Consider the following 142,813-nt stretch of genomic DNA (forward strand, 5'->3'; position numbering starts at 1 on the left):
ACTATATCTCACAAAACTGTTCTTTAACAATGAAGGGCAGACAAAGTCTTTGCCAGAGAAGCAAAAAATTGAGGGATTTCGTCACCGTGAGATCTGCTTTACAAAACATGCTTAAAGAGGTTACTCAAACTGAAATGAAAACACTCTAAACAGCACAACACGAAAGCACAGCAAAGCGTAACCCTCACTGGCAAAGGTAAGTATGCAGACAAGTACAGAACACTGGAACGCTGTAATGGTGGTGTGTGAATTATTTTCAACCCGAATACAAAAGTTAGGAGACAAAATATTAAGAATAGCCGTAGCCACAGCAGTCTGATTTGCTCCTGGCTCACTGTGATGGCAGGCCTGGGTGCCGCCGGCTGCGTCAGAGCCCGCCCCACCTTCTCAGCCGCCTCTTCCAGCAACACCTGCATAGCTGAAGCAGATTCCCTCCTTCCCCGGATCTCGTTTAGTCCCTGGGTGTTTTCCAGAAGCAGATCTTAATTTGCTGCCTCTTCGGGTGTTTGGGGGAGGATTGGTCACAATCAGCCAGCCCATCATCACTGGAAGCAGAACCCTTGTCCCGTCTCTGTGTTTTTAGTGTATGTTCCTGGACATTTCCTCAAACACAGCCCGCAGGTTAGACACTTGAGTCCATTCTGTGATGCAGTTGGTCCCTGAGTTTTATAATTTATTTCTTTAAAAAATTGTATTTTAAATTCCTTTCAAATCTCACGTGTCCTGGTGTTCCTACTGGCAGTCTATTCTTGCTTGATGGACGCAACGTTGTCCTGCATGTTTCTGAAGGATCTATTAGGTTCACTTTTTTTTTTTTCAGGTTTTGCCAATTTCTGAATTAGCAGCTTTCCACCTGGGGCTGATTATTCTAGTCCTGCCATCGGCACTTGCGCCTTACGCGTGAGGTGCCTCGGAGGCCAGAGGGACAGTACAGTGAGATCTCTCTCTCTGTGGCTGACGTGGGATTTCTCTGCAGCCCAGTGGCTGCTGACTCTGCTGTCTTCCTTCTCCTCCCTGCGGTCTACAGGGTAGTCTGAGCTTCAGCTCTGAGGGTCACTGTCTCTTGTCCTGCAGAGCAATTTCGGGCAGAGACCAAACTCTGCACAGATGAAAAAAGCCCACCGATATAACGAGCGTTCAGTGTGTTAATGAGGAGAGTGTTTCTGTATCACGACTGCGTCCGTGTTTATGTTTTAATTCTGTACTACTTCTCTCTCCGGGCTAAATCTTTCTCCCTTCAGGTGGGATTCTAGGAACACAGTCCTGGTGAGCAGGTGCAATAAATCAGTGACGTTCCACACAGGCTGCTGCAGGTGCGCAGCCCCCTGGATGCATGTGTGTCCTGGACGGAGGGGCGTGTGCTAACTGAACACATGGCAGAGGAAAGACAGAAGGGCATCCCAGCACAGCTAACTCCAGAGCTCCATGTGCTGCCGTCTGCCTACAGCCCCCAGAGCCCTGCAAGCAAACACCCATCTTCTCCTTGGGCATTTCCCACCGACAGCAGAATATGAGCGCATCTGCTCAGTGTGTCGTGAAAGCTGCGGTTACTATTATGCCATAGTTAAGTGAGGAACGGAGACCTGGAGTAGTTGTCACAAAATCCAAGGTCACAACATTTCGGCACTCGGTGAGTCACTGTCCTCTGCGAATAAACCGCCCAAGGCAGAAGACTGTGGTGTTGAACGCAGGCTTCTAGAAACAGGAAGGACCTAGGTTATTGTCTGAGGCTTTCTACTCCTGACCGCAGTGTTTCCTGACACACTGCTCAGGGGTTCCATTCCCGGTGGACTCACCAAATACAACTGAGGGCCAATCGTAGGTCTTTCAAAGCATCTTTGCATGCGTAAGGCACAGGGAATAGCTCACAAATGGTAATGAGGCGTTTTGGCTGTTGAATACAGTATCGGTAGTGGCGGTAGTGGCGTATGTGGAGTGCCTGAGGTGGATGTTAGAATCCCCATTTTGCAGATGGGCACCCTGCGGTTGGGAAAGTGCAAGCGACTCCGTCGCATTCACAGTCGCGGGGAGTAGCCAGGGCAGGGCAGTGTGGCCCAAGCCAGGCTGTCAGCCATCACGCCAGCCTGCAAGGCTGCACGTAGGATTCTGCCGCTGTTCTGGCCTGAAGCCGGGTCCTGCAGGCGGGTGCTCAGGGAGGAGGGGGCCGTGGAGAGACGTTCCCTGGCCTCCCTCAGGCAGAGCTGGGTGCGGTAGAGTGCTGACCCTGACCCTCCTTTTGTGCACATCTTCCTGTCATGTGACACATTGCCCAAGACCCCCTCCACACTGCCACGCATGTCCCCACCCCAAAGGACTCTCTCTCCCTCTCAACAACTGCCTCCCTCCCCCAACACCTACTGTCTCGACGGGAGCGGACTGAAGCTCCTCAGAAGGGTGGCCACATGCTCACAGGGCATCTGCCGGCAGGTGCACCCCGCTGAACCACAGCAGGTGTGAACAGCAGGATGTGGGGAAGCAGAGGTCCTGGATGTGTTCTGCGTGTGCTCCACTCTGGAACTACAGCTTCTCTCACAGTCCACATCTGCCCACCACGGCGGCCTGGTCGGAGGCAGCGTAGGCCCCTTCCTCTGAGTCCGCTTGTGAGCCAGGCCAACCAGGCCACCTTGGAAGAGACATGGGCTCCTTGCATAATCCGCTGAGATGTTTTGGAATAGAGACCCTCGTCTGCAGATCAGGTTGTACTACGTTATTCTGGAGAGCATTCTAGTTAGAAGTAAATGTCCCCACTTCCTACTGAGGCTGCCTCTGCCCTTCTTTGCAGCATGGCCTGGTTCCCTCCCTGTGTGGCAGGGGCTCCTCCTGAGAATCTGTGCTTGTCTCTTCCAAGGCTGTCTGTCTTTCAGTCGCTAAATCGTGCCGTATGGGAGCCGCTTGTGCATGTGACTGTGAAACCCTGTACTTGTGAGTCATAAATAAACTCCCATCACAAACCTTCAGGTCTATCTAAGGTCACACGGCTATTTCTTCTCTAGTCACACCAGTGAACCCATCCGATCAGTGCCGGAAATCCAGGAATGCTTGCTCACGCGTGGGGCGCTGTCTGTGCCGCCTAGACGTTCAAGTCTGGTGAGGGGAAACAAGGTGTTTTGGGGTAAGTACTACGGGAAGGGCCAGAGCGGGGCCGCGTTCATGATGTTCACGGCAGCTCAGAGGAATGGCTCTGCTCTATGCAAACCCCTGTTGGCTCCATTTCTGCACCTGCCGGGGCCAGAGTCGCGGGCCCTGGGGTGCTGAGGATGAGGAGGAGACCAGGGCCTGGGAGGAGGGGTCGGCCCCAGAGTCCAGTGTGCAGTGTTCAGAGCTGACTGAGGCGGAAACTCACCCCCCAGAAGAGCCCAGCGAGAATATGGGTCATGGCAGCAAAACCAAACAGCGGTGGTGCTCAGAGGGGCAGGGAGGCACCTGCGTGGTTCCAGTCCCGGGAATGGAGGAAGGGATGGGGGAAATGGGGATGGCGAGCGAGACTGGCAAAGGGAGTCACGGCTGTAGCCAAATAGGCCAGGTTTCTGGGCAAAACCGATTCCAGCAGGAAGTGAAGACAGAGGCTGGGGCCGAGGCTGCGGCCAAGCCCACTGGCCACGGTGCCAGGTCTGGGCCCGACCCCAGGACTGCTTGTACAAATGCTTTCATCTGTGCTGCTTGGATTGAGAAGGAGTCATGTACATAACGCAAAGTAAACAGCCTGTAACCGACACAGGGGAACACGGGCAGGGCTGCGGGGGGCCCCTGACACCATACCTTCGGTGTGGCAGTACATTTGAAGGTGTTCGCACAAAGTGGTGGGAGGGAATCCACCAAGCCCCTCCATCCCCAGCCCCAGCTCACCTTCCACCCTCCCTCCCTGCTGCTGGGGCCAGTCATGGCTCAGCAGGGCCCATCCTTGCTCCCTGACATCGCTCTGCCCTTTTTAGGAGTCAGTTCTGAGACTGAACATGAAGTCGTAGGCCGCTGACAGGGGCTGAAGAAGGCTGGCTGGGCATGGCCTGGGGGTCAAGGAAGGCCCCAAGCATGCAGCGGGGCCTGAGCCGAGCTCCCAGGGTGAGGCTGGTGCAACTGAGGAGGACTTTCTAGGCAGAGGTAAGAGCTGGGTTAGGAATGGATGGGGCCCGGCCAGGGGACAACTGGCCCGACACTGACCTGTGTCCCCCCTGCTTCCATGCACCGGGCCGGGCCGTGCAGAAACTCGTGAAGGTCCAGATCCCAGAAGCCCAGAGCTTACCCTCTATGCAGAGTCACAACCCACGCAACCACGAAGAGCTGCATGTGGAAACCCTAATGCTGGTGCTCAGCGACCCTTCGAAGGGTGGGTGAGATTCGGGAACTCTGAGTGTGTGTGTGTGGTGCAGGGCAAGGGGGGGTAAGCTGGCACTTCCCGGCTTTTCCTCCCATTTTGTTAAGTGTCGCTAGAACTACCGACTACTTGCTCCTCTTCTGAACCACGCCATGATTTTCAGGTGCCCGGGCGAGGGCGGGCTGTGTGTGGAGGATGGAACATTCTCTTCCTGCCCGCCTCCAGAGACCCTCTCTGCTTAGTAGACAAGGTGAGACGCCACGGTTTTGGGTGGAGTCAACCTTCCTCTTGGGGGATGCTTCCTGGGGTCTAGACGGGGCCAGCCCTCTTGTCTCATAAAAGCCATATGTGAACAACTGTTAAGACCACAGTACAAACCCGTGTCCCTGAGGGTGTTTCTGTTCCTGGGCTCAAACATCCCCCAGCACGCCTGTCCCAGCAGGTAGAAACAACAAGCCCTCTGTGGACTAACACACTTCCTTTCCCAGGAGAGCTTAGTGTTTAACTCCAGTCTAACACAAACTCACACCACCCACCACGAAACAAAATGCCTTTGCTCCTTCCTACCTTATTAAGTGAGCATGGATGCATCAGTCAACCTTGGAGCCTGTGTCTTGAACTGAAATACAATTAAAAGGTGAGGATAATCCCACCCTTTTGATTTCACAACATTGATATGATGACCCAATGAAGTGTGCGTGCGGGAACACTACCTCACCTTAGGAAATTCAGAGAATAATGAAAGCTTCAGCAAGTTCATCTGTCCCAACTTCAGATGACCCGTTTGGGGAGTGTCTGTCACTGCCCCCGCATCAGGCCATACATGGAAAGCAAGCACTGTGCCCCAAATATTAACATCTCTGGCCCAGACATTTTCACTGCTGCATTTTACCGAACATTTAATGAATTAACTCCAATTCTGCATAATCTCTGCCAGGACACAGGAAAGGAGGGAACACCTCTCAATTCATGTCATGAAAGTAGTATTTCGTGGGCTGGTGTCATCCTGATACCAAAATCAGACAAAGGCAGTACAAAGAAAACAAAAAACGAAAACCCCCAAAGCCCTGTAGACCTCATAAATGCAAATGCAAAAATTCATAACAAAATAGCACGTAGAATTCGGCTTCTATAAAAAGAATTCTGTAGCATGACCAGATTTTTTTCCTGACTCCTGGCATTTATACCACTTATTTTTGACACATTTTCTCTTCTGATTATTTATCATTTTGTTACATATTGTCTTGTTCATAAGTGTCTCATCTCCCCCCAAATACTGCAGTATCTTCGAGAACACAGCCCATATCATATGTAGTATTTCCTTTGTATACCTACAAAAAAAAATAAGCATTTGGTTTTATACCCCTTAACAAATAACATCATGCTCAAGATCAAAATAGGGACTTAACTGGTGTTCAGTGAACGGTCTTGTTTCTTGGGGGGAAGAAGGGGGAGAATATCGAGAAGAGCCACATTCACCTGCATGTAAGCAAACACGCTATAGGATACGGGGATCTCGGGACTGAAAGAATCCTAATTTCAAGCAGATCTAAAATAACCTATCTTCTTTCAGTAAAGGTTATATATAACCAGAGTTGGACCCTCAGGACACGCTAACGTCTTCCGGGAGAAGTGATGTTATTCTCCGAGCAAAGATGTCTCAGTCCGACTGAATTCTATCAGAAAGCAATATATTAAGTCTGGTTAATTCTTTATGTGGAAAGCTACTCGTCTTCCACTTTGCCATGTGAAACAAGGTACAGCAGACACATTCCCAGTGAGTGAAATGTGACGTTCCCATAATGGGATTTCCCCTGTGCTGACAGCACACGGAACACAGCATGGGGTCGTGGAAAATGCACAGACGCTGGACTTCTAGCCCGGGGTCTCCTCACTAGCACCAGCACCTTGGGCAGATTACTTTGCATCTCTGGGGTGCACGTTCCTTATCAGTAAAATAGAAGGGTGGTAGTTCACATTCCAATGTTACTGTAGGGAGGGGAGATTCTGTGTGTGAAAAGCACCTTGTAATTCGAAGTGGTAAACGCTATTTATAATTTATAAACGTCTATTTATAAATCTATAATTTAATAATTGTTATAATAATATAAATGAATAATTATTATAATAAAAATATTATGACCTGAAAGCACTTTGGCGGCTGGAGGGTCCTGTGTAATCTGACGGATGACAGCCTGAGAACAGGGCTGCCCGGCTTGCACACGGCTGCAGCAGCCCCACACTCCCAGGCTGCACGCTCAGGCTTTCCCATCAGAGAAAACTCTCCTCTCTCCCTACCCTCACTCCGTGATCATGCCATTTCTTTTCCTGCGGTGGCCTTCACAGTCAAACTTCTTGAAACGACTGTTTGTAGTGGAGACCTCCAGCTCTGGCCGTGGACACAGCAGTTGGGTGCTTGTCTCTACAGAGTAGAGCCCATCCACCCAGTTCACACACTTACAGTAACTGTCTGCATGAAAGATAAAACCAGTGACCGAAAGAATCACATACTTAGAAATCTCAAATAGAGGAAGGAAAGGTGTGCACATTAAGATATAATTTACAGGCATACAATTAAGCCATATTTTCTTTTCTTTTTTTAATTATTATTATTATTTTAAATATTTTATTTATTTATTTGACAGAGAGAGACACAGCGAGAGAAGGAACACAAGCAGGGGGAGTGGGAGAGGGAGAAGCAGACTCCCCGCGGAGCAGGGACCCCCCCCCGCCCCGATGCGGGGCTAGATCCCAGGACCCTGGGATCATGACCTGATCTGAAGCCAACGCTTAACTCCTGAGCCACCCAGGCGCCCCTAAGCCATATTTTCTAAATATGTTCCAAACTGAGCCTTTAAATAGTAAATTCTATGTGCATATATAGGGAATTATTAGCTTGTTTTACTCTTTTTTATCACATTGCTTAGAATGCTTTGCAAAAGCAAAGGACCCCACGAGCTGTGTGAAAATCAAAGAATAAGCTGCTGTTGCCTCACCCTCACTCAGCTCAGGGGTTCACCAGTGAAAGGAGGTTACGACCATGGTGAGTCATAAGTTGATTTAAATGTTGCACCTAGAATGAGCAAAAATAAACCAGGATAGAGGATGTCAGAGGAAACTGCACAGAGTAGGGGAAATATTATTTCACAAAACTTAAAAAAATTGTGGCAGGATATACATAACATAAAATCTACCGTTTTAACCATTTTGAAGTGGCATTAAGCACATTGACAATCTTGTACTACCATCACCAATAGTTCATGAAACTCTCTCTGTGCACACACGGTGCACGTGTGGTGGGCTCTGATATAAAATGTATTTCTTACTTCGGGTCATGGTTTTTTCAAAAAGCATGAAAACCCTGCAATTAGCTCACTCTTCACATATGCAAAAGGATAGAAATTTCACTAACTCTGAGACTCCAGTGGAGCCTGAGGAATAGAGAAACCCTCTAAAGATGAGGAGTTGATTCTAAAGAAGAGGATAAATTCAGATATTTGACATAATGAAAAATTTGAAATGCATATTTGTCTTTGTGGGTGTTTCACATTTGTTCATACAACGGATGCATGGGGACCGTACTTAGAGAGTGAGACCCCCCCCCCAGAGTTGGGGGGAGGTTGGGAAGTGTTGTCCTGTGTCACTGAGGGTGGGAACGATGGGCAGAAAGTGGCTGAGTTGCCTTCTGCGGTGGCGGCCGCAACTGTGGTGCCCGTCTTTGTGTCACGAGGAGACTCCAGGGTTTCACAGGGTGGATTAAGGAAACAGTGTTTCCTATGTCTAATCAGAGTGACTAAAATATATCCAGAGGAAAACACCCTTGTGATAATGCCGATGTATGGAAAATTATAATTCCCTCAAGTCTGGTATGTGGTATCTAAGGTTATAAAGTTGTCAAAACAAACAAAGAAACAGAAATAGCCATCCCCATGGAATGCGGGGGGAGAAAGTACAAATGGTAAGAACTCCAAGTCAACGGGATCCACTGTAGTGAACAGTGTTAAAAATAAAGGCAGCTCATAAGAATTGACAGAAGCCTATAGGAGGCTGGCGGGTGAGTTAGCAAAGTTGGGATGACTTCGGTTCAGCACACATTCACTAACACCAGTCACTGTGGAAAATGATGAGGGTACACACTGTAAGATCTAGTTCCTGCCTTTGCAGAGTTTATCATGAGCGGGAGGGAAAGCACACCACATAACCGGGCTTTCTGTGCCTTGCAGTAGGAGCTGGTGTTACAGGTGCACCCTGCATGGGGCTGGAGCTTGAAGGGCGACTCGATCCAGCCAGCAGCGATGGGTTGGAGTTGGGTATTCGGGGAAGGCTTCCCGGAGGAGGTCTAAGCCTCCACATTCTGTGTAGGAAAGAACCGATGACTACTTGCTAGAAGGAAGAGGGGAGAGACAGAAGGGGAAACACGCAGAGGTTCGGGCAGCTTGGTGTGCTCGGGGAGACTCTGGCTGGTTTGTAATCAGGAAGGGGAGATTTTAAGCCCCATCAAGTGGTTGTGGTTAACATTTAAAGATGGAGCCTGGGTTATTCGGGCTCTCCCTTCTTTGCAACCTCTTCACTGCCGGTGAGCGGCAGGACGTACACATCCTTGATGACTGCGTGGGGGTGTCCATTTCACAAAATAATGAGGCAGAGAGTCTTCATTAGGGAAGTTGTGGGGGGAAGAGCCCGCATCTCAGGAGACTTGTGAGAGCGCAGCCCAGGGCACACGGCACCGCTCCTGCTCAGTCTTGCTGGGGGCCGGGGGGGGGGGGGGCTGGGGCAGGGGATTGTGGAAGCAGGAGGGACTGCCTGGGAGAAACAGGAGGGACGCTGGTGGTTGCCATGCACACTCCAGGCTCAGGACACAGGCAGCGCTGTCTAGACAGTGGCTTTCTCTCCCCTTGCAGGGATGCCTCTCATTTCTTACGAGGTTGAGCGTCTGCAGATGTTGAGTTAAAAAGGAATGTCCAGTGTGCAAGGTCTCTCAAGTTAATTAAAAAGGGTGCTTATTAAGTCCAGTTCTCTGCCTGAAACACCCAAGTTGGGAAGTGTCTCCAAAATGTCTGTCTCATCAATTCACCGTTCTTTCTATGAGAGCTGCAGTCCGGCAGGCAATCATGGTGGGGATGCAATCTCTTCCCAGGCCTAGCGGCAGCTAGGCACCACAGAGCTCAACCATCCCGGAAGAGAGCTGCTAGAAATCGTGCGAATTCAGCTGCAGTTCAGGCAGTGTCCTCCGCCGTGACGGAGTTCCTTTTCAAAGGGAACACAGATCCAAGCACAGAAGCCTTGAAGGACCAACCTGGGTCTTCACTGTGGGTTTTCACAAAGGAGCTAGCCTGAGGGCATAACAAAGCACACTGCACAGAAGTTTCTCAGAAACTTTCTCGAGATATGCAACAGGGGTCCTGGGGGAGACCCTTGCGGGCCCTCAGGCATGTGACTCTCCCCCCTCCTGCTCCCTGCCCTGAGGCCTCGGACCCTGGGCCGGCGGCTGCCAACACCCCACCCACTTGCCCAGCCTTTGCGGCCTGGAGACTGGGGGTCTCGCCCAGGAGCCCTGTTCCTCTGGCCAGAAGGCTGTGGCACAGCCTGGGAAGCAGTCCTCTCTCACTGCTTTTGAGCAGAACATGCTCGTGGGATACAGAGGAGGACTTTGAAACCCTCCATCTCATCACCACATTTTTATTACCTTGGGGGAATTTAAAACACATCCAGAAGCGGGGAGGAGTTTTAGGAGCCCCCACGCAAGGTGTCCGTCCCTGCAGCTGTCCGCTCACTAGCCTGTCCCATTATTGTTTACATATTCCTACTGGCCACCTCCCTTTTCGATGCTTTGGAAGGAAATCCTAGACATACTATCATGTCCCTCATCAATACTTCAGTATGTATCTCTAAAAATAGATCTCCATTTTCAAGAGCTCCAAATTCACAGATAAGTTGCAACCACTTACATATTCTACACCCAGACTTACCAAGTAAGATTTTGTCATATTCTCATTCTGTGTGCGTGTGCACCTTTCACTAAACCATCTGAGAGAAACTTCAACATATCTTCACCTGTCACCCCTAAATACTTCAGTTTATAGCTCCTGTGACCAAAGACATTCTCTCTCTCTCTCTCTTTTCTTTTTTTAGAAAGAGAGTGCACGCAAGTATGTGAGGGGGGGCGGGGGGTGGTGCGGAGGGAGGGAATCCCAAGCAGGCTGCATCGCTCAGTGCGGAGCCCCAACACAGGGCTTGATCTCACGACCCTGAGATCACGACCTGAACCAAGATCAAGAGTGGGATGTTTAACTGACCGAGCCCCCCAGGCGCCCCCAAAGAGATTCTCTTACACATCCATAAAACAAGTTTATGAACAAATCCAATTCAGGAAACAACCTTGATTACAAGACCGGGCCAACACTAGAGTTCTGACCGCGTCCTTCATAGCAAATGTCCCTCTGATCGAGCACCTGGCATAGGGTCACACACTGCATTCACTGGTCATATCTCCTCTGTTGTCTTTAACTTGGAAAAAAGTTCCTCAACCTTTCACTGTCGTTTATGACCTTGATATTTTGGAGGATTATGGGCCCACGTTTTGTCTATGTCTTCACTTTACATTTGTGATTGTTCCCTCTTGTTAGTTTGTGCACTTTGGGCAGGAACACCACATAGCTGAGGTCATGTCACCTGATGTCAGTAGGCCACCATTATCGGGGATGCCAGTGTTCAACCCTTGATTCAGATGGGGTCCTCATGAGCATCCACCGTAAAAACACCCTGTCCCCCCTTGAAATCACTTAAGCATAAGCAATTAATGAGCTGTGAAATGGCAACACAACCTGTTCCTCAACAGCCTTCCCCTGATGCCGTTAGCCTTCATGGATGACTCCTGCCCGGATCCCATGATCGCTGCCACGTGGTGATGTGTTAAATAATTCCTTTTCAATCGGTTAGTCAGCATTCTGTAAAGAAAAGCTTTCCCCTTCCTTCCTCATCTCTAGTATTTTTTTACTTACCCATTTATTTGCATTTCTTAGTATGAACTCATGCATTTTTTTTTTTTTACCCCCCAACGTATTCTGACGTATTACTGTCATTATTCCTTTCGATAGTTCCACCTAATTTGACTAAGCTTGTTCCTTATTGTATTTCTATTTGGGTGGCTTTTTTGGGGACAGAGATCCACCAGAGCTTAACACCTTTTTTTTTTTTAAGATGTTATTTATTTATTTGACAGGGAGAGACACAGCGAGAGCAGGAACACAAGCAGGGGGAGTGGGAAGAGGGAGAAGCAGGCTTCCCGCTGAGCAGGGAGCCCGATGTGGGGCTCGATCCCAGGACTCCAGGATCATGACCTGAGCCGAAGGCAGACTCTTCACGACTGAGCCACCCAGGCGCCCGAGCTTAACACCTTTTTGAGTCCCCTCTTGCCTCATAATAAAATCTCCACTCACTGTCACATCCAAATACCCTAGGTGGCTCACAAGACCCCTGGGGTTCTTCCTTGCTTGCCCCTCTAGGCTCCTGTGCCCTCCACCCACCTCGCCGACTTGCCTCTTTCTTTGTCACACCCCAATACTTCTGTTTTGACCCGGACTGGCTTCCCCCTCCCTGCCAGGATCTTATCAGCAGCCTTTCCACTCTTGTCTCCTCGGCCTTGGCTTACGAATCACTTTCTCAGATTCTCCCAGCAAGCTGGCTCTGGCCCCTCCGGGATTTGCTCCCTGCCTCTGGCAGTCTGTGCACACGCCCTAGGAAACTTGTCCCTCACCATCCCCTGCTGTCTGTCCACTTGCCTCTGGAGCTGTGTTCCCCTGTGCTGTCTCCCCAGCACTTAGCACAGCCCCAGAGGGGGGAGCAGGTACCCGGTGAGGACTTGTTTAATTAATAAGTGAATAGTTCTAAACCGTTAGGAATAAAGCTTGAGCAGTGTGGTTAAACCACAAATGAGCTTGCTAACATAGAGGTAATTTTCAGTGATGATCTACACGATGGAGAAAAAGTGTTCATTTTTTACAGAAAATGCTGTAGAGAATTAAAGAAAATGTCCCCAGATACTAGCTGAAATTTAGGCCTTACTAAGAGGAAAATGTGTTGGTTTTTTTCATTGGGTAATCCAACTGACATTAAGGAGGTACTATGCACACCCCCCACACACCACAGACTGTTTCTGCACCGTGCAGCTGACCACTGTCAGCGCTGACCGGCACGACCGCGGCAAATTCGAGCGGCGTCCGTTGAGCTATGAATAGAGCACTATGACGACCCAGAAAAGAAACCAACCGTCGGATAGGAAAAGATTTAAATGGTTGACTTTGAGGGGTACCTTGAAAATGAAGCCTGATTTTACCAGAAGCGGAAGAGAGAAAGGACAGTCCAGGCAGAGAGCAGAGAACAGGTGGAGGGCACGAAAGAACCCAAGCGCTCGGAAGTGAAAAGCGGCTCCAGGCTCAACTTTGTAAGCAGCTGACTCTTCTGGGAGCCCACGCTCCTCCTTCTGCTCTGTTCTTTAAAAGGACTGTCAGGGGTGCCTGGGTGGCTCTGTCGGCTCAGGCCATGATCCCGGATCAGGTCATGATCGCGGGGTCCTGGGATTGAGTCCACAAGGAGCCGCCCCCACCCATCGAGCTCCTTGCTCAGCGGGGAGCCTGCTTCTCCCTGTCTGCCGCTCCCCCTGCTTGTGCTTGCTGACAAATAAATAAGTAAAATCTTTTTAAAGGGACTGTCAGTCACTGGTACCACCCTACAGTGAAAAGCCCATACTTTATTCATGACTACACCCAGAGATTCCCCCAGGTGTGTTAAGAAATGTTTGTCAAGTGGATGTGATGAAGGTCGGGTGTCTAAACCTAGGGCAGGAAAAGAGATGTAAGGAAGGACCTGCGTCGAGGACCAATTTGTGAAGGGCCTTCTGGTCCATAAAACACAACCTGGACTTCACCCTCCAGGGCCAACAATCAGAGGGGCATGGTGAGGACGCCTTTTAAGGAAATGTGTGTTGGCACAATGAGTGGTGGGGTGAACAGATGTGAAACAGACCAGCCACCATGCTATTAAAACTAATCAGGAGAGGGGCGCCTGGGTGGCTCAGTCGTTAAGCGTCTGCCTTCGGCTTGGGTCATGGTCCCAGGGTCCTGGGATCGAGCCTGGCATCGGGCTCCCTGCTCCGTGGGAGGCCTGCTTCTCCCTCTCCCACTGCCCCTGCTTGTGTTCCCTCTCTCTGGCTGTCTTTCTCTCTGGCAAATAAATAAAATCTTAAAAAAAAAAAAAAAAAGACTAATCAGGAGAGAGGAAACAGCAAGCAAAACCATCCTAAGGGGGAGGAACAAATGATTTTTTAGGTAGAATAGGTAGAATTTGTAACTGCATGACATGGGAAGTGAGGGGGACCATGGATTGGAGAATTTTATACTAAAGTTTTTTTTTTTTTTTTTTTAGGGGAGCCCGGGTGGCTCAGTTGGCTAAGCGTCTGCCTTCGGCTCAGGTCATGATCTCGGGGTCCTGGCATTGAGTCCCACATCAGACTCCCTGCTCAGTGGGGAGTCTGCTCCTCCCTCTGCCTGCCACTCCCCCTGCTTGTGCTCTCTCTCTCTCAAATAAATAAAATATTTTTTAAAAATTGATCTTATCTTTCTAAGCAGATACCATAAAAATGTGTTTTATGTAGTAACCTCATATTCCAAGGTGAAAATGGATTATTTCTTTTGAAACACATGTAAACACACACACACACACACACACACACACACAAAGGGGAACAAAAAAACAGTTTTTCTTTTATTTTGTAAATTTTATTTGTATTTTAATTCCAGCAGAGGTAACACACAGTGTAATATTAGTCTCAGGTGTACAATATGGTGATTCAACACCTCCATCCATCACCCGGTGCTCATCGCAAGTGTCTCCTTCATCCCCATCACCCATTTCCCCGTCCCCCACCACCTCCCCGCTGGTGACCAGCAGTGTGTTCTCTAGAGTGAGAAGTCTGTTTCTTGCTTTGTCTTTTTTTCTTTTGTTTTGTTTCTTGAATTCCATATATAAGTGAATTCATATGGTATTTGTCTTTCTCTGACTTATCTCACTTGGCATAATGTCCTTTAGCTCCATCCCTATTGTTGCAAATGGCAAGATTTCAATCTTTTGATGGCTGAGTAATATTCCATTGTGTATACACCACATCTTTATCCATCCGTCAGTAGACACTTGGGCTCACTTCATAGTTTGGCTATTACGGGCATTGCTGCTATAAACATTGGGGTGCAGGTGTCCCTTCAGATCGCTAAGTTTGTATCCTTTGGGATAAATACCTAGTAGTGCAGTTGCTGGGTCGTGGGGTAACTCTATTTTTAACTTTTTGAGGAACCTCCGTACTGTTTTCCAGAGTGGCTGCACCAACTTGCATCCCCACCAACCGTGCCCGAGGGTTCCCCTTTCTCCACATCCTCCCCAACACCTGTTGTTTCTTGTGTCGCTGGTTTTAGCCATTCTGACAGGTGTGAGTGATACCTACAAAGAGCCAGTTTTGATTGAAGAAGGATCACACAATATGAGTACAAAACAGGAGATGTCATTTCAGTATAAAGATGTCATTTCAATATAAAGTATTCCCATATCGCTTAGGTTACAGGCCTTCTCTGTAATTTAGGAACTTATCTGTGTATCAGAATGTCTGCCTGAGCGTAGATACAGGCAAAAACGATGAAAAGTCTAACCACCAACTTTGGTGGTCTTTCCAAGGCGTTCCATCTCACTGGGCTAGGAGTGATTTCAGCAGTGGAGAGGAGGGGACTGGGTCCAGAAGATTACAAGTGCAGGGACGCTCCCGGGTGCACCTGACAAGGGCTCCCCACATGGCCCACCAGTCCCCTCTGGAAGTGAGCTTTAAATGCTAGAAGTCCGTGCTTTCCATACTACAGAAATTTCAGTCTTAGGTGCCTATTAAAGTCATTGCTATGAATATCATTATTTAACCTGTAAGCTTCTTAGAGCTAGGATGTGACATCGTATCACAAAGCAAGAGGCACCCAACACGGACGGCAATCAATACACGGAAGTGGAAAACGCAGACTTGCCAGCGTTTGACCCCGTCAGTAGGACCCAGGAGAGCCACAGGTGCAGGGATGGGTCCGGGCACAGTGACCCATCAAAGACTTTCTAAAGGGTGTTAACGCCTACCACTGGGACCAATTCAAATGGATGTCTATATAATCAATACTCAGTAGGAGCAGACGTACAGGAAACCAGGCAGCAAGCTTCAAGCAGGTGGACAGAGCTTCGGCGCCCCCTGAGACCACGGCGACCGCGGAGAAGGGAGCTGACCCCAAAGCCGCCTCCCCTGGGCGCGCCCGGGGGCCTCTCCTGGGCCCGACCTCTGCCGTGGCCCAGAGCCGGCCGGGGACGAGGGTGTCTCTGCCCCTGGTGGAAGGGGGTCCCGGGGACGGAGAGCAAGGGTCTGGAGTGTGTGTCGCTGTCCAGGGGTGAGGAAGGCGTGCGCGGGACGGGGCGGGGCTGCGTGCGCGCCCGCGCCAACCACGGGGTGGGGGGAGGGCTGGGGTCGCGGTCCCGGGGAGGGGGGAGGGCAGGGGTCTGGGGAGTGTGTCGCGGTCCCAGGGTGAGGGGGGGCTGGGGTCGCGGTCCCGGGGGTGGGGGGCAGGGGCCTGGGGAGTGTGTCGCGGTCCCAGGGTGAGGGGAGCTGGGGTCGCGGTCCCGGGGGTGGGGGGCAGGGGCCTGGGGAGTGTGTCGCGGTCCCAGGGTGAGGGGGGCTGGGGTCGCGGTCCCGGGGGTGGAGGGCAGGGGTCTGGTGAGTGTGTCGCGGTCCCAGGGTGAGGGGGGGCTGGGGTCGCGGTCCCGGGAGTGGAGGGCAGGGGCCTGGGGAGTGTGTCGCGGTCCCAGGGTGAGGCGGGCTGGGGTCGCGGTCCCGGGGAAGGCAGGGGTCTGGGGAGTGTGTCGCGGTCCCAGGGGTGGGGGGCAGGGGCCTGGGGAGAGTGTCGCGGTCCCAGGGTTGGGGGGGCTGGGGTCGCGGTCCCGGGGGTGGAGGGCAGGGGTCTGGTGAGTGTGTCGCGGTCCCAGGGTTGGGGGGGCTGGGGTCGCGGTCCCGGGGGTGGAGGGCAGGGGTCTGGGGAGTGTGTCGCGGTCCCAGGGTGAGGGGGCTGGTGTCGCGGTCCCGGGGGTGGGGGAGGGCAGGGGTCTGGGGAGTGTGTCTCGGTCCCAGGGTGAGGGGGGCTGGGGTCGCGGTCCCGGGGGTGGGGGGCAGGGGTCTGGGGTGTGTGTCGCGGTCCCACGGTGAGGGGGGCTGGGGTCGCGGTCCCGTGAGTGGAGGGCAGGGGTCTGGGGAGAGTGTCGCGGTCCCAGAGTGAGGGGGGCTGGGGTCGCGGTCCCGGGGGTGGGGGGCAGGGGTCTGGGGAGAGTGTCGCGGTCCCAGAGTGAGGGGGGGCTGGGGTCGCGGTCCCAGGGGTGGGGGAGGGCAGGGGTCTGAGGAGTGTGTCGCGGTCCCAGGGTGAGGGCGGCTGGGGTCGCGGTCCCGGGGGTGGGGGCAGGGGTGTGTGTGTCGCTATCCCGAGGTGAAGGGGGCGGGGGGCCGGTCCCAGGGTGAAGGAGACGGAGGATACGGTCCCTGGGGCCGGGAAGGTGGGGGTGCGGCGGCGGCTAGCAGACGGCAGTCCGGAGGCCGGGAGGGGGTTGCCCTACGCCCGGGCCGGGCCGCCTGCTCAGGTCGCAGCGGGGGCGGTGGGGACGGCGGGGCGGGGCCGGGAAGCGTGCGCGGGACGGGGCGGGGTTGCGTGCGCGTCCGCGCCAATCACAAGCGCCGCCGGGAGGGGCGCGCGCACGGAAAGGCCGGGAAGCAGAGGGGCGGGCCGGGTTTCGCGCACAGCCAATCGGGGCGCCACGCCGCCATGACGTGAGGCTCTGCCGGGCTCCGAGAGCCAGTCGGCAGGCCGGGCCGGTGAGTACGCGGGCGCGCGGGCGCGCGGGCGCGCCAGGCGGGACTTCCGCCGAGCCCCGGAAGCGGGAGCTGTGTGTTCTCATGCGAACGGGAAGGAGCGTTGGGGCGCCCGAGTCGCGAGGTTGAGACATTTTCGGGCCCGAAACGGGAAGGAGCCGCCGCCGCCCGCCGCCAGCCCGCGCCGCGCCGCCCCCGCCGCTCGTCCGGGCCGGCCGCGCCCTCCCCGCCCCTCCCTCTCGGCCCGTCCGCGTGTGGCGCGGTCGCCGGGCACCGGGGCTGCGGCGGCCGGCGGCCGGGCGGCGGCGGCGCTGCTGACAGGTGAGCGCCGCGGGCGGCGGGCGGGCCCCTCGGTCCCCTCCGCTCCCTGCTCCGTGCTGGGCCGCCGCCTCGGACCCGCGCCGCGCCCGCCTGTCACGGGCCGCCATCTTCCCGGAGGACGCGGCGGGCGGAGTGCGGGCCGGACCGGGCCGGGCGGCGGGAAGGGCCGCGGTCGCGGGGCCGCGCCGGGCTGTAGGGCCCGAGTGAGTGGCAGGGCCCGAGTGCGGGGCGGGCCGGGCGGCGCGGGGGGGGCCGGGCGGAGGGCAGGGCCGGGGTCTGGGGCCGGGCCGCGCCGCCGTCCGGCCCGCACTGCGGAGGCCTCGCCCTGCCCTCCGCCCCGGGCCCGGGCCCGCCGGCCGGCGGAGCGGGGAAGGCACGGGGTCATTGGGACCAGGAAGTGGGGATCCTGTTGCTCCGGGTGTGTCTGGGGAGCTCCCGTTCTCCTCTCGGCAGGCTGGAGCAGAGGCGGGTTCTGAAGGAATTAGAAAAAATTCAAATCTAGGGGTGCCTTGTGTTCGAAGTAGGACCGGGATCCACGCTGGGGAAAGGGACAGGTCAGCAGTCTCCTACCACCTGCGTCTCAGTCGTGTCCAATCAGAACGTAAACTTAGATTGCAGCGCAGTTTTGTCCTGCGGCTTGATTTCTCCTTGTTTTTTATGTGAGATGGCCTTTAATTTTGGATGAGATGCAACAAGAAAGTGATCTGTAGGTAGTTCTTAAGCGTTCGAGACCCTCTTCCTGGCTGCAGTGTAGTTTGTCCTCAGCCTGAGTGGAAGTCTGAAGTTTTGGATGAGTGAGGAAACAAGGGTTTTCCTGCAGGGAAGTTAGTTGGTAAGTGTGAAGGTTTTTTTAAAAGGTAATGCCAGCCTGAGGACGAATATTGTAAGTATACAAGTTATTTTTCCTTTTGAAAGTTTTTTTTCCTCTTGTAATATTTAGCTGGTCTCTTTGAGTGTGTTAAGAATTTGAAATGCACTTGAAGTAGGTGCTAAGTTGTTTTTGCTGCAGGGGGGAGGGGAGGAGTGATGTTGCCTTCTCCGCGGTGCACTGCCTGTGCAATGTGCAATTTCCATACTTCCCCCACCTGCGTGGCTCCCTCTAATTTACAGTCGGGGTGATTTACAGAAGTTGAAATGGTTGCGGCTTTTCAGCTTTCCTCTGTATTTAGGATATGGAGAGTCAGTTTTATCCTCGAGCTGTGAGTGATCTCTTCACTCAGGTTTGCTTGTGTTGCTAAAGGCATCAGATTATAGCAAGTTTATTATTCAACCATAAAGTTGATTTGTGTACTTCCCTTTGAAACTTGCCTTTGGTTAGAAGTAAATTTCATTCTGTATTTTGACCCGTTAATGTGAGTTGATTTATTTACATGAAAGAATGGTGTGGCTTCTTACTGATGAGAAAGGACTTGCCCTCCTGGTGCTTCCCTTTCTTCATCTCTAAGAGGGGTTAGTAATGTCAACCTCATAGGGCTGTCCTAACCAAGTCGATGCTGGCTGTTTTTACTGTCTATTTTTATTACTGAATTTCTTACTAAAACTTGAAAATGGTGTTTACCTCATTACTGTTTTCAGTATTCTTTCTGTGATTGTCAGTTTTAATTTGATAGTTTTTATTTGGGGGGGGGTTTTGTTTTTGTTTGATTGCATGTATTTGGGCAGAGGAAGCAGGTTCTGAGGATGAAATGTGTATTTTGAGAAAGGAATTATACTATATTTGAGTGGGAGCCAGAGAGAAAATGGATGATAATGTGAGTGTTAGCATTCATTTAATGAGTTTTGTAGAAGAGTAGCTGAAATTAAATGGCAGCACATTGAGGGAGGTATTTGATTTTATTTAGGGTTCCTAGAGATTGTGTTTTTTAAAAAAAAGTTGGGAGTTGGAGAATTTATCGAACTTAATATGATTTCCACAAGGAGACACAAATTTTGACAAATACGTATTTAAACTGTGAAAACATTCTAGTCACTTGTTTTTATGAAGCAGTCTTCACGTGTCATAAAACATAATTCTAAAATGTGAAGTGCAAGTTGGCAGCACCAGGTTGTTACCAGTGATACGATAAGCAGTGCCTTCAAGGAGCCCCACAACTGTAAAGTAGATTTGCAACAGTATTTACACATTTTTGTAGTGGGAGACCTGAGGTCCGTGTTACCAAGTGGGAAGTGGCTGACTGACTCCTTCCACTGTTATTTCCATGTCATGCTGGAGTTCATACTTTCCATAGTGATAAGTAGGATTATTATTTAGGTCTTCTAATTTTAGTAACATGTGCTATCTTTATGATGGTCCCTGGAGATTGTTAAAAGCTGTATAGATATATGTTCCTTTAAATTCCATTTATTGGGGCGCCTGGGTGGCTCAGTCATTAAGCGTCTGCTTTCGGCTCAGGTCATGGTCCCAGGGTCCTGGGATCAAGCCCCGCATCGGGCTCCCTGCTCGGTGGGAAGCCTGCTTCTCCCTCTCCCACTTCCCCTGCTTGTGTTCCCTCTCTCGCTGTGTCTCTCTCTGTCAGATAAATAAATAAAATCTTAAAAAAAAATTCCATTTGTTAGTGTCCTCATGTTAAAGGCACAAGTTTTAAATATGCTTTCATAACCCATGGTTGTACTCTCACAGAGTTCTCTCATACTTAAGGATTTTTTCAGATAGGTTAAGGCAAGAAAATCAGTATATTCTTGTAATTCCTCCTATAAAGTCATTGACTCAGCCTTTTTCTGATGGACATAAGAAAACAAACACTGAAGTTTTTATGGAAAATTCATTGTTAAAAACAGACACTGTTTCTGGGCATTGTTGCTTATGCTGTGTTGTAAAACTTTATTCCTGTAAAGAGTTCTCTTTTCTGTAAGAGCTAATTTTAGAGTCCGCAGTAAATGAGGCACTGCCTTCTGAGAGTGCTCAACTCACCAGATCTGATTTTAGTTTAGTTTAGTTCAGCTCAGACTTTTGCTGCTAATTGTTGCACTTGTTGATCTCCCTGGAGCAACTCTACTCCTGGAGTTCTCTGGATTCGAAAGTTAATTTCTTTATAGGAATATGGAATTGTAGGGGCACCTGGGTGGCTCAGTCATTAAGCATCTGCCTTCGGCTCAGGTCATGATCCTGGGGTCCTGGGATGGAGCCCCACGTCTGGCTTCCTGCTCAGCGGGGAGTCTGCTTCTCCCTCTCCCTGCCCTTCCCCCTGCTTGTGCTCTCACTCTCTCTCAAATAAAATCTTAAAAAAAAAAAAAAGGAACATGGAATTGTAAAGTGGAAAGCCAAAGGTTCTCTTATTAGAAGGAAGATAACTCCAATGTGGAAATGTTTTTTTCCCTAACATTCCAGCACTTTATTTTCCCTGCATGTAAATGTCTAATCTCAGACAGTGAAGACTGAGTATCAAGTCGGCTCATGTTTCCTTCCCTTCTTATCTTCCCCCACCGTAAAACTCCTTTTGTCCCTTTAATACTTTCATAAACTGTCTTTTCACCATTTTTCTGCTAAGCTCTCATGGCTCAGTTAATAAGGGCTGCAGGTGAGTGATGCCACCACTCTTGCGTCTTCTGTCACGGTTCGTTTTTTTCTCCAGTGTCCTCCCTACTTTGCTGATAGTGAGACCTAGGTCACGGAGTGCATTGTGTAACACTAAGGACATTTCATATTTAACTAAAATTTGAAGTCATCCTACTTGATTTTAAGATAGAGTGTAATAATCATTGAGATGAGACTTCACTGAAAGTGTTCTATGAAATCTGATATGCAAACGTATGGGCTTGAAAACTTACATATTAGGATAGTATTTATTTGTATGATAAAAATAAAATGTCTCTTATTTACAACACACCATTTTAGTCACGCTGCACGAGGTTGCTTTACCAGGCATGTCCTGATTGTTAGGCCCTTTTAAAAATGCTCCTCCGTCACTGTCCCCTGTCTAAATGAGAAACGCCCAGGGGCCTGGCTCCAGGGGCCTTGGCATTTCTGCTGCCTCCTTGCTGGCCGGGCCGCCTTCCCTTGGCCTTAACTGACCACTGCCTCTCTCCCTCAGAACCATGGAGTTGCAAATGGTGTTGCCTTTGCTCCCCGTAGTTCTTGGCCTGAAATTGAATGTCTTTGCTCTTTAATCCATCTTTATAAAGGTATTTCAGGAGTCCTTCAGGAATCCTTGCCTTAATTTCTAAGGTCGAACTCAGTGCTTCTCTGTTTCTGTAGCTCCTCAGGCACAACACCTAATGAATTACCATAAGCTCCTTGTGGGTGAGATCTTTTTTGTTTGTAACCTCTTTGCCCAGCCCAGTTCCAGGTGCCCTATACAGATCTTCCTCAACTTGTGATGGGGTTATGCCCTGGTATACCTGCTGTAGGTTGAAAATATTGTTAAGTTGAAAGTGGGTTTCGTACACCTAACCTTGAACATCACAGCTTAGCCGTGTTTACGTTAAACATGCTCAGAACACTTACATTAGCCTGCAGTTAGGGCAAAATCATCTAACACAAAGCCTATTTGTTTATGAAGTGTTGAGTATCCCCTGCAATTCACTGAATGCTGTACTGAAAGTGACAGAATGGCTGAATGGGTGCAGGACAGTTGTCAGTGTATCAGTTGTTACTCCCATGATCGCGGGGCTGACTGGGAGGGAGCTTGCTAGCTGGGGCAAGATCGAAATTCAAAATTTGAGGTACGGTTTCCACTGAATGTGTATCGCTTTTGCACCATTGTGAAGTTGAAAAATTGTAAGTCGAACCGTCCTAAGTTGGGGACCATCTGTAGGTGTTTAGTAAACTTTGTTCAACTGGATGGAAAAAGGCATGTCTAAAGACACCTCTCATTTTGGTTGTAGGGAAATGATTTGCAGATTGTACAGTTGCATGCCTTCATAAACGAACATAAAAATCCTCACTTGAAATGAGTGCAATAGAAAATGCACGGCTATACTTACAAAATGTTAGTGATTTGATAGCAATATCTAGTGTGTGCCGCGTTTTGGACGGCGTCATTTGATCATGTGACCTAGATTGTACTCAGTCGCAGTCTTTAAAAACTTGCTCCTTTTTAATAACAAATGTTTCTTTGGCTTTAAAATTAAAACATTATATTAACCTAAAACAAATCAATTACAATAGTGAAAATGTATTTTTAAACTTCAGTGGATTTTTCCATTTTTCATTCCCCATGAGAGTCCTTGCTACAGGGTCTGGTAGGGATGAAAGCCCCTGAAAGGAAAGACAAGGGCTCATGCCTTCCTTGAGCAGGTGTTTTTGATCAGTAAGACACTAGCAATACAAGGACAAATGAGACCAGAACTTTTCTCTAAGGCTTGTGGTCTAGAAGGGATTAGGAAAAGTGCATTGTTTTATTTAAAGTAAAGCAGACAGGCATTTGGATTCTTGAAGCTTCCATGCACAAAACTTGTTGACGGCTCTCAGCACCACACTCCCTCGAGTGGTCTCGCTCTTAGGGTTGTATTACTACAGCACCTCCTGTGGCAGGCCCTCTCATCTCCCTTCCCTGCCTTATTTTTCTTTGTAGCTCTTATTACATTATAACATACCATGTAATTTCCATATTTTATGTACAGTCTGTCTGCTGGGGCTTGAATTAACTCTGTGAGGTTGAGGGTTTCTATTTTGTTCATTGACAGGAGCCCAGACCTTTCAGTGGTACAGAGTATTCACTAAATAATTCATGAATAAATCCTGGGGTTATAATGGTGAACAGAAGGGATGGATTGCCCTCCTTTTTGGAGCTCATGGTCCACAGAGGCAGGTGGATGACCAGATAACCACATATGAGAGCCATACGTTGTGCTGGCCTTGTAGGCCTTAAGGGGCCAGGAGGCTCCCTAAGGAAGAGTGTGGTGGGGCAGAGTCAGCCTGGTAGGCAAACAGGATGAGTGTCAACGATTCTGAGCAGAGGGATTTGGAGGAATAATCTGAATGAGGCTCAGTAAAGAAGGGCCAGTCAAGGTAGCCCCTGGATCATACAGGGTGTAAAGCGTCTCAGTATAGATGAGAATTTTGCTGTGTATCCTAGGAACAGTTGAAAGCACTTGGAGGGTTTTCAGCAGGAGGATTAGATGAGCAGAATTGTCTTTTTCAGTGATTCTTCTGCTTTATTGGAGAGTGGCGTGGAGAGGAAGGAAAGGGCACACACGGACAGGTGTTACTTGACCCGAGATGGGGGGCCCTGGCGTTTGTGCTTGTGTTCATCACGGGGGAAAAGGCCAAGCCCCGGCCTAAGGGAATAGTTTGCTGAGAAACTCTTTCATTTGTATTATATAGAATGTTTAAAACAATAGTTTAAAAATATGCCTTAAATTTGCTAGTATTTATCAGTTGTAATATTTGTTATTCCAGTTTTTATTAAGGTAGACTAATTGACAGATTCCTTTTTTAGAAACATCGCTGAAAAATGAGAACATTCTGTTTTCGGATTCCAGAAAGCTTTGTTTTATGGTCAAAGCTTAAAATATAAAGATAAAAACATAGTGATTAATGTGATACAGATTTACAAGTTGCCTTGTAGCTCTCTGAACATATTAAACATCCCCTTTTCAGATATTTTTTTTCTGAAAATATGTCCTTTAAAACCTGTTCTTTAAAGACTACTTTCTGAACACTTCTCTCTTTGTTGATTACGTTACCTCTATTTCGTTCTTAAATCTTACCATCTGTGTAATTTCTGCCTTACCATATATATCTGTGTGTGTGTGTGTGTGTGTGTGTGTGTGTGTGTATATAATATATATAAATATCCCCGTAGAATGTAGAATTGCTGCCTGGCTTTTCCCAACTCTGCAGTCATAGAATAGCAGGAACCTTTGAAAGCAGACTTGAAGTCCCTGTGGAAAGTTACCTTTTAGAAATCTAGGCATTTAGAATGCAAAACCATTTTCTCTTGTGTTTTTAGGAGGTAAAAACATTCAAATAATTGATAGTATGTTGGTTGTCATTTAGTGCAGAAGTTTAGTGTGAAAGCCTTTTTTGGATGAAACTTTCCTTGGGACTACTGGAAGTCCCATGTTCCTTTTTGATTAATATCTGTATATCCAGTCTAATGCTGTTTCCGATTTCCCTTCAAGGGGTCACTTGAGTACAGACCATTGTACAAATGAGTAACTGATGAATCAGCAGTATTTTCTTCTTCACACCTTAAATACGGGGGTGGGGACCATCAGTGAAGACCAAAGGTGAAATGACTATAGTAGTTCACAGTAGTTGCTGTTTGTGCATGCAGCTGTTCACACTTCTTTGTATATTTTGATGTGTTTCCATTTCTTCTGCTGAAATGATTACCTTTCAGGCCTCTGTGCAGGAGAGTTAACCCTAAGGGTGAATGGACTGAGGGAAGAAAATAACATTTGCGGGCACCTGGTTGGCTCAGTTGGTTAAGCGTCTGCCTTCCGCTCAGGTCATGAGCCTGGGGTCCTGGGATTGAGCCCCGTGTTGGGCTCCCTGCTCAGCGGGGAGTCTGCTTCTCCTTCTCCCTCTGCCTGCCGCTGTGCCTATTTGTGCTCTCTCTGTCAAGAAACTTAAAAAGGGGGGAAAGAAAATACATTCACCACACAAAACTGCAGAAGCAGCCAGGCGTGCAGAATTTAAGTCTTTGTGACCTGGTGAAACTCCAGAGTGAAGTGTCTTCCTGCACAAGAATGCCTTGAGGTCCTAAATGACCATAAGTTTTAGTAGTTTCAGTCAGGCGCAGGGACATTCTTGGCACTTTGCCTCTGAAGTTCAGAATATTGAGGGGCACCTGGGTGGCTCCGTCGTTAAGTGCCTGCCTTTGGCTCAGGTCATGATCCCAGGTCTTGGGATCGAGCCTCGCATCTGCTTCTCCCTCTCCCCGTTTGTGTTTCTGCTCTTGCTAACTCTCTCTGTCAAATAAATAAATAAAATCTTCAAAAAAACAAAGTTAAGAATATTGCACCTGGGTGGCTCAGTTGGTTGGGCGTCTGCCTTCGGCTCAGGTCATGATCCTGGAGTCCCGGGATCGAGTCCCGCATCGGGCTCCCTGCTCAGCGGGGAGTCTGCTTCTCCCTCTGACCCTGCCCCCTCTCATGTGCTCTCTCTCTCTCTCTCATTCTCTCTCTCTCAAATAAATAAATAAAATCTTTAAAAAAAAATATTGAGAGTGTGCTTGTCACTGTGGAGGTTTTTGATCTGTTAACTCTTTTAAGTTTTTCATGAAAACGCAAGATTACAGCTCAAGGTAAAAAGTCATGGGTCAGATGTTTTCTGGGGGTTGTTTATGGCCACAAATTGTATTACTAGGTGAGTTTATGAGCAGAGCAAATAAAAGTGGATCATTAACTTCCAGTTTACGTTTTGGTGTGTTGGTGCGGTTAGGTAAGTTTATCGAAAACTTGTAAACAATGTGTTTACCAAGTGTTTAATAATTATAGTACATTTAATCAGCCTTAATCCAGTTGTAGGGAGAATTTTGTTTTCCTCAGTACCATTGTTCACCGTGGAGTTACAAGACTGAGAGGGAAAGCGTTGCCTTCTTTTACACTGTTCCTACAGTGTTCTGTGAGTGTAGTAACACTTTGGAGTAGGACAGTCATTGTCTGAGACCGAGTTTTGGTCTACTTTATTTTATTAACTGAGATTTGATAACTTGTTTCTGAAATAACTGTCAGGAAATAGGATTTTGGAGCTTTAAGGACTCATACTGAAGCCCACGGAAGTGTAAAGTGAATGCAAACTGCAGCTAGTTAGGTGGCAGAGGCCTTGTGCCTTTGGTGTCCTCTCTGAGCTCAGTCCTGCATTGCACTCTTAATTACAGAACTCAGTGTAAGATGCTTAACACTGGGATTTCAAAAGGAAAACTGAAATTGGTGAAAGCGTTAACTTTATGTATGCTACAGAATTTTAGGTTGGCATTTTACGTTTTTAAAGCAGAATCTTAAAGCTGCTATTAAACTGTTTTAAAAAACATTGAAATAACATTTATTTTAAGAAAAGTAAGGATATTTGTCATTTTAGATAATTTAACTTACTGGCTTTAATCAACTTTGGAAGGCACTAATAGGTCTTCCAATTTGCATCATATATTAAAGACTGCAGTTTACATACTGTCTTTGAGAAATAGTTTGAGGAAGTTCCTATAAATTCGGTGGTTTCCTTCCTAAACCGCAGAGACGGTTTTAAACCTTGGTATCTACGCTACTCTGCAGGGCTTCATGTTCAGGCTCTGGAAGTGTCAGCCCCTGTGTTCATACCTTTTTGTGAAGAGGAGCTCAGACCTGAGAGAGGGTTACTTAGGTGAGCACTGTACCACCTCTCCTGGCTTTTAGTTTACTATCCTCAACAACTGTTTTTGCTTGCTTCCTGCTGTGTGCAATGACTTCAGATTTTAACAGCCTTTCGCTTGCCTACAAAATGTGAGAAATGAATGCAGATTGCCACAGTTCTCACCCTCAGCAGTGTATTTGGCTTGGAATTCAGAGGACCCAAAATCCTTGCTTGTTTTTGTTTTTCAGCACACCTGTTTTGCTGTTTGGAAAACTGAGGCCCGGAGACAGTTTGCTTTACATGACATGATGAAGAGCAGAAAATGGGGTCTATATAGTTTCTTCTAAGTCCATTGCAAACAGGAGCCAACTCTTGGGACAGTTTAGGTGTCCTACCTATGCATTAGGTCCAAGTAACCTGATATATCTGTGGCTAATGCCACTCAGCCCAGCTAAGCTTCAGAAATGCTGGTTTTAACCAGAAAGTTTTAATAGTACTTTTTATAGTGAGTGTCATTGGGGTCAGGGGCTCCCCACATCCCAAGACTGAGAGAAGTTCATTTACGTTCCTGAACAGTCATGCAGAATTACTGGAGCTGATGCTGACTCTGATAGTTTGCTTGGAACTTTTATGGTGTTATTATGTTCCTCTGTTGAACTGTACTCGTAACTGAGGAGTTGTGATCCACTTATTTCTAAAATGGAGATGGTATTATGTCTAGGAAACATATCCTTTGTATATCAGACTGAAAGATGATCTAAAGTAGTATATATTTTTGAACCCATAACTATGGGACTTAAGTTCTTTTTTAAGAGTAGTGTCACTTTTATAAGGAACACTTCATGTTAGGTGGTATTCATTGTATTTCAGTATTATCTGATTAGCATGGTCATGTTGGGAAATGTGAAAGCATGTTCAGTTGTCATACCTGGCATTTGAGCCCTGGTCTTGGGCTCTGGCTGCTACTTTGTGAGTCACTGGGGTGCTTGGTGGCTCCCTGGGTCGGGCCTCTGGCTGCCTAGTAATTAGTAATGACTGCATTGGTTTAATCCTGCTCTGTGCTGTACCTGCCCTAAACATGCTCACAGCAGGTAAGGTGGGTGTGCCCAGCATCCCTGCCTGGTTAGTGGTGGAGTCCGGGTGCTGGGTGCACCTCGAGCCCCTGCCTTTTGACCTCCTCCTCAAATGCCCAGCTTGTTGGTCATAAGGTGGATTGGGGGATCCTTGAACTTCTGAGACTGTGTGTAGCATTTCTGGTACACGTCTCTTTTTCCAGTGGAAGGACTCAGCTTTTAGCAGATTTTCAAAAAGATCTTTAATAACCTCTACCTTCAATTACAAGTAATAGTTTTAGTGTGTTTGCCACATGGGAACTTCGAGGATTTGTTGTTATTTTGGTAATTAAATGTAATTTCTTGTTGTCAACATCACTTTGTATTTAACTCTTCTATATGGTTAGATTCCAAGTACACATATATGCACACATACATACAGCGCCTAAGAGAGTATCTGGAATGAAATGAAAATGAACCCACAGTAACTTTGCCCCAACCTAAAAATACTACCTTTTCCCATGTTAACATATTATTTGTAGTATGCAGCAACAGAGGCTTTTACTTGGAATCATCATTTTAAATACCAAGTATTTATTCCCATGTGTTCATTGCATGAAAGACGGTGGCTAAAAAACACGTATTTGCTGAGATTTTACTTCATTAGGTGCTGTGTCAGGAATACAGTGGCCGAGAAGGTAGACATTCCTGCCCACCCCAGCATTGGAGACACTGGGTGTCAAGGGTTTGCACCCCAGGCAGTGGGGAAGATGGGGATGTCAGCTGCAGGGTGGAAGACAGGGTCCTGTTTAAGAAAGGTCATCTGCGAAGAGTTGGTGGGGTTGGAGATACGTAAGGAGTTGGGGTAGTAATTTGGTTCAGAGAGGATGGTTATCTGAGCAATTTATCAGGAATAGAGACTGAGGTAGATACAGGCTTATTTGCGAGGAAGAGGTTAAAAATGTATTTGTAGGTTTCTGGTTTAGGGCAGCTGGATGGGTGATGTGCCCTCGAGATGGAGGGATTGTCAGGTTTTGTTTATTTGTCTTAGAAGGCTGGTGGGAATGGATTTTTTTAAACAATTGATTTTGAGGAGTCTGTAGGTCAAAAAAGAGCGGATATTTGCTTAGTTGCACTGATACTCAGCTTGTGGTGTTCGCTGAAGCCATGAACACGGAGTGCAGGGGAGCGTGCCTCAGGTGAGGTGGGAGCGCCGGGCGCGGCGCTGTCCGCTCCGCCACACTCTTTGTCTCCCTGCCAGTTAGGTTGTCGGCTTACAAAAGCCAGTTCAGTGCGTTCCCGAACTCGTTCAGGGCATTTGTACTCCTTCCTGCAGTTACATGATTTAACTAATATAAATTGATAAAAATAGTGCAAAAACATTCATAGGAAAACTAATTTGAAAACTTTGGAGTGTCTCAGTAAAAACAAATCACTAAGAAAACTATTAACTGAGGTCTATGGGTAAGACAATTATAAAAAATTGGAGAATACTTATTTTAAAGGACTGTACCACTCACGTTTTTAATATAAGTTGTACTTTAAAGAGATTAAGTGAAAGTTTTAGGTGATGCATTATGGTTTATGTGAGAAGAAAAGAAGGCTTTGATAGACTGGCTCAGCCTTAGAAAAAAACCCACGTGAAGGAGCATATACAAGTTAAAGCGGTTAAGAATTCATGTATGGGTTTTTAGAATTACCTACTTTAATTTACAGTTACTTCCAATCATATAGGGCAAGAGAGCTTTTACTGCACTTAGTGCTGAGGAAGGGCCTCCTTGGCGGATGAGAAGCGAGGGGAGGGTTGGGGGGGGGAAGCAGGCATGTGTGAGTTTAAGTGTTGCCCAAGGCTGAGGAAGAGAGTGTGCAGAGGCCCCGGGGTACGTCTTTAGTAGCAAGCAGGCAGTTGGCCATCCTGGCAGAGCGGCGTCCTCGGAGAGGCTGCATCCTGCCTGGGAGGTCCCCAGCCCCTCGCTTTTTTCCTTCCCTGTCCCTGCTTCTCGGAGGTGTCCACTCATCTCCCTTGTGTATTCTGTCTTTAGAGACAGCCTAGGCGAGGCATGTTTGAACAGTGATGGGAGGAAGAAGTGAAGATACAGGAAAAGAGGAGGAAATGGGATCCAGACCACAGAAAGACAACCGGTGCTCCTTCAGTTAATATGTTGTTTTTTCTCCAAACTTTTTTTTTTTTTTTAAGATTTATTTATTTGAGAGAGACAGAGCAAGAGTGTGAGTGAGAGCATGTGTGGGAGAGAGAGCATGAGCCAGGGGAGGGGCAGAGGCAGAGGGAGAGGGAGAAGCCGACACCTGACGTGGTGCTCCATCCCAGGACCCTGAGATTATGACCTGAGCCAAAGGCAGACGATTAACTGACTAAGCCACTCAGGCGCCCCACTCCAAACCTTTGATGTAGAAACTACTGAGAAAAACTTGGTCATTTTCATGAAGTTTTTTCAAGTTGTCTTATGTTCAGGCTGTATTTGGGTCCCTAGCATTGACTTAGGAGGTCTGATTTTCAAGAGCTATGTGGGATTATAATTGTTACAGAGTATTTCCCTCTCTTTCACCAAAGTGCTAAGAAATACACATTTGTTAGGAATACTAATTACAAGAAAGGAGGGATGCACATTAATGTAGGTCTTGAAATAAGGCATATTTTATCACCACTTAGAAAGCTGTTAAATGGCTTTTAATTTTTTTTTTTAAGACTTATTTGAGAGAGAAAAAGACAGCAAGACAGCATGAGCAGTGGAGGGGCAGAGGGAGAGGGAGAGAGAATCTTCAAACAGACTCCCCGCTGAGGTCAGAGTCTGATGCCTGAGATCATGACCTGAGCCAAAATACAGAGTCGGGCGCTTACCCAACTGAGCCATCCAGGCACCCCATGGCTTTTAATTTTTAAGGAAGATGATTTGCCTGTTCACATAACAGGATTTTAGGGAATGTCTGTAGGTCTGTAGTGAGGACTTGGGGAAGGTAAGTTGTCATCCTTTTTTTTTTTTTTTAAGATTTTTATTTGACAGAGTGAGAGAGAGCAACAAGCACGGGGAGCAGCAGAGGGAGAGGGGGAAGCAGACTCCCTGCTGAGCAGGGAGCCCGATCAGCATGGAGCCTGATGTGGGGCTCGATCCCAGGACCCTGAGATCATGACCTGAGCCAAAGGCAGACAGTTGACCGACTGAGCCACCCAGGTGTTCCTGTTGTCACCTTTATCACTACCATCTGTTGGCTCAAACAGCTCTTGACTTAGAGCCCTGCACACCCTTGGGAATGTTTTCACGACTCGCTGAATTTCATTGTCCTTCATTTGGAGAAACACTACACATTTAGGATGTTCTTCCTTTGTTTTGACTAATTGGTTATTGATTAACATAGGTCAGAAGTACCTTTTCCCAAAGCTTTTTTTTTTAAATTTAACATCCTTGGGCACCTGGGTGGCTCAGATGGTTAAGTGTCTGCCTTTATTGAGATATAATTGACATATAAAATTATATTAATTTTTTAAAGATTTTATTTATTTATTTGACAGAGACACAGGGAGAGAGGGAACACAAGCAGGGGGAGTGGGGGAGGGAGAAGCAGGCTTCCTGCGGAGCAGGGAGCCCGATGCGGGGCTCGATCCCAGGACTCTGAGACCATGACCTGAGCGGAAAGCAGATGCTTAACGACTGAGCCCCCCAGGCGCCCCGCTGTGTTGGTTTTTCTTAAATTTAATTTTTTTTTTTTTAAAGTAAACCACTTTCTTTATAGTTCTGGACTTGAGACAATTTTATCACGTCTAGTTCTGACTCTTTGGAGCCCTCCTGGGCGTAATCAGCATGCGTAGTCAGATCAGCACAGGGTTAAGTGCGCTCTGAGCCGCTGTCCCGCTCGGACCTTGGCCAGCATGCTCACTTCTAAGGTTGCTCACCACCACCCTGTCATCCACTTCCAGTTGAAAGGTTGTAGTTATGTGACAGTAGATTGGAAAGGGTGATAAAATGTGATCGGCAGTCCTCAGAGAAATGAAAGATGGGCGAGAACGCTGAGGTGAATGGAGACTCTTCTTTTGAAAAGAGTTGAAGCCACATCCTGTCCAGAGTTGTTTTTTTTCTGAAGAGGACTTCCAGGTCTCTTCAAAGACTTTTTTGTGGTGTTGATTCTGACCTTTCCTTGGTGCAGGTATACGTTGATACTACTTTTGGCTGGCAGCATTTTTTGTGTTCAAATGTAAATGAGAGAAAGTGAGGATTCTTAGGAAGAGTGTGGATCATCCCAGGAGAATGATCCCATGTTCAAAATGAAGTTAACAAAAACAAGGGAGAGCTACACATACGCAGTTGCCCAGGGTAAAAAAAATTCTGCAAGAGACTGAATGAGGCATTTCTGCTCTTTGTCCGTAAGGTGATAATGCAGACAAAATGCCAGCAGTAAGGTGTTTTTTTTCTCCTCTGGACTCTAGACACACTTGGCCTGCTATCAGGAGGTTGTGTGTGGTAAAGGGATGGCAGAAGTACAGGAGCATATCGACCCAGAAGAGCCTGTGCAGCCGACGAGCCGACTGATCCCGGGACTGAGGGGGCCTGAATAAGGCCAGGGCGGTTCGGTGGGCCGTCAGCCTGGCCCGCTCCTGTGGCAGCTCCGGCTGGCCCAGGCTTACGGTTTGCAACGTGGGAAGTGGTTCTTAATGGGAAAATGTGGATAGACAGATGGAGGTCAGAATACATTCTAAACAGGCTGGACTCAGGACAGTTAGCTTTTCATCTATGGAATTGGACATCTTTGTGAAAAATTGTTCTTCTTCCATTTTAGGTTACATGACGTAGACAGGCTGCATTTTGTCCTGTGTGGAGGCCGCAGGTTTGGTGTAGCACTTCCGGTAGTGTTTAGGCAGGTGTGTGGATTAGCTGAGCTTGCGCCCTCTATAGATAGGCCTAACGTGGTTACCCTTTCCATCTGCTTCCCTTGGGGGAAAAGGTGTGTATCTTGTTTTAGGGGATGGTCTTCTACTGGAAAGGAATGACTCATGGTCAGAGGAAGAGATGCTCCTTTGAGGGCAGAAAGGGCCCTATCTCTAAGGATATGATTGCCCACCTCAGCTTCGTGCCCTCTTTTACAAAATAACCATCACAGTCACATGCAAAGTAAGAGAGGATTTTTTGATCTTCATATTATTTCCCTTGTTCCAAATAATATTTTATTTAGGCTTCTTTATAACCAAGTATTGGACTGGTAGTTTGCACTTTGTCAGAAATGCTTGTAACCAGAGAGTTAATGAGATGACCTAAACTCTCTGTTTTGTATTGTATTTTAATAAGAATGCCAGCTAAAATGATCTTTTCAAATAATTGACCTCTCCAGGGTGAGATAACATGTCATGAACCAATTTTTTTTTTTTTTGCGGTAGTGGGAGAGGCAGAGGGAGAGGAAGAATCTTAAGCAGACTCCATGCCCAGTGGGGAGCCTGGTGTAGGGCTCCATCTCACAATCCTGAGATCATGATCTGAGCTGAAATCAAGTGTCGGCGCTTCACTGGCTGACCCACCCAGGCGTCCTGCCACGAACCAGTTTATTCATAAAGCTGGAAGGGACCTTTCTGATTGTGTGTGGAATTTCTAAATAAATTTTAAAAAGCAATTAGTGGGAAAATTTTTAAATGTAACTTTTGGGGTTTACTTCTTATGTAGGTATTTTTCCAGTCCTGTTTGTCTGAGAAATAAGTGTGTCTTCTGTCTGATTTTATGCCCTCTCTAAGAGCAGAATCAGATGGAACTGTAAAAAATAAGTTCCTTTTTCCCACTGCCGTCTCTTTCAGTAGAAGAACAGGTGTACACATGTAAAAGGACATTAAAAAAATTAATCTGGAAGCTTACTGGCAGCATCTGTTTAGGACTGTTTCCCTACCGGGTGCCAGTTTAAATGTGTAATTGAACAACCACTCTACCAAGGTTGGATTCCTTTCTTTGATTCGTCTGTGTCTTTGAGTGCCACAGTTAGTGGGAGAAAGCTCTGGAAGGAAATGGGCTGTCATGGAGATACTGAATCTGAGAAAACAGCCAGAGTAACTGCTCTCCTGGAAACAGCTGTTGCTCTATAAATGTCCTCACTCTTCAAGCCTACAGATGCCACTGAATATATGATCTTTGTAAGGTGCTGTGGAAGGTACATAGACTAATCTCCCTGAAGACAGGAATATGCATTTTAAATATTACAAAGCGATGCAGGCAGCCGCTCAGCCGCAGATAAACGATATAATGCAAGCTGCAGCGTAGAGCGAGTGAATGAGGAGCTGTGATTCCTATCATGTTATTTTATTTTCTTACACTTTTCATTTAGAGGTGTGCATATTGAGTTCCTTGAAGAAAGTTACTGTTACTAACAGATACCCTTCCAAATCCGCAAATGCTGTGATTGTGCTTTAATGATTTGATTTAGCTTCTTTGCCCATTTCTGTTTTTTCCAATGAATTTCAGTTTCAGAGGTCTGGCAGGTGAACTGTCTTTCTACGAAGTATGTGTAGACATTGCAAGTAACAGATTTTGGCTTTTCTAATTGATTCTCAAAGGGATTTCTAATTGATTCTCAAACCCATATAGTACTTAATTAGGGCAGTCTCCAAAGTTCTTAACCGCCCATTTTCCATATTTGGATAAAACTGTTTACTTATCTAGGTGAATATTCATTTACTGTTTTTTTGTAAAACAGTCCTAGCTGTTAATGTGGGAGTTCTTAGAAGGCATGTCTGTGTGGTAGCATCTTGTACTGTCCAGCTCCTTTGCTCAGGCTCTGTCCCTGAACTCCTTGCTCTCAACTGCGAACAAGTGGAATTAGAAGATACCTTAGCAGACTTGACTTTTCCCTCATTTTGTGGATGCAAATACAGAAGCAGAGTGTTTAGACAACACTGCAGCTAAACCACCTGGGTATGAGTGTTACTGACAAAAGGGCTCTCTTGGGGGTAAATTGTAACATATCATCAGTGGGATACATATTTCTGTTGTATCCTATAGGTAAGGAAATGAAACACAGGCATTCCTTAAAGAGGCTGAGGATAGTAGGGGAGAAGCAACAGATGTGGTCAGTGCCCTGAAGAACGGAGAAGGCTGTGAGTACACGGAGAAGGAGTGAGAGAGGAATGTTGAAAGCCTTCAAGGAGGGAGGAATGTTCCAGACAAGGGGAAGAGACTGTGCGAAGAGAGACGGGGAAGTGTTGAATGTAGAGAATGGAGGGTGGTCTGTAGAAGTGGAGACTTCCTGACTTCAGAAGAATGTTTTTAGACTGAGAAAAGAGGTCTTTTATTTGCCCCCATATGGTAGAATTTCATCTCATATGAAATGTTTACATTTCAAGGTCAACTGATAAAGCAAAAAATGATCTGTACCCTTGAAAATTCCCCAGTAAGGTGCAACAGATCATCTCTCAACACAGCAAGTTTTTCTTTTGGCATTGAATCAGGTCACTGTTGTATAAAAAGATGAAGTATTTGGCTTCTATTTAGGCACCATGTTGTTTTTTTAAAAAGTGCTTTTTTTAAATGCTAAAATCATAATCTGTGCACTGGTACAATATGAATTATCCCCACAGAAGGGAAGAAGGAATGAAGACCAGCTAAGGAAACTGCAGGTACTTTGAGGTCGTGTCACGGTGGGCATGCCCGTTGGTGCGGATTGATGGGGTGAGCTGCCTGCACGGCCGAATTCCTTGGTGGGCGCAGGGAGTTGGAGAGCGGAAATTATACGTGTGTATACGGATTAGCTCACTGGATTTAGCCAGCTCTGTGAACCTGACTGAGTCATCTCAGAACTCATTTTCCCAGTCTGCTAAGTGGGCAGGAGACCTCACTAAGAGAATTGAAGTTGACTCAGTAACCTCTAAAGCACTTAGAGTAATCATTGCATAACAGAGATCCAAATGCTAATACTTTCCCTTTTTGGATTTCTGATACACAAACAAATCGTCTGTGTTTACACACCACCCTCTTGTAAGCCGGAAAAAAACATTCATGTTCAGGAGAATGGTATCTTTGATTGTTTTAGAAATTACCAAATTCTCAAACTGTGGTTCTATCATTGTTATTCGCAGATCCACTGAAGTAAGCCAAGCACATGTATGAAAATAAGGATCTTAACCTCTAATAGTTTACTGTTTGAGTTATTTCCACTTTTTGGCTCTTATGTTGCTGTGAATATTCACGGACAAGTTTTGGTGATGCTCTGTGCTTTCTGTCCTCTTGGGTATGTAGCTAGGTGTGGGATTGCTGGGTCCTATGATAACTTTGTGTTCAACATCTGCAGCTGTTTACCAGAGCGGCTGTGCCAGCTTACATTCCCACCAGCACGGTATATTAAGAGTCCAGTTCTTTAGTCCTTGCCAACACTTGTTATTTGTGTGTTTGATTATATCCATTCCAGTGAGTTTGAAGTGGCATTTCATGTTTCGATTTGCATTTCCCTAATGACTAATGATGTTGAGCATCTTTTCATGTACTTATTGGCCATTTGTATGTCTTTGGGGAAATGTCAGTTCAGACTCTGCCAGTTTTTTACTTATTTTCTCATACTTGAGTTTTAGGAACACACTCTTCTCTGTCTCTGTATATATACACATATCCTTTATGAAGTGTGTAATTTGCAAATATTTTTTTCCATTCTCTGGGTTATCTTTTCACTTTGTTGGTGGTGTGCTTTGAAGCCCAAAAGTTTTTCATTTTGATGAAGACCAATTTATTTTTTTTTCTGTTGCTTGTGGTTTTGTTGTCCTGTCTAAGAAGATACTGCCTGATCCAGGCTCACGATTTACTCCTATGTTTTCTTCTGAGTTTTGTAGTTCTAGCTCTTATATTTAGGTGGGGTTTTTAAATTTTTTTTATTTTACTCTTTAGTAATCTCTATACCCAGAGTGGGGTTCACAACCCTGCGATCAAGAGTTACACGCTCCACCCACTGAACCAGGCAGGTGCTACATATTTAGGTGTTTGATCCATTTTGAATTAATTTTTATAAATAGAGTGATATAGAGGTCCACCTTCATACTTTTGCATGTAGATATCCAGTTTTTCCAGCACCATTTGTTGAAAAGAGTTTTCTTTCCCCATCAAATGGTCTTGGTACCAATTTGAAAATTAACTGACCATGAATGTGAGGGTTTATTTCTGGGCTCTCAATTCTGTCTGTTGATCTGTATGTCTCTCCTTACGCCAGTACCACACTGTCTTAATTGTTAGAGTTTTGTAGTAAGTTTTGAAATTAGGAAGTGTGAGTCTTCCAACTTTATCCTTTGCAAGATTACTTGGCTATTCTGGGTCCCTTGCATTACCATAGGAATTTTAGAATCAGCTCATCAATTTCTGCAGAAAAGGCAGGGGACATTTTGATAGGGATTGCATTGACTCTGTAGATGTGTGGGGAGTGTTGCCATCAGAATACCATGTCTTCCCATCCGTGAACATAGGGTGTCTCCTCTCCGTGAACACCAGGCATCTGTACATCAGGACTAGTTTTGTCTCCTGTTGGTGGTTCTCAAACATTGTGGTCTTGGGACCTCTTTGCACTTTGAAACATTATTGAGGATCTTTAAGAACTTTAGTTTATAGGGCTTATCTGTGTATTTGTATTAAAAATTACTCAAATTTAAAAAGATATTTTTCTTTGGCAATAATAACAAAGCCATTACATGTAACATAAATAACATTGGTTATGAAAAGGTAACGGGCGCCTGGGTGGCTCAGTTGGTTAAGCGACTGCCTTCGGCTCAGGTCATGATCCTGGAGTCCCGGGATCGAGTCCCACATCGGGCTCCCTGCTCAGCAGGGAGTCTGCTTCTCCCTCTGACCCTCTTCCCTCTCGTGCTCTCTGTCTCTCATTCTCTCTCTCTCAAATAAATAAAATCTTTTAAAAAAAAATAAAAATCTCGAAAAGGTAACAATCTTTTCCAAAACAAAAAATAATTTAATGAGGAGAATGGCATTGTTTTATATTTTTATAAATCATTTCAATGTCTAATAGACTTTCAGGTGGATTCTGTTTCTGCATTTGATCTGTTAGTGATACGTTATTTTGGTTGAAGGGTGAGAAGGAAATCTGACCTTACATAAATACATAGTTTGAAAAGTGAGGAGTGTTTAAATAGTCTTTTCATATAACCTTGGCCATTCTTCTCTGTAACTGCACCAGTCCTCGTCAGATTTTTCTTTTTACTTTTTATTGTAGGAGTTTTTAACCACAGAAGTAGAGAGGGTGGGTGGTGGAGCAGCCCTCTGTGTGCCCGTCATCTGGCTTCAGCTGCCAGCCACTTGCTGCATTCTTGTGTTTTTGTTTCTTCTCTTAAATTTACCAAAAAAAAAAAATTGTTAGCATATTTTAAAGCAAATTCTGGGTATGTAATGTCATCTGTCTTTTAGTTTATGTCTCCCAGATAAGACCTTTAAACAGACGCAGCACCTGGATTGCGCCCAATGGAATTAACAATCATTCTATAATATCCTTTATTACCTAGGCAACAGTCAATTTTTCCTGTCAAAAATGTCATTCTAAAGTTAATTTATTTCAATCCAGATACAGTTCTCACATTACATAAGGTTATTTTGCTTAAAACTTTTGTATTTTGTGGCAATAAAAATCTCTCCCATTTTTCCATGTCTTAAGTTTGCTGCAGAAATGAGGTCATCTGGCTATCTCGAATGCCCCACATTTTGGATTTAGCTAATGGCTTTGTGTTGGTGTGATTTAACATGTATTGCCCCAGAATTTCCTTTAAATTGGGAGCCCGATCTAGAGATTTGATTAACTACGGGTTCTTTTTTTGGCAAGAATACTTGATAAACGGTGCTCTTTCCTCCCATCACGAAGAATATAACACCTAGTTCCACTTTTTTGTTGGGGATTGAGAAGTCACTTTAGTGTCCATCTGATCCAACCATTATGAAGTTCTCCATCAGCTCTCCACCAGGCTTTAGCAGACATCAGGGGTTATTGCTCTGTTATTTCATTAGATGTTGCAGGTAGTTTGATTTTCTAATTTGGTCTTTCACTGTTTATTAATTGTGGCTCCTGTATAGAGGGCCGCCCGCCCTGACCAGCTACTTGGTTATGCAGCAGTAGTCATACAGGAAAGGCAGAGTGATGACTGTTTGCCTTTAGAAATCTTTGGAAAAGTGAGTTGGTACCCTGAGAACCCCCAAAGGTGACCAGCGTGGTGTGTGGATCCTAACGAGTTTGTTACCCGTTCGTTCTTTAGAAGCTTTGCGCGTTGCTCACCTGTGGCCGTGAGAGCCCTTCCCTTCTTTCCTGTTGCTTCTGTGCTGCCACTGCAGGTGTGCTCACTGACTCCCTCGCCTTCATGGCAAGGTGGCCCGGGTTTGTGTGACAGAAGCGGTAGCCGGCACTCTTGGAAGTGCCCAGAAAAGAGGAGCAAAGACTGAGGGCTTGTCGCAGCTTGGAGAAGTGACCGCTGAATGCCACGGGAGGTCCTAGGTGGGACCCCCGAGACCTTAATGAATGTTTCATTATGAAACAGACATTTCTGGTATATGGGAAAAGGATTCTGTAGGAACAGCTCTGAGAGAACCATGCTCTCCCAGGTGTTTAAGATCGATTAAACTTTTAGGTGTAGCTTTGGTAAAATTAAAAAATGTCCGTCTAGCATAGAGACCACAGGACAAGAGGGAGGGCCCTTTGATTTCATCTCTCTGCCTTTTCACATCGAGAGATGAAATCAAACCGGGGAAATAAGTCCTTTTGTTCAGCTCAGGAAGGCTTTGTGAAGGCTCCTCTGAACACCATCAGGTTTTCAAACTTCTAGGTCTTACCCTGGCAAATGCTTTGTTTTGGTGATAAATTCCTCTCATCCCCCCCCTCCCCCCTTGCATATTTCTCTTTAAAACCTAGAGACCTGCTCTTTGGCCAGTCCTGAGAGCAGTAGTTTAAATGGTGTAAGTCTCAGGGTGGTTTTGGTCTCTTGAGTGAGTAATGAAAAGGTGGTTTTGTTATTTATTGAACTATTGTCAGTTGTTGCATCATCCTACTCTGTCCTTATTTTAGATTCAGACATTTGATAAAGTCTGATTTTAAGCTCTGTACCTTTTGTGCTGCTTAAACGAGGTGGAGATCAGTAAGCCCTCTTTCCAGGTGTAGGACTTCTGAAAAACAGTGCACGTTAGGTCAGTCATTGAGAGGTCGTGTGGCGTGACGTCAGGGTTACTTGTTTGTGCATAGGAGGCCTGGGACAGACCGGGCCTGCTGCGTCTGTTGTACTAGGACACTGCCGTGCTGCCTTTTTTAACCTTTTGTCATGGAACATTTCAAGCATGCATGAGTAGACTGGATTGAATCCTGAACCCCCATACCCATCTTCCAAGGGGAACAGATCCGAACTGCTACGTCTCTACCCCACATACTATTTTGAGGAAAATCCCAGACATCGTGTTATTGCCCCTGTAAATATTTCAATATGCAACTCTATAAGGCCTTTTTTTAATAATTAAATATAACCACAGCATCATTCTCACATCTTAGAAAATACAGTAATTCTTTGATACCATCAATCATCCCATTGGTACTGCTTCCCTGATTGTTGTTTGTTTGAATCAAATAAAGCCATACAAGCCGAGTACAGCCATGGTTTGGCCAGTATGTGCATCTTAATGTCCTGCAGTGTTGAGGAAGCCAGCCTGCTTGTCCAAACAGTCCGCACCCTGTGATCTGCAGTGCTCCTGTTTGCTCTGAGTTTGTAGTAAGACCACATCCTGGGTGTGTGGATATTGTTTGTTTGTTTGTTTGTTTTGCAAGACCACTTCCTGGCCTTGCTGCTGGTTCTCTCAGGAGGCACAGAATCACTGAAAAAATACAGGTAGTAGCTGTAACAAAGGGTTCTTACAGCTGAATTTCCCCCTTTTGGCTGTCTTACTTTGTTTTTAACCAAACATTGTTTTTCTTTGAGAATCTTACAAATCTAGAAGTTCATAGTGGTACAAGTGTCTGTAACACCTTCTGTGACTTGTCGGTCTAGTTAGCATCCCATGACTTCACTTTCTGGATTTGGTTTTTGGGGAGAGTTGATGTCCAGTTGTTTGTTTCTCTCTGTCTCTCTCTCGCCCTCCCTTCCTCCCTCCCTTCCTTTCTTTGTTTTATTTATTTATTATTTGAGAGAGAGAGAGAGAGAGAAAACCAAGTGGGGGGGGGGAGTGGAGGGAGAGGGAGAAGCAGGGAGCCGGACATCATGATCTGAGCCGAAGGCAGACACTTCAGCAACTGAGCCACTCAGGGGCCCCTCGATGTCTGTTTCTGTGATAGTTTCACATATTGCAAACTTGTACAGTTTAACACCTGATACTCATCCTGTCTTTTGGAAGACATTGACCTCTGTGAAACTGATTTTGTTTTCAAGGGTTTCTTCTCTTCTAGCAGTTTATATTGCCAAACCTGTCAAATAGCACGGAAGTGATTTTGTGCTTTTGTGGCTGATGATAGAGTTGACTGTTGGATGAGATTACCTTTGATCATCAGATTATTTCATTAACAAGGGTTTTGGGAATTTATCATAAGCAGGTTACTGAGAGTAGGGAGCACATCGTAGAAACTAAAAACCTGCAGTGGTTACCTTGTGAGACAGAAATAGCTAGCTTTTAAATCTCTGTCTCTGGCATGTGGATGCTGTGTTTTCAGAAGAGCCTGAGAGGTACCTGGATTAAAGCCAGTCCTAGTGGTGCTGTGAGGCAGCTCGGCTTGCTGCAGAAAGAGGGAAACACCAGAGGTCAGCCCCGGGTGCCTGGGAACCCTGGTTCTCATGCTGATCATACGAAATCATGAATATTGTTGTCTCTCATGAACAAGAGTTACTACTTATGCTGTTTGGGAAAATCAAATGAGATCTCTTGTTTGAAGTTCCGTCTCTTAACTCTTGAGCTGAGCCAATGCTTTGGAAAGCCTGCTTTGCAGCACTGGTCCTGCCGTCTTGAGGTGGTTTTCGGTTTGTGTGGGTCAGGATTTTGAAGGGATTCCTTTTTAACTAATTACTGTTTATTTCTCTTTAAAACTACTGTCTTGGGACAAAATTAATGGGTCCGGTCAAAATGTTATATATGAATTTGAGATTCATCGAATCACAGATTGGAGTTCTATTAATTTTATAATCTGTTTTCTGGACATGAGTGGGTCTGTATGTGTTAGCACATGATTTCTAGTCTTAGTATATTCTTGGGTTAGTAGAAAGGTGTAAATTATGGGCAGATTCCTTTTTTTTTTTTTTTTAAAGATTTGTTTATTAAGACCGAGAGAGAACGAGCAGTGGGGAGAGGGAGAAGCAGGCTCCCCGCTGAGCAGGGACCCCCCCCCCCCCCCGCCCCGACATGGGACTCCTTCCCAGGACCCTGGGATCATGACCTGAGCTGAAGGCAGACGCTTAACCGACTGAGCCACCCAGGTGCCCCTATGGGTAGATTTCTTTAAACTAAGACTGCAGGGGTGCCTGGGTGACTCAGTCAGTTGGGCAGCTGGCTCTTGATGTCTCCTGGGCTCTTGATCTCAGGTTCATGAGTTCAAGCCCTGTGTTGGGCTCCAGCTGGGAGTGGAGCCCAAATTAAAAATAAATAAGTAAATAAATAGATAAGCTACTTAGACTCCAGAGGGATAAACACATGTCCTAGAAAACCTGAGAATTTTAAGACTTCCTAGTAACTTAATTTTAAGAATCCATTGTATTCTGTACTTCAGGTTACTGATGTATTGTCTTTTATTGTTTTACAGCATTCTACAGTTGCCATTCAGCTTCTCCCAGTGCAGCCACAAAGTAAACAGCTCATGACTTCTGATCAGGACACTAAGGTCGTGGCTGAACCGCAGGGCCAGCGAGTCCAGGAAGGGAAAGACAGCGCTCATCTGGTGAGTGTGGGTCGAGGCCAGAATTGGCCTGGTGCCTCACTCTCCTCTTCTGATCACAGATGCTGTGTTGGATTTAATAAGTAAATCAAAGTAGTAACTCTGGCATATCTCACAACCTAAATATAGGTGTTACATTCTGAATAAGTTTATGGGTAGCTTAGTAGTAGAGGAAGCTGTCAGTAGCAGGGGAGAGAAAAAACACATATCTCTGGACACCTAAAAGCTTTTGGAGTTTAGATCACTAAGAAGAATGCAGTGATTTATAAATCCTGTAATAACATTATACCTGTTGTACTGGTATGAATTTAAAGAATTAACTAGGATTGTAAAATTTTTTGACTGCTTTTAAGATTTTTACCCTATCAAGCAAAGCAGATTTTTATTAATTTTCCCCATTGAAACTACAAGCAATTTTGCATATGGTGGTCAGAATTTTATAATATTTTAGGTTTCAAGGCTCCTACATTGTTCTGAATATTTTTTGTCATGTAAAAATGTGTTTTTCTCAGTGGGTTTTGTTTTTGGTAAATTACTGTGGTTTGAAAATGCTGCTTTACATTGTAATGATGGTGTGTTTGATGTTTTCAATTTTACAGATGAATGGTCCCATATCGCAAACCACTTCTCAGACAAGCTCCATCCCAGCTTTGAGTCAGGTAATTCACTTGCAGATGGTCACAGCTGAGGCTCACACTGCCTTACAACAAATATTTATTGTAACAAAATTAGAAAATGTTGATGTTTCCAACTAAGGGGGGTGATGGTGGGGGGAGAGCCCCATGTGGGGTGTAAGTGTTCAGCACTGTGTGTTCTCCTCTGACCTGTGTGCTGCATGTATGGTTCTACGGAGGGGGTGTGCCACGTGTTCGTTCAGTGTCGGATACTTACCACAGTGTTCTTAATGGTCCACTGGTAATCTGTTGACTGTATATGATTAGCTCTACATTTTGAAAGCCTGTGTTCTTTAAAGTACGCAAGTCATAGTAAGCTTTTACTAAGAAAATTGGTTTCACATTTTGGCTGTGGTTAATGGAAGAAAAAGGAAATGGAGATACATTGGTTTTTAACTCTGTCTTTAGCTTATGTGCATATGCATATATCAGGTGCATTTGGAGCCACTCCACACTTAGCTTGGCAGTCTTCTAAGTGATCTTGTAAACCTGGCACAATTTAAAAAAGAAAAGAAAAACTCCTAAAGTAATGTTAACAAAATTTATAGTAAATTTCCCCCAAATTGCAAGCAGTTCATATAGAAATTGAAGGAGGGATTGGATTGCTGCCCCTCTTTTAATAAGGTAGAATTTTTTAAAAAGGAAAGTTTCCCTCCAAACTATTATTTCATTGTTGTTACTATATATGGGTTTTTTTTGCATATTGTATTTTACATTGATTTTTAAAATGAATTTTATAATATTTTAAGTAATTTAAGATCCAAATATAAGACCTTTAGTAATCTAAGAGGGAAATTATAGAAATCATTAAAAAAATTTATTTTTAGGACCAATCTTCTTCCTCCCCATGGTTGATTTACAGTCCAACATAATATTCAGACATCTTTTTAAAACTTACTGCAGGGATAGAAACTAGATTTTGGATTCTTTGGGGTTTTTTTTTTTTGAAAGATTTATTTATTTATTTGAGAGAGCGAGAATGAGAGAGTACATGAGAGGGGGGAGGGTTAGAGGGAGAAGCAGGCTCCTCGCTGAGAAGGGATCCCGATTCGGGACTCGATCCTGGGACTCCAGGATCATGACCTGAGCCAAAGGCAGTCGCCCAACCAACTGAGCCACCCAGGCGCCCCTCTTTGGTGTTTTTTTTTTTTTTTTTTTTTTTTTTTGCCTGTATTACTTTATTTATAACTATTGAGATAAGACCTATCTAGAAAAGAATTGAAACACTCAAGCCGGAATTCAGGACTTCTATACAGAAGTAATTTGCAACTAGTACTGCCTACACATGCTCTGTCACTTTTAAGAGTTAACATCCTATAATAGACCCTGTGTGGCAAGTTTTTGGTTCGGCCTTGATCTTTAGCACCCCTGGTGTCCCTCAGGCACATCCCATCTCTGATGTGAGGTTTTGTAAAATGTGGATCTACTGTTTGCCAGTGTTAACAGGGTGTTGCATACTTGGTTTTCATAAGATCATTTTGTACTAGAGCTGGAAGGTACCCTGAGAGACATCTGGGCTTCAGTGTGTGTGTGTCCTTTAACAAAGCTTTATTTACAACAAACTTGAGCATCTTTACAGAAAATGAAAGAATACACACATTTCTATGTAGCTGTAATCAGCAGACATACACCTCACCCCATCTTTCCCACGCGGCGTAGTTTCATCTATGCATCTCCCTGTCCTTGCCGTTGTATTTTGTTTACGTTGCAATGCTGTCGTTCTTTAGTCATTTGGTTTGGGGGCATTTATATTGTTCTTTCTTTCCTGCTACTATAAATGGCATTGCTCTGAATATCTTTCTTGCTGGCATCATTCATGGTGCGCCTGAGCGTGTGGGTGTGGTCGTTGGTTTAGCGGCTGCAGGTGTTCGATGGCCGAGTGAGCCTGTCTAGCAGGCTGATTCAGGAAGCAGTCTCTCGAAGGTTCAGTCTTCCTCCTGAGCTGGATATGGTGTGAGTAGAATTACCATAGTGATGCCCAGATAAATGTCTGAAGAATTCAGGAGCAGCCTTGCATTTATCCAATGGTAATATTAATATTACCACTGGATAATTAATAATATCCTTCTGCCCCCACCCCCCCCCAAAAAAACCCTACTGACTAGCAATGCTTTACAATCCTAGCCAGTCAGTGAGCATCAAAAAATTGATCTTTAGCTAGAGGAGGCTAAGACCCAGAGAGGCTTGAGTAATTTCTCCAAGGTTACTTAACTACAGAGTGGCAGAACCATGATTTGAACCCAGGCAAACCTGGCTTCTGAGTCCAAACTGAAGATGAGATACTGCCTCTTGGGTATCTGTTATTTCATTTAAAAAAAGAAACAAGTAGAAAATAATACCCCAAACAAAAACCTATTTGAATTGTCTCTGAGTGGATGAAATTCATTTGGGATAAAGCTGGAGGATTTTAGGTGGGGAATAGCATGACTACATTTTAGGAAGATTATTTTGGCCTCAGTATGTTTTTACATATAATAGATTGTAGTGAGCAAAGAAAGCAAATAGAAAACTATTAAGGAATGAAGGTTAGAAATGATGATGGTGAGTCAGAGTAGGAATGAATGGATTTCAAATTATTTGGGAGGTGGGTTTAACCACACCAAGTTGTGGATTGGATGTAGAGGTTGGGGTGAGGGAAAGATAAATCAGGGATAGTTGAACAGCTTGATGGATAGTGGTTTCATTTATTGAGATGGAAAAAATTGGAGAGGTAAAGGTTTGTGGAGGGGAAATCCACCTGGTAGAAATTCAAGCAAGCAGTGAGGTGGGCAGGTGGGGCCAGTTGGACCTCAGTGGAGTGGTTGGAGCCTGAGATGTTTGAAGTCTGAACTTTTATTACTTATTATATAAATTTATTATATGGAAAAGACCATTAAAACTATTATAAATATGGATTAGGGGTATATAATTGAAAAGTAATTGAGTTATTGCTTGGAATAAAATCAACTCTAATCCTTTTTTTTCCCCTCTATAATTTTTTGCTTATCTTGGACAGGTTTTATGTCCCGCAAGGGCATTTTTGGCTATAACTTTTCTCTTCATTGGTTCATCCTTTTCTAATCACCTGTATTACTTCTTAGATATTTGATTAAAATTTATTTAAGAAATTATGTTCTATATTATTTTTTAAAAATGTTTCAAATGTCTTAGTTTTCTCTCAGGAGTTTTAAGACCCATAAGAGCAGGAAACCGTGTAATGTACTTCATTGATACTTCTTTGCAAGGCATACTTTATCTAAGTTGAAAAATTTCATTATCAGCATGGCATAATTGATTAGTTAGTTGTTTATTCTAAAAACTTATCTTTATCTAATCATGTATCTGGTTACCATAGGAATTACATATAACATCCAAAAATTATAACTGCCTAATTTAAATTGTCCTACTTAACCTTAATAGCACACAAAAACTGTACTCCCTGTAAAATTCTCCCCCTCCTTTGTGTTACTGGAGTCACAAATTTACATCTTTATTACTATATGCCCAATTACATAGATTAATAATTATTTTTAGGCATTTGCCTTTTAAATTTGTAGAAAATAAAAAGTGGAGCAGTAAATCAAAATAGCAATAATAGTTTTTGTAATTGTCCATGTATTCACCTTTATCAGAGAGCTTTATGTCTTCATACAGCTTCGAATTACTGTGTCATGTTTTTTCATTTCAGCCTGAAGGACTCCTTTAGCGTTTCTTTCAGGGCAGACCTGGTGTTAAAAAACTATTTCAACTTTTATTTGGGAATGTTTTAATTTCTTCTTCAGTTTTGAAGGACAGTTTTGCTAGGTAAGGAATTCTCACTGGGCGGTTTTTTCTTTCAATGCTTTAAATATATCAGCCCTGCCTTCTTAGCCTGGAATGTTTCTGATGATGAACTGGCTGATACTCTTACTGAAGAGCTCTTGTAACTGACAAGTAGCTTTTTTCTTGCTGCTTTCAAGATTGTTTTTTAGCAGTTTGATTGGAATGTGTCTTGGTGTGGGTCTCTGTGTTTATCCTGGGTGAAGTTTATTGAGATTGTGGATTTGTAAATTTATATATTCGTCATGATTGGGAAGTTTTTGGCCACTATTTCTTCAGATATTCTCTGCTGGGACTCCCACGATGAGTGTGTTGGTCCATATGGGACATAGGTGGTGTCCACTCACTTTAGGCTCCACTCACTTTTCTGTTTATTTTTTTACTCCTCTAGATAATTTCATTTGTCCCCTGTTCAAATTTCCTGGTTCTTCTGCCTATCCAAGTCTGCTGTTGAACCCCTCTAGTGAATTTTTCAATTCAGTAACTACTGTTGTTCAGCTCCAGAATATTTCTTTTTGGTTCTTTTTATAAATACCCATCTCTTTGTTGGTATTATATGAACTAACTGATTAACGTTAGTTCCTTGTCCATGTTTTTCCTTTGCCCTTTGAGCATATTTAAAAATGTTTTAAAGTCTTTGTGGAGTAAGTCCCATGTCTGCGCTTTCTCGGGGATAGTGAATTTTGTTCCTTTGAATGAGTCATGTTTTTCTGTTTCTTTGTATACCTTGTGATTTTTGCTGTTGTTGTTGTTATTGCTAAGAACTCGGCATTTGATTTTATTTGTAATGTGTATGTCTTACTGTTTTTGAGACTTTGCCAAGTTATTTTTGTAAAGACTGTTCCTCGTCATATGTGTTCATTGAAGCCTCTGTTCCTTTAGCTTGTGTTCAGCTAATATTTTGACAGAGATTTCTGGTAATGCCATGAACTGAAACAGACAGTCCAGACCCCCTCCTCCCCGAAGAAAACAGGAGAGAGAATACAGCTACCCTTCCCAGTCTTCATAGACTGGCTCTGTTCTGAGACAGTCACTCCCTGATTAGCTCAGCTTGCTTAGAGACTAGAGGATCACCCCAAGGTGAAAGCCTAAGGCCTTCTTAGGACTGTTTTGAGCATCTGTCTTGCTTGGATGTGGCTTTTGGAATTTCCCATATACATGGCTGCTTTTGATTGCCCTGATTTCCCAAAGAGTTTCACCCTAGCTTTTGTGGGCTTCAGATGGTTCTTTTTTTATTTTAAACTTTTAATTTTTTTTATTTTTAAAGATTTTATTTATGTGAGAGAGAGAGCGCTCAAGCGAGAGTGCAAGCATGAGCAGGGGGGAGAGGTGGAGGGAGAGGGAGAAGCCGACTCCCTGCTGAGCAGGGAGCCCGACTCAGTTCAGGACCCTGGTATCATGACCTGAGCTGAAGGCAGATGCTTAACGGACTGAGCCATCTGGGCATCGCTTTTGGTTGTTCTCTTGATATTTCTGAGGGGAATGAAAGCTTGGAGCTGCTTATTAGTTCATGATTTTGCTCAACCTTTTGTAACCTTTTAAATGAGAACTTAGAATTTCTAAGTTGTTACTAAATTGTTTTTCTAATAATAGAGAACTACTGATAAACTCTTCATGCATGTAATTTTTACACAAATGTAAAACTTCATTGCCTAAACCAATAAAATGCAAATTGAAAATTCATTTAGTCTGGCAGTTGATGTTTTGCTGGAACTAAAGCTACATCGCCAGGTACTTGTGGTACTAGTTTACCCACGGTTTCTTTGAGTTTACCACAGCCTGAGCTGCTCAACGCCATGTGAACAACTTGCCCACGACTTTTGCCGGTTTGTTTCTTTTTTTTTTTTTAAGACTTTATTTATTTACTTGACAGAGACACAGCGAGAGAGGGAACACAAGCAGGGGGAGTGGGAGAGGGAGAAGCAGGCCTCCCGCAGAGCAGGGAGCCCAATGGATCCCAGGACCTTGGGATCGTGACCTGAACTGAAGGCAGACGCTTAACGACTGAGCCACCCAGGCGCCCCTGGATGGGAATTTCTTTTTTTAATTTTATTTATTTGAGAGAGAGTATGCACAAGTGCAGGGAGGAGCAGAGGGAGAGGGACAAGCAGACTCCACACTGAGTGTGGAGCCTGACACAGGCTTGATCCCATGATCTTGAGATTATGAGCTGAAATCAAAAGTTGAATGCTTAACCGACTGAGCCACCCACATGTCCCTGTGTTTGCATCTTTTAATCCTTTTAGAGCACCTGCAGATTCTGAGGCCACTACAGACTCCGGTCTGAGGTGGTTGATGGTACAGGCACTAAGACTCGCTGTTAGCATGCTTTCCTAGAGGCATAAAGAGTGACCAGTGGGGATGGGAAATGGTCGTCTTACACAGTTGGGAGGGATGGCCTCACAAAGGCTGGTGAGATTGGGAAAGCATGGCTAGGAGACGTGGCAGATGAATGCTGGGGTTGTTTGGTTGGGTTCTTTGGATAAAATAGAGAACGTAAGGAGAATGGCATTCTAGAGTACGAGGTGACGCCAGAGGTGGGCTGGGGCCAGAGTGGGAGGACTTTGGACGGGTGTTAAGGTTCTGATCTGAATATTTTACTTAATGTCTTCATGACAGCTCTTTAGCTGTCGTTGGCCCCATTTTACCAATGAGAATACTGATGCAGAGATTAGATGATTTGCCAAAGCTTCTGCCTGTAGAACTGAGCCTCATACCTGAACAGACAACCTGGACCAGGAGGGCTTTGGGGAACTTTCGAGGGACTTACTGCTATTGGCCTGGTGGGTGTTAGATTTTCTTTTTTTCTCTCTTGCTCTTTCCTTTGTCTTAGAATTTGTAGACATCTGTGCAAATTAGAATAATAAAGTAAACCCTCTGTGCCCATTGTGACCTTGAAGAGTTACCCCCCTCGTTTTGCTACTTTTTATTTTATCTCTTCCTTCCCTCTCCACACACACTTTAAAAAAAAAAAAAAATGTATGTATTTACTTCCTGACTTGCTGGGGTGTTTTAGAAGAAATCCCAGACGATGTGCCATTCACCATAAACACTCCAGTGTGCATCCCTCATGGACACCGTTCCGTCATGCCTCATAGTTATTCCTCCATAACCCCGTGGACTTCGTTCTCAAAGCAGAAAATGAGCTGCAGCTGTAACTGCCTATACAGTCTCAAGAACACATCTTTATTGTTGTTTCTCCTTGGGGAATATACGTGTTAACTTCTTGGGTTGCCCGCATCCCCTGATATGGTAATTCAGAGAATGCTGAAACTGCGGAAAACACAGGAGTCTGAAATGCCTTGTTCTGGCCGGGATAACAATTGTGGGGACTTCTTTTTTTAATTGAGTTTATGAGAATAGGAAGATACTATGAAAGTTATGTATTGTTCTTCTGCCTCTTTGGGTTCCACGTGCTTTTGGTTTTAGTGTGTGGAGGAGGGTGGCTGTTCGGCAGGGCCTGTTGTAGTTTGGGTTTTGGATTTGAGTGGCAGGGACATGTGATTGCTGTGCGAGGGGTTATTTTTGGTATCTGGGTGTCGGCTTCTCATCCGAAATCATAGCAAGTTAGCGTGAGATGCACTTGTGGAGGCTCAGAAAACGCCAGGCATGGTTCTTTGAGCTTTTTGAACTTTCGAACATGGGTTGTTGCTTCAGCAAAGAATTAAGTAGTGACAGTGACAGTGAAAAAGCTGGCCTGTTGCCGGAGTCTGTGGAGGAGGCGGAGTCGGAGAACAAGAACAAGATAAGTAAAGCTTTGTCTTCATTATTTGATACCCTTGAAGGTGAGGAGCTTCACAGTGTTGGACATGGAGGCAGCAGGGCCGCTAATCTGTGGACGAGGGCTTTTGTGAGGCCAGGGCACCCGCAGGGTCTGGGGCTGAGGCCGTCGTCGGACTCTGTTCCCTCTCCAGTGTCTCAGTTCCTAACTAGGTATGAAAGTTCAGATGAGAGTGATAAGAATTCAGAAACGGTTGCTCTCGAGCAGGGTTGTGACAGTGTCTCGGTCACTCGTTGTGTGAGCCCTGTCAGTAAACGGGGTTTTTCTGAAGATGTTTGTTCCAGAGGTGATGAGTCTCTTTCATGCGTCCTGGTGCCTTCTGGCCAGGGCGTGCAGGGAGGAGCCCTTGTACGGAGCCATCTTGGCCCTTTCCCAGCCACTTGTATAAACTCCGTCACAGAGAAAGAAGTGGCTGTAGGTGTTCAAATCAGTAGTGGTAGTAACTCTTCAGGTAGGTCTGGTAGGGAGATGAATGTTGAGCACAAACCACAAAGGGCTTGGAGAGAGAGCGAGTTTTACAGTATTTGTGTTGTAGATCCTGACTGCCTGGACGTGGCCGAGGAGCTGTGTGCCCCCGTGTGTGGAGCAGCTGCTGTGGCGGACAGTCGGTCAGCTGTCATCTCTGAGGGAGTTCGCCGAGGGGCCTGGCCGCCGGGGAAGGCTGCACAAGGCCCAGGACAGTCAGCCGCCCCGTGGGAAGAGCTGTCTCCACGGGGCGTGCCCCGTCCAACTGAAATGAAGGAAGTTTTTAAGGAAAATACTAAACCTGGTTTTGAACTAACGACTGTGTCTTTAAGGGCTCACACTTACACCGGGTTCCATAAAGATTACACAGAAGGCAGTGCGTTACCTAATGTGGGCGTACTCCCTGAATTTAACAGTAACGTAGACACTGGCTCACCGGAACGTGTGTGCGCCGTCCCTGAAGAAAGTGAGAACTGTAGTCTAGAACAGGTAGGTCTGATGGGTGATTCGCTTGTTGATTTACTTACCAACCCTTCCGAAGTTGAAAGAAATGGTGAATCTGGGGCTGTGGCAGCTAGTGTAGGTCAGAGTTTAAACTCTGAAAAGGAAAGAGAAGATAATTCTGTCAGACCGCTGAAAAACAATGGTTCTTTCAGTTTCGATGTTAGACCAGAAGGTAGTCTCCATCCCCGGAGTCTAGATAGGATTCATTTAAGTTCGGAAAGGTGTGTCACTTCCCTGAGCTTCAGAAATGAGCGTCTTCCCATTCATGCCAGTTTCCAAGAAGTAGCCCCCAAGGGACCTGGGGTTCCTGGACTGGACTGCCTCCTAGGGCCAGCGATGGCCGAGGGGCAGCAGCAGGGTGTCTGCAGCCTGAAACCTGGAAGCATCCAGCCTGCAAACAAAGCACAGTTGTCTTCGCAATCTGAAAATAGTTCATCTTATCAAGATAAGGATAAAATGAGCATTTTTGAAGAAGAGAGTCACGGACAGAGGGCTCTTGAATGGAGATCTTCACATCATGTAGACGTGTGTGCAGATACTGGGACCAGCAGGGCCCAGGCAAAGATCTGTGATTTACCTGGCACGCTGTGCAAGACAGACACGGAGGGAGTGTTCCAAAGAACGGGCACCCTGGAACTCAGAAGCTCCCAGGAAGTGCCCCCAGATGGCAAGTCTCTTGATCGCGTCAGTTGTTTTCAGGGTAACTTTATCTCCTCCGCATTTGCCTTCACCTGCCCTGAAGAAGAAAGTGAAACTGGCCTAAATTTTAAAACAGAAGATGAAATGTGTGTGAAGAATGCAGAGAGTGACCAGCGAAGATTAGAAAGTGCCGGAAAAGAGTCACCGAAAGCCAGTCACAGAGAGATCAGTAAGAATGACAGAGGAGATGTGAAGTCAGACGCTGAAACCACCTTTAACGGGGAAACAAGCACAGCACCCCGCGGGGCAGCGCCCAGTCGGGGTGTACAGGCTCGCGGTAGCTCGGACAGCACAGAACAGCCCGGTTGTAGAACCAGTCACATAGAAGAGAATGATGAAACCTGTGCAGTGATTGACTACAGACATGAGGATCTTGATCTTGCACCACCTCTAAACCAACGTCCGAATCCAGGTGAGCAGAGGTCACAAGTAGAGGAGAAAGACTCTGTTAACAGCGGTGAAAACGCGGGACTGGAGCAGGTTTTCTCAGAGTCAGCTGAGGAGAGTTCTGATGCTGATGCCTTAGGGGGTGGCACGTCGGGGGCAAGCAAGCCAGCACCAACAGGTAAGGGAGGGGAGAGAGACAACATCGACGTGCGTGGGATGAGCACACATGCACACCATGTCAGGCAAAGACATGCCAAACCCGCGCTGAATGGACCTGCATTAAACAGTGGAGTGGATTTTGTGGGAAGTCCACAGGTGACTTTTAGAGAAATGGACTTAGGTGAGACTCTTGAGGGATATTCCTGTGTGGCCCAAGTGGACAGCTACACAGACCCTCCTCACGAGGTGCTGCAGGTTGTTCCTGTCATCCCAGGGGACAGTGCAGAAATAGCAGTACCACATTGTGGGGACCGTATCTTCTCACTCACAGAAGATGCTGTAAATATACCTGAAAATCTGGCAAGAGGGGGTTTGCAGAGCTTCCCAGAGGAATTGTATTCTCAGTTTTTTAATGAACTTGCCTATTACCCATTGGGAGGGTTTGCAAGTCAGACGTTTTCTGAAGGACTGGCCGATGGCTGTGGTGGGTTTCAAGAGGGCTGTCTGTGGGCTCATACAGTTGGGAAAGATGCCTTAGAAGAGGAGCAGGTACCTAATGAGTGTCTGCACAGGAAGCCACCAGACCTAGAGGTCGCTCTTTTCTGGATGGAGAAGCCCCCTTATCAGCTACCAGTGGCAGAAGATGCCGTTATTTGGGGATGGCAAAATAGAGGTGGACAGTTAGTAAGTATGTTTTATCAGTTTTTATTATTGTGCTGTGAAATGCTAGTGTTTCACTTTGATTGCTTTTAACTTCCACAAAGTTTTGTTCTAAATAATGGGCAGTCATTTGAATGTTTATGTCAGGCTGTGAGTTACTGTAGCATCAGCTTAACCATTTCCAACCTGGGGAGTGTGACTCAGTTTACTGTTTGGTGTATTTAGGCCAGTTTGTGTGCCAGGTCTTGTTAGCACTGCTGGCCATCAGACACAGCTTGGTGCAGACCTCTTGTGTGTGTGGACGTTGTGTGTTCCTGAGGGCTGCCCTGCCCAGCCCGGGTCCTTCCTCACGATCCCCTTGTTGGAGCAGAGCAAGCATTTGTCCATTGAATTTTAAAGTCCTTTCACAAAGGCCACAAGAGGACTCAAAATCTGTGCTTTCTGCTACAAATTTGCTGCTTTTTAACTGGCTCTGAAGTCTGTCTCCTGTCAGCCAGAAGCACCTGCAGAGCTTGCCAACCATGGTGCTCAGGCCCTGCTCATTTGGAGAAAGCTTCACAGATGCTTCTGCAGCAGGCAGCTAAGTGGAGCATCTTTCTAGATAGTCTGTGATAAGCACAGACATTCAACAAACATGAAGTTAGTCTTGCCCTTAAAGTAGTCCTTTTGGACATGTATAATTGAAAGGCATACTTCTAACAGCAGAATCTCATTGACTCAACCAGTAGTTTATAAATTCAGTTTATTTTAACTAAAAACAGGGGCGCCTGGGTGGCTCAGTTGGTGAAGCATCTGCCTTTGGCTCAGGTCATGATCCCAGGACTGGTCCTTGGATCGAGTCCCACATTGGGCTCCTTGCTCAGCAGGGAGTCTGCTTCACCCTCTGCCTGCAGCTCCCCCTGCTTCTGCTCTCTCTCTCTCTAACAAATAAATTAAAAATCTTAAAAAAAAAAAAACACACCACAAAAAACGAAAAACAAAAACACATTTTCCCAACCCCCATCCCCACCTCTGGTAGCCACCAGTTTGTTCTATGAGCTTGGTTTATTTGTTTGTTTTTAAATTCTACATATAAGTGAGATCATAGGGATTTGTCTGACTTATTTCACTTAGCAAAATACGCTGTAGTTCCATCCATGTTGTTGGAAATGGCAAGATTTCATTCTTTTTTTTATGACAGTAATATTCCATTGCATATATACCACATCTTCTTTATCCATCAACAGACAGCTTAGGTTGTTTCCATATCTTGGCTCTTGTAAATAATGCTGCAGTGAACATGGAGTGCAGATATTTTTTTTCAAATTAGTATTTTTTTGTTTTCTTCAGGTAAATATCCAGAAGTAGGAATACTGGATCATACGGGTTTCTATTTTCAGTTTTTTGAGGACCCTCCATACTGTTTCCTAGAGTGGCTGCACCAGTTTACATTCCCGCCAACAGTGTACTACTGTTCTTGTCGGCATCCTCACCAACACTTACAGTTTCTTATCTTTTTGATAATAGTTTTTTTTAATTTTTTCTTAAAGATTTTATTTGAGAGGAGAGAGTGCGTGCACATGCACACACAAGTCGGGGGGCGGCAGAGGCAGGGAAAGAGAGACAAGCAGACTACCCCTGAGTAGGGAGCCTGACAACGGGGCTCAATCCCAGGACCCTGGGATCATGATGCGAGGTGAAGGCAGCTGCTTAATCAACTGGGCTACCCAGGTGCCCCATGATAGTTTATTATTAGTGATTTTTGTTGTATTAAGCAAGAAAAATGATTGATGGTAGTAAGGAGATAGACGTGATTCAAATGTTAACGTGAATTATATGAACATAAGTATAAACATAACCCTATAACTTAGGGAATTACTCATTAACCTCCTTTCCATTCCTACATTTGGGACTTTTGCCAAAAGGAGTTACATTCAAGTTAATTGCTTTTGTTTCTTAAGTAGTTGTGGAGGCAAAACACTACAAAATTAGGCCTTTAAGTAATACGCACATAAATTGTTTACATAAGCGGGTGTGATTACCAGTCAGCTGCCCTTGTCTACGCTTGGTTCAGCCATGTAGTGCGCACACGGGCCCTGGTGCTGCCCTTTACGTGAGATACACGTGTCCTTTTCGATTGTGACATATGCCTGGGTGGTGGTCTGATTTGAGTACATTTAATGCAGGTGCTTTCTCTTCACAACTTCGTTTCTCAAAGTGCTTGTCCGGACGTTTTTTTCATACTAGTCTTAGGTAGTGGCTGTTACTCCATTTTGCAGATAAAGAGCCAGTGGACTGCTCTGAATGATTAATCTTCTTTGGTGGCAACTCGAGGAATAGTCCGTGTTAACTTGAAATAAAAAGTTTGAAAGTTCCCTTACCTCAATGTCTCACCTATTTTATATTCCCCAGCTCCCTTGTCCCCTTCTCTGATACTAGTTACTCTGATTCCTACTCAGTAACTTGTCAACGGGACCATTCTTTCTCATGTCCAGAAAACACAGATTTATGAATTGTTAGGTTTTTGGTTTTTTGTTTTTTTTTTTTTAATGGAGCCTAGTGTTGGGGGGTAGAGTTTCCTAGGAGCGTCAGAATTTATGGATGCTGTACTTCGAAAGAGTGAGTGGTGTTGGTCATTTATATAAAATTGCTCTAGGGCATCGCTGTTAAGGTCAGCTCACTTTTGGTTTTAATAACCACTGCTTAGCCATGAATTTTCAGTGGAAAAATAAGACACGTAGTCAAGCAGGTGAAACTTGAGTTGTTGATGGACGCTTAGAGTTCCACATGACTGCAAGAGAAGACCCACACCTTAAAGAAATACAACCAAGACAGGTTATTTTTCATGTGAATTATAAGAAGGTAATGAACTCTCGGTAATGTTTTGTTTTTGCTGATGTTAGAACAGTTTCTAATTACTGTCTTTGTGGGCATGTTACTGAACCTCTCTCTGCCTTGGTTTTCTTCTCTGTGAAACCCTCATAGGGTTGTCTTGATTAAGCTCAAGAAGGCACATGGAATATGCCTGCTACCTTGCGGACTCGAGGTAGTTGTCGTGTCATCCGCTCCTAAGTATGTGTCTCCATTCTTTCATCCCTTGTCACTTAAGAGTATTACTTGAATACTGGTTAACTGCTTAAAATTGTGTGAAGTCCCAAATATTTGACTTGGATTTGAGTATTTACCACTTAAGAAGTAGTAGATTACATAAGGATAGGTTTCTTTTTTTGTTTTGTTTTCTCAAAGATACTATTTATTTATTTGACAGAGACACAGCGAGAGAGGGAACACAAGCAGGGGGAGTGGCAGAGGGAGAAGCAGGCTTCCCACAGAGCAGGGAGCCCAATGCGGGGCTTGATCCCAGGACCCTGGGATCATGACCTGAGCTGAAGGCAGACGCTTAACGACTGAGCCACCCAGGCGCCCCCATAAGGATAGGTTTCTATCCAGTTGTGGCATAAAACTTTTGCACCATTTGTCCAATAGTGGAAAATACAGTTTTTTTACGTTGTTGCTTTATGAAACATTCATTCCTTGAGCGTATTTCTCAGGCATGACTGGACTGAGGTCAGAGCTGCTGGGTACTAGCGATACAGTGGTGAACAAAAGGGCCATGCAAGAGTTGACGGACTAGTGGGAAGGACAGATGTGCTGTAGCAGGGCTAGTCCTGCGGTGGCTCTGAAGAGGTTGCTTTCGGGCATTGTGCTCCTGGTATGACGAGCAGTCCGTGTTGGGAATGCTCCAGTGCAGGTAGCTGCAGAAGGTGCTCACAGTGGGGGGAAGGACCTGTGTTAGTGGGTGGTAGGAGCTTAGAGGATGTGTCGTGTGTACCTGAGGTCAGGGGGCCATGGCAGTGGGTTGAATACCCTAGTGTGGGAAAGCTTGATGTGTGTTGTTGCATGGTGGAGAGCCCAGTCAGAAAAAGGCCTTGATATCAGCATTGGACTAAGAAAGAGGAAAGGGCATGAGTTCAAAACAAAATAAAAAACAGAAAACAGATGGAAGTCGTGTAGATGCTGAGGGAGGGTAGTGATGTCTTTGAAATACGGAGTGTCTCCTGTATCGCTCTCTTTGCTCAGGAGGGCAGGGGTTGTGTCTGCTTCACCATTCTATCCTGACTGCTGAGCACTGGGACTGGCGCTTAGTGAGCATGTAGGGAGTATTTACTGGACAGATGTGGGGAGGAGAGAGGCCAAAAATGTGCTGAGGAGAGAGGCCAAAAGTGTGCTGGAAACGAACTGGCAGTTTCGATGTCCCATAAGAAGGGAGACTGAAGAGCCGTGCTTCCGGAGTGTGATGCTCCCAAAGAAGGGGAACCCTGCTTCATAAAGAATCCCACAGAGGCCTCACCTAGGCATCTGGGTCTGTGGGTGCCCTGTTCGGCTACCTCACCTCTTAGGTGTGAACAAGGTGCATGCTTCGTTTAACCACATGGGCCTCTCCTGTCAGTGTCGGAGTTTTGTTTCTCACTGCAAAGCCTTAATCACCCTAGCCAGAATGAATTTATTCTGTCATGTAAAGATGATGAATCCACACATGTCCTCGATGGCTCATCATGATATTTCCTGACCCTTTTCACACCTGGAGACAGTATTGGGTAACATCTGCCCTTGGGGGTCATGCAGGGAGGCTGCTCCCAGTTCAGAGCTCCTGCCTGGCATTCCCTGAGAGCTCCTGGGACCAGGACTCTTGTCCCTCTCCTAGGAAGCTCTGACCTCTGCATGGTGGTATCAAGGCGAAGGAAAATTATTTGGCTAGGTTTGCTGACAGAATTGTGACAATGAACTGGAGTTAGTTGGGGGAGCAGCTGCCCCAGAGACGTTGATTTTTCTTTAGACTCAGGGATCTACTTGAGGTTTGTGAGCAAGAGAAGAAAATTCAGGGTAGTTAGGTGCACCAGAAAAGAGCTCACCTATCCCCAAAGGAAATGAAGGTGTGAGTGTGTGGACACTGGGAGGGTGTTGTGGACAAACAGCATCTGGAGCAAAAGTGCCAAGCATGTTGGAGCGGAAAGGAGGCCAGGATCCTTGGACATGAGCAGGGTCAAAGCAGAAGCAGCACCAAGCCCCTGCCTGACAGACCCGTTAGAAGACCTTTGTTCTTCCGAGGGTCTTGTGTTGTCTGTAGCCTTTGCTTATATGAGTGTTTGAGATTTGTTTAAGAATTTTATCCATCTACATTCTATTCAGATTTGTAAATCTGTGAATTGTGTCTAGAACAGAGATGACAGTTGGATCCCCAGTTACTTACTGAATGTCCATGAAGGCAGGGAGCTCATCTTTCACCTGCAGTTTCTGGAGAGCCTTCCACTTAGTAGGAACTAAGGAGCCTGATGGTGAATGAAGCTGAGCTTGGTATACCAACTTTTGTTAATTTGCACCACATTTTATCCCCAGCATACACGTAAATAAAACTCCACCTTTCTGGCCTAATTCTGTCACACAGATGTGTTTCACGTATGAATTCGTAAGTAAAATTGTGTTTGATTGGAGTTGGGATACAAATGTTTGTCACATTTTCCCCTAGGTACCGACAGCCAAGGTTTCGGAGCTAAACCCTAATGCTAAAGTGTGGGGGACTCCTGTGCTGCATTTGGAAGCGGGTAGCTCAGCGGATGGTGGTGTGAGTGCAGACTGGGAGGAGTCGTCGGGCCCTTGCACAGACTGCGGCCAGGAGGGTGAGTTATGAGCATGATTGTGATGAGGAGCACCTCTGCTCTCAAGGCTTTGTCTTTGTTCCCATTTAACCCATCTTTAAGAAATTGCTAATTGGGGCACCTGGCTGGTTCAGTAAGTAGAGCATGCAACTCTTGATTTCAGGGTTGTGAGCTCAAGGCCCACCATGGGCATGGAGTCTACTTAAAATTTAAAAAAAAAAAAAAAAAAAAAGAATGAAAAAAAGAAATTATTAATTAAAATTTGTGTCATGGGTTGTTGCAGTATTGAAGAGCCAAGGAGGTCTGTCACAGTCAAATTAAAAAATTGAAGTAACTGCAACTGTAAGCTTTTATTTTGTTTTGTTTTAAGAGAAAGTTATTCTAATTCTGCCTTTTGGGATAAAATTCCTAATTACAGGATTGGATGCCAATGGCGATGATGACAAAAGTCATGAGAATGTGGCACTATCAGATTTGCAGGAGTCAAACCAAACCGCTGGGAGCACTTTGGCTCTGGATCGCTCAGAACATGAATCTTCACCTGAAAATAGTGAGACTGGTAAAGCTATTTTATGAATTCATTTTTGTGTAGAGTGTGAGCTTTTTCATTTTGCTTTTTAAAATTTAGGTTGTCTTTCGCTAAACACTGTGCCTTTGATTGCTTCCTTTAATTCTACTTGAAATTCCCTCTTAAGTGGACATGAAGATGAGGAGTTCTGATCGGGAAGGTGCCACAGGGAGTGGAAGATCCAAGTGGTTCCTGAAAGGCGGGTCTGGGTTAATTGGGAGAAGTGGAAGGTGGACTGGAGGGCGAGTCGTCTCTGAAAGTGCAGAGACGGAACATTAGTGTTGAAGTCCTTCTTCATAAAAAGGGAGGGAGTAGTTAAGACTGTTTTCAGAAGAAAAAAAAGAGCAGGGGGAAGACAACAGTTCTCTTTGGGACCAGGCTCTGGGCCGATATAGAAGTACCTCAGAGTGATGGGCACGGATGGCCTACCTCGAGTTTGGTTCCCCTGCATCTAAACGACCAGCCATAGTGTAAAGCCCCAGCAGACTGTGGGGTGGGCTACACTCGCATCATTAATGACTGGATGGGGCAGCTTGAGTGGGAGAAATAACTGCCTGAAGTTGGCTAATCGAGCAGACCAGATGCATGTGGAGCTACACTTGAGTTAGGGAAGGCCCAACTTCCCGCTGTGTTGCTGCGCTGGTCTTACCAGGAGACAATCTGTTAACACACGTTCTCGCACCTATTGCCCACAGACTTCCATAGGACAGCAGTGTGTCCATGTTGGTTTTTCCCTGAAAGGACAAGCCCGGTGACGACCTTGCCTTCGCGGTGCCTGCTGGCACTCGTCCCTCCCGCCCTCCTTCCCGCCTCTGCCTGTGTCACCCACAGCCTCTTCTCGGTTACCTCCTTCCATCAGTTCTCTGCCTCCCGTGTGCCTGCCTGTTCCTGAACGGATCGACGGTGGCTGAACAAACTAGTGTGTGGAACGCTGTCGTTTTGAGTTTGGGATTACAAACTCCCAGCTGGCCCTCGGCACAGCCCCACAGTGCTGCCATGGGGCCCGGTGCGGCTGAGCTCCTGGACAGCCATATGGCGCCTTCTGTTTTCTCTCAGACCCTAGCACTCTCCTCCTCTTCATTTTTGAGGGTATAGAGCAGTACATTGATGTACAATAATTATCACGTATTGGAAGTGCATCCCACCTTTTCTCTTAAGTTTTATTTTCCCTGGTTTGGAGCAGTGTTGAATGCGTAATAGAGGTGATTTGCTCACTCCTCCACTCCCACACTGATTTCTCTACCAAATTTGGTAAGATGTGTATATACCTGTAATACCATCAAGATCATGAACATACCTGTCACCACTAAAAGCTTCCCGTGCCCTCTCCTTGCCCCAGGCAACCACTGATGTGCTTTCTGTCACTCTAGGTTAGTTTGCATTTTCTAGACTTTTATATAAATAGATTTTTATGGCATGTGCTCTTTCTGTCAGACTTCTTTTACTTGGCTTACTAATTTTGAGATTCAATGATGTCGTAACATTCATAGGTCATTTCTCTATTTCTGAGCCGTATTCCATCCCATCCTATGCCACAGTTTGTTTTTCCATTCACCTGGTGAGGAATATTTGGGTATTTCCGGTTGGGGCTATTACCAGTAAAGTTTCTGTGAACATTTATAAGGCAAGACTTTGTATAGAAGTATGTTTTCGTTTCTCTTGGGGAAGTACATAAGAATGGAATAGATGGATCATCCGGTCAGATTATCTTCTTAAGAAACAGTAGCGCTGTGGTCCGTCACGGCGCCCTCTGTAAGCGTGTCGCTGGGGATTGAAGCCCCAGCAGCTCCACGTCCTCATCAACACTTGATGTGATCGGTCCTTTAATTTAGCCATTCAAAAGGAAGGTAGTTGAATCTTATTGTAGTTTTAATTTGTATTTCCTAATGACTAATAGTGTCAAACATCTTACCATATGCATTTGCCATTTTGGTGAAGGGTCTGTTCAGGTGTTTGCCCATTTTTGTGTTGGGTTGTTTCATTACTGAATTTTGGGACGCAAGTCCTTATCAGATTTATAATCGCAAATACATTCTCTCAGTCTGTGGCTTGTCTTGTTCTAACAGTATCTTTTGAAAAGTAGTAGTTTTAAATTTTGGTAGATAGTCTAGTTTTATCAGGTATTTTTTTCTTTTATGGATCTTGCTCTTGGTTTTGTCCCTAAGAAATCTGTGCTTAATCCAGAGTCACAAAGGTGTTCTCCCAGAGGTTGTATTATTTTAAATTTTACATTTTTAAGGTCTGTGGCTCATTTCAAGTTAATTGTATATAGTGTGAGGTACAGCCGCAGAGTTTTGTTTGTTTGTTTTTGTTTTTGTTTTTTTTTACTTGTGTAGGTATGCAACTGTTGTATCACCATTTGCTGGAAAGACTCCCCCTTTTCCACTAAGCTGTCTTTGTGTGGTCATCCGGATCATTTGTCCCTGCATGTGTCAATTTATCTCTGGGACTGTATCTTTCTTTTCCACCCATCTGTTAAATCTGTGTTCACAACAGTGCCACACTTGTGATTACTGTAAGTAATTCTTAAAAGCAGGTGGTGGTAGCTTTCCAATTTTGTTCTTTATCAGAATTATTTTGGCTATTCTAGTTCCTTTTCATTTCCATACAATTATAATGACCTAGTCAATGTCTCCAAAATGGTGAGATTTTTATTGGGATTGCATTGAATCTATAGATTCGTTGGGGGAAAACGGCATTTTAATGTGGTCCGCAAGAGCTGTTGTATTGTCTCCACTTGGTTAGGTCTTCCTTAATTTTTCTTGGCTGTATTTTTTACTTTTCAGTGTACTGGTCTTCCACATCTTTTGTATTAATAAATATCCTTAAGTAGTTTATATTTTTTTGGTGCTGTTGTGATTTTTTAAAAAATTTGATTTGGAATTATTATAGTATATAGAAATATAATTTTTGTAAATTGATACTCTCTGGAAACATGTTAAGCTCACTAGTTGTAGGAACTTTTTGTGGAATCCATCGTATCTTCTACATAGACAGTCATGTTATTTGTAAATACATTCAGCTTTATTTTCTATCCAATCTGGTACCTCTGTCTGTCTGTCTTTCCGTCTCTTTGCCTCTTCTTTGTCTTGCCTGATTGCCCTGGATAGAGCCATCATTACAAAGGTGAACAGAGGGGTACCTGGCTGGCTCAGTCAGTGGAGTGTGTGGCTCTTGGTACAGGGTTGTGAGTTCAAGCCCCATGATGAGTGTAGGGATTACTTAAAAATAAAATCTTGAAAAAAAAATTTTAAAAACAAAGGTGAACAGATCATGAGAGCAGACATCTGACTGATCATAGGGGAGAAACATTCCATTTTACCATTAAGTGTAATGTTAGTTTTGGTTTTATGTTTGGTTTCATGACCTTTATCAGGTTCATGAGGTGCCCTTCTGTTATGTTTACCAAGAGTTTTTATTAAGGAGTGGTTGGTGGAATTTGTCATGGTTTTTTCTCCATCTGTGGCAATGATCATACTTTTCTTTTAGTGTTAGGATGATTTTTCATGTATTCAGTGCACCTTACATTCCTGGGATAAGCTTCACTGGGTCATGATGTAATACACTTTTGATTAATTGTTGGATTTAGGTTGGCCAGAATTTTGCATAAAATTTTCATACCTGTGTTCATGAGGGATGTTGGTCTGTAGTTTTCAATGTATTCTCTCCTATGCGATTTTTTTGGAAGAGGTTATCATTTCTCTTTTAAATGAAGAGGTGGAGCCATCTGGGCCTAGGGTTTTGTGTGAGGGAAGGTTTTCAGCTACAGTTTTTGTTTGTAAGTAGGCTCTACACCAGCGCGGAGCCCAGCACGAGGCTGGAACCCACAACCATGACACCAAGACCTGAGCCGAGGCTGGAAGCTGGACACTCAACCGTCTGAGCCACCCAGGTGGCTCTACAGTTGTTTTGTTATGTAGGGCTACTCAGGTTGTCTGTTTCTTCCTGAGGGAGTTTGTTACTTTGGTCTTAACAAAGATTCAGTCCACTTCATCTAAAGTGTCAACTTGGTTGCTTAGAATTGCTCATAATACTGTGTTTATTCACCCGCTGTAGGATCTATAGCTATGTCACATAATTGATTATTGTTATTGGTAATTCATGTCCACCCCACCCCCCCGTAATGGATCTGTGTAGAGGTTTGTCAATTTTGTTGACGTCTGAAAGAACCAGTAGTTGGTTTCATTGTTTTTCTCTTTCCTGTTTCCTTGGTTTTCTTCTGATTGGTGTAACCTACTTTCTCTTCATTACTTGGGGTTTAATTTTTTTTTTTCCTAGTGTCTTGCAGTGGAAACCGAGCTCATTGATGGGAGGCATTTCTTCTTTTCTGAGGTAGCTCTTTACTTCCATAAATCTCCGAAGTACTCTGTTAGCACAGTCTCACAAACTCTGATATATTTTGGGTGTGGTTTTAAAAAAAAATTCAGTTCAGAATTTATCTCTGATTTCTTTTTTTATTTTTTTTTCTTTGATCCATGGGTAATTTAGAAGTCTGGTATTTAGTTTCCAAATATTTGGGGATTTTCCAGGGAACTTTCTTTTATTGGTTTCTATTTTAATCTCCTCATAGTCATGGGACATAATTCGTATGACTTGAATCCCTTTAAATTTATTAAGATTTGTACTGTGGCCCAGAATCTGGGCCATCTTAGTACATGTTCCCTTTGCCCTTGAGAAGAATGTGTATTTCGCTCTTGTTAGGGGGATGCTCTGTAGTTACCACTTCCGGTGGTCTTCGTTCGTTTGTGTAAATCCAGACTTCCTCCTGGTACCCTTTTGCTTCCATCTAAAAGACTTGAATTTTTCTTGTAGTGCAGATCTGCTGTGATGGATTGTTTCAGCTTTTGTGTATCCAAGACCATCTTTATTTTACATTCATTCTTGCTTCGTATAGAATTCTCTATTGTCAGATTTTTTTTGTCAAGCCCTTTTTCTTTATCAGTGGTTTTGGGCATTTTGATTATGATGCAACTTAAAAGCAGTCTTTATGTTTCTGTGGTAGGTGTTCATTGAGCTTCTTCAGTCTGTGATTTATAAATGTTTTCACCAGACTTGGAAAAATTGGGGCATAATTTCTTCAAATGTTGCTCCAGCCCCAATGCCCCCCTGGGCCATTTCTTTTCTTTCTTAATCTCTGGTTATTCCTCTATTAATACTGTTGAAGTTGTCCCAGAGCTCCCTGATCCTCTCTCTCTCCTCTCTCCTTATCTCTCTCCCTTTTTTTTAAATATATATATTTTAAAGATTTTATTTATTTATCTGACAGAGAGCAATAGCACAAGTGGGGGGCGGGGGGGCAGAGGGAGAGGGAGAAGCAGACTCCCCACAGAACAGGGAGCCTGATGTGGGGCTCGATCCCAGGACCCTGAGATCATGACCTGAGCCGAAGGCAGACGCTTAACCTACTGAGCCACCCAGGCGCCCCATCCTCTGTCTTTTTTAAAAATTCTTATTTCTTGTTTCATTTTGGAAAGTTTCTGGTATATCTTCAAGTTCGTTAGTCTTCTACAATGTCTGATCTGTTGTTAATTCCATCAAGTATATTTTTAATATCAGACATTGTAGTTTTCATCTGTAGAAATCCTACGGGTCTTTTAAATATTTTTCATGTTTCTACCTAACTTTTGAAGCATGTGGACAGTTGCCATTATAATGTCTCAGTCAGTTAGTATTAACATTGTGTCGACTGTTCTGGGTAGGTCGCTGTTAGTTAATGGGTCAGTTTTCCTGCTTGACCATGTTCATAGTAATTTTTGGTTGGGTGTGTAATGTTTTTTTATTTCTTTCTTTAAATAGTTTTTGAGTATTGTTCCAGGATGCATCTAACTGACTTGGAAACAGTTTGATCCTTTTACATCTTGTTTTAAGAGTTGTTAGGCAGGAGTGGAATGGTGCTTCGTCAGGGGCCGGTTACTTCCCACCCCCAAGGCAAGACCCCATGCTCTGTGCACCTGTGGTGTTCTGGTCCAGTTGGTGGGAACAGGCGCTCCTTGCAGCCCTGTGTGAGGGAGGGATGCGTGCTGTTTCTCATCCTCTGGGCGGTTCTTCCCCCGCTCAGGGATTGCGTCACACAGAGGCGGTGACATTTGTGCCTGCTTGAGAGGCGCCGGCAGCTCTGTCGAGCCCCCCGGTGCCTCCTGTCCTGGTACACTCTCTGCCTCAGTCCAGCATACCCGCCGACTTCCTCCTGGCTTCCCATCCCACTTTCTGAGCCCGGGCTTGGGGACGTTGTGTGGGACTGATGTTCCTGTATCTGGAAAACTGGTTTCATTTCCTCTCTTTTGTTTTTCCATTCAAAAGCTATTTACTCAGAATGCACCCTGTGCCCCATTCACTTGGGGTACGTCAGTGAGCATAACTGACAAGAGCCCCTCCTTTACGAGCGCTTGCGTCTGTTTGGCCTGATACACGTGATAAGTAAGTTTGTGATGGATAAGGTAAGAGGATGGTGACTACAGTGGAAAAGACAGAAGCGTGAGGAAAATGGAAAATGGGGTAAGATGACAATTTTTTCTAGCTTTATTGAGGTGTAATTGACAAGTAAAAATTGAATATATTTAAGGTATCCCACGTTGATCATGTGATACTGCAGTCACATCAAGCTAACTGACACATCCACTACCTCACAGAGTGTTCTCGTTTTTCTGGCGTTGCCGTGCCGAGAACACTGCCATCTGCTGCCCGAGCTGCAGGTGCCCAGCACAGTACTGGTACCTGTGGCCCCCCTGTCGTGCCTGAGATCCCCGGAACTTCATCCACCTGATAGCTGAAACTTTGTACCCCGTGACCACCATCTCTCTGTTGTCCCCACTCTCCAGCCACGGGTCTACCCTCTGGTTGTATGATTTTGACTTTTTAGGTTCCACACACAGGTAAGAGCATGTAGTTTTTCTCTGTCGGACTTACGTCAGCATGGTGCCTCAGTGCTCACGTTGTCTCACGGCAGGGTTTATGGCTAACACCCCACGGTGTGTGCACACCACATCTTCTCTGTCCATTCGTCTGTGGGCAGCCGCTTAGGTGGCTCCTGTGAGTCGTGCTGCAGTGAACACGGGAGCGCACGTCGCTCTTCAGGACACTTATTGCCTTGGGATATATGCCCAAGTGTGGGATTGCTGGGTCGTAGGGTAGCTCTGTTTTTAACTTTTTGAGGAACTTCCTTCCATTCTGGTTTCCACAGTGGCACCCCCAGTTTGCATTCCCACCAACAGTTCCTTTTTCTTCACATTCTTGCCAACACTTGTTATCTTGGTTTTTTGATGATAAGCATCCTAACGGGTATGAGGTGGTGTCTCACTGTGGTTTTGATTTGCATTTCTCTAGCGGTTAGTGATGTTGAGCACCTTTTCATGTACCTGTTAGCCATTTGTAAATCTTCTTTGGAAAAGTGTTTAGGTCCTTTGCCCAGTTTTTTTTTTTTTTTTTTTTTTTGAGGATTTTATGTATTTATTAGCAAGTGTGAGTGGGTCCGGGGGGAGTAAAGGGAGAGGAAGGAGCAGACTCCCCACGGAGCAGGGAGCCCGATGCGGGACTCGATCCCAGGACCCCGGGATCATGACCTGAGCTGACGGCAGACACTTAACGACTGGGCCACCCAGGCACCCCCTTTGCCCATTTTTAAATCAGGTTTTTGTTTTGTTTTGCTGTTAAGTGTGAATGAATTTCTTACATGTTTCGGATATACCCTCTTACCAGATAAATATAGATAACTGTAAATATCTTCTCCCACTCCGTGGGCGGCCTTTTCATTTGGGTGCTGGTTTCCTTTGCCGTGCAGAGGATTTCAGTTCGATGTCGTCCCACTGGTTTGCTTTTTGCTTCTGTTGCCTGTGCTCTTGGTGCAGGTCCAAAGAGTTGTTGCCAAGACCAATGTTGAGGAGCTTTTTCCCAACATTTTCTTTTAGGAGTTCTACAGTTTTAGGTCTTACGTGCATCTTTAATCCATTTTGAGTTGATTTTTGTATGTGATGTGAGATAAAGGTTCAGTTTCATTCTTTTGCATGTGGCCGTTCAGTTTTCCCAACGCCATTCATTGAAGACACTTTTCCCCCATTGAGTGTTCTTGTCAGCCTTGTTGAAAATCGGTTGACTATGTGTGGGTTTATTTCTGGACTCTTCACTGATCTGTGTGTCTGTTTTTATTCTCATACCAACCTGTTTTGATTACTTTGTAATATAATTTGAAGTCAGGGAGCATTTATGCCCCCTTTGTTCTTTCTTGAGATTGCTTTGGCTGTTCGGGGTCTTTGTGGTTTCATGAATTCTAGGATTGTTTGCTCTGTTTCTGTGAAAAATGCCATTGGAATTTTGGGTTGGATTGCATTGAATCTGTAGATTGCTTTGGGAGTATAGACATTCTAATGATACTGTTGCAATCCATAAGCATGGACTATCTTTCCACTTACTTGTGTCTTACTCCCTTTCTTTCATCGTGTCTATAGTTCCCAGGGTACAGGTCTTTCCCTTTACTGGTTGAATTCGTTTGTAGGTATTTTGTTCTTGCCAGTGCAGTTGTGAATGGGTTTGTTTTCTCAATCTCTTTTTCAGATTTTTGGTGTTCATGTGCAGACTGGCACATGGTGCCCGTTACTCACATAGACTTCCCCACTGGTCTTCATTCTTGGTTCTTGTGGTCCCTCTAGCTGGCTGTTGTCACATGACCCATCTTTGCATTTGCAGAGTCTTCCCTCCGCACGTTTGATCCTGCTGTGGAAGTGTGGTGTTGAGTTCTCACGTTTATCCTTGCGTTCTTCAGCTCCAAGGTTTCTATTTGGTTGTTTTCTGTGGTTTCTGTTTCATTATTAAACTTCTTACTTTGTTTCTGCATCGTTTTCCTGATTTCATTTAGTTGTTTGTGTGTTCTCTTGGATTTCACTGAGTTTCTTTAAGGTGATTATTTTGAACCCTTTGTCAGGTTATTTGTCCATCTGTGGTTTCATTGGAATCAGTTACTAGAGCCTTGTTAGTTTCCATTGGTGGTGTCATATATGCCTTGATTCTTGTAGCTGCGTTTTGATGTCTGTGCATTTGAAGGAGCAAACGCCTCTTCCTGTCTTTACAGACCGGTTTTGTCAGGCAAGGACGTTCTCCTGTGGGTTTGGGCTGATGGCGTTCCCTCTGCATTTGCAGTGGTAATGGGTTGGAGCTGGGTCACAAGGCTGCTGCTGGGTCTGCAGTGGAGTCTGCGTTGAGTGGGCTTGTTAGCGGGCTGGGGATCTCACCTGGGCACTCGGAGCAGGGATGATGGATGTGTCTCCGGGTGGGCAGAACTGCTTGTGGACTGTGGTGCAGCTGGGAGGGGCTGAGGCCAAGTCACAGGTGCGCTTCAGGACTCGCTCTCAGCCTGAGGTTGGCTGGCCTGTCTCTAGGGGCTCTGATTGCGGGCATTTTCCATTGGGACCCTGGGCCAGCAGACCTGCTCAGAGACTGGCTGGAGGGTGGCGGCAGCCCACTTCCAGGGCCATGCAGTTGACTGGACTGCAGCCCAGAGGGGCTGGGGCTGGGTCGTGGGCCACTGTGGGGTACACAGGCAGGACTGAAGTCTGTGCTTATGACCCGGGGCTCAAGCAGGCAAGGCTCCTCCTTGGCAAACGATGCTGGGGACCAGACCAAGCCACACAGCGCTGTAGCTGAGTCCTTAGGGGGCAGAGCGTTTCTGGGTCTGTAGCTGGGGCCTCTGGCCAGCCAGCTGCCTGGATGCAGGGCCTGGCTTAGCCTTGGACTGCAGCCAGGTCTCAGTCTCCTCCCTGGATGCCAGAGCTCCCATTGGGCATTTCTGTCTGAGGACGGATGCCGGATTGTTGCCGAGGCACCTGAGTGGGGACCTCCTGCTCCACCATCGTGTGCTCGTGGCACTCCCCCTCCGCTCCCAGCTGTTCTGCTGGCTGTGCTCTGTCTTGCCTAGAAGCAGACGACCTCATGCCTGTGTCTTAATTGGGAGGGCCGGAGCTGTCCGAAGAGCACACCCTGACACCTGGATGTCTCACACCCTCTGTCTGTGAACCCTCTACTCCTGTGTTCACAGGGACCCTTCCTCAGCTGTGTGAGGAGTCTTCCACATAGTTCTGTCCTCTCTTATGTTACATGAGACTGCCTTGGACATCCTGTCTCCCCCCACCAGAACTCTCCAGAAGCAGCGTCTGGACCAGCTGCCTCTTTGTGCTCACCTCCTCTGCGCCCTTAAGCCCCGTCCAGGTGGACTCTTTCCCCCGCCTCATCGCCAGCACTGCCTTTATCCGGGCTTCCAGTGATGTGGTGCTGCCAGACCGAGCGGGGAACCCATGTCTTCCCTCACCTGACCTTGCCGTGTCCTCTGTTTCCCGCTGACTCGATGCCCTGTCTCCCTCGCCCTGTCTTCTCAGTTTTCCTTAGGAGATTGGCCTGCCCAGGGGTCAGTCTTAGACCTGGGCTCTGTTCTTGGCTCAAGTCTCACCCTTCACTGAGAATAGTCGTAAATACTAGTTTATCCTTGGTTGTTGCACTGGCACCTAACTAGGCTCTTTGCTTCCCTCTTGTGCCTTCACTGTCTTTGTTCAGCACAGAGCAGAGCAATCATTCCAAGATGTAAATTGGCTTCGTGTCACATTTAGGTTAGAATTCTCATGTCCTCGTTGTATCCGGCCTGCTGGATGTGACAGCCACCCTCCCTGCCAGTGTGGCCTCATTCTGTGTGTGTTCCCCTGTGCACTTGCACCGCCTGCTAGACAGTGTGCCCCCCCCCAGATCCCTGACAGGCCTGCTGTCTCCTCCATCGGGCTCTGCTCCGTGCCTCCTCTGGAGCAGCACCCCTCTGGCTGGCATGTCTGGAGCAGCTCTGGCATGCTCTCCCCATGCCTTGTGGTACTCTCCTTTGTGTCTGACTCTACCTGACTTTATGTTGAATGTTTGTTCAACTGTGGATTGCCTCTCTCACTATGAGCAGAGAGTTTGCCTTCTTTAGGCTGAATAAACAGTGTTGCGAGAGTGCCTGGCATAGAGGAGACAGTACATGTCTGAGATCTGTGGTGGAATGTGAATTTAAATGAGTGCTCAGGAGAGGCCTTTCTGGGTAAAGGAATGACATTAGATTGTGTTTCAAGGGCCATTTGTAATTTCTAGCCTCATCAAGTCCATTGGTTTTATTTTGTTGTTTTGGGTTGGTTGGGTGTTTTTTTTGCTTTGTTTTATTGTTTGCTTGCTTTTGCTGGTTGGGGGTGGATTTTGTTAAAGCTCTATATGAAACAGGCACACGCTCTCTGTCCTTATTTGTTAATAAATGCCCTACTTTGTCCTTACTTTTTGACGGTCTTTGACTTTTTAAAATTTAAGTGTTTCTTAGAAAACTCCACATATAGGATTATGCATATATTTATGTAGAAGTGTATGAAAAACTGTTAGTTCTTCGTGTTTTGGTGCCTTTGATAGCCTGGCTGCCTAAAAATAGGGTCCTCAACCTGGTGTGCAGAGTCCAGGGGGAGGAGCAGGGGCCTCACCCCAAACTCCAGTATGAAAATCCTGCTCTCATGGTGTATGGGTGTTGGGGGTGCCAGGGCCTTAACCCTGAGCTCCAGCTCACTGTCTGGTCTGTGACCAGTGCCTCGTGGGACACACGCTCAGATGTCACCCACGGTGCTCTCTGGCATCTTAGGAGACATCTCTGCTAGAAGCTGGTGCCAGCCTCTGTCTGCTTACTTGGTATTCTCCCGTAGGGTCTCTGAAGCACAGCACTTCCCACCTGTAGCTTTGACTGCCTGGACATTTAAAAGCAAGTTCATAAGGCTCCAGCGTAGAGACTGCGTAGTCCTTATGCCCTGTGTGCTCAGAATCCCCAGCCTTTATCTTTCTGGCCTTTATTTATCTTTTTCCTTATTTAGTATTCTGTGTTCTTGTAGGCTACCTGAAAGTCCTTTTTGAATTGAGACAAGGTATTAAATAAACTTAACTTTTTTCTGGGAGGGAAAGAAGGGCCTCTAAACATTGGTAATAAATCTTACTCCTCAGATTATTTTTGAAACTACTGTTTTTGTTTAAGGGAGAGGGAATTTTAAGTTTTTTGCCTCTGATTTCCTTTTCTTAGTAGGTAAAATAGTGATTTTCTTACTGTCTGTGCACAGTGTAGATGAATTAATATGTATATTGAAAACATGAGAATCACCGTGCTGAGTCATCTGCTCGGTAAATTTTAAGCCGTTTTTCCTGAGTTGATAATTTCTTTTATGTAGGAGGTAATGAGTCTCAGCCGGAAAGCCAGGAGGATCCCCGAGAAGTACTTAAAAAGACATTGGAATTCTGCTTATCTAGGTAAGGATGCCAATGGTTTTTCTGGTACCTGCTGTCTCAGGTGTTCTGCACCAGCTATTATGTACAGATGTGATACTGTGGAGAGGGGGTAGAGGTCTGTTGATATCTTCATAGACGTGGAGAATATGGAGCAGCAGTAGCCTTTTTTTTTTTTCCCCCGCCCATGGTTAAAATTTTTTTTTAATTTTTTATTGTTATGTTAATCACCATACATTACATCATTAGTTCTTGATGTAGTGTTCCATGATTCATTGTTTGTGCATAACACCCAGTGCTCCATGCAGAATGTGCCCTCATTAATACCCATCACCAGGCTAACCCATCCCCCCACCCCCCTCCCCTCTAGAACCCTCAGTTTGTTTCTCAGAGTCCATCGTCTCTCATGGTTCGTCTCCTGCTCTGACTTACTCCCCTTCATTCTTCCTCTCCTGCTATCTTCTTCTTTTTCTTTTTTCTTAACATATGTTGCACTATTTGTTTCAGAAGTACAGATCTATGATTCAGCAGTCTTGCACAATTCACAGCGCTCACCATAGCACATACCCTCCCCAATGTCTATCACCCAGCCACCCCATCCCTCCCACCCCCCAACCCCTCCAGCAACCCTCAGTTTGCTTCCTGAGATTAAGAATTCCTCATATCAGTGAGGTCATGTGATACATGTCTTTCTCTGATTGACTTATTTCCAGCAGTAGCCTTTTTACATGGGGAACCAAACCGAATCAGCTAGGCCAGTGTTCCCCACGGTTCTCCACAAATTCATCATTATGGTCATTACCCGGGTTGCTTTTTGAAATTCAGAGTCCTGGCCATGACCCCCCCCGCCCCGCCCCCAATACCACGGAATCAGACTCTGAGGGTGGGGCCTTAGGTCATCAGTCTGACAGACTTTTTTTTTTTTTTTTTAAAGATTTTATTTATTTTGAGAGAGAGGGAGAGTGAGAGAGAGAATGAGCCCAAGACGGGGAGAGGCAGAGGGAGAAGCAGGCTCCCCGCTGAGCAGGGAGCCCGATATGGGGCTCGATCCCAGGACCCATGAGACCCTGACCTGAGCTGAAACCAAGACTTGGACGCTTTGACCGACTGAGCCACACAGGTCCCCCCACATTTTTTATTTTATTTTATTTTATTTTTTAAAAAGATTTTATTTATTTGTCAGAGCGAGCGCAAGCAGAGGGGTAGTGGCAGGCAGAGGGAGAAGCAGACTCCCCGCTGAGCAGGGAGCCTGATGTGGGGCTCAATCCCAGGACCCCGGGATCAGGACCTGAGCCGAAGGCAGACGCTTCACTGAGTGAGCCCCCCAGGCGCCCCTTGCAGAGACATTCTTGAGTACAGTGAAGTTTGAGAACACATTTCCCATTCTAGTTCTCCCAGTATGCCAAACCCTACAGTAGCAAATTGTTCTGTGTATGTACCACTCGTATGTTTAGTTGTTCCTTTATCCTGAGTAGTACCTTTTTTCTTGACAAATGGAGTAGAACCTTTAAAGTTCAAAATGGCAGAACGATACATACAGGAAGATGGGATTGGGTTAAATGTAATTTTCTTTGAGTGTGATGATAACTGGTGGGCCATGTGGAAGATTTTCTCTTAGCGATGGAGATTTTTCAGGTGTTTCTTTGCGCCTGCCTTCAGACTTTCACAGAGTGTCTGAGGAGGGCCGCTGTAGAGACTGTGGGGCTGCATGGAGGGGAGGGGCGGGTACCCCAGCTTGCCTTCCTGGCCCACACCTCCCCAGTTAGGCCCTGGCACACGGCCTCAGGGCATGCTCTGAAAGGGAGAGCTGCTGCCCTGAGGCTGTGAGGTGGAAGAAGGGAGTCTGCACCTCACACAAGCTCCGCTCTGTCCCTCTTGCGCTACCTGACAGGTGGGGACAGAGCAGCATTGCCCTCTGCGGATCTTGGAGACTGTCCTTGGCCTTCCTTGGGACCACTGTCTGTGTTGAGATGTTCTGGGCACATTGTCCTGTTTGTGGAGGCTTCTTACTAGGAGCATCACCATAAGCCAGAACCCCAGCAAGTGGCTCACCTCCCGCCGAGCTGCTGGTGCCTGCAGCTTACCTGCCGTGACCCTGCGGCTGTGTTACTGGTCACGTGTCCTCCTCTGTCATTCTGGCCGCACGTGTTCCAGGCGGCACGGGAAAGCGCAGCAGGCACGTGGGCACCAGCATTTCCTGGCCTTTCCATAGCTTTCTTAGCGTTGTGTTCTTTCAGCTGGATTGTCTTAACCTAAAAAACTGTGTTTGTATTTTTAATAAGTTACTCAAGCACTTTTTAGAACAAAGATAAGCTATAAATACATTTTTAAGGGATTACCCACTCATTCATTGTGACTGTAAAAGGTGCACTATGCTTTTGTTCTCCCAAAACTTCCCCTAAGGTCAGAGAGCTGACAAGAAACAGATGGGGTTGGAAGTCTGATGTAACTCTGAAGCAGTGCCATGCCTTGCTCACCCTCTTTGGAAGCGTCCTTTTAAAGAAGGAGTCACTAAAAGCTCTTGTCTTCTTTCTGCAGGGAGAACCTTGCTAGTGACATGTACCTTATATCGCAGATGGACAGTGATCAGTATGTGCCAATCACCACGGTAGCTAACCTGGAGCACATCAAGAAGCTCAGTACTGACATGAACTTGATCGTGGAAGTGCTGAGGTGTAAGTAAACGGCGGTCTGGGCGGGCGCGTACGTGGTCTTGCAGCCGTGTGGCCCTTCAGGTCCATAGCCAGTCAGGTACTTGAAGGCAAGTGGGGTCTTCCTTCACCTTCCTGCCTCTCTGGCTGGCCCCCGTGTCTGGTGAGGGGCGTCGATGGGCTCCGTAACTCAGACCCCGCGTATCCCAGGTCACAGGGAGCGGGCCTAAGAAAAGCTGCCACAGAGATGACTGCTGGGGTGTTGGTGAAAGGAAATGACCGTCTTTGATGGAAAGTACAATGCGTTTTCATTAGCATTCCAGCAACAAAAGGGGTTTCTTTAAATTTCAACTTCCTGCTAAAGTTTGAAAGGTGAAATAGGACTGGTTTTCTTTAAAAGGGTATTGTGAGCAAAGTTGTTTCTTGGACATTTGGCAGTGTCAGAGGAAGTTTTAAACATTACATCAGACCTGCAGGGGTGCAGGGACTGTGGGCCTTTAAGGGTGAAGCGCCTGCAACCGAACCACTTTGTTGTGTGATTTTGAAGACACCATTTGACCGAGGTCATAACTGACATCCAGGGGGCTGCGCTGCGTGTGTGTGCAGTGCACGGCTGGGTCAGCGTGGACCTCGGTGGACGTCTGCGAGACCATCACTGCCCACAGTTTCTGAGAGCCTTTGTACTGCTTCCAGTCCTCCCTGCCACCCAGGATGGCTTCCCTGGGGATGTTTTTGAAATTCAGTGTACAGTATATTGGATATCTTTTTAAATGGGATTGTTTTTAATTATAAAAAGTCATTTTCGGTAATAGGACTGCAAGTACCAGGTGGATTATTTCTGTACTCTCCCTTCTCAGGGCTGCGCTGAGTCCTTCACAAAGAACACAGCATACATTGTGTCCCCCTGCCCCAAATATTTCTAAGTGAGGGGATATCCGTCACGCCAGAATTAAAACCCCATTTCCCCATGTCAGCACTGTGACTTTCTGTCACTGACACTTAGACAGCAGTGCTTCTGCACTCTCCCTGGCGTGGCTGACGGGTAGTGATGATTTTTTTCTTGTGTGCATTCGACTTCGTAGAAGAATAGGTGAACGTCCTATCTTAAAACTTAGTTGGATTTCTGTTCGCAAATAAAAGTTCTCTACTTTCTGTTCCAAGGCAGATTTTTTAAGGTCTTTAAATTACTGTAGCAGATATTGAAGAGAAGGAGCAAACATAATCTATGAAGTTATAACCCCTGTCCCGAGATAAGATAGCTTTATGCTTTCCAGCATTGCTTTGTTTTTGACACTCCAGAACAGAAATCTGTTTGATGGATCGGTTGAGTTTGGTTCTGTCTGATCCACTTACGAGGGCCAGTGGCTTTCTGAACGTAAAAAACACCATCCAGTTAACGTTCTTTTGTTATTGTTAGGAATCCCAGATGTAGTTATTTCTTCCATTCCTTGGAAACTTGGCTGCCCTGTGGATGATTTCTCGGTTGATGCTTGCTGGCTGGGAGTCTTCAGGCAGAGCGTGAGGATGTTGAATTGCCCTGTGTCCTGTGTGGTTGCTGCAGGGAGCCGCTTCTCCCCGTGGACCGACAGCCCTGCCACCCTCCCCACCCTTCTGCCTTCCCTGCCAGCACCGTCTCGGTGGGCGGTCGGTCTACAGTTGTAGTGGTAACTCCTATCCATCTGCCTTCAGCTCTTGAGTGTCTGATTGCTTCTTTTCACTCCAGTTGTAGACAGAAATATATGTGCATATGTAATAACCTAATGAACAGAATGTGGTTAGCATATTAGTTGTAGTTCTGGGCAGGGTGACATAAATAAGCTTCTGTGAGCAGTGATCTCCTGTTTAAATCTTATTCCCATCCCCAAAAGTGCCTCACATAGAACGTTAGATACACAGTAGACACTTGGTAACATTTTATTTTAATTTGAATATTCCCTAGTACAACACCAAAACTCTAGTGTTGATTGAATTGCATAAATTATGTTTTTGTGTCATAATACATGTGGTACGTAGTGCATGGTACAGAATGTCTGATTCAAATGCTTTGTTTTTACACTTTAAATATAGTTGAAATTGCTAATTTAAAAATAGACTCAGATATAAATACACTGTGATGGAGCCTCACAGAGAATATACTAGAACAGATAAAACGAACGAGGCTACATTTTCAACAAGAATTCATTTTAAAATCGTAATGCTGAATACAAAAGCCTATTTTACATATGTACAAAATGATAAAACATCTGTATAGAGTTTAGATATGAGTAAAATAGATAGAACTCTGCTTTTCATGGGCTCAGAGGTCCAGGGGTAAGAATACAAAGAGCTGAGTGGGTCTGACTCTCCTGACTAAAGGTGAACGTTACAGGGGCACACAAACTGGGGACAAAACCCGGGGATGAGAGGCACGGGGAGTTTCACCAATCCCTGTTTGTTGTTTTGTTTTTTACAGCTTTCTTGAGGTAGAATTTACACACCTTAAATTACATGTGGTTTACATGTACATTTGTTAAATGATGACATCTTTACACCCGCGGAATTACTGTAATGAAGATAATGACCATACTGTCACCCCTGAGAGTTTTTGCTCCTGCTTCAGGCAACTGCTCATCTGCTTTGTGTCGCTGTACCTTAGTCTGCATTTTCTGAAAACTTAATGTAAATGGAATCAATCATGTAGTAGGCTTTTTGGGAGGCAGGAGGGTCTGGTTTCCTAAAATTATTGTTGAGTGTATCAGTAGCTTACAGCCTTTTATGGCTGAGTCCTATTCCATTCAGTAGATAGACCACATTTGGTTTATTCACCCTGCAGTTGATAGACTTGGTTATTGCCAGGTTTTGACTACACATAAGGTGCCATGAGCATTGGTGTGAAAGTCTGAGTGTGCGCAGAGGCTTCCGTTTCTCTCAGGGTCAGTAGCTGGGATGGTATGGTAGGTGTATTTTAACTTGTGAAATTGCCTGCCGGTCTCCAGAGCGGGCTCTTGAGGCCCCCATTGCTCCACACCCTTGCAAGCACTCGCTGTGCACAGGCATTTTACTTGCAGATTTTCTAGTTTTATCTCATTGCTGTTTTAATTTCTGTTTGCCTAATGCCTGGTGACACTGAACAATCTTTTCATGTGCTTGTTTGCTCTCCTTTTATCTTTGATGAAATGTCTGTTCGTGTGCCCTCCACGCCATGTTTTTATTAGTTTCCTTACAGTTGAGGTTTGAGGGGGTGTGTGTGTGATTTGAAATACTGTATTATCTATGTCCTGGATATAAGCTGTTAATCAGGTATATGATTTGCATTCTCCTGGTCTCTAGCTTCTCTTTTTTTATTCTGCTAGTAATAGTAGTTTTTGAACAACACAGTTCTGAATTTTTTGTATAGTCCAATTCATTAATTTTTTTCTTTTATGGATCTTGCTTTTGGTGTTGTATCTAAGAAATCTGTTCTTAATCCAGAGTCATGGAGGTTTTCTCCCAGAAGTTTTATAGTTTTAGGGTTTATATATTTAGGTCTGTGGTACATTTTAAGCTAATCTTTGTATGCGGTTTGAGGTATGGATCTAAGTTCTCTGCCCCCTGACACGTGGGTATGCAACCGTTCCAGCACCGTTAGCTGGAAGGACTCTCCCTTCTCCACTGAGTTGGACTTGGTGCTGTTGTCGGGATCATCTGTCCCCACACTGCGGGTTTATCTCTGGGCTTTGTGTCCTTGATCTGCTTCTCTGTTTTGACACCTGCACTTCAGTGTCTTGATCACTCTGGCTTTGTAAGAAGTCTTCAAGTAGGTGCAGAGTTTCCCAACTTTGTTTTGGCTCTTCTAAGTGCTTTGTGTTTCCGTATGAATTTTAGAATCAGCGTTTCAGTTTTTCAAAAACATTTTTATTGGGATTGCATTGAATCTGTAAATCAGTTTGGGGAGAATTGACATAACAGTAGTGAACACAGTATCTCTCCGTTTATTTACATCTTTTATAATTTTCTCTTGGTAATGTTCTGCAGTTTTCAATGTACAGGTCGTCCGTATCTTAACAGATTTATAACTATTTCCTGTTTTTGACACAATTTTAAATGTTTTTATTTCAGTTTTCCATCAGTGCTAGTATGTAAAAATACAATTCTCTTTTGTATGTTCATCTTGTGTACTAAAACTTTGTTAAACTCCTCAATTCTAATTTTTTGGGAAATTTTTTCAGATTTTCTGCATAGAAATAAGCTTATTGCCTGTGAATGGAAAGTTTTACCTCTTTATACCCAGTCTGGGTGCATTCAGTTTCTGTTTCTTGCATTATTGCCTTGGCTTAAACCTCCAGTACAGTGTTGACCGGAAGTGGAGAGAGTCGGTGTTTTTGCTTTGTCCTGTCTTCAATAAGTGTGATGCTAGATGCTGACTTTTCCTAAGTAAGGAGGTTTTCCCTTCCATTCCTAATTTGCTGAGAATTTTTTTCAGGAATGTTGGATTTTGCCAAATACTTTGTCTGCATCTGTGAGGTAATGGTATGTTTTTTTTTGTTGTTTAGTCCATTAATGTGAATTACATTGCTTAATTTTCTGTTGGTAAACCAACCTTTCATTACTGAGATAAACCCCACTTGTCATGATTTGTTACTATTTTATATATTGTGGGATTCGATTTGGCAAAATTTGGTAAGAATTGTTGATCTGTGTTCACAGGGATATTGGTCTGTAGTTTTCTCGCTTTGTGTTTTTGTTTAGTTTGGATATCAGAGAGCTGCTGGCTTCATAGGTGGAATTGGAGTGTACTCTCAAGTACTTTGGAAGAGTTCGTGCTGTAGAACTGGGTTTTCCTCAACTGTTAGGGTTCTCTAGGGACACCATGTGGCCTTGAGTCTTCCCTTCTCTCCTAGATCTGGGTCTCTGTTGGTGACTGTCGTCTTAGAGCGAGCTCTGGTAGCGTGTGTCTTTAAGGATGTTTCTGTTTCGTGTAAGTTGTCTAACTTAATGTTCTGTTAGCAGGAACTTTTTCATGATATTCCCTTAGGGTCCTTTCAATACTAGTAGAACCTGTAGTGAAGTCAGTCTTCATTCCTGATGTTGGTAACATGTCTTTGTGGGGGTGGACAGCTCTGAGCCCTGATTGTGGTCATGGTTGTGTGTGACTGGAATCTATACATGATACGGTTTCACAGACCTGACACCAAAACAGAACATCACAAAAAGGAGTGTGTGTAAAAGCTCGTGAGGGCTGAATTCCGCCTGTCCCTGTGTTAGCACTGTTGTCCCAGCACCACCCTCCTCACGTAGACCGTGGGCTGCGACTGGTGGAGGGTGTCACCGCTGGGAAGAGCTGTGTGGGGCGCACGTGGCACCTTGTTGTGAGTTCAAAGTCAGAAGTCGTAATAGGACAGAAAATTATTTTACGTTAGGGGCTCATAGAAAAGAACAAGCCAGTAGCTCTTGAGTTGTGATCTACATGTTGGTTGGGCTGTTGAGAATCCTTGTTTCATGGTGTTAAATTTATTCTAGCTCTTAAAGGACTTTTTAAAATTCCTGTGCTCCTTAGTTTTGAGAAATTAACCTGAGGGATGGGTGTAAAACCTTCTGATGGTTTGTGTTACGGTATCCCACTGTATACAGGTGTCTTCATTGTGTTAAGTAAATATAATGTAGCACATCACACTGGAGTGTCTATATTATGTCATAACTAGAATGCAAATGATTTATTTTAATATTTGTATTTTACCATTCATTTTTCTTCTCTTTGTAGCTTTACCTTTAGTCCAAGTGGATGAGAAGGGAGAAAAAGTAAGGCCAAATCAGAGTCGTTGCATTGTGATCCTGCGTGAAATACCTGAGTCCACTCCTGTAGAAGTAAGTCTCCTTGGAAGGGCGGTTGGATGTTTTTTGTAGGTTTTTGTTTATTTCTGTTTACTTACTTGTTTTTTAGAGGGTGTATTGTAAAGAATACTGATAGTAACACTTTCTTCCCAGGATTTACACACTGTTAGTTACAGTGTGATTCATTTGTAAGAGTGGTACTCAGACTTTTTGGTCTCAGAACTCCCATTATATACTTCACATTAAAAAATACTGAAGAGGCAGGGAAGCCTGGGGGGCTCAGTCGGTGAAGCGTCTGCCTTTGGCTCAGGTCATGATCTCAGGGTCCTGGGATCGAGCCCCAAATTGGACTCCCTGCTCGGGGGGCGGGGGGGATTTGTCTGCTTCTCCCTCTCCTTCTGCCCGCTTGTGCTCGCTCTCTCTCTCTCTATCTCAAATAAGTAAAATAAAAAAGAAAAGTACCAACTTAGGCAGTAATTTTAGGAAACCACAGTATTTGATAGTGTCAGAGTCATGAAAAGTCCTCTACAGTTCCTGCTTTGCTGTACAGTCTGTTAACTGTCCAGACGCTTAAACTGAGGTGCGTTGTGTATTGAAAACCTGGCGGTTGTACAAGAGCCTTTGTGCGAGGCTCCGATGGAGTCAGCTCTTGACCTGTGTAGAGCGTGGTGGTTCACTGCTGCGGGGACTCTTCTTCGAGACCCCAGGAAGTTTGCTTTGTCAGTCACGGCGTCTTCCCTGAGGTGTAGGCCCGAGGGACTCAGGCCGCGTACATTCTCAGAGCCGTCTCTGCAGAGGAAATCGATTAGTGTGTGTGTGCGGGTGTACGAAGGATACTTCTTGGTGTAGTGTACCAAAGGTGAGCTCAGGTTCTAACAAGCCTAGGACAAGAAATTACACCCTTCTTGAGTATGGCATTGTTCTAGCAAGTTTTACTTTCTGTTCAGCTGAGGCTATTTTTACTAGTTCTATATTATATGTGAAGAAAAAGAAATTAGGAATGAATTTTTTGTCCTTTTTTTTTTTAAGTTTCTAAATATGAAGTATCTTACTTCTTTCTACCAATCTGGATGTCTTTATTAACTAACAATAATATTTAACACATAGGTCCTTTGAAATATTTGTAAGGACTAACCAAAAAGAATTTTCTACTTTTAGCTGCAGACATTGATCTTGGTATATTTATATTATTCCAAACGGCACACCCTATGTCTGTTGTAAAACTTGAACCGTGGAAGTTTTTTAGTTTTTTTAGTAAAGTAAGAGTTGCACAGAATGGGGTGGGGGAGGTGGTGCAAGCTGAATGAGAAGACAGGAAGCCTGCGGAGCACTGAGCACACAGAGCCCCTCTGCTCGGGCTGGCGCCCCCTGCCCCGGGGGCTTCAGAGCACTCTTCCTGTTTCAGTGCAGCCCTGTGCTTGTCAGTGGTTAGAAAACTCTTTAAATTGTAGTTCATTTGGTTGATTAATAGTCTTTCTTTCATAAAATGGCCCCAACCCCCTGGTGATGCTTTGAATCGACTGTGGGGTGAGTGGCGCCGCCCCAGGGTTTTGAGTGGACTTCCTGTGGGCTGCCTGGAGTTGGGGCCTGCTCTTCTGAGCCAGGCTGCAGCTCCCCCTGCCTTCTGAGTGGGGAGCTTGGGTCGCTCCCCTGTGAGTGATCAGGAGTGGGCTTGGGTGTAAGCTGGCCACCTTGCTGCCCGTTTTCTCTTCGTCCCGTTCCTTATTTTCCTTTCTTTCCGTGCCTCCCTTTCTACTTGGGTTAAATTCATTATTTTTGTCTCCATTTTTGGCTTACTAGATGTAACTCTTCGCTTCAGTGGCTGCTTTTAGGGTTTGCAGTGACATGTCCAGCTGGTCCGCATCTGCCTGTAGTTAATAGTGCCCCACTGCTCCCCCTTCCAAGGCTCGCTCCACTTCCTGCGCCCGGCGGGCACGCTGTGTAGCCCGAAACCACACAGTACTTGGTTATGTTTGCTTCCAACAAGCGAGTTTTCTTTTCAAGAGATTAAAGTAAGAAAAATGTGTTTCCTATTTATCCAGCATTTACCATTTACAGTGCTTGCCATGCCCGTGTTCAGGTCCACACTTCCTTCTGGCCTCCTTTCTGCCTCTTTCATCCTTTATTTCTTGTGGTGCGGCTCTCCTGGCAGGGAGGTTTTTCAGCTTTTGTGTGTTTGAGAAATTTTTTTTCTTTTTTCTTTTATTTATTCATTCTTTTTGAGAAAGTCTTTATTTTGCCTTCATTTATGGAAGCCGTTCTCTCTGGGTGTAGAACCCAGGATTACAGGCTCGTGTTCCCTTCCTGTATCTAAAGATGCTGTTTGCCTGTGTTCTGGTGCGCGCTGTTTCTGGGGCTGCTCTGTCACTCTGCTCTTCGTTCCTCTGCATGTCGGCACGGCTCCCTTTTTCTCAGTGCTTTGAAGATCCTAAGCCATTTGATGGTGATGCCCCTTGATGTAGCTTGTGAGTTTCTTGAACTTGGAAGTGTCCTAAGCTGTTATTTCTTCATGCACTTTTTCTCTTCTCCCTTCTCTTCCTTTCAAAGTTCCTAACTAACTGCTAATGCAACGTAGTGCATTTTTCATTCCAGAAGTTCTTTTTGGGTCTTTGTTTCTTTCCTCTTCCGTGTCTCTATTTAACATGCTCAGTTTTACCTTTTTGAATATAGGAGACATATCTAAGAACTGTTTTAATATTCTTGCCTTTTTATTCTATCATCTATATCCTTTCTGGGCCTAATTTGGTTGATTTTTTTTTCCCCTTCAGGTCTTTTCTGTTTCTTTGTGCGCCCGGTAAATTTTGAATGGATGCCAGGCATTTTGGATTTTACTTTATGGAGTACTAAATGTTTTTGTATTATTTCCCGGAACTGATGTTGAGCTTTGTTTGAGGTTCAGTGTGACCCTTTTAGGAGTGTTGTCAGGCGGAAGTAGGGCCACATGACTGCAGGGCCTGTTCTTGCCCATGCCAGAGCAGTGCCCTTCTGCACACTGTGCCTGAGCCCCTGTGCATTGGGAGTGTTTTCTGCTCGGCTCGGTGGGGGCAGACACACCCCCTGTCCCTGTGAGTGCTGCAGCTGTTCCCTCTAATCATTGCAGGGGCTGTTATGCATGCTGTGCCCTGGGAGACCCCGTGAGAGCCCTACATGTGTGCGGCCAGGTCATGCTCACCTCCCTGGCACTGGGGGCCTGTGGGGCCCCCATGGGTACCCCAGGCTCACATGCCCTGCATGGCCTGAGCTCTGCTGTCTAAAACTGTTCTTTCATATAATTTGTTTCAATGGGAAGGTAAATCTGGTCCATCTTGGGCAAAAACAAAAGTTCAGCTAATGTTTAAATTTCTCTCACCACCACCTCATTCCCCAGTTGTGTAAGTTTACCAGCTTTCTGGTAGAGTGATAACGATATTTTCACATTAATTTAGCTTCATGGTACCTTGGTGTACGAAGAAAAGCTATCGATAAGTTGTGGACTTATTTTCTGTGCCAGTCGGCTCCTCAGCTCTTCTGAAAGAGGCTTACTAGCTGTCTATATGTTGGACTCTGTCTAAGGATCTGTCCTTGAGTGTATGCGTCATTTCTACTTGGTAAGGACAAACGTGGCGTAGTCAAGAATTAATTTCTACATCTCTGTTTCCTGTAGGAAGTAGAAGCGCTATTTAAAGGAGACAATTTACCGAAATTTATAAACTGTGAATTTGCCTATAATGATAATTGGTTTATTACATTTGAAACCGAAGCTGATGCACAGCAGGTAAGCTGTTCCCAACCCCGTGGAGCTCAGCGTTACCCATACTTCACAAGTAGTACGTGGGGGGGGCACTAAATTGGGGCCTGGAGATTACTACTGCATGGTGGTCCTAAGTTTGATTATAAAATGCAGAGGAAATCAGGTTAGAGAAACTGAAATAGGTGTTGGTGAAGACAGTTTTGTAGCAGTAAAGCATATGACATTATTTTCTAAGGACATGTGAGACAAGCAGCCCATGAAAATGAATTCTGTTGTTTCATCTGGGTAGAGAAAGTTAATATTTGGAAAGTGTTCTGGGAAATTTGAACGTAATTTTAAGTTTCACAAGTCATCATTGTGTGTATGTCAGATAGTTGAAAAGTCCCTGGGGAAGCTCTGTGAGGAGATGCAAGGAGTGAAGATGGGGTCTCCCTGGCCTAAAGGGTGGAATCTTATTTGGGGGAAACATTAACGTGCTTCCAGGAGTGCCAGTACAGTTGACCCCTGAGCGGCAAGGGAGTTGGGGATGCTGACCCCATGCAGGGAGGAGTCCACGTGGAACTATGGACTCCCCACATCTGAACTACTAATGGTCTTACCGCTCAGCTATCTGAAGCCTTACTGATAACAGCAACAATCAACACGTTTTGTATGTTGTTTTTATTTTATATTGTGTTCTTACAATAAAGTAAGCTAGAGAAAAGAAAATACTGTGAAGAAAATCAGGAGAAAATACGTTCATAGTACTGGTCCTGTGTTTATTGAAAGAAGTCTGCATATAAGTGGACCCTTGCAGTTCAAACCCGTGTTGTTCAAGGGTCAGCTGTACGGTGATAAGTGGTAGGTGATGTGGATGCTGGGAAGTTGAGATGAGAGAAACGGCCATTTGAAGGACGGGTTTGAGTGGGGCGGAGGGAAAGGGCACAGGAGGGCAGGGCGGTGGGGAACGAGCAGAGTCCTGTCAGCGGGGCAGGTGCCAGTGCTCCTCACCAGGATGGGGGGAGGTAGGCCAAGGTCAGGGCAGGTGGCACAGAGCCTTCCCAGTTAGGGAGGGCACTTTGGAGAAGGATAAGGAGCTGCAGAAATAACTGCAATCTGAATGTTTCCCTTTCTTGAACTGTGCAATTCCATTTTCAAACTGGGGTTTAATGTTAGGGGTGTGGTGTCCATTATTTTCCCCAGGTCAGGATCCTTAGCCTGTGGTTGTGGGAGGCTTTTGTGGTATCTGTTAATACTAAAAGAATTGTATGCAAATGTTGTTCATGAGATTTTTTTGCTAGAGGCTCCTTAGCTCCTAGAGGTTCTTTTTTAAGGAATCTGTGACCCAGTGTAGGTTCTGGGTGTTTTCCCTTATATTTTAACTATACCATTCCTTATTCGAGGTCCTGAGTTAACTGTCAGTTCATCTTATTTATAAGATTAACACAGTGGTATTTTGGGTGATTTTGCCCTCAGGCTTACAAGTATCTGCGAGAAGAAGTGAAAACTTTTCAAGGAAAACCAATTAAGGTAAGCAAGACCATGGGTTATACTTTTCTTTACTTGCCAATCAGTTCTTGAGTACTCTGATAGAAATTTCTGTATTCCCAAACAGGCACGGATAAAAGCAAAGGCAATAGCTATAAACACATTTTTGCCAAAGAATGGATTTAGACCTCTGGACATGAGCCTTTACGCGCAGCAGCGCTACACCGCCTCCTTTTACTTACCTCCTGTCTACAGCCCCCAGCAGCAGCTCCCCCTGTACAGCCTGATCGCCCCCCACACGTGGTCGGCAGCACACAGCTATCTCGACCCACCCCTGGTGAGTCCTGTCCTTACGTGGAGCTCGTGCGGCAGGACGTCGTGGACACTGCACGAGGTGCTTGGAAGGATAGAGATGAGGTTGTAGTGGGGGACCCAGGTACACAGACGGTTTGCCATGGTAGAACAGACCTTCCCGTTCCTTTGTGGATTTAAATTTAATTGGGAGATCAATATGCAGCTGTGTACATTAAAAAAAAAAACATAGGCCATCATATTGATCCTTGGCCCAGTCCCCCTGCCCTCCTGTATAGCAGTACTGTGTAATCCCCAGTAAAACACAAAATGTGATCTGAAGTCTGGGATCCCTGGGTTATGCCTGAGCACGGGGGGCTTGCAAGGAGAGATGCTTTTAAGGAGACAGAGGTGTTTTAATAGACTTTAACAGTTGAGGACAAGTAGAAGACCTACAAGCTTTTTTTCTCACACCAGCCCCAGAGTTGGCTGGCCTGTGTAGTGGATCCAGTCCGCTTTTCTCCAGTTGTGCTGCTGGAGGGGTTAGAGAGGTCAGGTGCACCCTGCCTGGGCGCTGGCATGAGCTCGGTGGAGTGTGGGATGTGGAAGTCAGGACCGGTCTGCTCAGCCCCGGCTGCTGGCCTCCCACCTGAGACAGTGGGGATGGACTGATGGACAGGTGCACCCGGGGTTGCAGGGCAGCTTTCTTTGGAACCAGAGAGAGGGAAGGTGGAGGGTGTTGGAAGGTCATGGTCAGAAAGCAGGAGTTGAGTTTTAATGACTTTGAGGATACGGCTGTGGACCGGGTCAGGGCCAGTTGTGTGGGGCTCGGGTCAGGTGGGGGATGTGGGGGTGTTATCTGGGGCTCTCGTTACCACTCATGGTAGAAAGAGGATGTTGACTGAAGGGGGTGAGCTGGGGAGAAGAGCATCGCCTCAGCTGGGACGGCTGGTGCCTGTTTCATGACAACACGTAAAGACATGTCCGTGAAAGAAGGTGGCCTGGAAGAGACAACGATGTCCATCAAACGGGCAGTAATTGAAGAAATGGGACCGAATACTCTGGAACTTATAATTAGGGGGTTATCGGGTGTTATGTCCTTTCTGTTGAGCTTATCAGAAGGGGTGGGAGGGAGAGGGGCTGCAGGAGAGTGGGCAGCGTGTCCCGAGGCACTAGGTGGGGGGTGGCATTGTGGGGATCTCTGAGCTGACCCAGAGGCTGAGGCGGGGAACTGGGAGACAGCTGTACAGCTTTTAAATGGGCCCTGGGGCATGTGGTTTTGGCCCGTGGCTTATGGGACGCGAGAAGGGCAGATGGGGAAGGGTGAGGAGAGGTCCTCTCGGGCGCTGGCAGAGCCCCAGGGTCTAGAACCACCACAGTGCGGGGGAGGGGGCAGTTAGCAGACAGGTGCTGGCCTTCAGAGTTGCTTCTCTCTTCAGAGGGAATCCTGATAATGCACTACTTTTTTGAAATCTCTGCTACTTTCTGTAAGTGTGCCCACGGCCATGTAGCCTGATACTCCCTTGAAGAGAACCTTCAAGGGAGATAGAGTCCTTAAATTCTTGTGTTGAAGAATTTCTCCCCAAGGAGGCTAGCCGCCACGCTTGTGCTGTTTAGTTCCTCTTGAGTCGCTTCTCTCATTTCTCTAATCGGCCCCGTATCCGTCCTGGAGCAGGGGCCGGGCTGTTGGCACCTGAGGTCAGTTGTCTGGCCATCGAGGAGGGTTCCTTTGATCCTGGTTTGGGGGGTGGGCACATTTTTGCTTGCTTTAAAGCATACTGTGTCATTTTGAGCAGATGTGAAGATACAGTGCCTGTGAATTCTCAGCAAGTCGTGTTAAATTATTGGGTTAGGAACTGATTTATTTTTTAAACTCTTGAGCACAATTTTGCAAATACCAGAGTTGTGTATGTAAAAGGAAATGATTTGTCATGAGTGATCTTAGCATAGTTTACGATCTTCAGAATCTGGTTCTGGGATGGTTGATCCATTTTTTTTTTTTTTAAGATTTTATTTATTTATTTGAGAGAGAGAATGAGATAGACCGTGAGAGGGGGTAGGGTCAGAGGGAGAAGCAGACTCCCCGCTGAGCAGGGAGCCCGATGCGGGACTCGATCCCAGGAGCCTGGGATCATCACCTGAGTTGAAGGCAGTCGCTTAACCAACTGAGCCACCCAGGCGCCCGGTTGATCCATTTTTAAACAGTCTGACTCTGGGAGCTGTTCTCAAACATACGTTGAGGAGTCTCACGAAGTCCCAAGAGTATCTTTCTGCCCCAAAGTTTACCCTCTGTTGCTTTTTTTTTTTTTTAATTAGCAATTTTTGGTCCTACGCTGTCCCTAACATCCGTTTTCTGTCACAGCTTGCTCTCAGCTGTAGCCTCTGCACAGGTGTCAGTTAGCTTCCTCGGCAGGCTGCTGTGGGAAGATCACCCGAGTCGGCCCAGAAAAAGGTCTTAGCCCCCAGCCTGGCTCAGGAAATACTGGTCATTGGCAATGATCTAACACCATGTTCTTTTCAGCCTGGGAATATTTTCGGTATAAAATGGAAGACAGTGTCAAGAAACAACCCAGGCAACCACAAGGTGCGTACAGTGTTAGCCAATTCCAGGTCTGTCTATGGCTTGTTGACGTGTTTGTTTTTAATGAATCTAGGTAACTCCGTTTCCAAATACTGGATTTATAAATGGGTTTACGTCTCCAACCTTCAAACCTGCAGCATCTCCTCTGACTTCGCTCAGACAGTACCCTCCAAGAAGCAGGCAAGTTCCATGAGTGGTTGAAACGAAATGCCAAAAACGTGGTTGTCTGGGGTTTGTGGTAACGGGTCACTGCCATGGTGTGTACTCGAACAGCAAAGCAGGACAGATGGTGTTAAACCTGGAAATCCTCACCACGTGCACGAGTCACTTTTACTAAGTGAAGAAGCTGCTTCTGATGATCTGTTGGGATTTGTTTGACCAGTGCAGATCAAACTGCTCGAGGCATAGAATAACATGCTGTGAGAGGAACCCCTTAAATGTGTGTCGGAGTGCCTACAGATTGTCTGCAGCTTGTATCTGCATGTGTCTGCCTTTAATGTGGGCTTGCACTGCCACTAAGCAGGACATTGATACTTTACAGATTCGCACTATCGGACGCAGTGTGCATGAACTATTTCTTCAGCAGTGTTTTTATTTTAGCTGAGACATTCATATATTAGCAGTCTCATTTTAGGACGCCACGATCGCATTGTAACTGAATGTATGCAAACCTTTTGTTTACAGGAATCCTAGTAAATCTCATCTACGCCACACCATTCCCAGTGCAGAGAGAGGAGCTGGGCTATTAGAAAGCCCTTCAATATTTAACTTCACTGCAGACCGCCTAATTAATGGTGTTCGAAGCCCACAAACACGGCAGACAGGTCAGCCTAGAACGCGGATACAGAATCCTCCAACCTACACCAAGAGGGAGGTTGGGTCTGGTCGAGTGGAGCAGAGCAGTGCGGAGTCGCCTCCTGGCTTAGGGAGAGGGAGGTGAGTCCTTCAGAGCTGCTGTCAGACAGCTGTGACCTACCTGTCCTAATAAGTTGTTAGTGTTTTCAAATTCCATCAATTCGGCATGTTTTATAATTGTTATTTTCAAATACATCGCAGTCGAGGGCCCTAAGCTCTAAGCTCGTTAGGCCATCTTGGGCAAGACTGCTTGTAGGTTTTCTGTAAAGTAAACGAATTAGTCAAGATTATTTCTTTGAACTCCTTTCCAGCTTACACAGTACCAGTGTATTCAGTTGAAATAACAAAGGGATAAGTAAATTAAAACAAATATTATGGAATAGAATTAGCTTGTGGGCTGTTAGGCCACGGAAGCCTGTCCGGAGCATGCCTGTCCGAGGCATATGGCCTCAGGGCCTCCTGGGCCTTGGCCACTCAGTTGGTGTTTGTTGCTTCAGTGCCGGGCAAGGGTGCTGGCCCCCAGAAATCTAGAGCCCTGTGCACGCAGCCAGAAGCTGGGTATTGCTGGTTCCTGGGGCTTGGAAACCCTGCTGCCAGCCGGTGGGTAGCGGGAGGGGGCTGATGAAGTCATGTCAGGGCTGAGGGAGGGAGTGAGAGCACACTAGCCTGCTTCTGGGTCTTTCTACTTTGATGATTATAACCTGATATATTTTCATTAGCAGTGTTTACTAGTTCACCTGTTAGCTCATTGTCTCATTTTATATATCTCATCATTGCAACTGAATGGACATTCAGGTGTTCATGTAACAAAAATTCTAAATGACCGCTAGGAAAATTCTGTCAGTAAATGTTTTTCTTTCTTTTTTCTTTTTCAAATCTAGACATTACTTTTAGTCTTTTACTATAAAATTCTTGTTTTGCTTATACTTCCTAAGGTTGGGATTTTGCAATCAAAAGTTAACTGTAACAGATTACAAAGTAAGAAAGACTATGTGTGCACATACATGTGCTCAATGAAAAACCTTCCAAGTGGGAAAAAATTCACAGTCTTTTGCTTTCCTCTTGTCTAGGAAGAATTCCTTTGGCTACCGGAAGAAACGGGAGGAGAAGCTGACAGTGAGTACATTCAGCCCTTGACACTATTAAAAGACTTTTAAACTTAATTTGTACTAAACAAACGTGAGATTTAACTACATGAATGAAGGTTAAGACGTGTGGAGCTTTTCAGAAGAGGTTTTCTCTTAATGTGGTGAGCATCAGGTGGTAACTGACGTGGCAGCCTGAAGAGGAGAAGCTAGAGGCGATTCTGTAGAAGTGCTGGTTGCTGACAAGTCTCCGGCGTGTCGACACCTGGTGTCTCCATGTGCACACTCTGTGCGGTGGGCACGGCTGAGAACCTAGTGTGCACACACAGTGGTCTATGCACACTTGGAGATGAGTTCTGTCTGTGTGGGTAACTGTACAGTACAAGTGAAATTAACTGCACTGAACAGTAGGAATTAATTCATTGGTATTTTTTATTCAAAACGTTTAACTTGTATCTCCTATGTAGAAAGCATTACTGCCGGGGCGCCTGGGTGGCTCAGATGGTTAAGCGTCTGCCTCCGGCTCAGGTCATGATCTCCAGGTCCTGGGATCGAGCCCCGTGTCGGGCTCCCAGCTCAGCGTAGAGCCTGCTTCTCCCTCTCCCTCTGCCTTTCCCCTGCCTGTGCTGTCTGTCTCACTTTAAAAAAAAAAAAAAAAAAAAGTGGTAACTTAAGGTTGGAACAAACCCAAGAATAAGGGGTGGGCTCATGTGAGTGCTGAGTACCTGAGGCATGGCCACATTTCTTGGGGTTACATAAAAGTTCCTCCTATGGATAATGCTTCTACCAAGCTCTGGTGTGGGGATGGATCCAGTGTGTTTCCACGCGAAGTATACCCAGTTAGTAGCGTGTGTGGACATGTGGGAAGAAGGATGTAGACATTGACACTTGGAGGACTGGAAAGACCTTGAGTAAATTCTTGGTCCAGCCCCCTGAGCCGGTGGGTATGTGCTCTCCCTTTACAAAAGATCTGTTTTCTCTGTCTTGAAAGTACGAATTAGTAGTTACTAAAACATCCATAGTTCTGCCTTGTTGGTCAGTTTAGTCTGGTTTTGGGTGAACCCTTTGGTGAGGTCGTTTATATTGGTTGATTACAGTTGGAATTAATGAATTCCTGTAACATTTGGACTAACAAGAGAGGAGGTCGTCACTTAACTAGTTACCTTAAATGAATTATTCTCCTTGGTTACTAAATTACCTGTAGAGGTGACATTTCTTCCCATTGCCATCTCTGTTACATTTTGTGTTCCTGACTCACGTGGTCTTACCTGTGGCCGCTTGGAAGCCCAGGCATGTGATGCAGGTACATTTCTTAAGGGGAGTGCATCTGTGGCTGCATTGGGACATTCTGGTGACTTCTGGAACTTGGAGACGGATAATAGCGTGTGCTCACTTGGCCCAGCAAGGCTGTGGGACCAGGGCCAGTTCGTACCTCACCTCAGGCCATGCAAATCCTAAAAAATGTTAAACACTGCATTCAAGATCAAACTTCCTATGTAGGCACTGCCGTTCTGTAACTCCTGCATCTAGGCAGTTGCCTGCCTCTTTCGTTCCTAAAAACTCAAGATTTAATACATTTTTGTGAAGTTTTAATGCCTGGAAATATGGTCTTCTGAAAACCTGGGTTCACCTCAGAAAAATGCAGATGTTTAAAGCCCCAGAGAACTACTTTGAGACTATCGGTCTGTGCATGACAGAGCCTTGCTGAGTTACTGAAGCATGGAGAGGCTGAGTGGAGTGAAAGGGAGCTTACTCCTGAGGGCACGTCACTCCCGAAACTGAGCTGAACTTCAGGTATCTGCACCATGATAAAGGTGAGAAGCAGGCAGGGATGCCAGAAGGACACAGTGGGATTGATATTTTTAACTTCCTCTTGCGTTTTAGTTATTTTTAAAAGTTTTCAATTCCAGTTACTCAACACAGTGTAACATTAGCGTACAGTGTAGTGATTCAGCGCTTCTGTATGTCACCGGTGCTCATCACAGCAGGTGCCCTCCTCCATCCTGATCACCTGTTCACTCACCCCCCGGCCCCCTCCCCTCTGGTGACCAGCAGTGTGTTCTCTGGAGTGAAGAGTCTGTTTCTTGGGTTCTCTCTGTCTCTCTCTTTTCCCCTTGCCATCTGTTTTGTTTTCTTCAGTTCTGCATATGAGTGAAATCGTATGGTATCTGTCTTTCTCTGACTTATTTCACTTAGCGTAATACTCTTTAGCTCCACCCATGTCATTGCAGATGGCAAGATTTCATTCTTTTTGATGGCTGAGTAATATTCCATTGTTGTATATACCATATCTTCTTCATCCATTTATCAGTTGATGGACAGTTGGGCTGCTTTCATAGTTTGGCTATTGTAAATAAACATTGGGGTGCATGTATCCCTTTGAACTAGTGTTCTTGTATGCTTTGGGTAAATACCCAGTAGTTTGATTGCTGGATCACAGGGTACTTCTGTTTTTAACTTCTTGAGGAACCTCCATACTGTTTTCCAGAGTGGCTGCACCAGTTTGCATTCCCACCAGCAGTGCATGACAGTTCCCCTTTCTCCAGATCCTGTTGTTTCCTGTCTTGTTAATTTTAGTCATTCTGACAGGTGTGACATTTTATCTCATTGTGGTTTTGATTTGCATTTCCTTGATGACGGATGATGTTGAGCATCTTTTCATGTGTCTGTTCGCTCTCCAGATATCTTTGGAGAAATGTCTGTTCACATTTTCTGCCTATTTTTTAATAGGACTGACTATTCATTTGTGGGGTGTTGAGTTTTGTAACTTCTTTATGTATTTTGAATACTAACCCTTTATTAGATACATCATTTGCATATATCTTCTCCTGTTCCAAAAGTTGCCTTTTAGTCTTGTTGATTGTTTCCTTTGCTGTGCAGAACCTTTTTATCTCAATGAAGTCCCAATAGTTCATTTTTGCTTTTGTTTCCCTTGCTTCTGAAGACATACCAAGAAAGAAGTTGCTACTGCCACTGTCAGAGAAATTACTGCCTGTGTTCTCTTTAGGATTTTTATGGTTTCAGGTGTCTGATCCATTTTGAATTTATTTTTGTATATGGTGTAAGAAAGTGGTCTAGTTTCATTCTTCTGCATGTGTCTTTCCAGTTTTCCCAACACCATTTGTTGAAGAGACTGTCTTTTTTCCATTGGACATTCTTTCCTGCTTTGTCGAAGATGAGTTGACCATAGAGTTGAGGGTCCATTTCTGGGCTCTCTACTCTGTTCCATTGATCCATGTGTCTGTTTTTGTGCCAGTACCATACTGTCTTGATTACAGCTTCGTAATAGAGCTTGAAGTCTGGAATTGTTATGCTTCCAGCTTTTTTTTCTTTCTCAAGACTGCCTTGCCTATTCAGGGTCTTTTGTGGTTCCATACACATTGTAGGATCGTTTGTTCTAGTTCTGTGAAAAATTCTGTGGGTATTTTGATAGGGATTGCATTAAATGTGTAGATTGCTTTGGCTTGTATAGACATTTTCACAATATTTGTTCTTCCAATCCATGAACATGGAATGCCTTTTCATTTCTTTGTGTCAGCTTCAATTTCTTTCATCAGTGTTTTATAGTTTTCAGAGTGTACAGGTCTTTCACCTGTTTGGTCAGGCTTATTCCTAGGTATCTTAACTGTTTTTGGTGCAATTATAAATGGGATTGATTCCTTAATTTCTCTTTCTGCTACTTCATTATTGGTGTATAGATATGCAACAGATTTCTATACATTGATTTTGTAACCTGTGACTTTACTGAATTTGTGTATCAGTTCTAGCAGTTTTTTGCTAGGATCTTTCCAGTTTTCCATATAGGCTATCATGTCGTCTGCAAATAGTGGAAGTGCTGACTTCTTCCTTGCCGATTTGGATGACATTTACTTCTTTCTGTTGTCTGATTGCTAAGGCCAGGACTTCCAGTGCTTATGTTAAGTAACAGTGGTGAGAGCAGACATCCCTGTCGTGTTCCTGACCATACAGGAAAAGCTCTCATTTTTTCCCCATTGAAGATGCTGTGGGTTTTTCATAGATGGCCTTTATTATATACTGAGGTATGTTCCCTCTATACCTGCTTTGTTGAGGGTTTTTATCATGAATGGATGTTGTGCTTTGTCTGCATCTACTGAAATGATCATATGGTTTTTATCCTTTCTTTTATTAATGTGGTAAGTCATGTTGATTGATTTGTGAATATTGAATCACACTTGCAACCCAGGAATAAATCCCACTTGATTATAGTGAATGATTTTTTTTAATGTATTATTGGATTTGGTTTGCTAGTATTTTATTGAGAATTTTTGCATCCGTGTTCATCAGGGCTTTTGGCCTGACGTTCTCTTTTTTCAGTGGAGTCTTTATCTGATTTTGGAATTAGGATAATGCTGGTAGAATTCCCCTGGGAAGCCATTAGGCCCTGGACTTTTGTTTGTTGGGAGTTTTTGATTACTGATTCAGTTTCTTTGCTGGTTATCAGTCTATTCAAATTTTCTTTTTCTCCCTGTTTCAGTTTTGGTAGATTATATGTTTCTAGGAATTTATCTGTTTTTTCCAGGTTGTCCATTTTTTTGGCATATAGTTTTTTTTATGATATCCTCTTACTGTTGTTTGTATTTCTGCGGTGTTGGTTGTTATATCTCCTCATTTGTGATTTTATTTATTTAGGGTCCTTTCTCTTTTCTTTTTGATAGGTCTGGCTAGGGGTTTATCAATTTTATTAGTTTTTTCAAAGAACCACCTCCTGGTTTCATTGATCTGTTCTGTTGTTTTCTTTAGTTTCTATATCACTTATTTCTGCTCTATCTTTATTATTTCCTTCCTTCTGCTGGCTTTAGGCGTTTTTCTTTTTCTAGCTCTTTCAGGTGTAAGGTTAGGTTGTTTATTTGAGATTTTTCTTGCTTCCTGAGGTAGGCCTGTATTGCTCTATACTTCGTTCTTAGAACAGCTTGTGCTGCATCTCAGAGGTTTTGGAGCATTGTGTTTTCATTTTCATTTGTTTCAGTGTGTTTATTTCTTACTTGATTTTCTGGTTGACCCATTCATTCATTGTTCAGTAGCGTGTTGTTTAACCTCCATGTATTTGTGGTCTTTCCAGATTTTTTCTTGTGGTTGACTTTAAGTTTCGTAGCCTTGTGGTCTCAAAATATGCATAGTATGATCTAGTCTTTTTGTACTTGTTGAGGCCTGCTTTGTGACCTAATATGTGATCTATTCTGGACAATATCCCATGTGCACTTGAAAAGAATGTGTATTCTGCTGTGTTAGAAATGTTCTGAATATATCTGTTAAGTCCTTCTGCTCCATTGTATCATTCAAAGCCATTGTTTCCTTGTTGATTTGCTGATTAGATGATCTGTCCATTGCTGTGAGTGGGGTGTGAAAGTCCCCTACTATTATTATGTGTTATCGCCAGTAAGTTTATGTTTGTTATTAATTGGTTTATATATTTGGGTGCGCCCATGTTGGGTGCATAAAGACAATTTTTAGATCTTGTTGGATTGTCCCCTTTACTATGATATAGTGCCCTTCTTGATCTCTTGTTACAGTCTTTGGTTTAAAATCTAGATTGTCTGATACAAGGATTGCTACTCTGGCTTTCTTTGATATCCATTTGCTTGATAAATGGTTCTCCACCCCCTCACTTTCAATCTGGAGGTGTCTTTGCGTCTAAAATAGTCTTCGTAGGCAGCACATGTTATGGATCTTGCTTTATTTTAAAATCTGTTTTTATGCCCTTTGTCTTTTGATTGGAGCATTTAATCCATTTACATTCAGAGTGATTGTTGATAGATATATATTTAGTGCCATTTTATTACTTGTTTTGTTTCTGGAGATTTTCTCTGATCCTTCCTGTCTTTGTCATTTTTGTTCTCTCTTTTCCCCTCAAAGAGTCCCCTTAATATTTCTTGCCAGGTTGGTTTAGTGGTCGTGAACTTCTTTAGGTTTTGTTGGTCTGGGAAACCCTTTGTCTCTCCTTTCCTGAATGATAGATAGCCTTACTGGATATACTGTTCTTAGATGCAGATTTTTCCCATTCAGCACGTTGAATATGTCATTCCACTCTCTTCTGCCTTTTGCCAGGTTTCTGTTGAGAAATCTCCAGCTAAAATCTTACAGCTCTTCCTTTGTAAGTTAATGACTTCTTTTGTCTTAAGTGCTTTTAAGACTTTTTCTTTATCATTGTATTTTACAAATTTCATTACAGTATGTCTTGGTGTTGTGCTGCTTTTGTTGATTTTGATGGGAGTTCTTTTTGCCTCCTGGATCCCAGATTAGGGAAGTTTTCAGTTGTCACTTCCTCAAATAAACTTTCTGCCCCCATCATTGCCTTTCTTCTGGGATCTTGGGTTTATAAATTACTCTTGGATATTATTATGAAGAAAACAAACTCAAGGAACCTGATAAAAATCTGTCATGAAATAACCATGTTTTTACATAGTGATTTTAAAATACAAAGTGAGGTTTCAGATAACTGAAGTCCCTTCCCCCTTCTTAAACTATTTTTTAATGGAAATCTTTGTAAAATTTCTTACATAAGTTTCAGGGAGTTCAGAGTGGCATTTTTTTGTTTATTTCTTTCACTACCTCCTTTGTAAGTTGGATGGCAGGCTCTCTGGTGATAACACAGTTCCTGTCTGGAGAGGAGTACCGTCAGCGGCTGTACTCAGGCTGTCGTGATGTTCGACCGGTGGGGTTGAGTTTGCCTCCCTCACTCGTCCATCCGATGCCTCTGTGCTATGCTTGGCCACGTGCCTGTGTACCCCTGGTTTGTGTTGGCCGACTGTGGACTGGGAACCGGACGGTCTTGGCATGGCAGACAGGTAGCTCCATACAGCCGGTGGCAGCCTCGGGGGTTCGGCTTTATAACTGTGCTCCTGTTGGTTACAGTTGCCTGATAAATGACCTTTGTTTAAATGACGACGTGTTGCAGTCGTTGGGAGACCTCTCTGTTTTCAGACGGAGACAGAGATCAGAAGCTGGAACGGATTGTTTGCCTTACTCTTCGGCTCTGTGTCTTAGTGTCGGACGGTGTGTGCTTCTGCAACATGACAGTGTTGTTCTCTTTCAGAGGAGTCAAACTCAGTCTCCAACGCCACCAAAGCCCCCATCCCCGAGCTTCGAATTAGGACTGTCCAACTTCCCTCCGTTGCCTGGGGCAGCAGGCCACCTGAAGACAGAGGACCTCTTTGAAAACAGGCTGTCCAGCTTGTTAATAGGGTCCTCAAAAGAAAGGGTAAGACACATACCGTGAATGTTTGCCTAGTGCCAAGTTTGCGCCAGGCTCTCTGCCGCGCTCTTCATACAGGCAGTCTTCATATGTGGAAGAGCTTCAGAGAGGGTGAGTGATCCGGAGGCCACGTGGATTTGGAGTGGTGGGGTCAGACTTGAACCTGGGACTAGACCTTCTCTGTTAATTCCCTTACTGTCTGCCAAGGTCAGGGGTGGAAACTGGCATCATGTGCCATACAGATGCTCTCTGTCACCCCGAGGCTCAGATTGCACTTTTATTGTTGTTATTCAGGACCTACCTTTATTTTACAAGTCTGCAAAATAAAACAGAAATCTGAGTTACAGCAGAAGTGATGAGAATTTTTAGTGATCTATGCCACAACAAGGAGCCCGGAAACATCCTAACGTAGTAGAGGGCTCAGGGAGGGATTTACAAAGCCCCATGTCCAGCCCTCGTCCTCCTGCTGCATGCTTCCTGCTCCTGTTGTTAACCTTTGCAGTGGGGCGGACTGCAGGACTGTACGTTACGGTAACAATCACATGCTACGTACATCTGGCATGTCTTGTGCATTATTTTAAGTCTTAAACTTTCGGACACTAGTCTCTGGGCTATAGCTGCCTCTCTCCAGTGATGTTAGAGTTGGTGCGGGTAAGGGGCCTTGACTTCCAGTGACCCCCTGGCCTTGCTCGTAACCCTTGGTGTCAGGCACACAGGGGGCAAACAGGCTAGCCTCCACCCCGCTCCAAAAGCAGCAACTACTATTTTTTACATTTCGAGTCTCCATGAATGCCTACTTTGAAGAAGTCTGAGCTGGATTCCACAGCCCGGGGAGGCACAGCTTCTTGGTGGGGCCCCTGCAACAGCATTTTCTGTTGCCTTGGCGCTTGAGTGTGGGAGCTGCTTGGGGGGGCGGGGTGGTGCTTGGCAGCTCGTCCCCAGAAGGGAGCTGGGTCACGCTGGCTGCAGTCTGCACTCCGGCACAGCGAGACAAGACCATACGCTGGAGTAAGTGAACCTTTACAGAAAGGAGGCATTTTCCACTCGCACCTTCCCACTAGCCCGGCTTCCTTCAGCTGAGCATGCACTTGTGAAGAGTCTGGTGCTGTGGCAGGGCCACAGCACTGGGGGCACAGGGCATAGACGGTGCCATCCCACCCACCTTGCTCCCTCGAGATGTTCTCGGTTCAGTCTACAGCTGAACCTTTGACCCGCTCTGAAAGTAGAATTGTAAGAATGCGTTCTTAGTGCCCGTGCTGACTTCCAGTGACGTATCCGTCACCCGGCATGAGGAACACTGCCCTGGTGAGCTGCCGCCGTGTGGGGGGCGCTGTCTGGAGTAAGAGCAGCTGGTGGTACTCACGTCTTTGTCCCATGACCGCGGACAGATTTAATGTCCGTGTTCCAAGCTTTCATTTTCTCGGCTGTTAAACTGGGAATAATTACACCTGCTTCTAGGGCTGGGAACTGCCAACACCGGCCACCCACCTTGAGGCACCCACATTTATGTCTGTAGGGAAGTGTCAATCTTTTTGATTTTAGTTACAAGAAGGAGCCACACGGAATTAGATTGGGAACTCCACATTTAACAGAAATTTGAGGGTTCATTATGTGCCAGGCTGTGCTAGGCATTGGGGTGTCAGGAATAAGATGCCTTTGGTATTTATTCTGTGGAGAAAACAGGCTTGTGGACAACGAAAGTGGAGGCCCAGAGGGGGGCCCGAGTCACACAAGGGGTGAGGCGTTTGCGGGCAGTGGGGGAGCACTCTGGAGGACAGGCAGGGCTCTATTTCCTCTCACTGCTGGTTGCTCCCTTTGGGAGAGGCCATGCTTCCAGCCCCAGCAGAGTGACCCCGGGGCCCTCAGGAGGAAGGCAGGAAGCCTCCTTGTCGTTCAGACTGGGACCTTTTTTGGTGTGTCTAAGGTCATTAGGACAGAAATCTGAAGGCTGTGTCTCTCCCCGCATTGAACTGTCCTTCCCCTGGTTTTCAGAGCCTAAATACGGATGCAAGCACGAACACGCTCCCCGCGGTGAGCCCCAGAGAGCCCTTGGTGCCGGCTTCCAGTGCTGTGTCCGCAGCCTATGGGCGGTCTCCCTCCCCGGCCTGTCTGCCCGAGTAAGTACGGCCTTCTGCCGCGCCTCCGTGTTGTCGGACTGCCCTTGCCTGTCGTGAGTGGGAGATTCAGACCTTGGGTGGCATTTTTACAGGGATCCCAAGGTGGTGGAGAAGCAGAGAGAAGCCTCAAGTGTGGACAGACTTCCTTCTGCCCTGACGACAACGGCAAGTAAATCAGTGCAGGTGAACGGCGCTGCCACGGTACGTGTCCTGGCCGCCCTTCCCACCCCGGGGAGGAGGGGCGTGGTGTTCCTTTTCTGTGTCAGCTTATTTTCAGTGGAAGTCTGGTTTGCTGGGTTTTTTACGTGTGTAGGTGCTGTGCTTTCCTCACCGAATTCCTTGAGTATTGGCTGCTGACTTTCCACTGAGTGTCCTGGTTATTTCTCATTGCCGCCACCCTGGGGGCTTCTTACTTCACTGTTGGTTGAGCCAGGTTGTCTTTTGAAGTCTCAAGACTGCAGCCCGGTGTTCTCCATGGATTCCGATCACTTGTCCCAGTGGACACCGGGAAGAAGCCATGCCACCCCTGCCCACCTGCTCCCACCCCTGGGCGGCTCCGTCCTGGCTGCAGGCCTCCCTCCGCCTCCTCTGCCTGCCTCCTTCCCCCCTGGTGCAGCCAACCTGGTTTATTCTGATTCAGTGAACTTTTGTCATTTAGATTTGGGAGTTAAACCCTGTCTATAAGGTTGCATCTTTAAAGGAAACGTTTTTATAGATTACAGTTACTTTTAAGTTAGTAATGGCTTATGGAGGTGAAATAGTTTTAAGTTTCTCTTCTGTTATTTAGCCTTCAAGCTTCCACTTACCTGAAAAATTAACTTTTTAAAAAAAGTTTTTAACTCTGTCTTCACCTTCCCTGGATCTACACCACCAGCCTGTGGTGGTTTAAAATGGGCACAGACATTATTTGAAGCTCCTTGGTAAGTGATGGGCTGCATGGTTCAGGTGTTCCAGGAAGCCCATGCTGTGCGATGTGAGGGTGTTTGTAAGGACGTGTGGGCGGAGGAGGTAGATGCTGCTTCTGGCTCTTTCCAGGGGCAGCTTTTCTCACACCTTTTTTCAGGGCTTCCTTGTGACTCGAGAGTGCAGAGGCCGGCACTGCATATGCCAGGACCTTTTCTGGTTTTATCCGTTTTTATAAGATGTTCCTAGAGTGTCTTGGAGGGAGCTTTGTGCTGCAGGGGAAGCACAACTGGTTGAAATTTATGAGCTTTTACAAGTGACAGCACTTTTGAGTGTGGAATTGAGCATCCGCTGAAAACATTGCTCACTTTCCCGAAGTGAACTTCACACGTTTGGAGGTGGCCTTTTGTGCACGTAACCCCAGCATTGTGTCCCTTTCCCAGGAATTGCGAAAACCCAGCTATGCGGAGATTTGTCAGAGGACGAGTAGAGAGCCTCCGTCTTCCCCGTCGCAGCCCCCAAAAGAACAAAAACCCAACGCCATCAGTTGTGGGAAGGAAGAAAAGAAGCTCGCCGAGAGAGAGCCCCCTGCCCCCAAGTCCAACCTGGGACCACCCAAAGACCAGAGGAGGCCACCGGGCCGCCGGCCCTCGCCCCCGGCTGCCGGGAAGCGTCCACACAGAGAACAGAGCACCCCTCCCAAGTCCCCTCAGTGAGCGCCGAGGTCTGGGAGGGCTGTGAGGAGCTGGGGTCGCCACAACTAAGCACTGTCCCACTCGGGGCCAAGAATGAGCCGCTGGTTAGGGGCTTGCAGCGTAGACAAGGCCGGTGAGGTGCCTGCAAGTGGTTTTTCTTCCATGAGTCGGATTTTCCCCCTCTTGAAAAAAATCTATTTTTCAGGATTTAATTAATATAAACCTTATTTTAGGTTGGTGCTTAACTGGAGGTGATGCATAAGTCTGATTTTTTTCAGGATAGAAAATGCATTTATCCTAACAAATTGATATTTTTATTAAGCCTCCATGTGGCTATGAATGCAAGCTATATATAGTGAGTTTTTCTAAATTAAGCGGAACTATGCTACTTCATTTTTTAAAATAACTGGTTAGCAAGTGCATTCCTTTGAGATGTCCAGACCGATGGGTGGGCTGAAGACCGCTGGGATCGGGGTTGGAGGCGACACGGTCAGTGTGGCCCGGAGAAGAAAAAGGGGTCAGGTCATGCCCCCGCTGGCTTGGGAGTTGTACTTCATTCAGAATCTTAGCAAGTGACGCTAGTGGTTTTGGTTTTGTTTTTGTTTTTTTAAAAAAACACAGCCCATTATTGACCTACTGGGCGAGATGCACCCCAGAGAGCCCTGAAACCTTGAGTTTTGATGTGCTGCAAGCAAGTAACCAGCCTCTCACTCCTGTCTCAAGTGGTTGTTGTGTAAGACAGAGTCAAAGCACATTGTGAATAGAACTTAAATGAAAACATAAACCTGGTTGCCCACTCACGTGTCCCCGCAAAAATGTACCCTGATGTTGTCTTGCTCCCGAGAGCTGGCGGGAGGGCGTGGGCACCCCCGTGGCCCCCGCGGCTCCCCCGCATTAGCCGCTGTGTGGGCGCCTTCCCGTGGCTCCGCGTCGGCCTGCAGTGGAAGCGTTGCTTAAGTCGTGAGGGAGTGGAGTCTCGGGGGGGCTCGGTGGTGAGGCTGACGGTCCCTCCCAGACGAGGGTCTCACTGATCCCCTTCCGGAAGTGCTGCACTCTGAAGAACGCGCATGCACTAACGCTAGCGGTTCATAATAAAGTTAAATATAAATTATTTTGTTTTAAAATGCCTAAATTTTTTCTTGAAGTATTCTAAGCAGACATTAAAACATTTCCTGCTAAATGTAACCATACAGTTTATTCCACAAAAGGTTATTTAACAAGACTGAGGGTTCTTTTTAAAACATTATTTCCATCCAATATTTAAAGACTTGAATTTTATTTAAACTTGAAAATGACTTTGCCTTAACTTTTGTATAAGACAGCTTAGAGTTGGTGGAGACTGGCCCCCGGGTTGGCACGAGGGGTACAGAGCTGCTCAGTCTGGTGGGGCTGCCGCCACGGGTGTCCCCGAGCGAGCATTCTGTAGCACAGGTCTGCAGTACACCCCGAAGATCTCCAACAGTTGACCTTCTTCAGATTGTTGAGAAACCCTGTAAATGCAAATAGTCGATACTGTATTAAATATGTGCACTTGGGAGTGTGTGCTTTGCTTGTACAGTTGTAAATAATCAGAACATATTAAAAAGGTACCCTAAAGAGAAAAATCTGATAAAAATTATTGATATATTATAAATGTTGCTATTGAGCTGGATGTAGATAAACTAAATGTTGTGGTTTGAATATTATTTTAATTTGTTGAGGTGTTTTTCTTTTTCTCTGATGCTGGTGTGTTGGGCTGATTCTGCCTCTTTGCTGCTGCAGAAGGGAAATGGAAAGTCCTAGCAGAGCCTTCCGACGTTTTCATGCTCTTCTCACAAGTCTGTAAATATGTACTAATCATAGCTAATGTGAAATCATAGTGTAGGAAGCAGAAACTGGCAGGAGCTTCAGGAGAAAGCAAAAGAGAATCTACTTAGAACCCTAACTGCCAGAGGAGAGCCAGGCCTGGTGCGCTTGACCGTGTCCTTCAGAGAAGCCGCCAGGACTCACTGTCTAGGAGTACACAGTGCTGGTGTAAAAGGAACAGGAGGATTTCTTTTTTTGTAGGTGAGGGATTGCTGACTTAAAAGACCAGGAATTAGTTGACCTCTGTCGCCCCGTCCCATGAGTACTGTAAGAAAAGCTGGCAAGGCAAGCCCCAGGAAGGGCTCACTGCGGCGACCTTCGCTGGAGGAGGAGCGGATGTGGTCAGCCTTGGTCACCCCCCCCCCCCAGGGGCCGCAGACCCCGTGTGGAGCTGACACTGGTTTTCAGCAATGACAGACCCTTGCCCTGGCGGCAGGCTGTGCGCTAGAGCCAGCCGTAGTCGTCCGCGGCCGGCAGGACGAAGGGGGCCACTCGTGACAGCGACGGGGCACAGCCGGGCACGGGGGCGGCTGGGGCGCGGGAGGGGCGCGGCCTGGCGGTCCTGGACCCCCCGTGCCCGCTCGCCGCACTGCGGCCCCTGTCCTTGCAGCCCACGTCGCTTGCACCCAGAGTTGCAGCCTCGCTCTGGCGGGATTTTTATAGCACCCTTTTTAATTAAGCAACAATGCTACACCAAACAGCTATGTAACGTCCCAAACCCCACCTTCCTGAGATCATTGTGAGACCTTCCCCTCACAGAAGAGAAGGGAGCCTGGGACGTGGCACGGAGACGGCTCTGGCCCGAGCAGCCACAGCTGGTTGGGGGCTTCTGTCCAGTTTTAGAAGCAGAAGTCTTTCCTTCCCCCAGCAGTAGTTCAGGGTGTAGAATCAGAGATACAGCAATCACAAATGACATTTTAACTTGTAAAATTATGTGAGGATACTTGTAATTTGGAACTAGCGAGATGAGAATCTGGCCCCATTTCACCAGACATGAATTTCCAGTAGAGTCGTTGCTTTTTAGGAGTTGGTGTCCTGATGTTCCTGGCCCGGCCCGCCTGTCCTCGCATCACTGATTGTCACTGGTGGGTGGCAGAAGGCGCTTCCGGCGGCTCTGTTAGCCAGGATCACGCAGTTTACATTTCAAAGCCAGTTCAGTTTGTTACAGGGGCAGCGGGTGAGGAAGGTGCGTGTCTGTGCCCGCCACCAGCGAGCTGCATTTGGGGGCTCGTGCGCTTCGTGGCCTGTCACCCCCAGGCGCCCCAGACAATCCAAGTCAGAAGCAGAGCCAGCAGCTGCCAGTCCGCCGAGCGGGACGTGCTACGGAAGCTTTCTTGAGGGCCTTTGTTTTTGTTCTACTTCTTTTCATTAAGACTGGAATCAAGCTTACGTGTAAACTATTGATAATTTAAGTTTCCTTTTGTGTCATTCAGTGTAAAACTGTCTAATTTGAAAAAAAATGTAGGTTATGAAAAATAAAGATTTAGGCACTGTTGCAATTTTTCTTTTGATTTTTTTTTTTAATTAAAAATTCCTTCAAGAATACATCTTTTTAAAAAATAATTCTTGTCTCTTCCCATCAGCGTACATGAGAATGGAATGTGGTTGCCTCCAACTGGTGTTTGGATTATCGAGGCCCCGAGCATCTGCAGCGTAAGGGGCCCCCAGTCGGCATAGTGGTCTAAGACGTTCGGGGGAGCAGTGCACTAAATCCAGGATTTACCACGGAGCTAAATATCCCAATGTCGGGATCTTCCGTTGCTTGTGTTAAATGGCCTGTCTCTTGTGCGATGTTCCCGTAGAGTCACTTGATGATGGGTCCTCGTGGTTTTCAGATCAGACGTGAGCCTCAGAAACGAAGTAATTGACTCACCCTTAAATACTGGTGATGCCAGCGCTGCTCAAGGCTGCAGGTGGATGAACAGCTTAGTAGATGATTGATTTGGGGCACGAATGGTCTGCTTCGATGACAATTGACTAATTTTCCTCGTCTGTGAACTGCCTGTTCATTTCCTTTCCCCTTTTTTCCTACGGGATTATCTTTTTCATACTGATGTGGTGTTCCTGATCTGTTTGGGCTACTAACTCTTTGTCTGTTATGTATGTTACAAATACTTCCCCTCAATCCCTACCGGTTGTCTTAACGTTTTTAGAGTATGTTTTTATCTTACAGTTTTTGATTAACATGTAGTAAAATTTATCCTCCTTCTCCTTTGTGGTTCTAGCGTCTTGGTCTTGTTTCTGAAGTATTTCCCTGCTCTGTAGGCATGAAGATAATCTCTGTGTGTGTGTGTGTGTGTGTGCGCGTGTGTGTGTGTGCAGTCCATCTGGAATTGTTGGCCTGGATGTGCATGTGTGGTCTGGGTCACGGCCTAACTCTACTCTTGCCATACGGAGGGTCTCTGTGGTTTGTTAAATTCTCCATGGTGCGTGATGCCACACTTGTTCCTTGCAGAGTCCCCACAGATGCATGCATGTTGTCTAGGTGCTCCCTTCCTTCCTGTCTGTAGTTCTGTTTCTTTGCTGACCCCGTAGGCTTTCATTCAGCCATCATTCTGCGTGGCCAGGAACTTCTTTCATGGAACTCCTCACAGTTGTAATTCAGTGTGCTCTACGAAGGCCGGAAGTGAGCCCATCCCAGTCACTTTGTATCCCCTGTACTTAGGACACTCTGCAACATGGTAGATGCTCAATAAATGTTTGTTAAATTGATGAAATATTTGAGTATGCTTTTTAGCACAGCACTGGCCTAGAAAATTTGGAAGAACTAGGGTCATGCTCTGCTGTTTCCATGTAACCATCCAAAACTCACTGGCTTGATGTGACAATCACACATCAGGATTGGCTGATGAAGGCTTGGTGTGGCAGCTCTGCTGACCCTCGGCCCCACTTGCTCACAGATGCACGGGTGCTGCCTCCTCGCCACCGTGTGCTGCTCGTCTGGGCCTGCTTTTTGATAGCCGTGGGAGGGTGCAAGAGCTGAACCCTGGCGTTTAAGCCTCCCTTCCCCCAAGAAGTTGAAATCATTGCGTTCCACTCCTTGGTATACCTACATGTTTTGCTAACATTAAAATCCTGTTTTTCTGAGTCATGGACTAAAAGCCATGGTTGCAGAAACACCACCGGCAGGTGGCCTCATTGCCGGGTGTGATGAGCAGTGAGCCCCATCTGAGCCCAGGGGACTGACGGTCGTCTTAGACGGGCGTGTCTGGGATTCCCTGGGACACACTGTTCCTGGCCTGCCGTGCGGAGGCGGGCCGGAGGTGAGGCCGGAAATAAGAACAATGGGTGACTTTCACCAGCACCTCCCCACGGGGGTTCTCTGTGTGTGTGTGGAACCAGAAACACCGTGGAGCGCCACTAGCACGGGTGCCCACCAGACGCGTGGGCCCTGCGCTCCCGTACCGGGAGGCTGGATGGTCGGGTGGTCCTGCTCTGAGCTGAAGCGGGCAAGAGAGCCGCCCGGCGAGGTGGGTCGGCTGCACTGCTGGCGATTGCGTGTCTGCGAGATGCAGCTGCAGCCATTGGTGGGTGTCCCCGGCGTGGTAGCGGCCCCCAGGGCCTGGGTTCACGCTCGCCCGGGTTTTCCTTTGAGCCACGGTGGCCCCTTGCCTCCCTGAAAGTCACGACTTGTTTACGAACGGTCGTGTGCCCGCGTGCTCCGTCGGTAGGTGCGTGGTGCGCGAGGGCCTCCAGAACTGAGAAGCCAAGGCGGGTGCTTGTGGGGGCGGCCGGTCCTCCCGCATAGCACCTCCTCGCCTGGCCGCAGCACAGAGGACGCGTGCGAAGGACACACGCTGGGCGCATACCAGCAGGCCCTTCTGAACCGGTCCAGTGGTGAGGCCCCGACGACTGTGATCACAGTTTGGGAGGGAGAGCGGGCCGTGCCTGTCCCGGCCTCCCCGTGGCCTGCAGAGCATCCGACACAGGAAGGCTCAGTGGCCATGTCTGAGTGTGGGAAGGGATGGGAGAGGGGACCAGGCAGGGGCCCACGTGTCAGGGCAGCAGTCCCTGGTCCACACACAGCCCTAGAATAAGCCCTTTCGTTTGAGTGACCGGGAGTGAATCCTTGCAGGAAATGGGGGATGTTAGAGCTGGCGTCGGGCCTGCCCCCAGGGGAGCGCCCGCCCCAGGCCTCGAAGCAGGCGGCCAGCTCGGCTCCCCGCTGCGTCTGGCTCCCAGGGACCCCAGGCAGCCTCGAGGCAAAGGCCGCATCCCAGCACGTCCCAGCACGTAGCCGTTCGAACCAGGAACGAGGCTGCCTCCGAAAACCACACCAGGAGACCCTTCATCTTGGGACGAGTTTCCGAATGAGCTTGAGCCTAATTGGCAAAGCCAAACTGAGAAGATTTGCTGACTCCCCTGCCATGAACTTGGGGTTCGGGGTGGGGGGTGGTGTGCTGACCCCCGTTGGCTGGTAAGGACACAGGAGGGTCGCCCAGCACACCAGCCGTTGTCGCGAACTAACGGTCGAGAGGTACTTTCGGTTAATAGGTCGAGTCCCAGGGGGAAAAGCCCCACAGAAACCCCAGGACCAGGGCTGGCTCAGGTGGGCAAACCCAAGCTCACCAGTCCTTGAGATTGAGTTGGGTTTATTTTGCTCTTTTCCTAGTTTCTCAGGAATTTAAGATGACCAATTTATGATCTTTCCTGAGGTAAGCGTTCCATGCTATCAATTTCCCTGTCAGCTGAATCCCAGTTCTTTGTATTTTTTTTTTTTTTTTGAGATTTCTTCTTTGACCCGGGGACTGTGTAGAAGGCGGTTGTTTTCCTTCCAGGTGTTGGGAGATTTTCCTGTTGTCCTCCTGTTACGGGTTCCTAGTGTGGTCACACCGTGGGCAGAGCAGGCCGTGTGATCCTGTCTTCTTCCAGGTGCGTCAGGGTGGGCTTTGTGACGCGGGTGGGCGCCCGCGGGTCGGGAGGCCGGAGACGGCGTGTGGCGCTCCAGGCCTGTGCTCTGCGCGGGGCTCGCTCCCGCGTCGCCGGCTGTCCCAGCGCACTTGCCGCGTCGAGGGGCCCCACTCCGGCCCCCAGCCCCACTGGCGTTTGGCGGGGTATTGGGGCGCTCTGCTGGTGGGTGCCTGCACCTGTAGGAGCTCCCTCTTGATCCCCTCGCTCTGAGGTTTCACTTTATTGGACGTCATTAGACCCGTTCCCGCTCCTCGTTTCCCGTCGTGCCCGTGAGGTGCACCTTCTCCAACCCTTTGTCTCAGCTCGCGGCCGTCCCTCCCATCCTTGACGGGGGGCCCACGGGCCGTGTACGCGCGAAGGAACCATCTGTGTGCTGCGCCGTGTGTCTTCCACCTGCTCCTGTCTCGTTGCTCCTTGCCTTCCGGGGATGGGGAGGGCAGTCATCATTTGCCGATTCCTTAGGGCCCAGGTCACAGGTGGTTTTAGAGACAAGTCAGCCACTATGTGTGACGGGGTTGGCGCCCAGTATTCCGGCCACACCCGTGTGACAGGCACAGGTGAGCGAGGAACCGGGGACAGCGGCCTGGTGGGGTGGTTTTGGGAGAGCATGTGAGGTGGAGCCAGCTGCCCGAGGGAGCCGTCCAGAAGATGGTACCCAAACACGGGCAGAGCTGGGAGAACGCCACACAGCCTGGCCACGTCAGGGACCCAGCCTGGCGTTCTCCCGTACGCCTGCACCAGGCTGTGGGGGCCGCACACATGTGCAGTAGGTGCAGGGAGTGCGTTAGATGTGGCGGACAGCGTGGCCAGTGTGGACGAGCGACCGTCCGGCTGACTGGGGGCGGGCAGTGTGGACAACTGACCATCTGGCTGACTGGGGGCGGGCAGTGTGGACGAGTGACCAGCTGGGTATCTGAGAGCGATTGAGGGTGACCTGAAACCCCCCAGAGGTGAGGGCAGCTCGTCGGTAGGGACCACCTGGGGTCCCTTCCTGGACATCCCTGGCTTGGTGTCCTCACCTGTCCTGGGAGCAGGGTCCAGCCATGCTGTGTGGGAGCCTCGGCAGCGTCTCGGGGCAGCTCTCCCTGAAGCCTCGGCTGCCCTCTGCCCTCAGGCTGCCCGTGTGTAGGTGCCACCCAAAGCAGGGACATTTGGTGGCTTTCCCAGAGTTCAGGGGTCATGCAGTGAGCGTGCAAGGAACGCTGGGTCAGGTCACTTCTCGGGGTTCACCGGCCACAGGGACCTCTGCATTCTGAGAGCTTCCACCTTTCAGTTCTGCGGTGTCCCCCGCTTTCCCTGCCGGGCCTCACTGTGGGGCTTCCTCGGCACTTGTCATCGATGCACAGAGACCTGCACGCTGAAGCCGAGCCTGTCCTCGGGGCGGCAACGGAGGGACCCAGCTGGTCACTGAGCAGGCGGTCAGAGCTCAAGGTGTCCCCTCGGCGTCCCGCCCCCCCTCTTGCAGGCCCGCGTCGTCCTCACGCGCCCGGGAGTTTAGCAACGTCAGAGCTGTCGGGGAATGTCTCACCTCACCGGGCGGACTTGGGAGCCATTTCAGTTCTTGACCAGTGACCCGCGGGTCCACCCCTGGGGCGGGGGGAGAGGGCCCACGAGGGGTGGTCCTGGACACAGAGGGACGCTCCTCGGGAGACGCCGCTGTTGACACCGTGTATCCCAACCCCTTGGACCCATGTTCCCTGTCCCCTCCCTGAACCTGCTGGCTCGCGGCCACCGTGGACACGTGCTGGGGCAGCCTGACCTTCCCGAGGTGTCACGGGCGCTCATGCCCTCCCGATCCTCTAGTGGCTGTCCGCTCCCGGCCCGTGGGGGACGTCTGGTCACCCCCACCATCACTGATGTCCTTCTCCAGGACTCGGGCCTGCCCCTCCCCGATTCACGCAGGAACCGCTGCTGACATGCTGGGTTCTCCTCTGCCTCTTCCCGCACGGCCGCCAACCCTGCCCATGTGCCTGCCACCACCCGTGGGAGTCCCCTGTGGCCTCCGTGCCCTGCTGACCTGGAGGGCCCAGTGGCCATCAGACAGGGTGTGGCCACATGTGCTGCTTAGCTGTTGGCTGGCCTCCACTGGGGCACGGCTGATTTGGGGGGTGTGTTTTGTTTAATGCCGTTTGCCCGGTGCCTGGAACTGTTGGGAAAGTGTTTGGTGGCGTGCTCGGCGAGATGCTCAGTGAAGAAAGCCGTCTGTGCTGCCTCCTGAGAAAGGGGTGGAGAGGGGGCGTGGCCGCAGCGAGGCTGGGAGATCCTCCTGGCCGGCTCAGGGGGCGGGCCGCGGCTTGAGCACTGGGGTGCAGGTGGGGAGCCCAGGGTGGACCCAGAGTTGCGCTTGCACACCTGAACTTTGCAAGGCCGTGGCACTCGGAGTGCCCGGGCACCAGCGGAGGAAGAAGGGGCAGTGCGCTGAGGTGGACGACCCCTCCCACGTAGACAGGGGAACCGCACTGGTCCCCTCCTTCCACCCTCGTGGACCCCTCCTCAACCACTGGTGGGCAGCCGTGACGCAGGGACTTCCAGGGGGCTCGCTCCCCCACAGGGCGCCGCCCCCCTGCTCTGGCCTTTCTGCTAACATTTCGCCCTCATGCTGACATAGCTTCATAGCTGACTGGAAACCGGAAGCACCAGTCCTCCCGCGTGTCCTTCATTTGCAAGGTCATGTGGCTACTCTAGGGTTTAGAGCCAGCTTGTTGGTTTTTACCAAAATGTCCTGCCGGGATTGTGATGGGAATCTCACTGGATCTGTAGACCTGTGTGGGGAGCATACGGAGCCCTTGACCCTTTCTGAGGCCCTCCTGATTTCCCTCCGATGAGTTTTGTACCTTAACGCGCAGTCCTGGGCATCTTTTGTTGAATTAATCTCTACATATTTTGTATGCTGGCGCTGTCGTAAATGGCATCCCCCCACTTTCTTACCGTCCGCTGCAGGCATGGGGGAACCTGACAAATAGGCTTTTGTGTAGGGGACTGTGTCTCTCTGCTCATCCCTGCTGGTTCAGACCTCAGCCCCGCCACGAGTCCGGTCCCACCGAGCCCTTGGGAATGTGTCTTTAAACCAAACATTTCCTAGGATTAAATAAACCCCATGAAAAATGGAAGCACTCTCTGGAGACTGATGTAGTAAACTGCCCGCACAGACCTCCGCGGACGCCGCCCGCCTCTTTGACCCAGCCGCCGTGGGCCTTCTCCTTTGAAGATTAACAATATTCAAAAACACGGTTGGAGGCCTGGGAACCCCAGATGGCATGGCTGTCCCCCACCAGACTCTCAGTTTCAGGGAGTGCCACCGAGCGTGGGGCCATGCCGGGGCGCTGGGTGGAAACTCGTGTTTCCCATCTACCCTGCGGGCGTGTTTCTCTGCATGTTCTGAGACGCACACGTGGCTGTTGTGCAGGTGCCCGAGTTAGCCTGACCGAACAACGTGGGGCTGGTGCCTCCGGGCCGGCTGCCCTCAACCGTCAATGGGGAAAGAAGCGCAAGAGAGGTTTTCAAACGTTTAATTTAATTGTACATCTAGAACACACTTCTGTTTTTCCGTACGAGTCAGGCGGTGGGTGGGCTTGCCCCACTCAGGCCCAAGCGCGGCCGCCATCCAAGGGCCGCCCGCCCGGCCTGAAGACTGCACGTGGCCTCGCTTTCTAAACTTGGTGGGCGGCGCTGGGCGGCGGCGTTCGGGGTTTCTAGCCAGGCCTCTGCCACGTCAGCCTCACGGGACTCACCGGGAGCGCCAAGAGCCACGGCTCCAGGAAAAACGGGGTTCCAGGCGCGTTGTTGTTTAGCACGGCAACCCGCAGACCTGCACGCACACGCGTGCCCGTGCCCATACCGGGGCAGCCGCAGGAAGGCCAGCCCAGGCCCCAGCGTCGCGTCTCGCCAGCAGGAAGGGCCCTGGGGAGTCAGCCAGGAAAAGAGAAAGTTCCAGAGGAAAGTGAAGGGAGCTGGCCTCCTATGGGAGCCTGCCGCGTGAACGGCAGGGACAAGCTCTGGGCTGCTGCGCAGACCGCGGTAAGGAGAGGCACCCAGACGCTGCCTCAGGAGCTCTTCACTGAGGCGCGGCCGCGATGCCGGACATGTGTCCCGGAGCCTTTGTGTTCCCCACAGTGGAGCTAAGTGACGGTTTTTAGGTTGAGATATAAGTGACATCTAGCATTGCACTGGGTAAGGTGTGCAACGTAAAGATTTGAAATACATATATACCGTGAAATAATCACCCGCTAAGTCTAGTTACCCTCCATCGCCGTGCAAGTTACAGTTCCTGTTTGCGATGAGAACATCTACGGTCAACTCTGTTCTCAGCTTTGAAGCTACAACACGGTGTTATCAGCTAGGGTTGCCATGACATCCCCAGGACTGCTTTATGTTATAACTGGAAGTTTTGTACCATTTGACCCCCTTCACCCATGTTGCCTACCACCCCCTGCCTCTGGTAACCACCGATCTGTTCTCGCTCTCTGTGAGTTTATTTCATTTTATTTTTTTAGATTCCACAGATAAGTGAGATCGTGCAGTATTTGCCTTTCTCTGAGTTATTTCACTCAGCATAATGCCATCGAGGTCCCTCACTATTGTTGCAAATGGCAAGGTCTTACTCTTTTTTATGGCTGAGTAATGTTTGTATATACACCACATCTTCTCTATCCACTCATCCATCGATGGACACTTGGGTTGCTTCCATATCTTGCCTGTTGTAAATAATCCTGCAGGGAACAGGGGGTGCAGATATCTTTTTGAGTTAGCGTTTTTGTTTTCTTCAGATAAATACCCAGCAGTGCAATTACTGGGTCATAGTACAGTTCTATTATTAACGTCTTGAGGGAACTCCATACTGTTTTCCTGAGCGGCTCCACCAGTTTGCATTCCCACAAACAGTGTAAGAGTTTCTAATTTCTCCACATCCCCACCAACATCTGTTTCTTGTGTTGTTGATTTTAACCATTCTGACCAGTGTGAGGTGGTGGTATCTCATTGTGGTTTTAATTTGTATTTACTTGTATTTCCCTGACGACAAGTGGGGTTGAGCATCTTTTCATGAGTCTGTTGACCATTTTCTTTGGAAAATGTCTATTTCCTCTGCCCATTTTTCAATCGAATTTTTTGTTTTCTTACTCTTAGGTTTTGTAAGTTCTTTACATATTTTGGATGTCAACCCCTTATTGGAGATGATTTGCAAGTACTTGCTCCCTTTCCGTAGGCGGCTTTTCATTGTGCTGCTGATGGTTTCCTCTGCTGGCAGAAGCTTTTGGTTTGATGTCGTCCCACTTGCTTGTTGTTTTTGTTGCCTTTGCTCTTGGTGTCAAATCCAGAAAATCCAGGAAAACAGCATCAAGGAGTTTACTGCCTATGTTGTCTTTTAGGAGTTTTATGGTTTCCGGTCTTACTTTCAAGTCTTTGATCCATTTCAAGTGGAGTACGATAGGGGTCCAGTTTCATTCTGCTGCATGTGGCCGTCCAGTTTCCCAGCACCATTTACTGAAGAGACTGTCCTTGTCCCATTGCATATTCCTGCCGCCTTTGTCGTGAATCAACTGACCATACACATGTGGGTTTGTTTCTGGGGTCTCTATTCCATTGACCTGTGTGTCTGTTTTTGTGCCAATACCAAACTGCTTTCATTACTGTAGCTTGTAACATAGATTGAAATTGGCGAATGCGATGCCTGCCGCTGTCCTCTTCTTTCTCAGGATGGCTTTGGCTATCTGGGGCCATTAGTGGTTCTGTACAAATTTTAGGATTGTTTGTTTTATTTCTGTGAAAAATGCCATTGGAATTTTGATAGGGACTGCAATGAATCTGTAGATTGCTTTGGATAATATGGACATTTTAACCATGTTAATTCTTCCGGTCCATGAATGTGGTATATCTTTCCATTTGTGTCTTCTTCAATTTCTTTCATCAGTGTTTTTTAGATTTTCATGTACAGATATCTCACCTCCGTGATTGAATTTATTCCTAAGTATTTTATTGTTTTTGATGCAATTGTAAGTGGCATTATTAATTTCTCTTCTGATCATTGTTCTTAGAAACACAACAGATTTGTGGGTATTGATTTTATATCTTGCAATCAGTAATCAATACTGAATTCATCGATTAGATCTAATAGTTTTGGGGTGGAGTCTTTAGGGTTTTCTATATAAAGATGTCATCTGCAAAGAGTGACAGTTCTACTTCTTCCTTTCCAATGTGGATGCCTTGTGTTTTCTGTCTGGCCTGGTCCCTGTGGCTAGGATGTCCAGTACTGCGTTGAAAAGGAGTGTTGAGAGCAGACATCCTGGTCCTGTTCCTGACCTTAGGGGAAGAGCTTTCATCATCTCACTGTTGAGGATGATATCAGCCGTGGGCTTGTCATACGTGGCCTTTATCATGTGGAGGTGTGTTCCCTATGTTCTCACTTTGTTGGAAGTTATTATCATGAATGGATGTTGGGTTTTGTCAAATGCTTTTTCTGCATCCATTTTTCTGCATCATCTATTGAGATGATGATGTGACTTTTATCTCTTATTTTGTTAATGTGCTGTACCATGTTGATTTGCAGATGTTGAACCATCCGTGCATCCCAGAGATAATCCCACTTGATCATGGCGTATGATCCTTTCACAGTATTGTTGGATTTGGTTTGCTAATAACTCATTGAGGATTTTTTTTTTTTATCTATGTTCATTAGAGATACTGGCCTGTAGTTCTCTTTTCTTGTTGTGTCCTTGTCTGGCTCTGGTATCAGGGTAATGCTGGCCTCGTCAAATGAATTTTTAAGTGTTTCCCCCTCTTCTGTGTTTTGGAAGAGTTTGAGAAGGATTGCTGTTAATTTTTTCTCTAAATGTTCGGTAGAATTCACCAGTGAGGCTGTCTGGATCTGGACTTTTGTTTGTTGGAGGTTTTCTATCACTGAGTCAATCTCCTTAGTAGTAATCAGGATTTGGATTGTCTATTTCCTCACAGCTCAGTGTTCTAAGTGATTTTCTAGGTGCACGCACACGGACAGGCTTCTAAGGTTATCTGGATTCTGTAAAGCCAGGGGCTTGAACTGCTCCACAGGCTTCTAGGTCAGGTCCCTGTGGCTGTTAGGTCTGCAGCTGTTGGAAGGAGGGTTGGAGGCGGATGGAGTCTCCTCCAGGCACTGAGCCGTCTGCTGGAGACGGTGGGCCGGTGGGCCGGCAGCCCTGTTTGAACATCTGCAAAGGGAAGGGGAGCGTCAGAGGGAGGGAAAGTTCCGTCAAGGAAGGCCAGTCAGGCTCACTGCCTGCACAGGGGCCTCAGCTCACGTTCACCTCCAAGCACAGGCACTCATCGGGATTTGCTCCTGTTCCGGCCTGAATGCTGGGTGACACCCACACTCCCCCTCCCAGGGCTCCGTCCTGTGCGCCCCAACCCCGCAGTGCTGTCAGCACCTGCCAGGCCACACCGAGCCCGGTCAGTCCGCACAAACAACAAAGGAAGGTGTTTGGCCTCAAGTGGGCGCCCGTGCTCTGTCACCAGAGGCGGTGGGAAGACGCGAAGGCTGCAAGCTCTGTTCTCCTGGGGGCAAAATCAAGTCTCAGCTTGATTCCTGTGGGACCCTGGGCCTGGCCAGCCCCTCAGTGCTTTTGTGCCCAGGGCTGTAGCCTGATTGGGCCGCTCTGTGCTTGTTTCAACACCAGCTTTGGGGTATGTGGATTCTGGCTGGGCCTGGGGAACCCCCCGCCCCCCGCCCCGGGCCGGCTGCCGTGGGCAGCGCAGGCCTGGCCTGGGACACCCAGGAGGTGCTTGCACACATGGGGTCTGCCCAGAGTGCTAGAAACACGTGCTGTCCTCTGTCCCCAGAAGCAGGAAGGGTCAGATCGGCCACAGACCGGCAGGCCTCCCTGTCCCCTCGCCCGCATCCAAGGCTGCTCACTGGCTTCCTGCCCAGGCCCTGGGGCTCCGTCTCCGGGGTCCCCCACCTTCCGGCACAGTGGGACCTAGGGAGCCGTGGGTGCTGTTATGGGCCTGCAGCCCAGGGAGGTAGATGGAGCCTCAGGTGGGAGTGCCCCCCTTTTCGGGAAGAGCGGGAAGATGCCAGGGTCAGGATCAGTGTTTTCTTGGGGGGGGAGCACGTTTGGGCTGGGTAGCCCGTTGTCTGGGGCCGGAGGGTCTGAGGATCTGGTGGCCTTCCCCGTGCCCCCCTGTGGGTCCCCGTGGTTAACCCCGTGTCTGCTCCGGGCCCCACACAGGCAGCTGCTGAGCCCCACGGTGTCCTTCGGAACAATGGCCCAGACACACCCTGAGCCTCCTCACCGGAACACGTTTGCCCGCTGCTTCCAAATTCTTCCCAGATGTCCCACATCTGTAGGTTCTGGTTCCTTTTCCCTTAACAATTCCTGCAATTTGTGTCTCCGCCCGTCTTCCTGCGAATAGTCAGGAGAAGCCTCCCGGGCGCACAGATCCAGCCTCCAGCCTCCTACCTGGCGTTCCCAAGCGCCCCGAGCACCGGGCTCCTGCCCTCGGCGCCACAGGGGCCTCCTTCCCACCAGACACTCTGTAATGTGGGGGTTTCTCTCCTGCCCTCACCCGCACCCCTCGAACATCTGCGCTCCTGCAGACAGAAGTATGGTTTTCCAGAAGCTTCTCAACGTGCTGGCCCCGCCATCACCCAGCCGCCCCGGTACCCAAACGGTGTTCGGGATGGCGGCACCCTGCTCCTCGGCACTGGAATCTTGGTCTCTCGGGGCCTAGCAGAGCTGCAGCAGGGCTTTCTCACGGTCAGGGTGCTGGCCGGGCTGGTGCCTGCAGGTGAGGACCCTGTCTGGCCTGGGACGGCTCCTGCGTGCTGTCCTCCCGCGGCCTTCCCCCTCTCTTCTCATGCGGACGCTGGCCCTGGGGGGTCAGGGCCCCCCCATGGCTCACCCCAGCTTCGCTCTGCAGAGACCCCATCTGCAATGCACACACGCCAGGGTGGGGGTTCCAGCACCCAGACTGGGGGGACTGTAATCAACACAGATGGAGCCAGGAGGGCACAGATGCTGTGGGCGTGAGATGCAGGAGCTCAGGTGGGATGGAGCACTCCTCGTGAGGTCGGGCTAGAGGAGGGAAGACGTCCCAGGAGAAACGGAGAGCCAAGAGCAGTGCAGGCTGGTGAGGCCAAATGAAGAAGGGAGGATGTGACTCTGTCCCGTTTGGGGGGGTGGGGCAAGGGCAGCAGGGACGTTATTAGGTTCACGCTTAGGAAGTTCCTTGTAAGTTACAAATGGATGGACTGGGAAGGGAAGAGCTTGGGAGAAGGGGTGGCAGTCACGAAGACAGTGCAGGGGAAGGTTGGGTCTTGGTGGGAATGGAGAGAAAGGGACATGGGGGGCTGCCCCAGGGAGGGGAGCCCTGTGTCCCCTGACCTCTTGGTCGTGGGCCAGTGTCCAAAGAGACGGAAGCTGACCCAAGAGCAGCCCGGCTGGGTGCAGGTGATGGGCTGGAGAGACAAGTGGGTGTGAACAAATCCTACATGAGACAAGACTCACTGAGCTCGATGGGAAAAAAGAAAGCCCCTCCCTGGGTGTCCACAGGCAGGAGAGGGGCCTCTGCGTTCACGGGCATGTGTTACGTAACCGGTTGTGCTGAGGGCACGCAGACGCTTTCTGCCCTGAGATGTCCCTGAGGCCTGGCCCCCTCCTGCCTCCTTACTCACCAGTGATGCTCCTGCAGGGAAGGCGAGAGCGGGGCTGGGAGAGAGCCAGCACCCGTTCCCGTGCCGGAGATGGCTGCAGCAGGGGTGCGGCTGGGGCCTGGAGAGCTGTGGGGTTGGGGACTCACCCGGGCCGCCCGTGCTCCTTGTGCTCCCTGTGCTCCCTGTGCTCAGGTGCGACTCCGGAAGCCCCGGCTGCGATGCCTCGTCCCGCTTACGGGTGCAGACTCCCCCGTGCTACGCCCGTGACTCGCTGGGTGCGCACAGCTAACAGCTGAGTAAATACGACAGAACGAGGAGAAAAGGTCAGGAATGGAACGTAAAAAAGAAAAGCTCTTTGGCGCTGCGATCATCGCGGCGTTCTCTGTGTTTCAAGCATGCACATCAGCTCCGGGGGAAGAAAACATCCTAGTTCCGTAAGTCAAACAATTAACTGCAGACCTGAAATGATTCAGGATTGATTTCCAAACAATTAAAAGGAACACACCGTATACACCGCGCTCCGCGGCGAGTGGGGAGGCGGAGGGCGCCGTGAGGAAGGGAGGAAGCCCCGCGCACGCGAGTTCACGCGGGGCGGGAGGGGGCCCGCGGGCTCTGGCTGCTGTGCAGGGGGCTCGGCTCCCTCCACAGCCGGAGAGCCCTTTCCCTGCAACAGCGGCTGCAGGACGAGGCTCAGCTCCCCCTCCTGCTGCGGGCCTGGGAGCCCGCCCTCGGTGACACACACCCCTGCAGGCGGGCTCTGTGGGCCTCGGGGCGCAGGCGGCTTCCGGGCTGCGTGCAGAGGTGGGCGGGGCGTCGGCCCTGAGGCAGGTGCTCCCGGCCGGCGTGCCACCGCTGCTGCACAAACGGGGGTGGGGCGCCCCGCCCGCCCCGCCCGCCCCGCCCGCCCCGGCATCTCCAAGCGCCTTCCCACGTCGAGGGTGGATTCCGTGAGTTCCAAGACCTGGAACAGGGCTGCCTGGCTCCCCCGGAGGGGCGGGAACGGCTGCTGCCCACCGGGGAATTCTGCAGGGGCGGCTCCTGCCCGCCCCCTGCTTCCTGCAGATGCCCCCAAACCGGCCCGAAGCAAGTCCTCCGCCAACAAACACCACCCTCCTGCGGGAGTCCCCAGTCTGGGGAGGGAGCAGTTCACGGCTCCCCAAAGTCTAGACCAGTAGAAATATAATGCCAGGCACAGAAGCAATTTTAAATTTCCTAGTAGCCACGTTAAAAAAACACACAACACAGACTAAGTTAATTTTAGTATTTTTAATTTACTCAACGCATATATTGCTAGTTCCAATAGATAATGAATGTCAAAAATGATCAATGCCGCATGATGCTGCACACCCACCACGAGGCGCTCAGGGGGAGAGGGACGGCTCCGGGCCAGAACAGCCCGAGGCTCCGAGGGGCTCCCAGTCCACCCCTCAGTGGGCGTCCTGAGCCAAGTCTTCTCCCCCAGCACAGGGACAGCAAAGCTCAAGGCCTGAGCAACACCAGCCCACCTCCTACAAGGGAGAGACTTTGGACAGTGGCCGGCTCTGGGGCACAGGTGTCTTGTCCCAGCTCCCACCAGGGCCGAGGGGATGCAAGTTCGAGTTCTGCTTTGCCATTTAACAGCTGTGTGAGTTTGGGCATGTCCCCTAACCTCTCTGAGCCTCAGTTAACTCAGATGACAAATGGGGGAAGTAAAACCCACCTGTTGGGTCTTTTGAAATGAAGGAAATCATGCGTGAAAATGCTAAGACCAGGACCTAGGAAGACCTTGTGTGGGGCGACAGCAGGGCTCCTTTGCTGCAGCTCGGGGAGCTCAGTACCACGAGGGGCTGACCTGTCCCCCCAGGACCACCCGGCTTTAAGCCCAGCCACCCACCCCCTGCCCCATGCCCCATCAGCCTCAGCCGGTCCCCAAGGGTCTGTCAAGCCCCCAATCCTGAAGGTCCACCGAACACAGCCTCTTTTCTCTGAGAATTGTCCTTTCTACGTCTCAGGCTGTACCCTAGAGGCTACCTCTGGTTCCGTGTCACCTGAGGCAGAGAGAGAGAGAGAGAGAGGCAGGGAGACACAGTGGCAGAGAGGCTTGGGAAAGACTGGACAAGGGGTCTGGCCTGGGTTCTGGATGGTCTTCCTTGGCCTAGCCCCTTGGGAGACCTGGCGGTACCCCCGCCCTTGCATTGCTGAGACGCTCCTGCCATCTTACAGACTCCGCTGAAGCGGGTTGCGAGTGGTTTCCATGTCCCCGAAGAGCCCTGGGACTGGACCAGCTCAGGTATGAGGGGGACACAGCCCAAGGTGCCATCCCTCATGGAAGCCCTCTCGAGACCCCTGCCTGATGGGGCCCTGAGCTGCGCTGGCCATGGTGCTGGGGGCCGGCTCAGGGACCCACCGCTGCCCTACAGCCGGGACCCACAGTCTTGCTGCTGGTATGACAGGGAGCTGGGCCTCCCTCCTCCACCCAGCGCCCTGGGCCCCTGCCTGCCCCCCAGGGACTCCCCCTGGGACCACCTACCCTGCCTGGTGGGAGCCAGAGCCTGGCTGCCCTGAGTCTGGTCAGCCTGTCCTCCTGTCTAGGCTCCGCACACCTGTCTGTCTGCAGCAGAAGGCTCTGGCAGGCCCCCCTCCGTCCGGTGCTCCCCTGTGACGGGGCAGCCAGGACACTAACCAAGCCTCCCTCCCCGTCTTCCGAACTTCGGCTGAACTCTGCTGAACATCTGCCAAACAGGGACGTGAGGCCTCTTGGTGTCCCGAGCAGCATGCGTAGGGCCAGAGGGAAGTGGCGGGTGCTGTGGCCTCCAACCTGGTGTGGGCTGGACCCGGCGCCTCTGCCGCATCCTGAGGAGGAACCGCTGCCGCAGATGAGCTGGGATAGCATGTCCAAGATCAGGTCACACAGGGCCCACCCTGCCGTCCGGGGGAGGCCGGCTGCTGCCGGAGCCTCCCAGGCGTCTGGCTAAGCCCGGATTCCTGAGCAGACACTCAGGTAGCAGAGACAACAGGGCTTTGGGGCCGGGACTCTGCCTGCTCAGCCCCAGCCACGCCCCCGCAAAGCAGCCAGGTGGAATGTTCAGGAATGGTCCCCAGGACAGGGGTGCGCCCCAGCTGTGGCGGCCTGGCACCCACGTGCTCGCCCATGATGGGGATCCCGGCAGCGACCGGCGAGTCTGAAAGCCGTCTAGGCCGTCTCCCTCTCTCTGCTTCTCCGAGCAGCCCTGGGTGTTAGACGGTCCCTGGGCACTGACCTGGCGCAAGCCGTGTCTGCAGCGTTCACGGCGATCATGCCAGTTAAACCGCCATCCGGGTTTCCCTACGCGGGGAGAGGGGCATGCAGGGGGAGCGTCTGCAGCCCCCCCAACAATGGGGCTTGTCCCTGGGGAAGTTGTGAGTGCTTCTATGGCCCGCTGAGGGAGCCCCAGCTTTTCTCCCAAGACTGTCTCGAAGTCGGCACACAACCATGCCAACTCAGGACGTGCTGGTTTGTTCACGGACCCATCCCACGCCTGTCCTGAGGGGGGTTCCCACCTGAGACCCTGGCCACTGTTTGGGGGGAAACAGGGCCTTACATCATGGCAGGGCACACCTCTAAGCCAGGACATCACCGAGTCAGTGACGCAGTGCTGTCCAGCTGGCTGCCCAGGATGCAGGGCCTGGTTCCCAGGTATGACCTGGCCTCAGGCCTGACTGGCTTCATTGTTGGGGGATAGCATGCAACCCAACTGTGGGCACCCAGACGCAGCTCGAACCAGGCTCAGGCCCAGTTTAGAGCCGGGTCCTGTCCACTGCAGACCCCCCATTATAGACGCTCTTTTGTCTGCTGGGCTCCAGGTGTGGGGCAGGACCTGATCCTCGGTCAGAGGGGCCTGGGGCTGGCAGGGTCCCTGTGGGCAGCCTCATCTCTTGGTGTGGGGGCACCTTCCCTTCCGGTTCTGCCCACTGGGAAGTAGCGCTCTGCAAATTCTATTTCGATAGTGGAATTTCTGATTCACTGGTACTGAGCCCTCAGTGAGGCTCTAAAAATGGCTTTTCTGAGCACTGACTCAGTGGTTAAGAAGCATTTGGTAGGTTCGTCCCTGCAGCAGAGGAAGGAATGACTCACCCTCCCACACGGAGCTGGAGAGGCCCTTGACCTAACTCGGGAGTTGGAGTCCAGGTCCAGGCCGGGCCTGAGCTGGGCAGCCCCAGGGAGAGGACGTGTCAGCCTGCCTCCCAGGAGGGATGGACTCACTGTGCCTCCCCCAGGTAAGACGTAGGAGCCCACCCGCCCCATGAGCCGTGAGCCGTGAGGCACGTGGCACACCTGCCTGATCCTCCCTGCCCCTCCCTGCATGGGGGCCTCTTGATCTGAGTCACAGAGAGGGTACCACCTTTGACCAGAGGTCAGGGACAAGTCCTGGGCGCAGCATAAAACACGCTTGGGCTTTCTACGGTGCTGGTCCCACTCTCCTTTATTCTGCTGCGCTCTCAGGACAAGGGCCCCACATCTCCCCAGAAAGGCCTAGCGCCCCCGTGCCTCAGCCCACATGTTGGTCAGCTGCACCTGTCTTCCTGCTGGTGGCCCGGCCCTCCGGCCAGGCCTGGGGGTGCCGGGGAGCCAGGAGGGCGCTGAAATTTCTCGCCTTTGTCAGGAGCTCATAAGAAGAGCTGAAGTTGGCGTTTGTGGGCACAGGTCCTGGAAGAGCCGGCTGGAGAGCCAGGGAGGGGACAGCGGACACCAGGAGCCTTGTCCAGTGTGGGACAGTCTGGGCAGATCCAGGGAGTTACCCACGACCCGCACAGAAGGAAAGGCCCAGGCCAGGTCTTGGGTGATCAGAGGGAGATGGCAGCTGCCAGGTGAGACTCAGGCGTCCAGCCTATGCCCTTGGGCCACCTCCACAGCCCTCTGGTCAGACAGTCCTTCTTTCCCACGGGGCAACAAGAAGGTGTGTGCTGACTGCGGGTCCATGGTGCACACGGAGCTATGGCTTGAGCGACGCCAGGGGCCAACGCTGAGGATAAATAAAAGTAGCAGTGAGCGGGAGGAAGAGTGTAGGAACGAAACCGCACACACCCCAGGTCTGCGAGCGGAGGCCGGCTGGCCCAGCTCGGATGGGTGCGGCGTGCACAGCCTGACAACCACCCTCTCCAGTGAGAAAGGGTTTTCTGCTTCCAGCGTCCCTGGAGCTGTGGGTGGGTGGACGGACGGTCTCTGAGTGCCTCTCTGGCTGCCCGCCAGGGCCGTGAGAACAACTGCTCAGATGGACCTAACTTATAAATAATCCAGGGCAGGGAGCCGGCTCTCCCCGGGCGGGACTGGGCGAGCCGCACCCCGCGGAGCTGTGTGCTTTGATTTCTCAGAGAATAGGGCAGGCCCTTCTGGCTTTGAGGGCACCCGGAGGATCTCCTGGCCCTGGGTTGAGAGCTGCTGCCTTGGAATGAAGGTGACGGCAGAACGATGATGCCGGGCCAGGGGTTCTCGCTGATGCTCTCTTAGAATGCCCTGGAGACTCCCTGAGATGCAGGTCCTGGGCTGCTTCCGGAAGGCCTGAGAAGCAAAGGACGAGCAACCCCCTTTGAAACAGATAAGCTGTGTCAGGAAGGAGCCGAAAATCAAAATCAGGCTTTACATTTAGAAGTTAGGGCTCCTGGTCAGAGCTGAAAAGCTGCCCCTGTGCCCCAGGCCCTGCTCTTGGTGGCGGGGGGGGGGGGGTCTCACCAGGTGGACTGAGGGTAGGGGCCTCTGCTGGGCCTGCACCTGCAGCACCGTCTTAGCTACCATAGGCCACCGGGCTGGGGATCATAGGTTCACCGCCCTGCGCTGGAGCCCCGGACGTCCCCGGGCCAGCCAGAGTCTCTGCTGTGGCCAGCTCCCCCTGGACGGGGAGGCCTGGGGACCAGAAGGGCCTCACCAAGGCACGTGTGGGCAGAGCAGGTCAGCGGAGTGCCCGGGGCCGGCCTGGCCATGCTGACTGCCAGCTCCCAGCCCTCCTGGCTCCTCCCCAGCTGCCACCCTTTCTGGGGCCCATGACTGGCCTGACATTGACCCTGAGCTGCCCCCGAGCGAGGAAGGCACCTCTAGCCTCTTTTCCAGACGCTGTCTCGTTGGACCGTCACGAGGGTTCTGTGAAACCGGTACTCAAACATACCCCCTTTCAGGAAGGCTTCCCTGACTGCTCTCACCAGGGGCACCTCTTCTGCTCCTCTCGTAATTAGCATGATCACCTTTTACGTTTGCTTACAGACTAGTTGACTTTGCTTCCCTCCGCCGTCGGACTTGCTGCGCTGTTACCGCATAACATCCTCCTCCAAAACCCAGCGGCATGAACTAACGACTGCTTTCCCGATTCTGTGGGCCAGAGTTCGGGCTCGGCAGAGCCGTCTCGGGTGGGGTGGCGGGGGCTCCAGGGCTGGCCTCCATCTTGAGCACACGGTCTCTGCGAGGGCGGGAACGTGCCGACAGCGTCTTCCCTCAGGGCAGAGGCCCGGTGCTGGGGTGGTCGCCGCCCTCCCCACGGTGAGACCCCCTTGAGAGCAGATCGGCGGCTGTAGGGCCTCCCCTCCTTCTGGAAGCTTCTATTCTGGTCTGCTGCCACAGGCCCGCCTGGGTCCAGGGGGAGGGACCACACAGGGGCCGACACAGCAGGTGGGGTCACCAGGGGGTGGCCCTGGAGACAGGGCACCACAGCCCTGAAAGCCAGGCTGAGAACAGAGGCCACGTCTGCCACATGGAAGGCGCTGGAGACACGGGCCGAGTGAAGGAGTAGACGCACGAGAACATGAGGCTGAGGTCTGGGGGACTATTCTTGGACAGCAAGGAAAACAGACGTTTCCTGCTGGTGGCAGCCATACAGGCACGCTCTGCCCAGCTCGGAGGGTTCCCAGGGACCCGACTCTCACTTTCCGAGTGGACTTCCACTCCCCAGGCCTTCCCGACCGAGGCTGGGGCAGCACCCAGTCCCCCCGGGCCATTGTGATACCGAGGAAGTGAGGTGTTTTGTTTTTTTTTTTATTTTTTTATTGTTATGTTAATCACCATACATTACATCATTAGTTTTTGATGTAGTGTTCCATGATTCATTGTCCATAACACCCAGTGCTCCACGCAGAATGTGCCCTCTTTAATACCCATCACCAGGCTAACCCATCCCCCACCCCCCTCCCCTCTAGAACCCTCAGTTTGTTTTTCAGAGTCCATCATCTCTCATGGTTGGTCTCCCCCTCCAATTTCCCCCCCTTCATTCTTCCCCTCCTGCTATCTCTTTTTTTTCCTTAACATATGTTGCATTATTTGTTTCAGAAGTACAGATCTGTGATTCAACAGTCTTGCACAATTCACAGCACTCACCATAGCACATACCCTACCCAATGTCTATCACGCAGCCACCCCATCCCTCCCACCCCCACCACTCCAGCAACCCTCAGTTTGTTCCTGAGATTAAGAATTCCTCATATCAGTGAGGTCATATGATACATGTCTTTCTCTGATTGACTTATTTCACTCAGCATAACACCCTCCAGTTCCATCCACGTCGTTGCAAATGGCAAGATCTCATTCCTTTTGATGGCTGCATAATATTCCATTGTGTATATATACCACCTCTTCTTTATCCATTCATCTGTCGATGGACATCTGGGCTCTTTCCACAGTTTGGCTGTTGTGGACATTGCTGCTATAAACATTGGGGTGCACGTACCCCTTCGGGTCCCTACATTTGTATCTTTGGGGTAAATACCCAGTAGTGCAATTGCTGGATCATATGGTAGCTCAATATTCAACTGTTTGAGGAACCTCCATACTGTTTTCCAGAGTGGCTGCACCAGCTTGCACTCCCACCAACAGTGTAGGAGGGTTCCCCTTTCCCGAGGAAGTGAGTTTTGAGGACAAACCAGAAATCAGGAATGCCCGCCATCTGATGGGCAGAGCGTGGTGGGGACCAGCCCTGAAAAGGGGACCTGGGATTGCAGAAGCCTCTAGAAACACCAGTGCCTTGACCACACCCTTTCAACCGTCCCCCTGATGATCTGTCTTGACAGAACTTCCAGCTGTTTTTACCGAGATCCTTAAGTGCATGTGGATTGTAGAGCGGGTTTGCACAGGTGTTTAAAAAGCCAGGCCCCTCGTGTGAAGACTGATGCTTTTGTGTAGACACCAGAATTTCGTGGACGGTGGAGCCCCCCGCGCACAGCCGAGCTGGGGCCACAGTGGCTGTCCTGACACGGGTCTCTGGTCTCTGATCCCAGGGCCTGACCCTGCATCCTTCCGCGGTGATGCTTGTGACTGGGCTCTCTTGATTCCTACCCACAGATCCGGGTCTGTGACGGGGAGTCTCGCTCGATGGCGAGCCCCTCCTAGACATCCTCCCTCCGCACATGCTGGGTATGTGGCCGCCTCCCCCGCCACGGCTCCACGCCTGCCAGCCTCCGGCCCAAACCGACATTTTGGGGAGCTTTGGTCCCAGCACGGACCCAGAAGGCTTCAGATATCACCCCCTGGAAAAGGGCTGTGGCCCCCACATGTGCCGCCAGCACGCCAGGCTCCCAACCCTGGGCATGGGGTGGGCGCGGGTCACTCAGTCAGTGGGCAGCAGACATACTCAGTTACTGCAGGACTCCCAGCGACCTCCCGCTGGAGTAAGCAAGCTGGGTCTCCCCGCTGACCCTTCCGCATCGGCAACAAGCTCACCTGTGTCTGCAGTCGATCCCCAGGATCGGGCATCTTCAGCTCAGCGGGATCCTTTCAGAGATTTGTCACCGGAGCAGTGTGACCTCCCCTCAGACTCCGCCCGCAAAGGTCTGGGGGGGGGCAGGGAGGGCGGGTGTTCTCTGTCCCTCGGCGGGTCAGCACCACCCGAGCGCACCAGGCGCAGGCCTGGGGCCATCCGGGACGCACCACCAGCCTTCAATCACCGGCCACCTGCTGCACAACACACAGAATGTGAGCCCCTGCCGTCCTGTTAGATTTCCTAGTGGACACACCGAGGACAGAAAAGGGAGGTAAAATTACCTTGAAATATCTGATTTACACACCATATCCATAATATCATTTCAGCAGGGAACCAACACTGTGTGTGGTTTACACCAACAGCCCATGTCCCTTCTGATTGCTGTATTTGTGCCCAACCGTGTGCATGTCCGTCCAGCACACCTGCAGTCTTGGCCGCGCCTCCCCAGCCCTGACCCCCAAGTTCCCACCTGCCCGCCCTGCACGGCCAGGCCTGAGGTCTGCTCTCAGGGCCTCGACCCTGCCGTCCGCACTAGAGCGGTTTTGTAGCGGGTCTCCCGGGCCCTCTCGTGTGTGCACAGGTGCCAGGTGAGGGCAGGCAGAGCCCAGGTGGGCGCCTCACACACTTCCCCTGTCCCGGAGAGGTGGGGTCCGCCGAGCGACAGTGGGCTCTGTCGGTCCTGCACAGCACAGCCGAGGGCTCTGGGTCACCTGGCAGCCGGCATGGCATGCCTGCCCGGTGTGGGCGAGCTGCCAGGAGGCCGGCGTTGTCCTGGGTGCCCAGGGAGCTGTAGGAGGGGCAGGAGGCCCGCAGGGCCCAGGGCAGCCCCGCCTGCACCTCTGCACCTTCCCTCCTTCCAGTACCCTCAGCCTGCAGCCATGTGACTGCTTGAAAATACACAAGCACCTTACAAATGATGGCTTCCACCCCGAAAACAAGTTTAGTTTCCACATCCACTCGTATTATCCTAAGAAATGCCAGCAGTGTGGATTTCCACCGATTGAGTTCACGGGCTCCAGTTTCCCCAGACGCTGTGCAGCATGTAGGGGACAATGTGGTGTCATAGTCGCCTGAGTCCGGTGAGAGGGGAGATCCTGCCTTAGGTGTTCTCACCACAACGCAGTTCAAAAAAAATGCTGACGAAAATACCCACGTGACAGGGAAGGAGAGGCAGGTACAAAAATGTCAGATTCCAACGTTTAACTTTTAAATGGTTGCAGAAGGGTCGAAGTTTTTGGCCCCCTCTCTGTGCACTTTCCACCAGCAGCTTGGGTGTCCTTCAGTAGAGAGTCTTGACAAGGGATTTCATGTGGTCATCTCAGGGATAAATCCTGATAAGCAGAGCTCTCGTGTTTTCTAAAGCAAGTTTCATAGTACAGTTCTTGGAAAAGATTTCATTTGGAAGTGACTGTGTTTATTCTCATGACTAGTAACTGTTTAAAAAATGCAGCCCCCCCCCCCCCGCCCACCTCCGTGTCATCCCACCAAAGTCCCCCGCCGGCCTCACCGCCCCAGGTGCCCTGAGGGACTGCCACTGCCTGGCTGTGGAAATTGTCGGTCGGCCCCGCTTTTCCCCCGTCTTTACTCTGCCTTTTCATCCCATTCTGAAGTGAACATGCTTTTTAAACAATCGAATTTCCCACTCCCATCTCCTAAATTCCATAGCAGAATGAGGCAGGACTTTAGAACAGAGGTCAGTGTGGCCCGGGGTCTGTAGAGAATATCCAGCCCGCGCTCCCCCCACCCCCTCTCCGCCGTGTGGCCCGTGAGGTCCCGCGGCACTTGACTCGGTCGGGGGAAGGGAGGTGACAGCCCCCTGTCTTCTCTGGGTGGCAAAGCAGTAAGAGATTTCTGTTTATTTGAGGGCGAAGCCCACCTGTTGCTGCCCCATGATTGCCAAGAGGAGATGCTCTGCATCGCTGGGGACGGCGGTATCGCTGGGATCACTCAGGTCAGTGTTTCACTCAAGAGACTGACACAAAGTGGAAGTGAACTTCTGGGTGTAGAGGTGGGGGAAATGTCGGAGGTGGGCTGATGGGCCCCCGGGCCGCCAAGTTAATTTTGCTGCCGAGTCTACCTTGCTGTTAGCTGCGGATTTTAAGGCTAGTGATGCAATCAGAGAGATTTTACCAGCATCAACATTGTACAGAAAGCTATGCCCCTTCTGCAAAATTTTTTAGAGAGGTAACCACTTTCAGTAAGAAGATGGTTCTGGGTGGTGCCAGATGCATAGGGTCAGCCGCTGCCTCGAATGCACGGTTGGGAGGGAAGCCAGGGCTCAGCCAGTGGAAGCTTCCACTCGACACCTGCATTTCTGCTCCGATCACAGCAGAGACTCACTGGACTCCCTTTGGTCCATCACTCGGCACAGGGAGGAGCCATACTGGCGGGTGTAGGGACCTTGCGTATGGGGCCGGAGCGCAGAACCTTGGGGAGAGGCCTCAGGTGCCATCCACCCAGGCTGTTCCCTCAGCTTCTCACCCAGTCCGTGAGCCCCACCTGGCCCCTGGCTGAGCCCCAAATAGGGCCTGGGGTGGTGTTAGGGAGAGGGCCCAGGGCATGACCCCTGCGGCTGGCAGAGGCCGCCGGGCGGGAGGGCATTCAGCTCCTGGTCGGAGCCACCTGCTCGAGGCCTGGGCACGGCCGCGGCATCACTGAGCTTGAGCTCCAGCTGCACGGCCTGGGCTGGGCATGTCCGTGTCCACGCTCTCAATAATGCCACTGTCCACGGGACAGTGGAGCCTCTGGTGCTCAGCCGCCCACCCCTCTGTCTCCGCCCTACCCTCCCTGCCCTCCCGCCAGGCGTCTGAGCCATGGGCCAGGGCCAGTGGCCCTTACTGCTCAGAACAAGGGATGGCCTCTTCCTGTCCCCCTCCCAGCCCTCCACAGTCTGGCTCATCTTGTCTCGCTGCCGTGGGAGGCATCATCCGGGTCGAGCCAGCAAACAGAATCGTGTCATTTCAGTGATTCTGCATACAAGTTACAGGGCCCGATGTCTGCATTTAAAACTGCATTGCACAATGTAAAGATGAGCGGTAATGGATTTTCTTAGAACGGTGACAAAGAGCAAATAAAAATAACACAGGCCGAGAGAGGGTGACGGCAGAAGAAAGACAAAGCCCGAATGCAGGCTTCACGGCACTCCCTGCCCGTGTACGAGGGGCCTGCATGTGGTCAAGGATGCCATGCCATGGAACTCTGGCCTCCGCACCACCGACGGCCACGTGCCCACCGCACACACACGTGCGAAAGGGCAGAGACCACTCTTCCAGACCTGCACATTCATAAGCGCAGATTTAGACAGAAAGCTCTCAGCAGTCGTCCCAAACTTCCCCTGCACCAATCCAAGAACTGAAAGCACAGCAGAGTTCCCTGCTCGACCTGAGCCATGGTGGAAGCCACAGGAACCTCTGAGAGGTTGGATGGACAGATGGATGGATGGACGGATGGACGGACGGACGGATGGATGGACAGATGGACGGATGGATAAATGGACGGATGGATGGATGGACAGATGGATGGATGGATGGACGGACAGACAGATGGATACACAAAATGTGGTCCATTCACATGATAGAATATTATTCTGCCTTAAAGAGGCTGCATCGTGGTTGAGCGTGGAGGACATTATGTCCCGTGAAAGAAGCCAGCGGTGTGATTCTGCTGCTGTAAGTTGTCTAGGGCAGTCAGATTCACAGGGATGGGGAGTGGAATGGTGGGTGCCAGGGGTCGAGGTGAGTGGGCAGTTAGTGTTTAACGGGGACAGGGTTTATTTGGGAAGTTGATCTGTGGATGGATGGCAGTGACGGATGCACAACGGTTAACGTGCTGAATGCCTCTGAACCATGCACTTAAAATGGTTAGGACCGCACATTTTCTGGCATGTGTATTTTACCCCTGTAAAAAGCAGCCACACATACGCCTTGTACAAGTGAGAAGTGGACGCTGTAGCAGGAGCTGCGGGTGGAAAGACAGGCAGGAGGGGCCCATGCGAGTGCCAGGTCTGGCTCACCAGGTTCCCCTGAGCCCATCAGGGCCCTGGACCCCACGGGACGAAGACCCATTGGCCTTCCCTGGGCTCCGGATCCTAGGCAGGGTGGCGAGGGCTGTGGGTGAGCCATCCCTGGAGGGAGAGTCCTCCACAACGTGGCCGAGTCACTGTTGAGGAACACCTTACACAATTCCTGGTGTTTAAGGACAGGCATTGCTTTAAACTGGGCTTCTCATCCCAGTTCCCAGAGGGCCTGGGAGAGACCTGACTCCAGCTTCCAGCCTCCCCCAAGGCGATGTTATAAGCCCTTCCCTTTGGAAGCATGGGGAGGACTCTGACGTTACAGAGAACAGGAGGAGAGTGCAGCCCAGCTACTCCTGCCCTGGCCCCACAGTTTACCTTCATAAGAAACTGCCTGACTGATGTGAAAAGCATCTCTGCCACTGGATTTCCCCACCAGCAATAAGCGAGCTTCCCATTGCCTCACATCCCATCAGCACTTGATGTTGTCAACCTTCAAACTTCAGCCACCTAGTAGGTACTTAGTAGAATCTCCTTGTGGTTTTGATTTGCACCGTGTTAAGCATAATTTCTGGTATTTACTGGACGTTTGCATACTTTATTTTACAAACTGTCCAAATATTTTTTCCGTTAAAAAAAAGTTGAGTTGTCTTCTTACTGAATTGTAAGAGTTGTTCATACATTCTAAGTGCAAGTTCGTTGTCAGATAAGTGAGTTAGGTACTTTCTCCTAGTCTGAGACTTGCTTTCTCACTTCTTCATGGAGAACTTCTCATCCCCCCCCACCTTTTTTTTTTTTTTGCCAGTTTTCTATAGATTTATCAAAAAAATTTTTAAGTAGGCTCTACACCCAACATGGGGCTTAAACTTATGTCCCCAAGATCAAGAGTCATGTGCTCCACCAACTGAGCTGGCCAGGCACCCCCAGAAGTTTTCACCTTAAGTCCAATTTATGCTTTTTTTTTCTTTTAATTGTGCTTTCTGCATCAATTTTCTTTGGTTACTTTTAAGGTTTTGTTTCTTGTCTCTGGTTTTAAATACTTTCATTATGATATGTCTTGTGGTTTTGTGTTTATACTTGTTGGGGTTTTGTTGAGTTTCTGGGATACAGGCTTATACACCTTACCAATTTGGAAAATTTCATCATTACTATTTTCTGCACCCCACCCACTTTCCAACTGGGCTGCCAACCATGCATATGGTGACCACTGGATGTTGCCTGTTGCTGCGCTAGGCCTCTGCTCACTGTTTTTTGGTCTGTGCTTTATTTTGGATACCTTCTTTAGCTGTATGTATCTTCAGTTCACTGAGCTTTCCTTCTTCATGTCTCATCTGGTGTTAATACCATTTAATACCACTTTTATTTCAGTTCTTGAGTTTTTCATCTCTAGAATTTCCATTTGGTTCTTTATTTTTTTATATCTTTCACACCTTCTATTTCTTTCCTCATTAGGTTCATATGCTCCGTTATATTCTTGAGCAGAGTGGACATTTTTATAACTTTTCTGTTTGTGTGTGATAATTCCTCCATCACTGTCATTTCTGGGTCTGTTTCTATCGGCTAACTTTTCTTCTGAGCGTGTCTCACATTTTCTTGCTTTAGTGCCTACGTAGTAATGCTTCTGTTGGATACCAGCCATTGTGAGTTTAGATTCTCAATTATAGATTTTGTTGTATTTCTTTATCTGTACTTCTGAAACAAATAATGCAACATATTTTGAGAAAAAAGGAAAAGAAGAAGATAACAGGAGAGGAAGAAAAGGGGAGTATGTCAGAGGGGGAGACGAACCATGAGAGATGATGGACTCTGAAAAACAAACTGAGGGTTCTAGAGGGGAGGGGGGTAGGGGGATGGGTTAGCCTGGTGATGGGTATTAGGGAGGGCACATTCTGCATGGAGCACTGGGTGTTATGAACAAACAATGAATCATGGAACACTGCACCAAAAACTAATGATGTAATATATGGTGATTAACATAACAATAAAAAAATTAAAAAAAAAAAAGTGTTGAAGCTATATTCAGTCCTGCTGGATTCCTTCACGGCTTGTTTCGAAGCTATTTTAAGGCAGGTCTAGGTTAGTTAGTCTTTCCTATAATAGGATTAGTTTAACCTCGTTACTAAGCCAATCTACTGGTTGCCCACGTATTCAGCAAGGTCTGTTCACTCTGACCACAGGGAATATGAACAATTCCCAGCCCTGTGTGAGCTCTCGAAACTGCTCTGCTGTGGCCTCCCAATACCCTTTCTTTCCCTGGGATTTGCTGTGTATGAAGTAGTTTTACCTTGATCACAAACAAGTGGTTTCCAACAGAAGACTCAGAGAACTCCATGCAGATTTCTAAGCTCTTGGCCTGCGTGGTCTTCTCCTCTTCCACAGTATTGTGCCTCCCACATTTCACCTGAGTCCCAATCTCTGCCTCTCCGACTCAATGCAACCCCTGCCCTGTTTTCCCTACCTGTGCCGAGATCATACCTTGCCTTCAGGGAGAAATCCAGGTTGTCTGAAGGGCTCATCTCCCTTGTTTCCTCTCTCCTAGGGATTACAGTCCTACTTGATCTGTTGTTTAACATCTAAAACCAATTTTATGTACTGTGGCTATTTGCAGATGATTTGTTTAACACATTATATCTAATTTTTTAGCTGTTACAGCAGAAAGACAAGTCTGGACGCTGTTACTCCCTTACAGCCAGAAGTGGAAAACTCAGTTTTATTAAAAAATTTTTTTTATTAATTACAAAAATAACACATGTTCACTTTAGAAAATTTAGAAATTACAAGTAGATACACAAAAATAAAATAAAAATTACATGCACCGCAAAAATTAGCCACTAACATTGTGGTATATATTTTTCTGATGGGGTCCCTATGAATATATGTGTATGTGTATGACTGTGTATATATATATGTGTATATATATATATATATATTTATATATTTTTTTACAAAAATAGGATGCCATTGCACATACTGTTTTATAATCTGAATTTTTTCACTTAATGTTATATCATAAATAAGTTTCTAAGTCATTAAAGTCTTGAGACCATTTGCCCCACGTCTTACAAATCTCCTCCATCTACCTTCCTTCCTGGCTTCTGCCCTTCCCCTTCCTCTAATTCTTCCTCAAAACTTCTCTGCAGCATCTATCCATCCCTAATATCACCTAGACATTGCAGCACACAGAAAGGGAATGGAGGTCATGGTCTCTGCCCATCTGCAGCACACCAGGAACGCGGAGTGTAGACAAGCTTCACACAGTGGAGCTGGATGTGTCAGTGTAGAGTGGATGCAAAAATGGGAAAGATTGTTGAAAAAAATAGAGTCCCAGTGAATCTCACAAAATTCCCCTCTGTAGAGAATTTATGGTACTGCAGTGATGGAACCAGTATTGTGGGATTTTTAAAGCTTTGACTGATCTAAAGCTTTTGACTTTGGAAAGTTTTTCTCTCTTCATAGGAAAGATGGTTTTGCCTTGCTGGCGCTCAAAATCTGCCATAATCCTGTTGCTAAAGTAGTAAAAAAAATTCATAATCTTACTAATTTGTTCACTTAAAACGCAAGGCAGAAGACAGTGCAATATAGTATTTTGATAACATGATTATTAGGACCCCTAAAAGTGTGAATGTGAGAATTTTACTTGTGGGATGTTAATCACAGGGGTAAGTTAACTATAATAAAAATCAACCTCTCACGTATGTGGGAGGTAAAGTAAGGTGAAGGGCTAATATTTAGAAGGCTTTCCTTTCCTTGTGATATATTGTTTGCTATACTAATTAAATTAAATTTCTGTATTTTTAATGGCTTTGATAATTTCATATTTTCATCACGCTCATCAATAAATTTTCATATTTTAAAATTACAAAAATTCAATTCACAAATATGTACAGGTCTATTTCTGAGCTCTTTTTTCTGTCCCACTGGTCCATCCATGAACCAATACCAACACATTGGGTTATGTCCTATAACTTGATAAGTCTTGATATTGGGCACGTCTCTATTGGGCAGGTCTTCAGGAGTGTCCTAGCTGTTCTTGGCTCTTTGCCCTTCCATAGAAATTTTGGAATGAACTCCTCAAATTACCCAAAAATCCCTCTTGGAATTTTGATTAAAGTCGTATTGAATCTATAGAACAATTTGGGGGAAAAATAACATCTTAATGATCTTGAGTCTTCCTAGTTATAACTATATTTCTCTATCTAAAGGTATTCTGTAATGGTTTTCAAATAAGTTTCAAAATTTTCTCCATCATGGTCTTGCAAATTTTTATAGGTATATTTGGAATGACTAGACATGCATCAAACACATTTTTTGCCAATTAACAAATAGCCAAGTGTCAGAGAAGGTCCTTGATCAAAGCCCATGGCTAAAGCTGAATATCAGAAAACTAAGTAAACACATGGATAAATATAAAATTTTATCAGAAAACTTATTTTATGAAGAAATATTTCCATTTTTTTTAAAATGTTGGTATCAGAATTTTAAGTGTGATGTTTTGATGCGGAACTGATTGTGGGTAGGTGTCTCCTGCAGGTGCTTGCTTGCTCTCACTCTCAATGAGGTGCAGGGAAAGACAAGCTATGTTGGAGGTGTCTCCCTTCTATAAAGCTTTCATTTTTGTATTTTTATGTATTTATTGAATAGGGTCTTTTCTAGAGAAATTTTGAAGTGGCAAGCAACAGTATGCTTTTAATTTATCTGGATCAGATGCGGAGGATTCCCAAACAATAATTTTTCTCAAAGATCTCTTGGTTTAAAATAAAATTAAGTAATTGAAAATTAAGTATAAATTGTAAAGATTATCTTTTAATGTAATGAGTGCTAGTATGCCAAACAATTCTAGGACAGCTAGAATAATTACAAAATCTAATTCTTAGTACTGTGCTTGTATAATTACATAAAGTTTTGTGAACATATCTTGGTTCAAAAATGACAACGTTCTCTCTAAATTTATCTAGCTAATGCCTTTTCCGAAAACTCACATTAACGTGTAGTGTTTTCGTTTATTTATTTAGCTATTCGGAAGCTCTTCATTGTTGTTTTCCTACACAAAATTAATTGCTTTCACAACTACCATTAATTATTGCAGAAATTTTTTTTACTCCAGCAATGATAAGCACACAGTTATACTCCAACTAATGTCTCACTGTGGAGAGAAACTGAGATTTTTCCTTCAGCGTACATGTAGAATGTTTACCTATGCTTGTAAAGTAAATATTTACATATTAACAATAAAATCTAATGCATGCTTTGTTTGCATTGCTAACGGTAACCTGCACAATGCTATGATGACACACAGGCTCCGGGATGCAAAAAATGATATTAAAGCCGCCATCAGACATTCCCATAGTCAAAGCCAAAGCCAAAGAGCAGATTTGGGCCAGAAACAGAGGTGACAGGTGGTGGGTAACTTTCTCTTCATTGCAATTATAAATCGCATTTTTAATAAATCACATTTTCTATATATGTTAGTATATAGAAATGCAGGTGAGCTTTGCACATTGATTTTATATTTGTATCTAGCAAATTTGCCAAATTTTCTCCTTAGTTTTACTATTTTGTCTATGTCTCTTGGGGGTCATTTTGAAGACCACTGTATAGTAGCTGTGAATAATGACAAACTGTTCTTTTCTTTTGCAACAACATTCTTCTATTGCTTTTTCTTCAGTGCAAGGGCCTCACAGTGTTGAACACAAGCAGAGTTCATAGACCTCCATCTTGTTTCTGATGCTAAACAGAACACTTTGAACATTACTTCATTCGTTATGAAGCTTGCCGAGTTTTTCAGGGATACTATGGAAACAAAACTGCAACCCCATATTCTTTGATTCAACAAGTCACATATTCAATGAGTCCCAAGTACTTAGATTAAGTGTGGCTCAAAGAATTCAATCATATGCCAGAGATTGGGGGGACTCATTATAAACGTTTATTACCAAGAACCTTGGGAAGATGAAGGCTATTGACTCACGCAGGAGGAGAAATCAAGGACAAAGTCTGCAGATATTTGCAAGACACTTGAAGATGCCAAGAATCTGTTTTCTATTTTTTTTTTTAAGACTTATCCATTTTAGAGAGAGAGGGAGAGCATGCAAGCAGGGGGAGGGGCAGAGAGACTCTCAAGCAGACCCCCCTGAGCTGGGAAATAGACCCTGGGCTCTATCCCACAACCCTGAGATCATGACCTGAGCCAAGACCAAGAGTCAGACGCTTAACTGACGGAACCACCCAGGCACCCCTCTGTTTTCTATTTTTAAAAAATTGCAGCAAAATATACATCATGTCAAAATTTACTGTCTTAACTATCTTTAACTACAGCTTATTGACATTAAATACACATTATCCATCACCACATTGTCCACCTCCAGAACCCTGGTCATTTTGCAAAGCTGAAACTGTCCCTGTTGAGCAATGAGTTTCCACTCTCCCCGGCCCTCGGGCCGTGGTGCCCGCCATCTACTTCCTGTCTCTGTGAATTTGACTATTCTAGCTACCTCACTAAGTGGAACCATGAGGTGTCTGCCCTTTCGTGACTGACTTATTTCACTCAGTGTAATGTCCTCAAGGTCCATCCATGTTGCAGCACAGCTCAGAATTTCATTGCTTTTTAAGACTGAATGATACTCTATTTTATATATAACGCCACATTTTCTTTATCCACTCATCCATTGATGGACACCAGGGTTGCTTTCAGCTGCTGTCAACACGAGTGCACAGATACCGGTGTGAGTCCCTGCTTTCATTTCCACTGAGAAATGGAATTGCTGGATCATACGCTAATTCTAAATTTTTTATTTTTGTGAGGAATTGCCATACTGTTTTCCAAAGCAGCCGCACCACACATTTTACATTCCCATCAACCATGCACCAGGATTTTTGCCAATGCGTGCTATTCTCTGTTTTTGTCAGTTGCCATCCTAGTGGGTGTGAGGTGGTATCTCGTTGTGGCTTTGATTTGCATTCACCTAATAAATAGTGATGCAGAATATTTTCATGGGCTTAGTGGTCATTTGTATATATTCTTTTTTTTTTTTTTAAAGATTTTATTTATTTATTTGAGAGAGAGAGAGAGACAGAGAGCACGAGAGGGAAGAAGGTCAGAGGGAGAAGCAGACTCCCCACTGAGCAGGGAGGCCGATGTGGGACTCGATCCCGGGACTCCAGGATCATGACCTGAGCCGAAGGCAGTCGCTTAACCAACTGAGCCACCCAGGCGCCCTGTATATATTCTTTTGAGAAATGTCTATTCAAGTCTTTGCCTATTTTTTAGTTGGGTTGTTTTTTGTTGTAGGAGCTCTTTATATATTCTGGATATTAACTCCTTATCAGATATATAATTTCCAAGTATTTTCTTCCATTCCTTAGGTTGCCTTTTCACTCTGCTGATTGTGTATTTCAATACACAGGAGTCTTAAATTTTGATGCAACCCTGTTCATCTACCTTTAGTTTTGCTGCCTGTGTTTTTGGTGTCATATCCCAGAAATCATTGCCAAAGCCAAAATCACGAACATTTCCCCTGTATTTTCTTCTAAGAGTTTTACAGTTTTAATTCTTGCATTTAGATTTTTGGTCCATTTTGGGTTGATTTTTGTATATGGCATATGTTAGGGTGCAGCTTTCTTCTTTGGTTTGTGGATAGTCCGTTTTCCCAACACCATTTGTTGAAAAGATGGTTCTTTCCCGATTTAGTGGTCTTGGCACCCTCGTTGACAATCACTTGACTATGAATGCGAGGATTTACTTCTGGGCTCTCCATTCCGCTGTTTTAATCTGTCTGGTGGTTTGTCAGTGCCACACTGTTTTAATAACTGCAGCTTTGTAGTAAGTTTTGAGATCTGCAAGTTTGAGCCCTCCAGCTTTGTTCTTTTTCAAGATTGTTTTGGCTGCTGGGGTCCCTTGACATTCCATATAAATTTTAGGATGGGTTTTTCTATTTCTGCAAAAAGTGTCATTGGGTTTTGATAATGCATTGAATCTGTAAGAGAATGTAAAACTTGACCCAAGTTGGGTCAAGGTCCTTTTCTTTTTTAAAAGATTTTATTTATTTATTTGAGAGAAAGAGCACAAGTGGCAGGGGGAGTGGCAGGCAGAGGGAGAGCCAGGTTCCCCGCTGAGCAGGGAGCCCAATGCGGGGCTCGATCCCAGGACCCTGGGATCATGACCTGAGCTGAAGGCAGATGCTTCACCAACTGAACCACCCAGGCGCCCTGGGTCAAGATCCTTTTATGTTGACATTTATAGCTGTTCTAGATCTTACACTAGTAACTTGGAGAAGTTATATCTTAGAAGCTCCTTTTTGTGTCATCTAGAATTCAGGTACTAACTTTCAAATAATCTCCTGTGGAATATAACAATCTTGAGGCTACACATACCAATTGCTTATCTCGGGAAACTGAATTTTCTGTCACCTCACTTGTCTGCAAGGAGATTTGTAGACTGTCAGTAACGAGAAATCTTCAAGACCTTTGTGTGGATTTCTCAGTTCAAGCTCAACTGCAGCAAACTGGTAACCCTTTCTGATTCAGTTCTTAAAAGCACATGTGACAAATTTCTATTTATACTCCTTATCACATAAAGGAAGCTCCCACCCTTCCCAAGGTTGCTGAAAGACTTTATCATAAATGGGTGTTGAGTTTTATCAAATACTTTTTTTGGTATTTACTGAGAGAGTCATATGAGATTTCTCTCCTTTAACTTATAAAGGTGGTAAATTGCATTAATTGATTTTCTATGCAAAACCACGTTGCAAACTCAGGGTAAGTCTAACTTGTTCATGATACATTACCTTTCTTTTATAATTCTGAGTTCTGTTGCTAAAGTTTTGTTTAGGATTTGGCCTCTGTGTTCATAAGTGATGAGGTGGCTAGTCTTCACAGATGACCCCATGTCTCCCGGAATTCATGCACTGTGTGGGCAGGCCCCTTCCCCTTCGAACCTGGACTGGTGCTGCAGCCCAGTTTAAACACTAGTGTGGCGGAATTAACGCTGTGCTGCTTCTGGACACAAGTCTTAGAAAGGTCATGTAGGTTTGGCGATCTCACCATTGAGAACCGTCAGATGCCATGCAACAAACCTCGCTAACTTGTTGGAGAATCCACAAGGGGGGGCCACATGGTCAAGTACAAGTTCTGAGACCCTGTGGAGAGGGGGAGGTCCCATCATCATCGCATGCTAGCTGAGCCCAACATTCCAGCGTCCCCACCCCGGCAGCACACAGATGATAAAGCCATCTTGGACAGCCCAGTTCAGCCTGAGACCACTACAGCCCCAGGAACCTTATGTGCAGACAAGAGCCACCACGTGAGTCCTGCCAGTTGAGAGAGTAAATGTTTGCTTTGTACGCCACCAAATTAAGGAGTGGTTTGTTATGCATCAATATACCGCTGAAACAGTTTTTGTTTGGTTTTTGTATTAAAATTAAACCAGCTTCATAAAATGAGTTGGGGATATCCGCCCCCGCCCCTTTTTTTCCTATTTCCTGGAAGAGTTTATGTAATGTTGGAATTAACTGTTCCCTGTAGGTTTAGTAGAACTTGACTATAAAACTTCCTGGCTCTGATACTTACTTTGTGGGAAGACTTTTTTTAACCATTGGTTCTATTCATTGGTTGATTAAACTTGTGGTTCTCAAGCTGAGCCCCAGGGCTTCCCAGTGTGCGGCCCGAAGTCACAGGGTGCAGATTTTTCAATTTTAGAGGGAAATACATTGTCATCTGACACCTGTTGGACACTGCATACACTGTAACTCAAGGTAGTTGATGGTTTCCACATCGGATCACACTATGTTCTTATTGATGACGTATCTTCGTGGAACTGGTTTTCGGTGATGGAGGTCAGTGCTCAATCTGAGTCCACAGCCTGAGAAGCTGTGCAGGATCCAGGGGGTACCTGCTTCCCAATACTGAGTAGCTGTGGTTGAGAAATTACTTTTTTTTTTTCAGTGTATGTGCATATGTGTACTTTTTCCCAAAAGGCAAATAAGTTGTTAGGACATAATATGTGCTTTCTTTCTGCTATCTTTGTCTACCTGCTAGAGGTTTATGAATTTTATTGATCTTTTTGAAGAACCAGCTCTTGATTTTTTTGACATTTTATGGTGACTTTCTATTTTCAGTTTCTTTGATTTCTGCTCTTATGTCTATATTTTCTTCCTTCTACTTCCCTTGGGTTTAATTTTGCTCTTCTTTTTCTCATTTCTTAAGGTGTAAATGTTGATTATTCATCTGAGAAAATTTTTTTCTCTAATATAACCATGGAGTGCTTTAATTTTCCCCCGAAAGCACTGCTTCTGTGGCATGCTACAAATTTTGATATGGTTGTATTTTCATTTAGTTCGAAATATCTTCTAGTTTCCTTTGAGACTTAATTCCATTGTCAGAGAGCACATTTTAAATGATTTCCCTTTCCAAGATTGTTTTCCGCGGTGGATGCGACATCTTCCTTTGCTGCCAACAGTGTGCAAGGGTTCTGTTTTCCCCATATCCTCGCCAACACTTGCTTACTGTTTGTATTATAGTCGTCCTAGTTGGTGTGAAGCTGTGTCTCTGTGTTTTCGACTTGCATTTACCTAATGACTACGGAGGTTGAGCATCTTCTCACGTGCTTATTGGCCATTTGTACCTATTTTTTGGAGAAATGTTCATGTATGTCTTCTGCCCAAATTTCAATTGAGTTCTTTGTCTTGTTGGTGTTGAGTCATAGGAGTTATTTATATATTCTGGATATTAAACCCTCATCAGATATATGATTTGCAAACATTTTCTCCCATTCTATAGGTTGTCTTTTTATTTCTTAATGTTCTCTGATATATTAAAAGTTTTTAATTTTGATGAAGTACAATGTGTCTCTCTGTTCTTTTGCTGATCATTCTTTTATTGCCATCTCTGAGGATCCATTGTCAAATTCAAGGCCATGATGATCTACCCCACTGTGTTTCTATAAGTTTTAGTCTCTATATTCAGGATCCATTTTGAGTTAATATTTTTTTTAAACATTTTATTTATTTATTTTGATGGAGAGAGAGAGAGACAGCGAGAGAGGGAACACAAGCAGGGGGAGTGGCAGAGGGAGAAGCAGGCTCCCCGCTGAGCAAGGAGCCCAATGTGGGGCTCGATCCCAGGACCCTGGGATTATGACCTGAGCCAAAGGCAGATGCTTAATGACTGAGCCACCCAGGCGCCCTTTGAGTTAATATTTATATCTGGTGTGAGGTAGGGACCAAATTCATTCTGTTCAATGTGGAAATCCAGTTGTCCCAGCACCATCTGTTGAAGAGACTACTCTTTCCTCATTGAACAGACTACTCTTTCCTCATTGAACAGACTTGGCTCCCTTGTCAGAAATCGATGAGCTGTGGATGTGTACACAGGTCTCTATCTGGACTCAATTCTGTTCCCTTAGTTCTCATACTCCACTAGTCTTATGCAATGCCACTCATTCGATTACTGCAGCTTTGTGATGACTTTTGAAGTCAAGAGTCCTCCAACTTTGTTCTTTTTCAAGGTTGTTTTGGCCTTTTAGGATCTATTGAATAACCACACAAATGTGAGGACCTTCATTTCAGCAGAAAAGACTGTTAGAGTTTTAATAGGGATTGCATTTGAGTAATGTTGATATTAGCAATAGTATGTCTTCCTTCTTATGAACAAGGGATGTCTTTCTCTATTTAGATTTACTTTATTTCAGCAATGCTTTGTAGTTTTCAGCATACAAACTGTTCACAACCTTGGTTAAGTTTATGGCTAGGCCTTTTATTCTTTAAGATGCTACTGCAAATGCAGGTACTTCCTTAATTTCATTTTCAGCTGGTTCATTGCACATATACAGAATTGCAGCTGATTTTTATATGCTGGTCTTATAACCTGCAGCATTGCTAAATTCCTTTATTAGCTTTAGTAGCTACCTTGTGGTTTCTTTGGGATTTTCTATGTATAGGATTATGCCATCTGCAAATAGGGATAGTTTAACTTCTTCCTTTCAAGTTGGGATGCCTTTTATTTCCTCTTCTGTTCTAATTGCTTCGGCTAGACCTTCCAGTACAATTGAATACAGTACAATCCAGTTGAATAGCAAGATTGGAAGTGAG

At 47.2% G+C, this 142,813-nt stretch overlaps 1 protein-coding gene across 5 annotated transcripts; it reads left to right on the forward strand.

Annotated features, from left to right (window-relative positions):
- Positions 1-17,123: 17,123 nt before the first annotated feature.
- Positions 17,124-104,984, forward strand: LARP4B (La ribonucleoprotein 4B). 5 transcript variants are annotated; one of them, XM_027592471.2, is made up of 18 exons: positions 17,124-17,240; positions 42,549-42,683; positions 43,280-43,339; positions 59,314-59,464; positions 59,862-60,002; positions 72,212-72,290; positions 74,805-74,941; positions 80,637-80,740; positions 84,351-84,461; positions 85,893-85,946; positions 86,032-86,298; positions 88,850-88,956; positions 89,461-89,712; positions 90,702-90,747; positions 97,771-97,935; positions 99,922-100,046; positions 100,139-100,247; positions 101,393-104,984. In XM_027592471.2, the coding sequence occupies exons 2-18, from the start codon at positions 42,603-42,605 to the stop codon at positions 101,663-101,665; spliced, it is 2,262 nt and encodes a 753-aa protein (XP_027448272.1). In that variant the 5' UTR covers positions 17,124-17,240; positions 42,549-42,602; the 3' UTR covers positions 101,666-104,984. The 5 variants fall into 5 exon arrangements, with proteins under 5 accessions (XP_027448272.1, XP_027448271.1, XP_027448275.1 ...); XM_027592470.2 differs by lacking the exon at positions 17,124-17,240 and adding an exon at positions 17,355-17,558; XM_027592474.2 differs by lacking the exon at positions 17,124-17,240 and adding an exon at positions 18,096-18,112.
- The last annotated feature ends 37,829 nt before the right edge of the window (positions 104,985-142,813 follow it).

Source organism: Zalophus californianus, chromosome 9, assembly GCF_009762305.2.
Source record: "Zalophus californianus isolate mZalCal1 chromosome 9, mZalCal1.pri.v2, whole genome shotgun sequence".
NCBI lineage: Eukaryota > Metazoa > Chordata > Mammalia > Carnivora > Otariidae > Zalophus > Zalophus californianus.

Excerpts from the sequence above, each read along its gene's own strand:
- LARP4B (XM_027592471.2), top strand. The coding sequence starts at position 42,603 with ATGACTTCTGATCAGGACACTAAGGTCGTGGCTGAACCGCAGGGCCAG. Across the intron at positions 74,942-80,636 it reads GATCGTGGAAGTGCTGAGGT|CTTTACCTTTAGTCCAAGTG; the intron begins GTAAGTAAACGG and ends TTCTCTTTGTAG. Across the intron at positions 100,047-100,138 it reads TCCCCGGCCTGTCTGCCCGA|GGATCCCAAGGTGGTGGAGA; the intron begins GTAAGTACGGCC and ends GCATTTTTACAG.